Genomic DNA, 144,179 nt, shown 5'->3' on the forward strand with positions numbered 1-144,179 from the left:
TTTCTAGCCACACTTTCTGAGATGGCATCTACATTGTGCCATGTGGAGGTATGAGGAAATACTGCCCTTTCTCCAGGCAGTAGCATGCAAGCCTACACTGCACCTCACCCCTCAAGCATCATCATGCTAGGAGGCAGAAATCTAGAATTAGAGCTAGACCTGCTCTCCTGGCAGGTCACCAAGATTTTTCTCTGGCGCTTGGCACAGGATCTTTTGTGTTTCCTACAGTTCATAAAGTTCATGAGTCAGATCTGAGAATTGTAGATCCAGCGTCATGTGCACAAGCATATTGAACTTACACACACATGGCACACGCTGCATACAACAGACTTAGATCAACTGCACAGCAACAGTGGCTCTAGTGCCCCACCACTCCGAGCTTTGGCACAGGATGAGCCAATCTGTGTGTGCCAAGCAAATGCCAGGCACAAGAGCCAGGTCCCTTAGACCTACCTTGTTTGCTCCTCGGTTTTGCTGTCGTTCCCATGCTGCTTTCTATTATTAATTTCTTAAGAAATGTAATTTCTGGAAAAAGCCTGAAGCAATATACAGACAGTCACTTGTAGTTGGTTGTGATTTATAATCTCATTTAAAGAAAAATTATCTTTATAAATGAGGATTCACGAATATGCAATTCAGGTATGCTAACTGTCTGTGTTTTCTTTTAGGTAACTGGGGTATACGGACACTCAGCATCACTGTGGTAATCAAATATCTGCATTTTAGCTCCCATTTTCAAGAAGGGGAAAATGGATGACCCGAGGAACTACAGACCAGTCAGTCTCACCTCTGTGCCTGGCAAAATCTTGGAGCAGATTCTCCTGGAAGGCATGCTAAGGCACATGAAAAACAAAAAGGTGCTTGGTGACAGCCAGCATGGCTTCACTAAGGGGAAATCCTGCCTGACCAATTTGGTGGCCTTCTATGATGGGGCTACAGAACTGATGGACAGGGGTAGAGCAGTTGATGTCATCTACCTGGATTTGTGCAAAGCGTTCGACACTGTCCCACACGACATCCTTGTCTCTAAATTGGAGAGACATCAATTTGATGGATGAACCATTCGGTGGATAAAGAACTGGCTGGGTGGCTACTTGCAAAGAGTTGTGGTCAATGGCTCAATGTCTGGCTGGAGACCAGTAACAAGTGGTGTACCTCAGGGATCGGTGTCGGGATCGGTCTTGTTTAACATCTTCGTCGCTGACACGGACAGTGGGATTGAGTGCGCCCTCAGCAAGTTTGCCCATGACACCAAGCTGTGTGGTTCGGTTGATATGCTGGAGGGAAGGAATGCCATCCAGAGGGACCTTGACACGCTTGTGAGGTGGGCTGATGCCAACCTCATGAAGTTTAACCATGCCAAGTGCAAGGTGCTACACCTGGGTCGGAGCAATCCCAGGCACAGCTACAGCTTGGGCAGAGAAGAGATTCAGAGCAGCCCTGCGGAGAAGGACTTGGGGGTGTTGGTCGATGAGAAAATGAACATGAGCCAGCTTCAGTGTGCGCTTGCAGCCCAGAAAACCAACTGTATCCTGGGCTGCATCAAAAGGAGCGTGACCAGCAGGTCGAAGGAGGTGATCCTGCCCCTCCTCTCTGCTCTTGTGAGACCTCACTTGGAGTATTGTGTACAGTTCTGGTGTCCTCAACATAAAAAGGACATGCAACTGTTGGAACAAGTCCAGAGGAGGACCACGAGGATGATCAGGGGACTGCAGCACCTCCCATATGAAAATAGGCTGAGAAAGTTAGGTCTGTTCAGCCTGGAGAAGAGAAGGCTGCATGGAGACCTCATAGCAGCCTTCCAGTGTCTGAAGGGGGCTTATAAGGATGCTGGGAAGGGACTCTTCATTAGGGACTGTAGTGATAGGACAAGGGGTAATGGGTTCAAACTTAAAGAAGGGAAGTTTAGCTTGGATATGAGGAGGAAATTCTTTCCTGTTAGGGTGGTGAGGCACTGGAATGGGTTGCCCAGGGAGGTTGTGAATGCTCCATCCCTGACAGTTCAAGGCCAGGTTGGACAAGGCCTTGGATGATATGGTTTAGTGGGAGGTGTCCCTGCCCATGGCAGGGGGGTTGGAACTTGATGATCTTAAGGTCCTTTCCAACCCTAACTATTCTATGACTCTATGATACTGTGGTGGACTTGGCAGTGCTAGGGTAACAGTTGGACTTGACTATTTTAAAGGTCTTTTCCATCTTAAACAATTCTGATTCTGTGAATCTATGAATAAGGCCTTAGCAAAGCACAAAATGGAAGGAAAAGTCATTAGATAAGACAGCTGCTTAGTCTGTCACAATTCAGACAATGGGGTATAGAGTTCCAGCAGGCCAAGCCAGCATTCAGAGACAAAAGAGCAGTCTGGCAAACTTCGAGCTGTAAGCCAGGATCCAATCCATAACAAAGCACTGTCTAGTGGACCACAAGACATCCATAACAGGATGCAGGTTTGGTGGACTGGAACCAGGTTAAATGGGATTCAAACTCTTATCCTGTAGACGCGTCTCAATAACTTTGCCCTTAATTGTAACTCACGTATCATGTGCTTTCTGACCGTACAAGTGACAATGAGTTTTCATGTTATTTCAAGCAAAGATTACTTCTGTGGGGAACAGGCTGTGGAAGATTAAATCTTTCTTCATGGTATAGCATAAAACATAATCTAAGTTTGCTTTTATCTACACTCTCAGAAAACCATGAAAAGAACCTATGACTTTTAATTCTCAAGTATAATGATCCTTTCCAAATTATAATTACTTCAGGCTTTGATGCCATGCCATAAAAATTGATGAAATCTTGTTACTTCACTAACAGCTAGATAAGATGCTCAGATTTTCAGTAAGTTAGAAGATGTCTTTCTTAGAAGTGCATTGATGCACCTCTATGGAGAGCAATGTTACACTTTCTTCCCAGTTGCTACACTGCATCAGGCAAATAATATTAATACAGAAATTAAATATATGTTACATAATATAGTGCTATGCAGAAACACAAGTAAATTCTGAATGAGCCACCACAGTAGAGGAAGCTGTATCTTCCCAGTAGCACCATGCTGCATCCAGCACAGGTAATTAGCCCTGATGCTGCAGCCCATGTAAGAGCCTAAGAAAATGATCTTCATAAGAGTGCTTTGAATGGGTAAATTTTTTGTAATGGTCTTTCTGGAAAACAAGCAATAGCTTTTGCAGATTTACATTCAGTCATTAACTTCTCTAATTAGTCATCAAACAAATTGTTACGTGCATGATTTGTTGATCTATGAGAAAACTAAGGAGAAGTGAAGAAGTACATGATGGTTTTATCTTTTTCTTTTTTAAAGTAACTCTCCAGTGGCCAAGCACAAAGTTAACACAAAAGGTAGCTCCAGCATGCAGGAATCTTGATGCACATTCTCAGTTGTGCCTTGCTGGACAAGGAAACAAGAATTATGTCTGCCCCATTTGTCTTGAAGAGTGTGCTGAAGGAAAATGCTCTGCCTAAATACAGGTCTTCAAAATAGCTGTCCCTCACTGAAATTCAGTGCTTAAAGTTGCTGTTTTTACTGAATTCTCTATTTTTGAGAATTCTCTATTATTTGACTGGTAAAAGCCTCTCCCACATGTCTGAAAGGTCAAAATAAACAGAACGCAAAACATCAAATAATTATTTAATAGCATCTTACAAAGCATTGGAGCTGTATGCTCCATTCATCCCATACATTTGTTTTACCAAAATGAAGAATTACTTTGACTTCCACCTTTTATTTTAAATGTATTAGTCCTCCTCTTTAGACATTACAGTTATTAATGCTCAGGCTGCTGCAATGGCTCTGAATTCTTATCACTCATTCAGCTGATATTACCTAGTCAAAGCTGACATCAGAAATGGTACCTTAATATCAGAGAAAAAAATCATGACTGGAATTATTCATAGATTGCACATCATACACTACTTGGAGGACAAAGAATCAGCAGAGCTGGTTTTTAATAAAAATTTATAGCCTGATCAAGTCAATACAAAATTCTTCATGGCTTCAGTAAATTTTCATTGTAGTCCTACGTAATGAAATTTGGGAGGGAGACCAGCAGTTGTGTCCATAGCCTTCCTTCTCTATTTTGATGTAATTTAACATCACTGACTAGAAATCTATAAAAATACAGCAGACATTTCTGGGTGCGTTCCCTGCAGAATCAAACAAGAGGTAGAGCAGATTATGATACTAAGAAGTAAACTGAGTATTCCTTACTAAAGGAAGGAATAAGCAAAATCACAGCATTCAGCAATAACAATTAAGTAAATAATAATATTTCAATTATATTATCCATGAGCTAATATAAAGCTCAATACTTCCCAAACATAGCTGATGTCAAAATGTGGAGAAAGATGCCTTCACTGTTAACAAAGTTTAAAAGTGTTGTAAAGATGACAATTCTTATTAGATACTTTCTATTGATGCAACCAACCATCTACTAATCTTCTCCTTCCCTCAACTTGTCCTTTGCTGCTGACATGTGTCTGACCAACCAAGCTTCCCAAGGCTTACCTCAGAATTTACCATGACTGGAAAAACTAAAATGATACTGAAATCAGAAACAAGAAAATAAAGTGGAATGCATTACAGCCACAGCTCCCTATAAATACACTCTGTAAAATTTGTTCTATTTACTGAGTTCTAAAACATTATGAGTTTACATGATTTTTCAGCCTGTAATCCTATACACAAAGATACAAGAATGAAGTCCTTGTAGGTACAAAGTATCAATGATCCTTTGAACATGTGTATGGAAAGACCCTGGCTGACTAGGCATGGATGACTACAACTGCCTATGTTCAGGGAAGCTCCCCTGATTCCCAGCAACACAGTTCTATCAAAGGTAGTAGGAGTTTCCAGAATCTTGTCCAAGTACCTTCTTGGTTGTCTTCTAAGTATTTTGGCAGATACTTGGTAAGGGTTTTATTAAAAAAACATCATAAAAAAAATGAACATAGTTTGAATACACAGTGAGACAACATGACACCACACCTCATCCCAGAAAGAAGTTGCCATCTATGATGAAAGTGCATTAAGACCAGAAACAGCCATAGTTCCCTTTGACAGTTTTGAATCGCTATGACGGGTAAAAAAGAGAGATTTGACAGTACTTGCAGTGATTTACATATGTCCTTATCATTAAAGGACTCGAATAATGACTGCATACAATATTCCACTTGTGATGTGTATGATTAATTCTTTGCTTGCCAGTCTAGGCAGCAACAAGCAGCAGTGGTTATCAGGCACCTTCAGCCATTTTAAAGCCTTATGGAAGGTGTGGTTTTACATGGCGTCTTCTGTTTTTCATGACAGCACTATTTGTAGACTAGAACCAGGAAGAAGGGGGCTGTTGACATCCTAAACTCAGTGTCATTTTTGTCAGCTTTCAGAATATGGAAGGAAACATCTGAGTGACCTGAGTTTGTTGGAACAGAAACATTCTGAGGGCTCTCATTTGTGAAATAACATTAGAATAAACAAGGATAATAAGTGACAAGGATATTGATGAAAGATGCTGACACTATTCCTTTTTGAAGACACCAAATCCTAATTAAAAATATTCTGTGATCCTGTTCTGCTTCTATGTGGTTGATGTATTAGTTTTATTTAGAAATGTCTCATCAGCTGTTACTTGATTGCACAAAGGATCAAGTTATAACTAGAATTCATTATTAATAATTGAAGCTTACAGGTTAACAAAACAGTGACTGCAATATTTGATATTAACATAATATCATGCAATATCAGCTTTTCAACTCCTTAATGAGGCTGTGACTAGTTAGGCTGTTTTCACAGCCTACAATTGTTGAAAGTTAATCATGACAACTGTGAAAACCTGTTTATCAAACATGTAAGAACACTGACATTCTGATTACTTATTTAATAATTCAATGATAATCATGTCATTATTATTATCATGTTAATAGGAATAGGCTTATAGCTATGTATTGGAAGTTTGATTATACAGGACCTTTTCAGATCGCTTCCCTGTTTTGGTTTTGTTTTCTTTTTTATTACTTCTGTGATGGAGGCATGAAATAATATACTAATAAAATAAATGGAATGTTTCCTACATAAATGTATTCATCTTGTTTAATTTGAGACAGTAAAGAGAATGAAAAATGGTAGGAGAAGTAGGACTCTGGAACGCCCCTTTTATAAAAGATAGACACCCACTTTATGAAAGGTGTTTTTATTTAAAGAAGGAGTATTTAATATATTTGGGAAAGGAGACTGACATACACATTGCCTAAGCAGAGTGTCTGACAATGACACACCTGTGTAGGCTACTATTAGAAGATTATATGAACACAGTCAAGACAGATAAGCTCGCAGACTGCATGCATCTTCATTTTATTTACGTGCCTTTTCTCCCCATATGTTGTCACTGATAAACAGAATGTTGACGAGTCAATCATCTTAAAACCACTTGCTGACTACTCGCGCATGCTTCCTGGCAGGAAGAACTGCTAAGGAAGAGCTGCAGCCACACCTGCTAACCACACACAGCTGGTTCCCAAAGCCGGGAGTCCAGGGCATGGCCTCTATGAGGGAGGCCTTGCAGGGAATGGGCCACAAAGCCAGCAAGAGTAAAATTCATCATGGCCACAGAAAAATGGTATTTATTTTGCAGACTCATTCTGTGGAATTATTAATATGAATAGAACTGATCAATGGAAAGGATAACATAAACATAGTGAATATTAATAATACCCAGCCAACCTCTATGTCCAGCCTCTGTTGCGAGATGGAATCATGATTTCATCACTGCAATGTCAGGAGAAATATATAATTAACGTTTTCTACAAGGCATTTTCAGTGTATGAAAAAAACATAAATTCAGTATGATAAAAATGGATTCAAAACATTAATCATGTCAGTATCATTTCCACACTTTGCTATAAGAAACAGTGAAAAATTAAATGTGCTATTTATAAATTGCATATACGCTCAGTATGTTATTTCAAAGCATAAGCAGATTGTAGATATAAAGACTATGAGTTGTGAACACCTTAGGTGAGGCTAACTGGGATTTTATTTTACAGAAAATTGAAGTAAAAATGAAAAATGAACCCCTTAACAATGAATTACAACTACAGCCCTAGTGGGGAGATGCACTTTTTTTACCTAATTATGTATAAATACACATTTATTGAAAAATGTAAGAGTAGTCATGGGGGGTTAAGAAAGGTGACATAGAATATGCAAATACTGTAAAGAAAAATCTTTTCATATAGCAATACCAAGTATAATCACTTTTTTGATTGTGTATGAACAAAAATACGTAAATAAAATAATACATAACAATGAGAGACTCAGACTAGCGGTTTTCCTACTTCCCCTGGAGCCTCAATTTTACTCTCTGGTTATTTAGTTACTGCACAGACTGTGACACTAACCCTCCTTCAAAAATTGTGTTTGATGAGGATATTGCTCATAACAGAGCACTACTGAAACAGAGCAAAACTGAAGTGCTAGTGAAGAAGGTCTTCCCAGAATCTGTTAATCTCCTGTAGATTTTACAACATCTAAATTTTGTTGGTTTAAGCATGTAATCCTTTAAGAGACCTCTTTGTCCTGGCAAGGTATGAAACGGGCTCATCTGTGAACTTTGGACGGTCCTAGCACAAACAGCACTTTTAACCTGGTGATAGTACTTCCCCCTTCTTTGAAACAATTGATGCATTTCCCTGATGTAAATCAAGTCTCAAGTCACCAGTTGTGGCAGCTTGCAAACTCCTCAGAATTGCTGAGTTCCTGACAAAATCCCTTGGACACTGCACAGTTTGGGTGGCAGTTCTGCAGTTCATTTCTTCTCCTTTGCCTTCTCTCCTGTTTTGTATGTGCAGCTGATGCCTTAGTTGAAATTTTGTTTAAACTGCAGAAAGATACATGGGGTGTCTTACAGGAATTACAGAGGAATTACAGGCATTCTTACTGAGAAAGAATTATTTCATCCTTCTTTCTACAACTTTACCTGCCTAGCTGAAGATTCCTGTTATACTGCACACTCATTGACGTAGGAGCTTTGGGCTGCGTTTATATAGCTCGTATTATATAAGTGGGTCTTGGTCCAGCACAGGGTGTGTTATTTTCTACCAGAACACAAATACCAACACAATTAATGATACAGCAGAATGCTGTAATTGGAAAAGCTAATGCAGCTTCTTTAGTCCAATCGACGACTCACCTGAAATAGCAAACTAAATGGACTCCATCATGTTGTTTGCTTTATGCTGGAGTACTGATAAGTCATTTTGGTATCATCCTGGGAGATAAATTCAATCCACTGGTATACAGAGTGAGTCACAACTTTAATAAAAGCAAGTAAAACCCATTTCTGGAAAAGACTGAAGGTGAAATTATATTCACAAATGAAATTTTCTTCACAAATGAAATTTAAATAATTCAGAGAACAGAATAAATTGCAGGCTTCCAATTCAAGATGCTGTATGCTGCACTAGCATGCCTGTTACTTATAAACAAAATGTGATGCAGAAAAATAGAAGGAAAAGGTGGTAAAGCTCCACTCAGCACCGAATTTTAATTTCTTGACTGTGTATTACAAGACAACCACTGAGAAATCTTGCTTTTTCAAGCAGTAAACCAGTAACATACTGATGCCTCCTGAAATGAAGGCCTTTCAGGATCAATTCTTATGATTTTAATGCAAGCTGAAGTAGTTAAGATACTGAGTACATTCATGACTGATTCGATTGGATAGACTTTGCTCTTCTGAAGTTGCAGAGGTGACTGTGAGGAGGAAGCTGCTCTGCAGCACCTGCTCGCCGGCAGCCAGGCTCCCCCGCGACGCCACCGTGCCAACTTCCTCTGCCCCCAAACCATCTCCTCACACTCCAGCCCCTGAACTGTACACTTGTACTAAGGCACGCCATTTTCAGGTCCTGTGGCTCACACACAGACAGAGCCGAATGGGCTGTTCCATTGAGCCCTGACAAACGTCACGTTGGGTCAATGCCTTGGGACAGGGAGGCCCCACAGATACACATGCTAGACCGTGCCCCTCAAGGCTACTAAGTGGGGCCGTCTTTGTCAAGAACCCGTCACGGTCGCGCCCGGCCCAGCCTGCCTTCCCCAACGTGCCCTGAGGACTACAGCACCCATCAGCCCCCGCGCGGGCTGTCCTCTACCCAGCGGCCCGTGCGGGCCGGCGCTGTCGTGGCGCTCGCCGGTGAATGAGCGGGGTGGCCGAGTTAGAGTAGGGTTGTGTCTGCTCCGTCAGGCCTCGCTTCCCTCAGACGAGGGCACGGGGGTCGCGCCTATCCTCTGTCTCCTCCTGATCCTCCTTCTTCGGCAGCTCGGGCCGCAGCCATGAGGCGCGCAGGGCTGGGTAAGCGCGGCAGCCCCCGCGGCGGGGCCTACAGCCTCCCGCCGGGCCGCACCGCACCGCACCCCCTGCCCGGGCTGGCGGGGCAGCGGCTGCCAGCGCACCTTCGCCTAGTGCTGGAGGGGTAAACGGAGAGGGGGTGAAAAGCGCGCCGGGTCGGGCAGCCCGTGGTCTCGTGTGGGCCGTGCTGCGCCCAGGGGAGCTTAGGCCGGCACGGCCTTGACCCGTCTCCCGGTAGGGTTCTCGGAGGGTGTGTGTGGGGGGGCTGTGTGAAGGCCGTATATGTGTCTCCGAGTTACAGGGTTTGTGCTGATGACTGTAGGCTTGGAGCAGAGCTTGGGAGCTTTGGGTGGGAAAAGCAGCCACCCCTGCCTGTGTCTCTTTCTAGCTCAGCTGGATTCATGGAGCAGCGCTGGGATGTTTAGTTGTTTTCACGGATGGTTCTAGTGCAGTATTTGAGCTGTGTTTCCATGGATGGTCATATTTGTCACTCTTCAGTCAAGTCCTTTCCGAGTTCTGAGTTGGTTTTATTTTAGTACTTATGTATGTTCTCCTGCTGTGTCTGGGGGGAAAGCTCTCCAGCTATTTTCAGTTTGTTACAAATACAGTCTGGTGTAAATGCAGAAATATTCAGAGTTCCTGGTGAGTGTTTTGAGAAGCGTAGGCCTCATTTTCCAACCAGTGGTCATGTTGATGACGATAAAGAAACTTTGAACTCCCATGTAGGTGCTGTGATCTCACTGTAAAGCTTAGGTAGTGTTTATGCCTTAGAAGTTTATGACTGAGTTCTGGTTCTTCTCCCTAGAAAGTGAGCATTTGGGGGGTTTATGTGTGTGCTAAATGCCATATGGCTAAACCAGGTGTGTGTGTAATACCACCTTTGGTTTACTTCTACACCTTCAATTTGTGTTGTGTAATAGAGTTTTCCCAAGATAAAACAAGTCTTGGGGATGCTTCCTACTAGATCAAGAGGCATTTGATGTTTATCATAAAAAGGTAGGCATTTAGTAATGCTTCCGTTTTCAATGCTCTTCTTTGTCAGACTGACAGCTCTCCCTTGAGTGTGAACTGAAGGGGATTAGACTGAAGGCCACACAGCTCAGTACGCTGTTTCTGAAAAAGTGAAGTGACAGATGTTTATGGAAGGAGCTAAGGAGAAAGAGTGTGCCTTATTTTAGCATGTCTCTGGCAAACAATACCTTGAGGAACATCTGGAAACTACGTCTTAAAAGATCTGCTGGAAGGTCAAGCAGGAGACTTAAATACCTGTTATCAGCTGCAGTAAAATTTGATGCTTTGCCTTGACATTTCAACTGTCAGTCCACAATTACTTTAGTAGGGTGGAAATAGAAGGTGAGCACCAGTACTTCTGCTGTTGTCACCAGCGACCTGGTACCTCTTTTTCACCGTGCAGTTACGTTATGGTCATGTCCATACTGTGTGTAAATGAGCGGTGTTGCAAGATAGCCTGTAGAATGGCCATGCTGAAGTTCCTGTCCTTCCTGTAAACAGCTGTAGCCAGGCTTCTTTGCTGCACTTGGTGTTGCATATTCAGAAGTAGCTGTGTGTGTTTAAAAGCTCTGGGGCAGTTGCTCATATCTGCTATGTCGCAGACTATGTAAGAATCATAGTTAAGGTATTTTGGCCTGAAGCTACATGGTATATTAACTTCCAAACATACTTAAAATTTTATGTTGCTTCATAGGAAGTACTGTAGTTGCGTATGTAAAAGAACACATGGAGAGAACAGTCCTGAAAACTTCTTGACTTTCACTGCAGTGAACTGGAAACACACATTTCACCCAGTCTTGTTGAGAATTTGTCATTAGCTTAACTGACAGAATAACATACAAACAACATACAAGTGCAAACTAAAATATTGTCATTACTTTGATTTAACAAATGGGTTAATATAAAACAGTATCTATTGTCAAAGTAGCATCTTAATTTTCTCTTTTAAAATTTGAATATTATGTATGGCAAGCACAGTGAAACTGTTTGAGATGAAGCTTTATCTGTGAATATGGTTGGTGTCTCTCTTCTCCCATTTTCCTCAAAAATTCCCCAAAGGTACCCAAACACAAATTTTTTTCAAATGCATTGATGGGGAATTGTCCAAAGGCATTCAGGCAATTTTAGTGTGGCATTCTGAATAGCCATATAAATACTGGTTATTGTTGTAACTGGACTGTTAGTTGAATTAATCTAGTAGGATCTTGTTCATAAAGCTTGTAATGGTTCTTTTCTATTTGCCCATGTGATTTCCTCTTTCTTCTCTGGTTTCAGATCTTAGATTTTTTTCTAGACTGGACACTGCTTTAATTGGCCTGTGTCCAGCTGCTGTCCTTAGGAGACCTTTATCAGTGTTTGAAGGAAGCCAATATGTGGAGCTGAGGAGCTTTCATTCCCTTCTGTCCCAAGTACTCTGCCAAGTCAGTTGTCTGGGTAACAGCCCTGAAGCTCTGTCACCCAAAAAACAATGGCAGGGGTGGGAACAGAACTGCAGAATGGTGACAGAAATGGCAGTTAGTGGCCTGGCTTCTGTCTGAGGTGTTGTTTGTAGAGAAACACATATAAGGATCAGGGAATGCTCTCTCCTTTAAAAGCATGTGACATCTCTTATATGCATGATCAAGTGGTATTTGTCATTATTAGAGATCTCAACTTCCCTGTTTTCAGTTAGGTTTACTGCTCTGTGTAGTGCCCTCAAAGCTTCCTCTACATCTCCATGTAATGCTTAATGATTTCCATAGAAGTCATCTGAAAGCACTATCTGGGGAAAATTCTGATAGCATTAAACCATATCCTGTCCTCAGTTTTCCTTCTTTGATTGGCATATTGCAAAATAACTTACACATTTGGAAAAACGTTGATTCTCTTGTCAGGAACATGTAGTGCCTCTTCCTGGTTGCCAAGGGTGACATTAAGGAAATGCATTTTAAAATGGCAAGAGTGCTTTCCCACATGTGAAGAGCACTCCAGTGGTTTGTCTGTAACTACTGACTATTGTGTTTTTATAGGTGATGGAGCACCAAGTGGTAACTATGGCTATACCAATAGTGGATACAGTGTTTATGAAGAAGAAAATGAAAAGTTAACAGAAAGTCTGCGTACAAAAGTCAGTGCCATTAAATCAGTAAGTATTTAATTATAGTGGTATCATCACATGTATTGAATTAAATTCTAAGGGTTAGTTTAAAAACATAAATTTAATGATGTGGTGGGTTGACCCTGGCTGGACACCAGGCGCCCACCAAAGCCTCTCTATCACTCCCCTCCTCAGCTGGACAGGGGAGAGAAAATACAACAAAAGGCTCATGGGTCGACGTAAGGGCAGGGAGAGATCACTCACCAGTTACCATCGGGGGGCAAAACAGGCTTGACTTGGGGAAATAAATTTAATTTATTGTCATTTAAATCAGTTGGGTAATGAGAAATAAAATCAAACCTTGAAACACCTTCCCCACACGCTTCCTTTCCTGGGCTTCACTCATGATTTTCTCTACCTTCTCCCTACCCAGCAGTGCAGGGGGATGGGAATGGGGGCTGTGATTGGTTCATCAGGTGATGTTTCTGCTGCTCCTTCCTCTTCAGAGGAGGACTTTTCACACAGTGTGGGGTTCCTCCCACAGCAGACAGTCTTCAACAGACTGCTCCAGTGTGACTTCTTTTCACAGGCTGCAGTTCTTCATGAACTGCTCCAGCATGGGTCCCTTCCACGGGTTCAGTCCTTCAGGCACAGACTGTTGCAATGTGGGTCCTTTCTGTGGGTGCAGTCCTTCAGGCAAAGACTGCTCCAGCGTGGGTTCAGTACTTCAGGCACAGACTGTTTCAGCACAGGTCCCTTCCATGAGTGCAGTCCTTCAGGCAAAGACTGCTCCAGCCTGGGTCCCCTTCAGGGTCACAGCTCCTGCCAGCAAAGCTACTCCAGCGTGTGCTCCTCTCCCCACAGGGCCACAGGTCCTGCCAGGAGCCTGCTACAGCATGGGCTTCCCATGGGGTCATAGGAGGGTATGCCCCTGCTCCAGCATGGGGTCCTCCACAGGCTGCAGGTGGAGATCTGTTCCACTGTTAACTTCCATGGACTGTGGGGGAATCTGCTTTGGTGCCTGGAGCATCTCCTCCCCCTCCCTCTTCCCTGATCTGGGTGTCTGTAGAGCTATTTATCTAACATATTCTCACACCTTCAGCTGCTGCTTCACAGCACTTACTTTTCCCCCTCCTTAAATACATTATCTCAGAGGCGGTACCACTGTCACTGATGGGCTCAGTTTTGGCCAGCAGTGTGTCCTGCAGCTGGCTGGCATTGGCTCTACTGGACACAGGGGAAGCTTCTATTAGCTTCTTACAGAAGCCACTCCTGTAGCGTCCTTGCTATCAAAACCTTGGGTTTAGAATAATAATCTAGAGTAAGTTAAGGGGGTAAGAAGAAAATCTGTGACCTCTGTTACAGAATTTCACCTCTTGTCTCCTTCTCTGGTATGTTACATTTCAAAATCACTGTATGTTGACAGCACAGTTGATAGTGCCTCATGGAGTAGCACGTGTGCTCTTTCTGCAGTTGCATCTTTTAGCACAATATAATAATCTGGGCATATGGAATAGTCTTCAGATCATCTTCCTAGAAGCCTGGTGTAGATCAGTTTCACTCTTGATTTTAGATTGCAGTCAAATGCAGCAGTAAGAAGTAATGAGATTTAGGTTGTGTCACAAAAAGCATACAGGTTTTGACTAAATCAAAGCATAGGGACCTTTCCTCCCTTCCAGGGGCTGAGCCGGTTTTTCAAGGCTAGCATGCTGATAAGCACTGTTATGGAGGAAGAGCTACTAAGAAGCCTCTGTGGAACTGCTTTTAAGCCAAGACTCTTGGGTGGCTCCTGCTTTTGTTGTGTTGCAAATTGTCTTGCAGCTCTGTGTGTGCCTAGTCTGACTCTGATTCCAACCGTGACAGAACTTGATTTTCTGGCTTCACCTTGGACCCATCTACTAGCTGTGGATGTGCTGTGTGATCTATCACCAGGCTGTTGATGACCCTGGGTATTATCTCTGCACTGACTCACTTGCTGCTCACCTCCTTGTCCTGCTGCGCCCTTGCTGTTTCAAGACACAAAGCAGAGAAGGAACAGACAAGTTCACAAAAGAAAATCCCATTTATAGCATAGCAGCAATCTGTCAAGAGAGACGTATTAGCAGCTTACTGGAGCCAACTCCAGCAACATTGATTCAGAGTGCTCATGGTCCTCAGTGCCATGTGCCAGTAGTTTTGACAGTTGTTCCAGGAAATGGATAATTGCTGCTTAGACTTGACTATATCTTGAATTTTTGAGTCCATGTAATTCTTAAGAAGGAATTCTCTGGAAAAGGGGAGGAGGACCAAAAGTCTTTAGACTTTTCTGGTCAGACAACAAATATTTACTTTCCTAAGGGCTACTGACAGAATACTTTCCCTGTTATTTTGATTTTTGAAAATACCAGGTACTGTTTTCACATCTTACCTGGGGAAGTACTAGTTGTGTCATGTCTTTTCAACTGGTTTTGCTAATTTATGTGTAACTGATTACTCATATCTAATACTTTTCAAATTTTTTTTTTAATAGCTTTCAATTGAAATTGGAACAGAAGTTAAAAACCAAAATAAAATGTTATCAGAAATGGTAAGTCACTAACTTTCTTTAAATATGGGGCAGGATTAAGAAGTTAATAATGTAAAGAATTCCTTCACGTAGTATGAACATTTGTATTAAAAGGTTGACAACTTATTGTTGATTGTAAAATGTGACTAATACAGCACCAATATTTCTGTTCCAGAAGGTAATGCATTGCTTCCAAGGCGCAACCAAGGTCTTTATACTTAAGATATGACTTTATTTACAAGTAGTAAATTGTATTACTAAAAAGGCAATTCTGTTCTTAAATACAATTAAATATAGAAGAGGGAAGCAAAAAATAAGGACTTAGAAGTGCCTATTTTGCTTACACTTGCCTCAGCTTGGGGAAAAATATCTCTAGATAAATGGCTGAAAGGTTTTTTCAGAAACTGCCCCTAAACCAATTTTAGCTTTGTCAAATTTGAAAAAATAAATCCAGGAGAAGCTACAGTTAGCAAGCTTAGGGGGAAATCTTTTATTTCTGAGTAACATATTTTGTTCTTTGCTTGTTTGTTTTGTTTTAATGGACAGGATAATGACTTTGACTCTGCGGGTGGACTTCTGGGTGCCACTATGGGCAGACTGAGAACACTTTCCAGAGGAAGCCAGACAAAACTATTATGCTACATGATGCTCTTCTCATTGTTTGTCTTTTTTGTAATATACTGGATTATTAAACTGAGGTGATGTGATACATGTTACCTCCAGTTTAAATGGTGTAATTTCAACTATAGTCTTAATTAATGAAGACATTGATCTAAAGTGGCATATTCTGTTGATAAAACACAGTGAAATTGTTGGAAATTGCATTAACAATTAATGCTATGTTATATATATATTATTCTTAATGTATCAGAATTTTTCCCATCATCCCCTGTTTTGGGGGGATTATTTGTAAATATACAGAAACTGTTAGATAATAAGTTGCTTTTTTAGGGGAAAAGAGTTTTTAGAATTGATTTTTAAAATACAGAAAACAGCAGTTGTTCAGATATGAAGTAATTGTGGAATTACAAGATTTTCTTTCTGCTTTTCATTCTTGGCCATGCTCTAAATTAGAGCTCCAATTTCAGGCATGTAGTAATTTCTAGGTTGCAGAAGCACGAAGAATAGTTGGATCTTTCTAAATTGGTTTTATCTGTGGATTTGTGAAAGGCTGGCCTGAAGCTAACAAATGTCATTGTGGGAACCCAAAAAAATTTTTGTCAATAAGTCTGATAGTATATGTATTTAAGTAGCTTAAACTGTGTGTTTGGGGGAGAAGTTACTTAAAACTGTTGGTTTGGTTTGTTTTTTTTATTTCAATGTGACAATTCATGCCTACACATCTGCTCTTTTAGGCAAATGCCTTAGATCATTGGGATCAGCCAATATGGACACAATACAAACGTTTTCTTTATATTTAAAGTACCTAAACCTTAATGATTCCATTGAATCATTACAGCTTTTACCATTAGTATGTTTACATTTGAATCTGTGATGATCCCTAACTCTACACTGCATGATGTCTGAAAACAGTCAGATATTTTGAATTTTATATTAAAGTATATTATGATGCACCTGTTGGAGGTGCTGTCATATTAAGGTATTTTATTTGGAAGACTTAGCTTTGGCTCACCTAATAGTTTCTTATAGTTGGAGCTATTCCATTGCTGAGTTCAACATTAAAGAGTAAGTTTCCAACATACTGAAACTGTATCTACAGTTTTTGAAAAACTTTTCTAGAAATACTGTATAATGTGTTGCCATTAATAACTACTTATGAGCTGACAAATAAAGTGTCCTGTGGTATTCCAGCCAGTGTTGTTTATATACATTCTTTTCTACTGTAGAATACCAGTGTAATTTTTGGACATGATGCTGCATTTAAGGGGCTATCCTGTGTGGGGTGCACTATCAACAGTAAGAAATGAGGGTGTATGCTACATCTCTTTCATGTTAGATTTCATACATAATGGAAGTATTCCATGTAAGTCACTAATATGAACATACAGAATGTGTAAAAGTAATTCACAAAACTCAGTATTTCTAGCTGATTTAATCTTTGACTGTCAGAAGGTTTACAGTACTTCTACAAGTAACAGAACATTTTAAGTATTAACACCAGGGTGATGCATTGTCTGTATATGAGAATTGCTAGGCTTGCTTAAACAAGTATGGTAAAGACATAGTCTGCCATCCAAAATTGATGTACTTGTCTAATTTTAACAAGACAGTGGAGTGCAAAGTACCTAACAACTAAGATGATTATTACTGACATGTCTGACAGCCACACTCCCCTGATAGTTGTCATCTAGAAATACATTTCTACCTGTTAAGCATGGTGTCTGAACAATTTCTGGACTTACTTCTTTTTTGGCAATCAATCTGCCATCCTAATAAATGGAAGAAGTTTTTAACTACGTAATCCACAGTAGAAAAATGGGTGGATACAGCCAGTTATACAGCTGATGCACTTCCTGTTGATATGCTGATGCATATCTTCCTGTTCTGGAGAATATGCCAGCGTGTCCCTTAAGTTCTGATAGAACACGTTGGTAAAACGTTTCATCAGTCCTTCAGATCATGTATAAAACCAACAGGATTTCAGTTTTAAATGTCAAAGCAGATTAAAAGGTAATTCATTCAGAACAGGAGCTATGCTGTCTTCCCCCTCTGCTTCCCAGTTCTTCAGTGGTGCAGAGGAGTGAGGGGAAATGAATTGCTGGTAGAATCTGCCTTTCTCTGTTTCTTCATTTAAGGAGAGTTGTCAATTTTCTGTCTAGACAGGGTGGGAAAAGGGAGAAAGCTTAATCACAAGGAGTACATGAAGCCTGCAAGCAACTTTCTGCATGTTCATTAGAAAACACAAGGTCTTTTTAAAAGTACTGAAACAGTACTTTAAGTTCTTTTAACAGGAGCATTCTGAACTTAAATGTAAACTGAAAGTCAAAACGCGACAGGTTTCTCTACGTTTCTGTGTTGTTTTACAGAACGTAGCACATTTCCCTTCAATTCTAGTAAAAGTTAATTTTCAGTTTAAAATCTGAACTGGGATCCTGCAGCTTTGCTTAGAATGGTTAAGGTGACTTTATGTAAAGGTGAAACTGCTTTGAGAATATTTCAGGGAAGGGGAGTAACCATTAGTGAGAACCATATACCACAGCTTTAGAATTTTCCTTAGCATCTGCACTTGTTTTACTGGTCATTTTCTAGTAGAAAAGTATTGTTCTGACAGAAAAATACAAATAGCATTAATTGTAGTTTTACAAACTTGCAGTTGATAGCAGCCGCATAAGAAAACTGCAGTTGTGATTATTCTTAATTTTAAAATCTATTTTACATCATTTTTACACAATATATATTGCATTTCTCAGTGTAATGTAACAGACTCTATCTAGCAACTATACGGCTTATTTCTAGATGGAACGAAATACCACCTTTTAAGGATAAAACTGTTAACCTTATGTATCATGGAGATTCCTTAGGAAATGCTTAATACATCCATTTCATAACAAGGATAATTCAACTGAAGGCTTGTGGGTTTTTTTGCAATAATACAGGTTGTCTCTTCTGGCTTAAATGGCTGGGTTATGAAGAGCTTCCGTAATTACATATAGTTTTCATATTAATATGTTTATTTTTAATGTTGTCCTTTAATGATTACACACAAAAGATACCTTACTGCTGAAGTTCAGGCCTCCAAGAGCTTCAGATACAATTAAACAGTTTGTTGTAGAATTCGACAAATAAAAATCCACCACTACTCCCATCACCAAACACCTACGACAGTGTAGTACAAGTCCATGGGAACCTGGCCAAGATGAGAGAGCACATTTTGATGATTACTTGCTAAAAGATTAAAAGGCAAGGTACTTGTAATAGAGAGCAAAATCACTGTGCCAGTTATTGAATATGGCAGGGAATAATTTCTGCCTTAATCACTGGTCTTGAAAGCTACACAGAAATTAGGATCAGCTACTAGTGAAATCATAGCTGTATACCTATGGAAGCTCTGTTTCTTAATTGGCAATTTAGCTGCTTTAAAATGTAAATACACCTTGATTAAAGATGACATTCTTTCTGGGTGCTTAGTGTGGGTCATTAGACTCCCCAAAGCAGTAACCCACTGAAAAAATGGAAGTCTAGCAGGAGGCCACGTTTTCAGACTGCTTCATATCATATGACTATAGCAGCAATTTGACACTGGAGAACACACAGAATGATACTGGTCAAATAGCCTGACCACCATTTAAGTGGCAAAATTACTGTTATGTTACGTACTTCTTTTATGCTTGGAACCTGCTGGCTGTTACCTTCAGTGTGCAGTACATGCCATGCTCTTGCTGCCTTAATTTTCAAGGAAGAGATGTGTCACTTGTTTCGAACTATGTATGATGGAAAGCATAGTTTCGTCTGTACCACCTCCTGTTGACATAAACCTCAAGTCTCTGTAGAAATACAAAGAGTAGATTTAAACACAGATGGAATAAATGCAGAACTTCACATACCCATTCTATAAATTTATGATGGACCTGCTTTATTGAAAACCCTTGTTTACAGAAGTACATACACAGTATGGACAAAGGTCATCACTGTGTACACCTTTCTGTGTACAGGGATGTTGCTAATTCAAAATCAAAAGGCCCAGGATATAATTTGGCACATCCAATTTTCAGATTCTTTCAAAAATAACCTTAACTTTACATAACACTGTTTTCATCTTTAAGTTAAAAACGTCTCCTTAATATGCAACTGCCCCTTAAGGCCAGCCAAAGAAACTGCAGCTGAACTCCACACAGACTTCTCTTTAGGGCTCACCACTTTGGACTGACATATAAAGTATCCCAAGGTTTTCTGCTGGGCTGCCTGCTCAAGTTACCTACACATTACACACCACTAGCAGCTGTATGCAGAACATTGATTCCCTGCCTCCTCCTGGTGGGATGGTCTGCAGTACTGCAGTACTAACCACAACATCCCCCACGGTCCTTTGTCAAAGCTAAAGGGGCCTAAGCCTACAGCTGAATTTTAGGAGGGGAAGGAGCTTTTGGAGGGCCAGCACCAGAAACTGTTGTAGCACTTCACTTTGCTTAACTATGTGGTGAAAAGAATATTAGTCAATTAGTACATGACCCATTGGAGAACTGTATGGAGAAGGTACAATTTTCACTCAAGTTTTTTAACTAGCAAGCATCCTGGTCTCCCTACTAACTAGCTATATGAGATCTGGCATAACATGTATTAGTATTATATAGTAGTATAGTAAATATATAGTAAATATATACTAACTATATAGAAAATAAAGCTGCTCTGCTTTAAAAATTAATGGCTGCTCCAAGCTTATTTACTTTTCATTTGATATTTCTGATCATCACACTCATTTAGACACTGCCACTAGTATCAGTAAGTCATCCCTAACAGTATTGCCTAAGTTCCCTGTGCTAGCAGACTGCAAACTACTGTGAGCAAGAGATTTTTTTGTTGGGCCTTGCTGGAGGCAGCTGAGCTGGAGCAATGGTAGGTTACTTGGTCTTTGTGTTGCGGGGCTGATTTTTCAAGCTGCAGAAAGCCACTGCCAATGCTTAGAATCTTGCATCTTCACAGCACTGTAGCAACAGTAAGTAATTAATCCTCAGAACTCCTCTGTGATGCCAGTAAAAACCCTCCATTTGCAGCAGGAATCCTGGACAAATGTGGCTTCTTCATATGAAGTTATAAACAGGCAGTGGTAAGGTCTGGCTTTAGTGGTGTGTGACAGACATGTGAGGTTATCACATACAAATACATGTTTCAAAAGACCAAAATACCTTTCACATATGTTTCTGTGGATATTTATGTGTATAAAATTGCTGGTGATTGTACTTTCGTCTCTATGGGTTAGATAAGGAATATTTTCTCCAGAATCTACAGGCAGGTGACTAATGTTGTTCTCTCTGCTGGAGAGACAGGACAGAAGGTTTCATCTAGTCTAAGAGGATTGAGATGACAGTGATTTTAATGTAGCATCCCTCTTGTGGGAAAGAGACTTGCCTTAAGCATTCAGAAAACCAAACCACAGGACTAACTATCCTGCCAGGAACTCTGAGGTAGCTGGGAAGATGACATAGTAACATAAGCTTGTATATGAGCTACTTATTGCAAGTTTATGGTTTGATAGCTTATACTGTATCAATAATGCATTCTTAATACAGCACATAAACAGTTTAATATATTTAAATATTAGAATTTTATTGCTTTAGTTAGGCTAGCCATGGAATGCTTCAGATCTGGCACAGCAACACTGCTTTCTGATTTCTCCATCGCCTCATTGCTGCCCCCATGACAGAGCAGCACATCCTGCACCACCTGCAGCCCTGCTGAGGTGAAAACTGACCTGTGATGCCTTCACCCTGGCCAAGGACAGCAAGAAACCAGCCTGCAATGTACCATACAGTTATGTAAAGGTGTCATTTTAAGGGACCAAACTAGCTGCTTACTGAATGCTGTCTTCCTCAGAGAGTGGGAGTCTGCCTAAGGAAGAGATAAATCCTGACTCTTGTGTTCTACCCCCTAAAACACTCCCTTGCAAAGAGTTTCCCATCCTTCAGGAAATCCCCTGCACCTGAAACATCCACTGCAGATTGTAAGACTTACTCTACTCAACCAAATCAAGAGGCGTAAATGTTAAAAAGCAATATATTTTTTGACAGATTAAAAAAAAAAAATATTCTTCAATGCTAAGTTAAAAACTGCTCAAGGAAGGATGAGGAGCCAGCCCTTCCCATCTACCAAACTCAATCCAGGTTATCTCTAGTGAGGCAGCAAAAGGAACAAAAAGGACCCTCTACGTCGTCAAATCTTAAGTTTCCCGTCTCCATTGGTACCATGTCGTATAACCTCCTTCAGAAATGTATTAAACACTGCTTAAAGAGAACGACAAGCTCCCTTTAATCTTAGACTATCCTAATTTGAAGGCTGTAACATAACAAGGTTGATTACAAAACATTTACCCTGTTTTCTCACAATTATTAAAGTTGTTGCAAGATTTTTCTCCACAAAATACACCGATGTACCCTCAACTTTAATACTTGTGACTTCTTCCATCTTCAGACTCAGCTAGATTGCTTATGGCCTGTCCAAATTAACTAACATCTAAAGGAGACTTGGGTCCAGAGGGAGAAGTGTGAGCTGACACCACGCAGTGTGCCAGGTCCAAGGCTGGCACTGCCTGCTCATTTCCACTAAGGGACATTCTGAAAGCCCAGCTGAGCAGGAGTGGACATCATCTTGGATGGCTCTGGAGCACAGCTCTGCCTTAAAGTCATTAGTGTACAGTTACCTATTTTGATTTGCCATATTAAAGCTAGATGTCATGGGCTTCATCTCCTAAATTCCCCCTCAAGGTACTCATAAAATTCAACCAAAGCGGTAGACAGGAATCTGTTCCAAAACCTCTGCAGAAAAAGTTTGAACCTACGGATCTGTTTTCACAGATGACTGAGGAATCGCTATTAAGTCTTGTCCCAACAGTTAGCTGCCGATTTAAAAGAAAATTGGTTTTGCCATCAGAAACAAGATAGGTATCATTTTACTTGGTACAACCATAAACTGTGATGAAAAAGACTGAATAAAAAGAACCCAATTGTCTAGACTCATTCTAGTTTAGACATGCTTCGTAAAGAATGAAATAATATAAAAAATAAAATAATGAAACTAAATAAAATATTTTAATGGACATTTTAAACTGTGAGGAATACAATAAATAATATAGAAGTAAATGCATTACTTTTTCAAAAAAGTCCACTTAAAACTACATAGAAGTTTGATTTTTAACTACCCTGAAATACAAATAAAACTTCAGATTGCAATACCTACATGACAGTTGAGGGGAAAAAGAAACAAATCCATTTTTCTTCTGCAGCTATGAGAATTTGCAATGCTATTTATGCTTCATCTATTTCACACGAATAGGCAATCAATAGTTTTCACTACTGCTTTCTCGAGTCTTTCATAACACAGCAAGTAAAGAAATGATTGCATTCTCTCCATTACACAGCACAAAAGTAAAACTTGTAAGAACTGGCAGCAGTTAGGTGTAGTGTTCAGTACTTAGAAACAATCTTAATTTCAAAACAAAAGACTTTAAGAAGGCCAAACAAGTTGTTCCTATAACAACTCAAGTGTAGATAGTCACTATTAAAATATATAGATCACCACCTGAAATCTTTTAAAATGCATGTTAAGTGTGGAAAATTTCAATATACTCACCACAAAAGGTTTTCAACCCTCTGATCTCTCACAACCTGGGGTTTTCACAGATTGTGGGTTTGTTCAATAACTGATTTTTCCCTAGTCATGATGCCTTTGAGGCATTGCGTGCAGGGGAGAGAAAAATAAATGCAAGCTCAGTCTGACACTCTCCTTCTCCAGAATCCTTTGAGTAGGGTAAAGTCTGAAGAATCAACTCAATGTTTTTCATATTGGCTTGTGTTTCTCTATTAAACCCTTTGATATTTGCACTCAGAACTTCTTTCAAACTCATTCTCATTCTCCAGAATCCCAACAACTGAAAGTGAGACATTCATATATACAAAACCAGCCATGTATAGGGTCCTATATGGTGAAACAGCTATCTTTACATCTTCCAGAGAATACTGCACTTTAGGAAAGTCAGTTGCTCTACAAAGTTTAAAAGACAAATTACCAAAATGACAGATGTGACTGAAGTCATTTGGCAGACAGTTTTGTGCTGGGCCTGTTTATTATCTCCTCACCAACACTAACAACTAGAATTCAAAGGCTTCATGCACTAACCATGCATTATGTTTTGTGCTCTTTGATGAGTAACAGCCCAACACATGTCAAAGACTAACACTGTAAGGATTATGCTACAAAAATCTTTGTACATTATGACTAGATGTCGTGCTGTGCAGTTACGCTGCTTGCTACTTGACAAGTACCACAGTGATGTGAATGGTTACTCAGACTGTTGCAGAAAAAAGAATGGCTTTAAGAAAGTTGCTGCTTTGCTTATCGTTGCAGATTAACAGGATTCTAACTTGAACATGCAATTGTTTATTTAGTTAATACTCCTCCCTTCCTGGAGCTTATGGTTACTCAACAATGGACTTTTACTGATTCACATAAAACTTTAGAGTATGGATACCACATCACCTTTAGCCTTATAAAAGTCTTTGATTTAGAGACAGAAAAAGATGTTTTTTTACCCAACTGACAGAGTTTATACCAATTGGAAATACTCTGAATTTTCTTCTCAGGAAAAAAGTGGCTGTGCTGGTGAACTTAGAAACCACTCTGGAATTCACACAGAAAAGCCCTGCCCAAACTTAGCAATAAAATACCAGGCTAGGAAATCTAAAGACAAATCAAAGCAAGATAGAAGCACATGCACATTAGTGTGTATGCATTACTACATTGACAGTAAGTGCTGCAAGAGAAGGACTCATTTTATTCAAAGTGCCTCCTGCAGTAGCTTTTAACATCAGGACCATTAGCTGCTAATAAAGAGGCTGTGAAAAAAATTACTAAGGAAAAACATCATATTGACAGCTAGCTTAAAAGCACCACCATACAGCAGTCTGCACCTTCACCAGAGAATTTCAGGGATTCACAACTCAAAAAAGGCTGAGAATCTCTCTGGCTTACCACAATGGCATTCTTGTCCATAAAATGCTATTAAAATAGAGAAAGTAACTCAGCCTGCTAAAAAGAAACCAGCTTTTTACAGATCTTTTTAAGTGTTCTGCTCTCACTTTACACAGATAACATTTACCAAAACTTTCAACTAACTGAACCACTAACCAATTTTGCTAACCTTTGATTAGGTATTGTATATATAAGGGCTGAACTGAAATCTGTCACTGCAAGAAAACACAAGCTCCTTTTTGATCCTTCTACAGAGCATAAGATACTGCGACCAGACAGCTGCCAGAAAACTGTCTGCTCTGAGAGAATTTTGCTCTAAGTAGATATATGGTAAAATTTGAAAGGACTTTAATTAGTTTGCAAAAAGTCATCTGTACCATTTTAACTGCTGGAAAAAGCTATGACTTTCATAGGCCCCACGCGGTATCTGATGTGACTAATCAGTTGGAGACTATCACAAAAGACTGATAGTAGGCTGAAGGAGCCTGATGGTGAATTCCAGTTTCACACATGTATCTGGGGGAAAAGATAAAGCTGATTTTCACTGGAAGAAAGCTTTTGTTGTGTTTTAGTTCTGATCTTGTAATCAAGGAAAGAGGAAAAAATACCATCTGTTTGTAGGCTCCCCTTTTCTTCCCCTTGTCCTATTGTTTGGTAGATATCAGAGGACCATCAGGGAATATGTAGAGTTTACTTCTTTCACCAGACATTCCAGCTAACCTGTGGGTAGTTCGAACTACACAGTTATAATGGAAGGCCAAGATTTGGCAAAGGAATAGTCAGTCTATGTCCTGACACTCACACATGATACCCCAAAGCCAATGGGCTGTGGATGTCCTTGGATTCACTGGGTACATCAGTGACACACCATTCAGTGGAACACCACCATTCACACTGCCTAGGAGCTGGTGCCCTTTTCAAGTGGGTGATTTTTTAGAAGGCCATTTAAGAGGCCAAATTTCAGTAAAGCCATTTCCTATTCTCTCCACTCACTCACCTGTATCACCTGTATGCTCACCAGTACCTCACTGATGAATCCCATTCCTCCCCAAAACTGGAGACAGCTATCAGTCACCTCATGGGCCAGATGACCTGCCTTTAGCTTAGCCATGGAAACAAATTTTGTCACATCACTGCCTTCCACATAGAGAGCTAAAGAAACAAAACAGAAATAAATAAATCAGACTTATTCATATGGTCACTGATCACAGCCTGCCTCTCTGCAATCAATTCCCCATGCTCCTTCAGCCTAGGAACATTCTTTGCATGAAGAGAAGCACATCCAACACTGCAGTATAGCAGTGAGAGCAAGAGCTCCACTTTGGTTGTCAGCTCAGCCAGGCGGAAATGTACGGCTTGGTTGTGCAAGCATGGGCCAGTCAAACACTTTCCACTGGTGAATGTAATCAACAGTCTCTCGTTATTATGTTTATATATAATTATAGTTGCCAGCGGTGTCAGGACTTGAAGAAGCAAAGCATAGAACAAGACATTTTAGCCAGATCTGTTGTTGCTCTTGCTGGAAAAGATGTTTTTTTCACATTGTACAAACAAAACATTAGGTTTTCCAAGGTAGATTATTCCATATGCCCAGTTTGAGGTGCAGTTTCAATTCTGAAAACAGTCTGGCATTTCTTTGTACCTTGAAGACCTCTTGACCACTATTTTACCTTAGCCCTAAACTGCCAAAACTTGGAGGAGAGCGAAGAGGTGGGGTGGAGGGAAGGAAAGTTATAGAGAGCAGTATGTGATGATGATGACTATGTAAACTTTATCCTTAATGACTCATTTGGGGCCCTAGCAAAAGCTTGTGGCAACTCTTTCTTTCCATGCTACCTATGTTCTGAAGGTCTGTTACAATCGCAAAAGAAAATCTGAAAGCAGACAGCGTGCTCACTGAAGAATGCTGTAGAAATATAAATTCATGGAAGCTTTCAGGGAGAAGGAAGAAACCTCTTCAGAGATCAAGGAACACGAATAGATTACTTACTATGTCTGCATTCTGTGCTCAGATCCCAGTATAAAAAGGCAGGGAAAATCATTAAGATTCACAGCCACTTTTAGTAAATGCTAAACAGTGCTTCTAATGGAAACAGAATCAAAACAGGATACTACTAGAAGACAGGCAAGCAAGATGGCAGACACTGCCTTAAAGAGAACTATTTTGCTGCTACTTTTTGAGCAAACTTGGAGATACCCTGTTTTGAACACGAAAAAAAGGAAAAGTTCTTTTCTAAGGCTAATCAGCCTTGAAGTGAAGGGCTAGACTACCAGGCTCTTGCAGCTTAGCTAGGATAACAGCAGGTACTGAACTGGTAGAGAATTTTGTTTGGCGAATGCAGATCCATATCACTAGGGCAAGCAGCAGGGAGAGAGTTCACAAACCCATCTGTGTGATCGTTTTCTTTTCTTCAAAATACGCATATCTACACCCTTTCATATTCAGAATCCAAACCACAAAACTCTGACTCTGAAACGCAAAACACAAACAAGTCCTGGACAAAATCCCTTTTCTCACATTGCCAGTTACTCACATGACAAGAGTTTGTTATAGGAGCCCGGTGTGCTTCCATATTCCTTTTTGCATCACTTTCTAGGTCACCTCTGTTTAAATTTGATCCCTATACTGTTCTCATATGCAGACTCCACATCTCATCAATTGCCCCCTTCCAGGACCATTTCCCAGCTTTTCTGCAGAGCGCTATTTTTCATATGCTGTCCCCATATTCTGTAAGGGGATCAATTTTATTTCTCATGCCTTAAATATTTTCCCCTTCTTTCTCAAACAACTAAACTTAATGCTTATTGTTCAAAAGAGCATATAATCTAATGTCCTCATTTCTATGCTATGCACTATGCTGCCACCCTAATGCTGGTTTTTGACAAGAAAGTACATTGCTGTTTTCAGGGATATCTCTTGTACAAAGAAAGATCCCTGTTCTTCCAAAGGACCATTTAACACTGTAGCATGTGGAACACTAACAAGTTTTTCAATTGTATGTCTATGGTGTCCAGATTGAGAGATGATAAAGAAAGAGCAAGAAGTGCCCAGGCACCTTTTGTCCCTTGCCCTCAAACTGGTACCTGTGAAGCATATAGCTGAACAGTAAATGCCGTGCTAGGAGAGCAGAAGGTGGGAGGACAAGGTGTTAGTCTTGTGTTTGTCAGAGCAAAGTGCTCCAGCATGGCTCCTATGGTTCTTAGCACCCGGCACCAGGATAGAAGAGGTGGGAAACAGCAAAGAGAAGGCAGGAGCAGGACGGGTGGGAAGGAAGAGGCAGCACCTAGTTAGGTCCTGCATGTAAAAGGGCTGAAGATCATGAAGGGGTTTTGGCCCATCTCTGCTCAATACACATCAGGGCTTAGAGTGGGGGCCTGAGAAAGCTGCTCTCACAGTGCCTACCTCTCTGTTTCACTGCCTCCTTCACGACCCAGCTGATCCATTCCTCCTGCTTCCTTAGCTGCCATGACCACCTTTCTGCTTATTCCTGGACCTGCCATTTGCACACAGACATAAACAGAGGAATTCTTTTAAGGACAATCCTGGGCAGCATCAAAAGAAGCATGGCCACCAGGTCAAGGGAGTTGATTCCCTCTGCTCTAGTGAGACCCCACCTGGAGTACTGTGGTCAGCTCAAGCCCATAGTACAAAAAAGACATAGACCTATTGAAAAGGGTCCAGAGGAGGGCACAAAAATGGTCAGAAGGCTGGAGCACCTCTTCCATGAAAACAGGCTGAGAGAGTCGGGGTTGTTGAGCCTAGAGAAGAGAAGGCTCCCGGGACACCTTGTTGCTGCCTTTCAATATATAAGGAAGCCTTTTAAAAAATATGTAAAGAGAATCTTCACTAGAGCCAGCAGTGACAGGACAAGAGGCAGCAGTTTTAAACCGAAAGAGGGTAGATTTAGACTCAACATAAGGAAGAATGTTTTGGGCTTCAAACTGGATGAGCTTTAAGGTCCCTTCCAGCCCAAACCATTCTGTCATTCTATGAGTCTAAGAAATTCTTTATGATGAGGGTGGTGAGACCCTGGCACAGGTTGACCCTTCCCTGGCAGTGTTCAAGGATGGGGTTTTGAGCAACCTGATATAGTGGACGGTGTCTCTGCCCATGGAAGGGGAATTGAATGTGATGATCTTTAAAGATCCCTTCCAATGAAAACCATTCTGTGGTGTTACGTCTACAGGTATTTAAAGCTATGAGCATAGCTCTAGCATGGCAAAGCAGTCATGTAAGTACAGAGAAATGTCATTCTCAACAGTGAAACTAACTGCCTGATTTCCCCCTCCCTGTGTATTTGTTTCCTCTTCTGCCAGACAATGTTCTCCACAGGCTCAGATTAACTTGGCCCCATGGATTTCAACTGAAAGCACATGCAGGAAATGTTGGTCTAGGGCAGCCTGAGGAATGCATGGTCTACCATACAGCTGAGAATTGTGAAAGCACTTGAAGCTGCCAGATGCAGAATAATCTTTTCCTCGTACCTCCATCCAGCCTACATTTTTTCCACTCGGAACTTCTGCTCACTGTAAACACGCTTTGCCTTGTTACATCTCCTCTCAAAAGGAAATTGATATATTGCTCTTCAGTTGTGCCTGGTCAGTTTCTAGTGAGATGTACAGTGAGCTCCAAGCTGAGCATCTGTCTCTTAAGGACGTGCATTGCCCATGTAAAAGGATCTGTCATCCTGCTTACTGGCCATGACTCAATGATGGTCATAAAACTGAGACTACGGCAGCAGATAGAAGTCATTAGAAAAGTGCCATTCTGCTCTCTCACACACACTGAAATCCCTCTTTGCCTCCAAGTTAAGCAATTCACAAAAAAAACTGTTTGCTTTCTTGCCATAGCAACATTCTTTTCCTGTGATCAGTGCAACAGGTCCACAAATGGACGGTCTTTACCAAGTGTCACAACACAGGAGAGACACGTGGCAGTTCTTTCACTGGAGCAAGAAATTACTTTTACCAGTGCCTTTGACACGTGTCACTTGGAAGAAAAGACCACACTGTGACCAAATTTTGCAATACCAGGAAATTAGTTTTCCATTTATATTTTAACTCAGTTTGAATGAAAATTCATTTTGGGGGGGAGGGGGAGAAGTGAAGAAGGAAGGAAACTTTCCCAACATGTTGGCCAAAAAGAAGGTAATAATAAACAAAGCTGGAACACATGATACATGGTACTAAAAATGCATAAACAAAACCAACAACAGAGAAAGAAAAAAAAACAAACCAAACACAACAAAGCAATGCCCAAAAAGGACAGGAAGAAAGAAAGGAAAGGCAGTCAACTGCTTCTTCCAAGTTTTAGGAAGTAGTGAAAGCAAGGATGCTAGGACTCATCCCTAAAGTGTTTAAAAGCAGGCTGATGATTTTCAATGTCACATGAATAGTCATGAACCGGAAGGAACAGAAATGTCCTTCTGAAGGCCAGAAGCAAGGACTAGGAGTACATACACAGACCTAATCACAAAGCTACTGAAGGCATATACATAGCTTTGCACAACTGAGCTTTCAGAAAAGCACTTGCTGAACATATGTAAAACCATTTGCAGGACTGTAAGGTAACAGCTAGATGTTGTGGTGGTACAAACCGCATCCATCAAGCACCTGGCTCCCTTCTGAACATTGGTTACTCTTTTTTTTCTTGTTTATCACAACTGGTTACCCTTAAAGTTTGCAACTTGACCCAAACTATGAGTCTTGCTCCTGCTCCTAGAGCTTTCACACACTTTACATCAGACAGTGGATAAAAGCAACACCAAGGGGCCCAGCAAAGTACAACATACTGTCCACTGTGCTGAAGAAGGCAGCTCTGCCTCCCTTGGTGAGCTCAAAGGCTTTTACTCCCTGATGGCCAGGCAAAGATGCCCTTCCCAGACTGCTCATCCAGGGCGAGGATTTGCCTGCTCCCACTGTGTTATTCTGGGCAAAAAGAAGAATTGAAACCTGGTGTCCCAGTTCCAGGCAGAGCACGGTGACTGTCAGGCAGTTGTGCAAGGCTGGACAGCACCAAGCTGCCAGTGGTTTTAACAGGAGTGATCTAACCTGCCAGGCTTTGTGTCTTAATGCTGTCAGTGCACGTCACTTTTGCCTGGGGCATGACTAATACTGCTAGCTACTCACTGAAGTCCAGAGTTTCTGACTGTTAGACTTCAAACTGTGCGTAGAAATGGACAATGCGCATCCTTGCAGTCTTGTGTATGCCTCAATTAAAACAGGAGCAGCAGTAGGACCATGTCTCCTCCTTGCCTGAGTCTGCAGTAGCATCCCTTACAAGTCTGTTCTTCACTAAAAACACTCTCACAGTTACTATTTGTCCCAGTCTGAACTAAGAATCTTGGAGCAAACCAAAGATTCTTTAAAGCATCTGAACTCTAAAATATTTGGTCTGGGATCAACCCACAACAGGGAGTGATTTTTTTATTTGGTCACTGAATCAGAAAATCACTTCTTAGAATTCCCGATTCCCCAGCCACACACAGGCAGTAACAGACAGGGTATGCACAGGAACACAAATATGGTGAGATTATTTATACAACCCTGAAATTTAAAGAGGACCAATCTTCTTACAGTGAACCACATTATATTTCAGACGAAACGAACACTCTAGGGTGAGGGATAAGGTTGGGAGGCTGAAATTGGAAAATCCAGATCTGTTTACCTGGAACATCCAGAATCCATATAATTCAAATAAAAACTCAAATTCATATAAACTCAAAGCCTGAGTTTAGAGTAACAGGAACCCTGTGACAGCTTCAGGGAAAGGAATTTGGTGTTGTACCACTGTTGTCCAAAGTGCACAGAGGGAAAATAGATCCACAAAACAAAGCTCTCATATCCTGTAAGAGACAATTCTTTAGACAGCCACTACGTTAATTTTTAAAAATCCAGGATAAATATCACAGCTTACTGTACTACAATAAAACTCCTATTTCATGCCAGTATTTTGATAGCCTTTGTACTATCTGTAGCAGACATAACATGACGCCATATTTTCTTATCAGCAGAAAAACACCACGAAAAAAGAAACAAGGCAAAAGCAGCCTCTGTGATGCCTCACAAAATATTGTCTATTTCCAGTTTTCCTACAGAAAGGGAAGGTTGTCTGTACCCAGGCTGTGACAGATTTCAAAAACAGACTGTAAGAGGACATTGCAATCTATGAGAAAATGAAAGTCCTGTTACTCATGCAAAGGGTGACCCCTGTGTCCCTGCCCGGCCCCAGCAGCACAAACGATGACTTACCAGTGGCTATTCCCCACAGCCACTCTTCTTGGAACTGCAACATCTGATATGTAAAACCTGTTCCTTCCTCACCGATGAGGTGTTTGCTGGGGACCCTTACACCTTCAAAAGAGATCTGTGCTGTGTCCGGTAACTTCATGCCCAGTATGCCTATCTTTTTAGCAACATGAATGACTGAAGAAAGTATTAGAAAGGCCACAGAAAATAGACGTACTATATACAAGCACAGCATTTTAAGAAAGCGAAGTTTGCAGATGTGAAGGTATGTGCCAAGACTACAGTGAAATCTGCCTTTAGGAAAAACATAACTGTATTCTGGCATTTAAGAGTAAAACAGCCCATGACCTATTTCCAAGATTTTTTTATATTTTATTTAACTAACAAAGAAGAAATTGTAATTGTGAAGGTTGCATTTTTCATTATCTCCAAATAATAATTCTTTACTAGTAGTAATAATCTTACTTCATGCACGTCTCGAATCAATGCAATATTTATTTGCTTGTTTGATTTTTAGTGCACTGTAATGAAATGCTGGAATTCAATTTAGGAGTATTTGCAGATTGCTTACACTGCTGTGGAACAGTAGAGAAATATTTAGTAATGACAAAAACAGAGCTAAGTTTTAAGCTGCAACTAGGGAATTTCTCCTCCTGGAAATCCTGTTCCCTTCCCCTCTTTCATATTTATCCTTCTCTTTCTAGTCTATCCTGATATTTTCTGTGGAAGAGTTTATAATTACACCACACCAATTTGTCCTAATAAAAATTTAGACTCAAATTCCTAACTGCTATAAACAGCCAACAATTCCATATGAACTATAAATTTTGTTGAAACTATGTATTTTATGATGGCTTATAAAATACTGTTTAGTTCACCTAAGTAGTAATAGAAAGGTTCATAATGATCACAGTTCATACCTCTGAGTTTTATCATGGACATGCTTGTGAAGAGGGTTTGCTTCCCCACAGGCCTCCCTACGCAGCACTGACTCTGACCCCACATGCAACAGCCTGCTGGAGATGAACCTGGTTCCTTCAGGTTCAGCCACTTAAGACCTAGTCACATTTGTTTTTTCATAGCCACAAGCTCTTTCTTGCTCTTGTTCAGATGCAAGCATGGCTTCACCACTGTCCCATGAGAGCTTAACAGATACGCACTCATTTATTTTCTTTTGGGTGGCAATTCCCTTGCCTTCAGTTTTCACCTCCTTGTTGCTCTGGGACTAATGAGAATATTCAAGATGGAAGTCAAGAATATTTCAGATGTAAAATAAACTGAGACCAACAACAAGGTTATGAGGGTTTATGCAAAATATGCTGATTACATCTGCCAAGTCAATAATCTTACTACCCACATAAATGGTATTCCAACCAGCTCTGTGTTGACAAGGTATTCTGGTAATATTTTCCTCTTTATTCTATTTCTTTTTCCAATCCTTTACTACTCTCTAACACAGCTCAGGAGGAGTCGGTCACTACACAGCCCACTGTCATCTTTCATGGAGTTTAGTGAACAACTCTTTCTGAACTAATAAAGACATCTCATCTTCTACTAAGAGGAGGCCTTCAGTCATGTGAAAATTCTTCGGTTTTGCAGGCAGAAGTAGTTGGCAATCGTTCCCTTCATATTCACTCACTCTCTGGCTGCATTGAATAAGGCTATGGAAAGTTTCACCTCTCTGCAGAGATTTAAGTACTGACACTATTTCCAAGTGCCATGACTGCTTTCAGAATAATAAGTCCATGCAGACTTCCACACCTTCCACTCAAAATTTTTCTCCACTGGCCAATCCATAAATGGCCTATGTGTTAGGAATACTTGCTTTGATATGTGTTCAACACAGGAAGAAAATCAGGACAGCTCTGTAAAAATTTTTTTACTCTTATCCAGAAATTTGCACCCACTCACGCCAAAAAAACATTTGTGGTTTGTTTCTGTATTAAAATCAGAGCTAAACAAACACACTGAACCATTTACAGACCCAGAGGATTTCTGGAACGCCTCTTCCCACTGGATTACTGCTTGGTTTCTTTGAAAGTCTCAGAGATCATGTCTTTGGTCTACTTCTAGTTGGCTTTCTGCAATCACTGCTCTTTGCCCATATGAAGATGTGCTTACTATCTGCCCAGGCAACTCGTGGAATTTGTCTGTATTAAATAAATAACAAGCAATAACACAGAAATCTCAATCTAGCAAGGCCAAGTGTTTGACAGTCGGCACTCTAATAGAGCCATTTGTACTACTCACACCAGTACCACTGAGATGGATTGCTATATCTCTTCCTGGGCAGCTCTTTCCAGGAGTCTTTGATTTTTCATTTTCTCCCACTCCTCCAGCTTTCTGACAGTCTCTTTTGTTTTCTATGTTCCATTGTGAGAGAAAGGCAGTCACTCCCTCCTGAAACCATTTAGTGCCATTACAAATGGAAACAGGCACATTTTAAATTGCAGCCTGAGAAACATGCTCTTTCCCCTGTCCTGGATGTTCTTCTCTTTATTATCTCACCCTTGCAATCCTCCCTAGTGCCATTTGAGGACCCAGAGGACAAACCACTGCACAAATAGTTGCCAGATTAGGGCTGCAAGTCATTTGTCTATATATATATTACTTACAGACATTCTACAACTTTTTAGATTCTCTTTCATCATATGAGAAATTAAGGTTGGGGTTTTCTTTAAAACATTGTTATTATGAGGACTGTTCACCTAATTTGGATATCTACCAAAACCACACTGCCATTCTCCAAATTCCTTTTATGAGAAATGTATTCAGCAGTGTCCGTCAAATCTAGGCCATGATTTACTTCACACAGAATACACACTGTATATACATGAAGCAAATCCTGCTTCATATCTCCAATAAACTACCAGCTGTTGAAGTAAGTAATTCACTTTCAGACCTGGAACTTCTTTTTCTATCATCACATGATATAAGTATGAAACAGTTAATATTTCTGGGGGCAAACACTGGACTAGTCTCCCATGGCCTTCCAGCTGCTAGCAATGAGTTAACGCTGTGCCACGGATCCCTTCCTTACTGCAGCATATAGGCTGGTGACTTCAGCAGTTAAGTCAGACATAACACACTCGTTCTTCACTGCACGCAGTCTTGAGCTTTGACACACATACATCTACAGACACTTGGTAGTGCATCATTCGGTGATGTTCTCCAGACACTTCCCGTACAGTCCTGATCTGCTGCCCTCCAAGGAGCACCAATCTTTGGCAGACAGACATCCTTAGGATGTATCAGAATAGCCAGGACTTCCTCCTCACATCTGTATCAAATAGCAGCCTTTTTCACCCTTTCCCCCTTTATCTTCCTGAAAAATCTCCTTTCTGATATGACCCACCCAGAATCAACTATCTTAATATTTCATTTTGAAAGGTCATCAGTCTTGGTACAGCGACTCTTTTGGAAGCCAGTATCTGTATCACACAGAAAAAGGAAAGTTTATATACTTTAAGGAGTGCAATTTTTGTTTCTGGGAAGACTTCTACGGTTCTGCAGATCAGCTTTGGGAGACTCAGGCGATTTTTCGACTCATTTACTGCAATAAAGAAGATCTATGTGGCTGTGTGACCTAACAACACCCCCCATCCCCAAACCCCCCAAGCTATAATGACTCACACGTCTTTTTGCAATAAGCAAAATAGCTGAAAGCCTCCAAGTTGATTTCTGTATATTTGATCTGCCTCTAACAATGGGTTGGCTGCTTTGTTTTTGGAAAACTGATCTCTAAACTCTTTACCCTTTTATTTTCGCGTACTTGAGAATGACTTTCAATATTTTCTGAACAAGAAAGCAAGCTTAAAAATACTTCTCTATTCACTGACAAAAGCAGCATGCAGTCTGTTCACCAGTCCTCACACAAACCAGGACAGTGTTTAACACTATTTTAAAAAGTAGTTTAAAAAAATTTTACAAAGAGTTCATGTGCAAAGGTCTATGTAAATGATGTTATTTAGTTTTGCAGATTGTTTGCATCTTCTTTCTGCCTTTTGGGACAGAAAACAAAGATACAAATTTTTGTGGAACCTCTCCAAAACTAAACGGCACTGAGTGTTATAACCTTCAAAAACAAACAATAAAAACCCTTGGCTTTTTAATGATTTCTTTGAGGCACAAATTTTGTCTTTGGCATTGATTTGTATATTCATTCTCACAGAAGGTTATGAAATCTTCCCATGCAAATGTATCTGAACAGCTTTCATAAGCTTATTTTTGGCAAAAAGGACTCTCCTTATAAAATGATTTGGGAGTCACAAGTTGAAGTCTGCAAAATGCTTAATTTCCTTCTCATTTTCTCATGTCCCCTACTCTTTTTTGGAATTGTGCAAATGCATTTCAGGACCAACTTTGTAGGACAGTGAAGCACCTAATTTAGAAGAGCATTTATGGGTGCAGTCCTTGCTGTTAAACACCTTTCCTTCTTACCCTGGTGCATATTTAAAAACACCAATGAAATCAAATTAGGAGAGAAAAAGTTTTGTGTTATTACCAGGTAGATTCATTGGCAGACATAGGAGAGATTTATTTTGATGGGCAGGCCCTCCACTGGTGTTTGCCAGTCCGCTTGGCATCCCGACATAGTCCACATCTTACCACCATTTATGATGTATTCATCCCCTTTTTTTACAGCTGTTATCTTGATGTCTATTTCAAAACACAGGAAAGGAAGGGTTACTCTTGTGAAGGAAGGGTAAGCTGGTCCCTGTACAACTGGCAGAGTCACTGCTTTTCTTTCAGAAAGACAACTAATATTTTGTTCTCCCTTCTTACCCCCCAGGTCCTGTAACCCTACCAGGCTGCACAAGGCTTGGGCAACTCTTGGAAGGCACACGAGAGAAACGAGACCACTTCTTGCACCCTCTTTTAAGTGAAATCTTCATACCTGCTGATGAAAGCAAAAAATTTTCCCTAGGTATATTTGGTAGTCAGAAACATGGGCCAGAAATACTTGAATCTGAGGTGATGTATTATGCATTTCTGTAACTGTGCATGTTAGTCACTGAGCAGGTCATTAATTTCGAGGTCCTGACTTAAACAAACATATGCCTCACTATTAGTGTATGCATAAAGATGTATGTACACACATTTCCTGAATGTTCTTGGTCAGAATGGTGTAATAAATTCAAAGCTAGTAAACTTTCAAAAAGCCAAGTCTAAATGCTAAGATAAAGGAGTTCCAGACGCCTGCTATTTATACCCCCTGGCAAAAAACAATCTTTTCATCCGTGAGTGTTCACATCATGCTGCAAGCAGCCCTAGCTGCAATAGACAGCCAGAGTGAATCACTGGTTATTATTTACACACTAGCAGAATCTCCAGAGGTCTGGATTTTTTCCTCTGCAATTGAACTTCTTCAACTAAAACCCGAACTGAGGAACACTCTCCAACAGATATCTAGCTATAGGTAGGTGATGGTATAACAGAACTCTATCAAAGCCCTGGTAGCACCTGTCAATCTAGTAAGTCTGTGAAGTCCATAAGAGTCCACCTACTGAGGGAGGCAGTAAACTTGAGGGGTAAGAGTCAAGACACTGAGTGGGGAGGCACATTTAGGTGAGCTGTCTATACCTTTATACACACCCACCTCAACCTGCACATGAACCTTCTTCCCAAAGGCTCTAATTATAAACCAAAGCAAAACCAAGTATCTGATCTTCATTTATGCCAAAATCAGAATGATTTACAAAATAAACCAGGACTGAGGTCAGCATGGCTTAAGTCTTGTTAATGAAAGAATTGGGGGAAAATAATGGGAGAAAACTGCATAAAATATAAGCTAAGGGAATATCGGATATAGCTATAGCTAAAGGAATTTACAAGCAGATATGGATGAACAGAAAGGGAAACAAATAGTGCAAACGTGGATAAAACCAGTAGGCATATAGCTATTTTGTCAATGAATGACAAATCTGTCCAAGGAACTTGATACAAAATCTGTATAATAATTGGAGGCCAACAAACTCAAGGAGCCTAAAGTACTGATAAAAGCTCATAATATATGGACACAGACACTAGACAATCATACACACAGGGACTAAATAATAAAAGAAGGACACACAAGAGCTGGGATAAGAAATATGACAACACTATATTGATGCAGCATAGAAAAGATGGAAGCATTCACAGTGATTTACATCATGCATCCCTTTGTTGTGGAACAGCTACTGAAGAGATTAGATAGAGGTTCCATGGAAGGTCTGCAGAGGAACAATGAGCACTGTGATGTTATCACAAATGTAAGCAGTTCTTGCAAGCAATGGCGTCACAGGGGACTAACCACCCAAACACAGATTAAAGAACAAATGCCTTACTAATGGAAACATTCAAGTACTCCCAAATGTGATGGCTGACAGTTTGCTTCAAACACTTGGAAAATGACTATTTATAATCAACTTATGAAGAGTTATTTCTCTTTAATTAGAAGAAAGATCAAGCTAGTAAGTAAATTTTATGTTTAAAATACAGCAGGCTCTGAAAACTTACGTAACAATTTACCAAAGCCAAGTGGACTGAGTCTCAGGGATTTGGCTCAGAATATAATTTGGAATATTCCCAGCTAGAGGACAGCTCTGGGGAAAGGCTACTTCAGTGGGTGCTCCATAACTCATTCTTGGCAGCCCATATCACTGCCCCTGTAGGGACTATATAACTAAACAACTTACAGAGCATGCTGTGTGGGCTCTTTCCAAGAAAGCCCACCACCAAAAGGCTTTTGATACAGCTAGTGCTATCTGTAAGCAACCAGAGCTGCTCACTTCACCATTCAAGTCATAACATATTTGAATCTTGAGTTTTCTTCTGCACTGTGCTCTTGAGTCCAGCCATGCATCTAAATAGATTTGACTTCACCTTTTAAGGTCAACATTACGATCAAAGATAGGCAACACATATCCTTCAAGGGAACAAAACAAACAAAAAAAAAAAAAAAAGGAAGAACAGATATCTGGGATTTACATCATCAGCACAGGAAACAAAACCCCAAAACTTTCATAAAATAGCTTTGAGTCTAACTGGGTGAATAATCACTTTAAAAAACAGTAGATGACCTACCGGAAAGGAAAGAGATTAATCATCAAAGTAAGCTACAGTTTGGAGGTCAGAAGGTAAGAACTGCCACAGGTCAAAATAAATTAAGTCTTGCAGATGAAAACCAACAAAATCAAGTAAGATTTAGGTGGCAAACAGAAACGTTCCAGCCACAGAAATAGAGAATTCGAAAAAAAAACAAGGCATATAGAGAATGCCTCAAAACTAAAGAAATATTTCACACGAGATTACAAAGGGATTCACAATGCAGCTGACAAAGCAAGACATCTACAGGAAAGATTATACAGAAATTAAAATTAGTGAAAACAGAGGTTGTTGGTTTTGGCAGTCTACACAGCCTCAGAATAGATTTGGAAAGAAAAGAGAATTCAATTTACCAGTGGTCTCTTATTTAAAACCAATCTGATTTGTTTGTTATGAAAATAGATTTTTCTAGAGAAAGGAGAATGGAAAAAATCCTATTGGACTCAAGCAAACTAAAATTGATGCTACTAGGTAACTATGAGTTAAAATTTCGAAAATATAAGAATTAGGACAAAAGTGGAAATGTGGACAAGGAATTTGGCAAAGGGGAAATTGCATCAGGTTGCATTAAAAGAGGAAGTGCTGATATGCAGGGAGGTTATTATTGGAGATCTTCTTCTGATATCAGCCTTTGGACAAAACCTATTGAATATTTCCATTAATGATCTTTAAAAGAAGAAAAAGAATACGTTAATGAAATTTGTTGGTGACACAAACTTGAGAGACATCACCAACACAGACAACCGAGGTATCTCCCAGCAAGAAAAGAATCATCTTGAGTTTTCAAATTCAGGATAGAAAGTACAAGTAACTAGGCACAAAGTAATAAGAATGATTGCTGTATCTTACAATGTTTCAATAGCAAACCAATGATGAAGATGATCTGCGTGGTTAATCACAAGATTCACAAGCCAGCAAACTTGGGTAACATTACGTATTAGAGGGTAATATTTCTATCAGGGTTAGAGAAGTATTTGTGCCAGTATAGACAGTATGTGCAATTTTAGTTTTCCAAGCTTAAAAAGAATTACCTAAACCCAGAAAGACAGAAAGACTGGATTCCACAGAGACAAAAAGGGGCAAGGCATCTATGCTGAAGAGGTGGACATAGTCAAGGTTACTTGGGGTAGATGCCCAGAAAATGTAGCTTGAAGAAAGAGAAGGCATCTTTCATTATGTGCTCTTGTATATTCTCCACAGACTAGCAAAACATTATATAAATTGTGGAATAGTAGAGAGATGAGACAAAATCATTAGAACTGACACAAATGTGTATGCTTTGTGGTGCCAAGAATCCTGAAGTTAAAAAGAGACATTTTCTATACTAACTGATCTGCTTCTCAAATCATCTCTGTGCTAGTTTTGTTGTACATGGTCAATACTATGTACAATATACAACTACATTTGAATGCAGACAGTTGCTCCTTCAAATTGACTTGAAATTTATATTAGACTAATATAGAGTCCTTTTCGTTCTGTTGAAATTTTAATAAATTAATTCCAAGGCACCTTTCACTTCTCATGTAGGTGAACACTTCTTTTTCTTCTGTGTTCTTATCACCTTCAATAATTTATGAACAAAATCAATCAACTAGAAAGGAAAATGGCAATGGATCATTCAGGAAGATTTAGTCCCATTATTTCTCTATCCCCATTAACTCTCTTGAAAACTACCTGCTGCACCCTTGCCCTAACACTGAATAACTGTCTGTCTTGAGAAAACAGCTTGAGTTTGGTCAAAGAGATAGACATAGGACTCTGCCAATCAAAAACTTCAGCCAACTTGGTGATTTTGTCTGCAAGAACACGTCTCAGCAGTTTGTAAGAGCAAAATGTGTTCAACTTAGCCATCCTGTGTCCAACAACAAAACCTCTAAAAGTGGTTTCTCATTGTTCCCTTGTCCTTGAAGTCCATGCTTCACAGTCAGATGAGACATCTTTCACTTTTTTCTACAATATCTCTTAATTTAATTGTTCAAATTATCTACTGCCTCAGGCACTTCAGAATTATAGTTTCATTTATCAGTGTTTTTAAACATATTCTTCCACTAAACCAGAAAAATAGTTGCATGCAAAGTAACTAAATCACAAAGATAATAGATTTGACGTAGCAAATTCTTCATTAGCTCTAAACAAAACAATCACCAGTTCAGAGACATTTTTGTTGCACAGGAATGACAGAAGTGGCTGAGGTGAGGTAAGAACGAGCAGGAGGAACCCATTCTGAAAGTAATGCCATCGTTTTCGGAATGGACTAGCTCTGTAATGGACAGATCTGTTTTAAGGAAGTGCAAGTTTTAGTACAGTTGAACAGGCTACACCCCTATCATACATCTGCAGATTTGCACAACTGATGGTGGCTGCGCAACTACAGAAGTTGCTGGAGTGCTACCTGCCAGTGGTAAGCTTGGACAGAACAGAGAGACATCAGCAGCAGGGCAAACACTAGGATAAATCCAGGGCCAGCATGTCAGCTGCATATTAATCTGTTCTGCTTAGCCTATACAGTGTTACAGATATCAATTCATTGACAGATACATTCAATTTCACTGCTTTTGGATGCATCAGAGGCATGTGTTACTGCTCCTAGAATATTACTTTTTGCTCTCACCACACTGGTCTTTCCTTCCTTTGTATTTCTTACAGGCAGTGCCAAATGGAAGAGTCAGGGAAACCAGATTCCTCCCATTAAAATACCAGGCTGTCTAAAATTGGCAATTTGCTAGGTTAACTTACTTGTGACATCTGACCCGGCTTCACTGATTCCCATGCAAACCACAAAATCTCCAGCTACAGCTGGTCCTGTTTTTTCAACTCATCAGAACCAAACCTGCAAAAACATAATGAAAATGATAGGCTATTGGATGGTTTTGAAGGTAAACTTTGTTTACAAGTTAGTTACAAATTTTGTTCTACCCACACAGTGACCGATTTTCCTATGACTAGGTAAAACCTGTCCCAGAGCCAAAGACAGAATAGATACCCCCAAAGTTGTGATTCAGAGCCTTCACCGTAAGTCCAGCCACAATAATTTTAAACGAGGTTTTTAAGTATTCAGGCATCCTACTCCCACAGAAATGTGTGGTCTAGATGCCCCAAATCTCATATTTGACTTGTCTTGAGAGCTATCAGATCTAAATAAACATAGTCCCTGGGGTTTCCCCTCAATGCTGTTGCTTCAGTCTGCAGTCAGCCAGGATGGAGGACCTGCTCTCTGCCTACCTCCTGACTTTTGCACCAGCTCTTTGCCATGTTTTAGTGGTGACTGAAAAGTTATGACATGTGATGGCCACCCCCTGCAAATAGCTGTATTTACACTATTAATATTCCACATATGAACTTAAATCACACAATGAAAACCATCAATGCTTCTTCTTATAGGTTTAGTTCTGCACAAAAATAGAAAGTGAAACAGCAAACTGCTGATTGTATTTTAACACAAAAAAACACTTGACCATATTTCAACTCAGTTAAGAGGCATTCTATTTTTTCAGCATTTCACTGCTTTCATCCATTCAAAACACAGTCTGTCTCATTTCACGTTTTATTTTGTCCTAATGAACATTCATTGATTTGGTCTTGCCGCACAAGTGGTGAGCCTGTGATCTAGTTCTTGAACCTCTCTCATGCTAGATTTAAGACATGAGATGTCTCTTCAGTGACCAGAAATCCATGAAAGTCAAGTTCCTCCTCAGCCTCCTCTTCAGTGTGAGGCTTCTCACATCAACATCTTAACTCATCTCTTCAGGCTCTTTGGCTGCCTAAACAGGCTGCAGTTACCTGGGCCCTTCTTTTAAAACACTACTTCCAAAGAAGCAATGCCATTTTAACTAAGACTTTGTCCTTTCTCCTCTGCTCCAACCCTGACACAAAACAGTCAAAGGTCACGGGATAGTCAGAGAACAGACTGGTAGCTGGCAGACACTTTCAGCTTGTGCACACAAGGAGCTCAATTCCTAGTCCTGTCCGGGCTGATAATTACTGCAGCAACCCCAAATACAAGCAGCAAACTTTGAGTGTTTACTCCTTCCTCCAGCATACTGGGACAAAGACCCCTCATCTGTTACACAGTGTTTTTCACATGTTTTTTTCTTTCCCTTGGGACATGATGAAGTACAGCCAGCTGAACATTAATTAGACTAAAAACTCCAAACAACATAAAAAAATCAGATTATGCAAGGAGCTAGCAGGAATTTCTGGCAATGCTTTCTGATGCTTAAAACTTTGCCAACCTTTAGTTATTTCAGCAGAGGATTTCCATGACAAGAACTTTTCTCAGAATAATATTTTGGTTTGGTATCTTTCTTTGTTTGGTTTAAGTTCCAGAAAACAATTCAGCTCTTCCCAAAAATGAGGCTACAGAACATGATCTTTCGCAATTAAAAAAAGAGTTTGGCAACATTATCTTCAGAAGATCATGCATCTCTATGCCTTGCAGGAAGAACATGCAGCTCAGCAAGCAGCTAGATATTGTGTTAGAAACATGTTGTTTCTGTGAAATTCTACCCATCTTAAATGCATCCCAGAAAAAAATCTCAGGTTTGCACAAATACCCACTTCTTTCCAGTTTAACAGCCTCAGAATTAGAAAACTGTTTGCAATGAAATCATGCTCTGGCTCAGGACAGAACAGACTAGGTCTGCTTTCTGGGCAGGGGCTACGCCCTAAAGCAGAGTTTCCCATGTGATTAACTGTGCAGCTTTAGCACTGCTTTAAAATGTACTTTCATGCATGCGTGTATGTATGCACACGTCTACAGTCTACAGCTCCTTTTTGATGCTGAGTAATCCAGAAATCCAAGTGTGAGATTCTGATACAGTACAAGTTGCACGGAAGTGGTCCACCCTTTCTTGCTCCACACCTTATAAGTGACATTGATGGAATGTCATGAATACAAACATAAAAATGACAGTGGTATACAATGATGTCAATGGTGGGTAAAAGGAAAATAAAACCATGGCAAAATACAGATGTAAGAACACTCCCTTGATCTACGTAGTTCTGTTTATGTGCTCTGACAATCAGAAATTTGAACTTACCTTTCTGTATTTCAGATACACATATACAAATCTGGTTTCTGACAGGTTAGATTGCTACATTGAGTGACAATGCCTATTTCACATCACTATTCTGACTCAATTGGACTGATAATCACCTTGGTAGAACCACAGACATTACTCACTTTTGTTTCTTCTGCTTCTGGGGAATAAAGCTGAGTCGAAGTGAAATAATTAAATTAATAATCAAAATTCTGAGTAAAACTGGCATATTTTCTGTAGTATGATACACTATTAAGTGCAAATTGAAATTCTGACTCTGAACAGCTGCAGGCAGTTCTAACATGGTTATCAGCATTTCATCAACTCAAGCTTTCTTGCACTGGAGCTCACACATTCAAGCACTATTCACCAGCAACATAAGGGGTGGGGGCGCAGAGAGAAGTTTTTAGATTATCTACGCACTATTCTACAGTATCTCAAAGATGACACAATTGTTTACTCGTGGACTTCCTAGGAATATAGAGATTTCCTTTAAGCAAGGAGAAGTTAACTTTGACCTACAGACACTTCTTAAGTTCTAGCAACAGGTGAATTTCTCTCTGTTCCACTCCTAGACTCAAACTATTAATAAAGCAATAGCCACATGCCATGCTTTTGCTGCACTGTAGTACTGCACAGGCATCCTACCATCTGATGTCCAGGTCCAGCTTAGCAGTACTCCTTGGATCTTCAAGATACAAGAAAAAAGGAAAGACAAACAAACACCCCCCCGCCCCCCAAAAACCCCAACTAAATATAAAACCCCCACTTCCAAACAACAAAAAACCCCAAAACAACAACAACAAAAAGAAAAATCACAAAAACAAAACAAAAGGGAAGAGACGCTCTTTAAAGGCACAGAAAGGGTTAGAAATGCATGGTGAATAGCAGTGAGCACCCTTGAGCAGCATGGGAGCCTCATTAAGTTCAGTAATTTACATAACCTGGATTTAAAAGAACCCACACTGCTGTCAGCTTTCTCTCCTCAAGTTCCTATTTCAGTTAAGAAGATATAAAAGCTTAAAAAAAATGCATCTAGAAAACTTATTTACTTTCTGTGAAAGACAGCATAAGAAAAACTTTCTGACTCCCAGTTTTTATCAAGCCTTTAAGCTTCAGTTATTTGAAGATTTTATGAAATAAATTGCTCAGTTTGAGCTATTGCTACGTTCTGCAAAGAATACAGATGAGGAGCCTGTATGAGACTACCTGATAGGTATGGCTACCTAATGCAGATGCGACTGCCTGAAGGGTTTTGGTTAAGAATTATTATGTCAATATTCTATTTATTTAGAGATGCATTATGCACTAAAATGCAGGTGTTATAGAAGAAGAGTCATATTAAAGATTACCCTCTTGAAATCATGCAGTTTCTAAGAGCTACTCACGTGGTTCGTGTCCCGCTGCTACCACACCAGTTCTCAAGGCTGCCCACCAGACAACCTATCACTGTCACATGGCCAGGCTGTCACCAGGAGCTGGAAAAACCTCAAAGGTATAGGAACAGCAGGAAGATGCTTCAAGGAAAGCTAGTTCAGAAGCAGCTGCTTGACTTCATATTGTTCTGAAACCAGGTTAGACCCTCACAGGTATTCAGAACCATAAAGCAGCAAACTGGCCATGGCTGCAACATAACTAGCCATCATGGCAGTAATGCTTAATGAATGTTGAAAGCTGCACCTGCACCAGGTCTCTGCTCTAGCCTACCTTATGTGCACTACACAAATTAAATACTAAATGTAAGAATGAGACAGATCAGTGTATCTGTTATTGAAGAACCAGAAAACCAAGCCTCCCTTACACTATGGTAGTGGGAAAGCTGCTTGGCTCTGGAATGGCATCCCATTTTCACCCTTTTCCCAGCTGATCAAGTGGATGATGCTCCTTTTCAAACCTGCCATTCTGATTGTCAGCTGCACTTCTCTCCTTTACAGCAAACAGGAAAAGAGACAGTAAAACTAAATTTGATATTTACTCAGTTATGCTGCTGTTAGGAGAAAGAATCAGTGATGAGTCCGCTGATGAAATAGAAAAGCACTCTCTTACCACTAAAGGATCATCATTCTTATTTATTTCCTATAAATAATAGGAGGAAAAAAAAGAAAAGTTTACTGCCTACTGCTGAGATAAAGGAGCACTACACTGATCTGGTATCACTATGTGTCACCTTGTAGGTTTATTTACAAGCCCAGTGAAATGTATCTCATTCACTGTCTTAGCTGAGAGCTGCTTTCTCCACTCCACTTGCAAGCATGAAAGCAAGTGTTATATCTGAATGCATTTGAAAGATCTGAAAAAGAGTTATATTCAGAACCAGGTACATCAAAGATCAGATCACTTCTGACAAAACATTTTTCATTTAGTTTAGAAAGTGCTATTGCTTTACTTAGAAGAATCAGGGAAGGGAAGAGGGAAGGGAAAATGAAGCAGTCTGGGCGTCTTCAAGTGAAACAAAACTATTTTCTCCTCTATTTGTCTGCACAAGAGAAATGTTTCTAAATCAAAATCTGCAGGGTTTCTTCTCAATATGGTCACAGATATAACTTCCTGAAGATTGTAAAAAAAAAAATAAAATCATAATGAATGAACTAAAAAGGGGCAGGTTCAGTGAAGAGGCAGACACAGGTAACATTTTCAAAATGTATTATTTATATAATTAAAACCGTTACTATAATCTCCTTCCCATTTAAGTGAGTATCTCAAAGACCTTCACAAACTAAGCCTTGCAATAGCTTGCCATTGAAGTGAGAAGGAAGTTGCAGAAACAGCATCAGAAGGCACCCTGACTCTTGATCTTTTAAGACTTTATTTCTCCAAAGTATTAAAATTTTAAAAGCTGTGTGCATCTGCATATGTGTATCCATCTGTTCAAACTACTGTGCTGTCTATATATCTACCTAAGGGAACATCTCTAACTTATAGCAGCATGTGATACTTTATGACGTATCACATTCACCGAGTTGGTTTGCAGGTACACTGATAAATGCCTGATGAATGCAGAATAAAACCCAAAGGTACAAAAGCCAACAACAGGCTCCAGACTTCCTTTTTGAAGTTGTTTTACGGGATGATGGTTGATTCCCATATTATTGTTTACTTTGTGCATCATGCATGATGCATCATGTGTAACGATGTATAGTTAAATTGTGAAATTTGGATTATCTCTTTGAACATGTTTAGGATCACCACAGAACACAGATACGTTTAAAGAAGCCATCCAGTTTGTGCATGCAATTTGAATCCATGACCCAGGGCAAGCAGTTAGCCCTCTCACTATATGGCATGAAGTAAAGCTGCACCCATGCAAAATTTCCTGCAACAACCACCTTTTCCCTTTTTGTTATGAAGTTTCATTTTTCCACCTTATGAGTGGTAAACTGCACTGTATAACTAATCAGTGGAATTGACATAACAGTGAAGGAAAAGTTCATTAATACAGATGCAAATTCAATTACAGATGTCATCATGTTGAAAACATTTTCACATTTACTTTCCAAGAACATCCCCTTTAGGATTTTACTAGCACAGATGTACGTAGTTTCATTGTTTTACTACAGCAGAACCGAGTAAATAGAAGGCAAAGAAAAAATGTAATGGAAAAAAATCCTGTTTTCCTTTGCCCACAGATTTTTTTAAACTCCTGGGAATGAAAGGCTATCACAGGGACAAAGTATGGTTCTCTGAAGTCTTTTAAAATGGTACTTTTATTCCCAGTTGAATACAGTTGAAACAGACATACCGAACTCCATGCTTTCAGCAAGTTTTTGGTGTACTACACAAAGGAGAAGAAACTATTGGAAAGATTTCCCATGGTTGAGACCTCCAAAGAACTCAGCAGGATAAATGGATATGAAGGAAACAGAGCCTAAGTTCCAGACCATACAGTGGACAGGACCACCAACAAACAACCCAGCCCTAAAATGCTCTTCTGTGCAAAAATTTCCCTCATGTGTATGCTTTGTGCAGAGAAATTCCTGACTCCATCATCATTATTTGAATTTAATCACCACCCTAACCTTCCAGAATTTTGGGTGTATCCATATACCAGGGGCAAACTGCTGCAGCAGCCTGTCGCTTCCCTCTAGTTCCACAAACTGCTGTTTTGATGCAGAATGTTTGCGAAACTACTACATGAAGAAAAAATAGATAACTGCCACTTTTACTGAGGGAGGAAAAAGCTCCAATAAAACAAATTCAGGAAGTGCAGGAGCCTGAATGAAAGCAAGAGATGAAAGGGGAACACTGACACTAGCAAATGAGAAAAAGCAAAATGAGTGATTGCCTGGAATGGGCCTATTTAAGAAGCATGATACATATGCTTTAGGACTCACACCAACATTGACCATTACTACTTTACTTACAGCAAGTAAATTATAAAATAGAATTAGACTGAACCTAATCATTATAACTAAGTACATTCTTAGTATGACTGCAGTGGGATCTCTGGCTAAGAAAGAACACAAACATTGTGTTTGTGTTCTGGAACTAAAATTTTTTATTGCCTCTGGCACCAAGGTTCTGGTAAACATATCATCTGCTATTATATAAGGCCTATGTTGTAATATGTAGTATTCTAACATTAAAAAAATAAAAACAAAGACAACCCAAAAGCATTATTTTCTTCCCTAAACCAAACAGAAGTAGACAGTACGTTCTTTTCAGGCGTTTAAACTGGATATGAGGAGGAAATTCTTTCCTGTAAGGGTGGTGAGGCACTGGAATAGGTGGCCCAAGGAGGTTGTGAATGCTCCATCCCTGGCAGTGTTCAAGACCAGGCTGGATGAAGCCTTGGCTGAGATGGTTTAGTGTGAGGTGTCCCTGCCCATGGCAGGGGGGTTGGAACTTGATGATCTTAAGGTCCTTTCCAACCCTAACTGTTCTATGATTCTATGATTACTGAAGAGCAGTGAGACAGTAAATCTTCACAGTAATGGGTTTTTTTCCTGCTTTTATACAGATTGGGTTTTAGGCCAAAACACATGACAAGCTGGGTTTTAGGCTGAACCAACCTTCTGAAAATTACCTTGTAAGAGCAGGAGTAGTAGCCATGCCAGCCTGCAATAAAAATAGCCATAGAAATACCTTCACAGTGGATATGTCCCAGCTCTTTTGCTACTGCAATGCTACAGGAGAAGTCCAAGCCCATGCCTTCATATTCTGAGGAGAAAAAAACCCAAACCTATGACACTCATGTTCTAGACTGGCATAAGAAACACGGAGAAAATAAAATATTGAAAATATTGCTACTGCAAGGACTTGCCAACTGCAATTTCATTGCTAAATTTTAAATATTTGACAATTATCAGTTTTCCTTTCAGAAAACCAATGCCATGCTGTCCTTTACAAACCTGAATTTAAAATTACACCAAACTTAATTACCTGTGTGCACATCAGGTCACCTTTGAATGTCCTAAGTAGCATCATTATTGTGACTGGAAACAGCAGGAAAAAGTGATGTGCTGCTGAAAATTACAATAGAAGGCAAAAATATTCTAACAGCAACGTCAAGTGAAGAAATCACTACAAGCTAAGAAGTGGCTTTATTTCTCCATGATAATGCCTGACACCTACTCTCACCCCCAGTGCACTCAAGAAGAGCTCATCTTCCTCACACACTGCAGTCTAGTCAGCACAGAGCAAGAGCATGTGCAGGTCATGTCCCTACGTTAAGTTACTGCTCAACATCCACGATAGACGCAAGTACAATAGTGAACACATGTATTTTGTATCCTGGCACCTGGTCGGTGCAGTCACTAAAGCATTTTTCATTAGCAGGAGGCTGACAACCTGGGATGCTGGCTGGGCGCCAGAATGGGCCATTCCTCCTCCCCACATTCCAATCTGTAAATTCAACTAAAGGGGATATTATTCTTCACCTCCTCCCATGCCCAGCCCTGTTAAACCCACTATGTAGTGAAAAAGGACTACATTACTATGATGGATGAGGTAATTTCTATCTGTATTAAATAGCTTATAGTCTAAAGGAAATATGGTGAGAAAGAGAAGGTTACTGCTTGACGTCGTTGACTCAGAAGCTGTGATTAGATAACATTTTCCTTCTTTTTTGCTTTGGAATTTGTTTTCCTCTCCTATTTGGAGACCAACTAAGAAAATTTCAAATAAACAGATACCATCCCCCACCCCTCACACACACAATAAAGGGCAGACAGACGACCCTCTCCATTTTCAATTGCTGACACCACTGTCTGAGCTCAGCCCTCTAATGACCTGCTTTGAAGTTTTCAAAAACTACCATTAATTAAAAATCAAAACACCACAGTGCACTTAAATACAGGGCTTTGTGTGTTATCATCTGCTTCCTAAACCCACAGAAACTATCTTTGTGCATCCTTTTTCTGCAGACAGAAAGAAAAACACAAAGGAAAAGGGCAAGTGTGAAGTTGAATTTTCAAATAGGAATTCTCCTAAAGTCATCCTGAATAGTCTGGATCTTCAGAATTTTAAAAAGAAAAAAGCTACTTTTCCAAACTTTTATCTGAAAATAAAGAATGTTTCTTTAAAATATACACAAAATGAAAATCCTTTCTGGGAGCTTAAGAAGTACAGTGAAACAACAGTAATACGGGAATGTGTTTAGCATAATATCTAATCCAATCCTCCTACCTTTACAGAGTCCTCATCAATAAATAAACGCTCTGAGGAACAGTAAGAATTGTATGTGCATGCAAAGACAAGTCTATTTAAAGATGCATGGTCTGAAAGATTTTTTTGCTCATTTTATATGAATCTATACCAGAGTTATAATAGATAACCTCAGTTCTGGTGTCACACAAAATGCTTTCCTCTTTGCTTTTAATTTTGTTTTTAAACAATCATTGGCAAACTACAGTTATTAATAATTTTGCCTTTGGTTTTGTCTACCAAGCAGTTATACTCCTGTGTTTCACTTAATTACATAAATCAAAACCTTTGTTTCTTGATTTACTCAGAGCAATTTCACAGGAGGAATGCTATGTACAAACTGACCATTTTATGCAAGTGTATGGCTTACATATATTCGTTGTTCATATCACAATTCGTTATATATTACCATGTAGCAGACTTGTCTGGCTTTCATTTGAGGTTAGGCACTAAGCAGTACATTTTGAGAACAAAGTGCTTCAAAAGGCCACCCCTCAAAGTGATGACACTGAAGGAATTTCCTGCCAAAGAGAGGATATGACCAGAAAGAAGCCTCAGGAGCTGAGAATGTGTAGAGGGGGGAAGCGCTGCCAGGCAAAGAGATGATGCATCCTCCAAAGATTTTTATAATCTGGGGATAGATAATGCAAGAAACAATCACAGATGCAGACCAGCAGAAAGGACAGAAGCAAGTGGTAGAAACATTAATCAGGCAACACATGACTTTTCATCAGTTCTCTTCCAGGAGCCAAGGAGAAAATGTTTCATGGAGAAGTGCGAGTGCTTTGACACAAGATTATTGGGAACACCTCTTCTGAACTCAAAAAACTTGACTGAGACAGAGATTCATTTGTCAGTGCAGTCTGTGCAGCTATATCCCCGGGTAATTTGGGTAACCAATGCCATGGCTAAAGGCAGTTGTGTCTGATATCTTTAGAGAACTGCATCCCTACACTGAGACGTGATGCCAGCAGTCACACAAAGCAGTAGCAGGGAGTGCTGGCTCTGACTACCAGGGCAACCTTCTTTTTTCCCCAGCACATGGTGGCAGCCTGGCTTTCATAGCCCTGCTGCTGACACTCCAGACAGCTATCCTGGGGCTGGTCCAAGCACATCGCCCTGTGTGCTACCGGACTACTCAGCTCTTAAACTGAGACAAACCCCCCCCACCATTCTTATTTCCACCTGCTGCACCGATGATAAGGGTGAATGTTTTACTGATTGAATGTTTAATTTTTATTTGGAATAAGACTTCCTCTTTTTCATATAACTCATTTGCAAGAAGGGAATAAGCTGGTGGTAGGAGGCTCATGTTTGTCAGTCTCATCAACAAACACCACCTCCTGGGAGTATCTGTACAATGATGTACTGCTAATGGATCAATTTCATTTTTATTCAGAAAAGCAAACACCATGCAGAATATAATTTTTGGTGAAATACCCATAATGAAAGGAACCAAATAAATTTTCAGATTTGATTGTCTGGTTGTTTTCTTTTTTTAAGAACTACAAGCTACATGTAAGGGCTTTAGTGTGAGGTGTCCCTGCCCCTGGCAGGGGGGTTGGAACTAGATGATCTGAAGGTCCTTTCCAACCCTAACTATTCTATGATTCTAAATATTCATGTGAAAAACATTTCTAGGGTAAATATTTCATTTAACTTTAAAACAAGATGAGTGACCTTTAGAGAATTGTTTGGCTACATCTTCATTTTTAATTTGCAATACATATTAACATTTCTTATTAAAGAGAATGAAGCAAATCAAAACTAGGCAGAAAGTCTAATGCACTAATGATTTTACAATTCAAAACAGATAGAAAAAGGCAACTCTGTTGTATTCAAATTGCTACTGTTTTGATGACAGTAGCATAATTTTCATCTGTTAAATGGCTTAGTACAATATCTCATCCTTTCTAAGATTTCAGGTTCTTCTACAAAGAAATTAAATTATAAAACCCAAAGCAAGAACACATGAACATGAACATGTAAATAAATAGAAGATTTTGCACTGCAGACCATGGACAGGATCCATGGTGGAGTAGGGGAAAAGTGTGAGGGAAAAGCAGAGAGGAGGTACTGTGGACTGACTGCAATGCCTTATCCCCATCCTCCTGAGATTCTCAGGGTGGGAAGGAGATAAGATGACTCAGGAATGAAGGACTGAAGCTGAGCCTAAGAAGAAGGGGGAAAGGATGGGGGGGAACATGTTTTAATTTCTAAATGCTTCTCACTACACGAAACTATTTTAAATGGCAGCAAATTGAATTAATTTTCCCCAAGCCAAGCCTGCTTTGCCCATGACAGTAACTGGTGAGCAGTCTCCTTGAATTACATCAAGGGATGAGCCTTGCCATGGTATTTTCTCCCCTGTTCTGTTGAGGAGGGTGAGTGAGCAGCTGCATGGGTGTCTGGCTGTTGGCCATGGCAAACCCACCACACCACATATTAACCTATATTAACCTATTTTTCTTTTAAATTGCCTCTGTGCTTTTCTACTAATCACCACCAACACAATATTACACACACTCTCAAAAAAGCTTCTTATTTTATACAGACCAGCTTCTTTCTACTTGTTAAGTTTGTGATGCTGCCAGTGGAGTGTGAATCCAAGAGAAAACAGCAAGTTAAAAAAACACCATTTTTAAAAGATGCAGACATACATTTTACAAAATCTGATAATTTAGGGTATCAGGATGCACAAAAAAACCCAAAAGATCATGACTGTCTGATCTGCAACACGTCAAAACAGAAACACTACTGAGAAGATAAGTTGGGAAAACAAAGGCAAAAAATGTCTATGAAAAAGGACTTTAAAAGCCAAAGGAGAAGCTGAGCTCTTTCATATAATAATTTCACTTTTGCAAAGAACAACACATTTCTTGTCACTTGTTCAGCTACAGCTTCCCTGTTCAATTATGAGACAGGCTTGAAGTCTCTAGTCCAAGCTTTGTAAGAGTTTAGAAATTTCTCTGTTTGGAATTTGTCTCTGAAACTCATCTAGTAGCTGTCAGTGGCAATGACAACATCTGTAGTGGAAAGTGTCTAAGTGAATTGAAGCAAGGTCAAACGGGGTGTCTTCAGACTGTTTTAAGAGTGTGAGTGAGCCTGGAAAAAAAGAATGGTGAAAACACCATACAGCTGTATCAGTAACTCATTCATAGAATCACAAAATGGTAATGATTGGAAAGGACCTTAAGATCATCTAGTTCCAACCCCCCTGCCATGGGCAGGGACACTTCACACTAAACCATGTCACCCAAAACTACGTCCAAATTGGCCTTGAACACTTCCAGGAGTGGAGCATTCACAACTTCCCTGGGCAACCCTTTCCAGTGCCTTACCACCCTTACAATAAAGAATTTCTTCCTTATATCCAACCTGGACTTCCCCTGTTTTAAGTTTTAACCCATTACCCCTCGTCCTACCACTACAGTCCCTAGTGAAGAGTCCTTCCCCAGCATCCCTATAGCCCCCCTTTAGATACTGGAAGGCTGCTGTGAGGTCTCCACACAGCCTTCTCTTCTCCAGGCTGAACAGCCCCAACTTTCTCAGCCTATCTTCATATGGGAGGTGCTCCAGTCCCCTGATCATCCTTGTGGCCCTCCTCTGGACTTGCTCAAACAGCTCCATGAACTTTTTTATGTTAAGGACACCAGAACTGCACAAAGTACTCCATGTGGGGTCTCACAAGAGCTGCATAACCTCTTCTGACCTGCTGGTCACACTCCTTTTGATGTAGCTCAGGATACGGTTGGTTTCTGGGCTGCGAGCACACACTGAACCTGGATCATATTCAATTTCTTGTCAACCAACACCCCCACATCCTCCTCTGCAGGGATGCTCTGAATCACTTCTCCGCCCAACCTGCAGCTGTGCCATTCTTAAATACTTTTATAATTTATCTTGTTTGCTTACATGGCATCCAAATTTCACATAAAGTGTGTCTACACCAAAGGAAATCACGCAGTATTATTTCTACTATTGGCACCTAACTGAGTGTGAGAAAAAAACCCCAAACTTGTGCTCTTATTTCTAGTGATTAGAAAGACAAATAAAACATGAATCATCTCCCATTTTGAAGATAGGTCTGAGAGATTCCTACATCTGACCCTAGGATGACACTAGGATGACAGCGCTAATTGCCAGTTTTCATCATAGCCTACAATTTTAAAATCAACAGAAGCAAAATATAAGTGTTCAGACCTTACTCACCTGCCATAAATATAGCTCAAGAATTTCAACTTCAGAGGACTACAAAGAGCCCCAAGGTTACATAACTGCAAATGTCATCAGGTAGGACAATACAGAAATCCTACTGTAATTCCTTTCCTCTTCTTTACATAAAAGGAATTTAAAGTATTACCGAAGGTGTACTCTCCACAGTGTGCAATTTCCCACAAACCCATTCTGAAAAGTTGAGGCTGATCAAGCTCAGAATACACCTCCTGCCTTCTTAGTCGTTCACTTCTTGCCAGGTACAGTGGGGGAAAGACACCTAACAAAACAAAACAGGAAAACAACCAACCAAAACCCTCACAAACCTAAACAAATAATCCCTTTGTACCAGATGCAAAGTTCGCTTTAACAGATTACCTTAGTCAGATCAACTTTCCTCAGTCTGACTGTAGGGAGTTGTTGTCCCAAACTAGGAAAAAATAGTGCTTTATAAATTTGTTTCGTTGATCTTAGAAAGACTGCAACCACAAACAGTACTTGATCTCTCACAGATACTCACTAGTTCATCAAATATTTCGAGGCAGATAAGGACCTCCTCTGCTAACCAAAGTTTGGCTTGTAGTATCACTCTTGTGATCCAGTATTCTTTGGAAAAGGGAAAATGTGGATTGGCTGCTCATTCCTTTTCAAACATACATAATAAGCAGCACAAGCAAAATCTTCAAGCAGACAGTGTGCAAATTGTGTGTTTCTGCCATACTCATCACTACAAAAGTCATCACAGTTGCCACTTCAGACATGAAATTTACTGAGTAAGGCGGCTGGGATTGTATAGCATCATTTTAGATTAAGACAGAGGAAAATACAGGAGTAACTTCCCCCATAGTGTAAGGGCAAAAAAACCCTATAAAACCAGCTCAAAATACTAAGCAGAGATTCATTAGTGCCTGCTACTGAGAAGATAAATGCACCACACAGACCTGGCTGCAGTTGGGGGCAGCATGGATGCACTTAAAGAGGGTTCAAAGCTGTATAGGACACCATTTAGAAAGCCAGAGCAGTATATTCTAAATCCCTAATTGACAAGAGCTGCATTTGTTACTCTGATTTCCAAAAAACCTCCCTTACAAATGTGGAAGTTGTCCTTTCTTTTCTAAATGGTTATGCAGTGTCCCCAAGTGCCATCTGAGTCAGCAATTACATCTGCACAAATCTTCAAACTCAGAAGGATATCAGAACCTCTTCAGAGAAAATAACACAACCCCCCAAAATTGTATGCAAACAGTGTTACAGGGAAGGAAAAGCTAAGATGCACAGTACAGTAGAATAAAATATCTATATGGCAACACAAGAAACATTCACGATGTTAAAAGACGCAGTTGCAAAAAAAAAAAAGGAAAAAGAAAAACAAAGACTTCACACATTTCCAAGCACCAGCTATTGCACCAGCTCCAACTCAGAGAAAAACTTCACGCAATTCCTCAGTCATCTACTTGCTTTTAACCTGAGATTATTTCCACCCCTCAGCTCTAACCCAACATCAATTCCACAGAAGCCTAGTTAAACCTTCCTACAATACCTTTTTAAGGTTAAAAAGTACAGATCTCAATAACTGTATGCTTCAAAATGCCAGTCCATCTAAATGTCACAGCATAAAGAAAACAAGAAAAAAAAACACATGGAAAGATGAAGTCAGCAAGCGTATGAACTGCGTATAAGGTGAATATCACACCTCCTGAGCTTCAGCAGCAAAGCCATGCTGCTTCTCATGGGATTTCTCTTTGGGCAAGCTCCTAAACAAACTGTGGATAGTCTAGGTTTGAAGAATATCACTTCCACAACTGCTCCACTGCTTGAGGTCAGTCAATCAGCAACAACTGCCATCCTCTTTCTGTACATTGAACACATTCATTTCTACAACCTGTTGCATGTTCGCCTGGTTTAAGCTTTGCTTGTCAATGCTCGATTTTATTTCTCCGAGTCAGGCTTATCCAGCAGGGAATACTACTTCTCTCCAGCTAGAAGGTTGCCACCCTTCTGATGAACAGGCCAACACTGCATCGATGTTCTTCAACACACTGCGTGTCCACTGCAGTCCCATTAATAACACTGTGAATCAGCCCTCAGAGGCACTGAAATCTGCCTTCAGGCTCAATGAAGCATCATCTGTTATGTGTTCTTGTAAAATGCGCTCTTCCTTCCAAGAAAACAAATCCACAGCTGCTCAGCTAGCTTCTTTTAAATGTGTTCATTCATTTGAATAGGTAACAAAACAATTAATCTCACACCTGTACATGAATGAAGCAGGTACATCATCTTTATGTGCTGCTGGTGCTCCTATTCAGGATTCTTCCTTTCATGTGAACTACTACAAACTACTAAAACATATTCACATTACTCTGCATCACAGCAAATTTTACTCCAACAGGATCTAAACTGTGAATATACATATAGATATTATAAGGAATCTACAATAACGTACAGACATTCATAGGAGAGCATGGAAAGAAAATGGAAGTAGGCTCAATAGGCAACAGAGAGAGCCTGAAGAACTTTCTCCAGTTTAAACACAACAGAGAGATAAGATGAATAACAGGACTGAATGAAAGAAAATACATCTGCAAGGATTCTTTTTCAAAGCTGAATGAAAAGGGGTCAAGATCTGAAATCAGAGGAAATTGTACTTGGTTTTGTAGCAAACCCTAGGAGCAAAATGCAGACTGATCACTTCCATTTCTTACAGGCATCAAGATAAAGTTAATATTCAAAAGATCTAGAGCTCATTCTGGCTCCTCTGAATTCCACATAAATAAATAAACTGAAAAGCAATGCTATGCGATTCAGGGATTAAACAGATTTATTACATTTGCTACTTATTAAAATTTCTATCGTAAGACTTAATACAAAGGCCAAGTATTTATCAGCTGAAAGCTGTGTTTAACTTTCTTCCCTATCTTTTATTTCAGTCCAAGCGATAAATAGCTTGTTGGAAATCCAAATTTGCCTGGCATGGAAAACTTCAGCCACTTAGCTAAGACATCACACCCTAAGACATAAATTTTACTAGATCATAAGTTCCAAAACTTGCAGTCTCCAGATGGAGTTATAAACTGAGAACTGAACTTGCAAGCATGGCGGGGGGGGGAGAAACTTGTCAAATGCTGGTTTTGAATAAATTCCAGAAAAAGAGGATTTCAGAATGCACGCAGTGAGTAATTACATGAACTTTGGACATGCTCTGGAGTTAGCTTGCCTAGCACAGGGGTTTTTGCTCAGTAGCACCAAACTCAGAACACAAGCACACCACAGGAGTCTTCCACAGGAATTTCTGATCAGCACAGGCTTACAGGACCAAATGATTTTCCAGCGACTGACTCCTTAATTCCTCAAGAAGCTGAGCCAGATACTGAAAACAACAGGCCATGCCACATTGCAGATCAACATATTCTTACCACAGTCACAGTGAACAAATTATTAAAGAGACATCTATCAACTAATGCTGCAGCCAGAAGCACACCCTTCTGTCATTAGTAATTTCCTTGTTTATAAGTATTAACAGGCAAAATCCTCCTCAGCTGGCAAGGTTGATGCAGTCATCAGTTTGGGCAGGGCTGGGACCGCCAGCTCCACAGCTCCTCCTCCTCAGCAACTCCCAAGCCCTCACCCCATGGGACAGCCTGTTGTGCTGCTGAAGCATCTCCATATGTTTCAGTTGCGGAGTACAGCAGAAACCAAAGGAGAGCATCTTCTGTATTTTGTGACTGTTTGTGAAATCTGCTTGCTTTTGAAACTGTTGCTGAGTTAGCAAAACAAAACAACAAAAGAGCATCCCTATTTCTGTGCAATAGAGCACGGTTAGCTGTTCAACAGAAAACCCAAATTTTCAGGTTTTGAGGCAAGGTCATGAGACTGATCACAGACTAGGAACAGAAGTCATATGAAAAGGCAGAAATTGGAGTATTTTTATAATATGAAACTGTATTATTTTGTTAGCTTGGTTTTGCTTTTGTCCAAACACAAAGGAAATTTCACTATTAAAAAAAAATCCTTCCAAAATGAAAACTGAAGATTTTTCAGTGTCAAACTAATGTATTTCCCCTTTTTCTCCAACAAAATAGATATTTCATTAGAACTGACAAGTTCCTATGTTTGCTCTATTCTTGATAATTTTAATGGAAAAAACATTTCATTGACAATTTCTATATGGTTTAAGAAGTTTTAAGCAGTATTTGAGAGCTGAAAATATCTGGTGTAATTCTCATTTTTGCCTATGATTCTGTCTGCATCCTTGCTTTTAAGAGTTGTCAGCCAATGTATCATAAAACACATTATCCCTCTCTATTTGTAAAAGAGCTAACACAAGAGCAGGACTCTCATCTGAATCTCTGACCTGAAATATGCTGCATCACTATTTTTATTTACATTGAAATTGAAGGATGTCCTATTCATATGGTGTTAGCCACAAAGAAACAAATTTTCAGTTTAGAGCGAAGCATATCAGAAATCAAATGCCCCATTCAAGAGTGTATTTTTCAAAAGAACCTTCTATCAAAATATTATACTATTTCTATGACCACTCCATCATCCTTATGATATGCTCCAAGAAATTATCATTGATCATGATTATATGTTCCTTTGTATTCGTATCTGTTTTCAGAAGTCGGTAACAAATCAGCACTCAAAACCATGAACAGCAAATCGTTCCAAAGGACAACAACAGCACAGAGCAGATAAAATTTTAATACAGTTTACTCTTAGAAACCACATCAAACTGCCTAATTTACTGCCTAATCTGACAGACACAATGTGGTCTGTAACATACACAGAGAATAACCGGGGGCAAAAGGGAACAATTACATGGTTAAAGGTATTTGTAGAAGACTGAGATGAGTTAAGAAAACAAAAAAACCCACAGACCCCTCCAGAAAATCCCTTCACCTTCCCTGACTCCCAATCCTACCCAAATTATATGACCCTATGTTTTTACGCACCAGTAATACAATTACTCTTTTACTGTGCAGTTTAATTGTAATGTTTTACAACAGAAATAGAAAACAGTTTTAGTCATAGCAAAGTCAAGTCTACAGTAAAAGTGTATTTGCACTACTGACTATATAACCACTTGCAGCTAAAATCAGACCTCTTCCAATTATGAATACTATCCCTCCTGCTTACAGACTATTCAGGAACCCACAAAGGGACATTCGTGCATTCAGCTACCACTCAGGAGCTCCAAGAATACCAGGCAGAAACAGGCTATAGAGCTCAATCATTTGCTTTTTTTGTAAGTGGCTATACAGCAAATTATATCTCAAATTCTTGTTCTTCAAATATCACACTAGATTTACATAGCAATAAATGTATTCTTCAGGACAAGAATACCTCGAGTATGTGGTCACATGAAATTTAATTCCTTTGCAAATTTGCTGTTTCATATGGTGAGTGATTCTGAAAGGGAAGACATATCAAATCAGCATATGTATTGTATTATATGTATTCATACTTACGGGACGGCTCTGAAACTGAGATGTAAATATTCGTAATTGAAAATAAAAGCAGCAAAACAATGTATGGGGGAGGAAATTCATCTTCCCAGAAATTAATAAATTATTCCCGGAGATATTTGAAAAATAATCTTAGAAGTACTGCCAAATACCTGAGTTGTTATCTTCATGGCTCAATAATCTAGCCAATAACATACCTTCCCTTAAAATCAAAAGCAAAATGCCAGTGATGCTGGAGTCCTCTCCACCTTCCACCTCCTTCATGTTTCCCCCATCTCTCCCACGCATCTACAAATGAAGGGAAGATGGGCAGATGGGGGAGGGAAAGGTTGCTTTTGATGAAGAAAAAAGCACTTGCCAGAGCTTTACTACTTTTTTTTTAAGTTGGTCTTGTACAATGCACGTTCCATTGCACCATGCATCAGAACCATCTAATTGCAAACAATTCTGAAAACATGATAGGCTTGGCAAGCATCCATCAGATACCAGGGGTTTATTATAGTGTTCTGTGTACTGCTTCTAAATGACTGAAACATCTGCAATCCCAGTCAGTTTATTGGTACTTAGGTATAAGAATCTCCAGAAACAGAACATGCAATTATAAAATCGTGTTACTATATTAAGTCTTTCTGGCATGTGTTTTCAGAGTTCTACATTCTGTAAAACATTTTGACCGTTTTACATTCCTTTCCATCTCATGCAAAGTACTATTTTAGAAACACATCCAATCGTCACAAAAATACCTGCCTGCTTTTCATGTGCCCCCATCCACCCAGCTGTAACACAACAGGCTTCCACAGCCATGAGACACTGCTGAGTGGCATAGGGCTCTAAGAAAGGTAAATGATGAGGGTTTTATGACCACTGGCACCTTTTACCATGGTTAGACAGTTCACTGTGTAGCTACTGTTTTCCCATGGTCTCCTGGACACTATTTCGGTTCAGAGAGAGAATTTTCCACCACCTCCTCATTACTCTTAAGCCACATCTCTAAAGAGCTGGCTGATAAATTTTCCAGAATTTCAGAGACACCCTGAAGAGGTGCTGAGATGATCTTGTTTGCCTGTTTATGAGCAGTGCATAACATGGGAGGTAGCTAGGCATGAAGGATCATCCTAACAAAGCACTCCAGGAACCCACTGCTGGTGGACCTTTGGAGTTCACCTGCAGCCAAGATGCTGCAGGCTTTTCACATTGCTCAGCAGATGTGCAGATGTCTGACCTGGAATGGCTCTGGTGAAGACATGAATCCCACACCAACTCCAGACTGTCTTTATAAACTGCCCAAGAGCCAGATCGGTTCAAGTTTGTGAAGCATCTTTTTCAGCAATGCTGGAATGATCCAAGTCCAGAGCTAGATGCAGAAGAAGCAATATATAAACAGCCACGGGTTTTAATCAGTGACCCATTCTAAAGCTTCTGCAATGCCTCACATGAAATTACATAAACATATTAAAACTCACAATCCTCATGATACTGAGAATACTGCATATCCTTTTAGCACTGCATTATTATAACAGTTTCTCTCCTTTTAAGGTCTACAACTATTTGATAACTCATTATGCTTACTGAAAATCCAGTTTATAGCATCTCTCAGTATTAGATAGCCCCAAATCGAGCGATTCTGGCAACTCTAAATTAAGAGCAAGCAAAGCAGCAGTGATTGTGCCTCCTTTCTCCCAACTACATCATTACATTGAGCTATGAAGAATGAGGAAGCCCACACCAAAGACATCCATTTATGCTCCACTCTCACTCTATATTTAAAATAGTTTAGGAAAGAACAAAAATATTGTTCACTGAATACTGAATGACCTCAAAATTTGCAGTAAGTTTGAAGACCATGCAGTACTTTAAGGCCATGCAATACTGAAGAAATGAAAAGTTACATTAACTATTGCTCAAACATAAAGCTAAAATTCTCTTTCCATTAAAAAAAAAAAAGGAGGGGGGGGAGGGAGAGGGTAAGATAAGTTTTTCTATCAGGAAAAGATCACAGCATCTCCTAGGCTACAGCCTCACCTTTTCAAGACAGGGACCATAAAACAAGACAATTGTGAATTAATGCGTATCTTCTTCCTAAAAAAAAAAACATACCAAAAAACCACAAATCCAACCCAGAAGCAAAGGAAAAAAATGGCTCATTTGTGTTGCTCCTGTTTATGCAAACACAGTAACTGTAATGACTGAGCTGTTGCCTTTGTTGGCGTGGCGACCTGGTTCAGGAGCTACACATTTTCTATTTTTTATTACACCACCAAGTGTTGGTGAAGCACTATTTCTTGTTTGAAATCCTCCTCACATTGTGACTGTGGCTAATGCTGTTTCCTAAATTTTAGAGTAGTGCTGACAAAGTATGGACTAAACCGAGTCATTAATTAAAGCAAGACATGAAAAATTAACCAAACACAAACTCACCAAAACAGCATGCTAAAACACAAACCTTAGGAATTATGCTTTCAAACCAAACGGAGTAACTATTCTCTGCATTTTAAGGAGGTTTACACAAAATAACCAGATACATTTCCTATTGCACAGATCTTTCTTATGTGTAAGAAATATTGCTGTGAAGAGGAAAAAAAAAAAAACCAGAAAAGAAACCCCAACCTACTTCTACTTTAGAAAAATTACTGTGCTTAGGAGCAATGCTGATGCAGAATGAGGTTACCCTGGCTAATGTTTTACCACTAGAAAATGTCTCCCACTTGCAATGTAATTGCAATTCACTGGGCAAGATTTGACTTCCTTCTGATTCTGCGCTGGAGTGGTTAGTGCTGCTGGAGTCCTGTTTAATCCAGCTCTGCAAGCTGAAAAGATGTGCACAGCCTTTTTTTTTAATCTGAAAGCTGACAGAACAGTGTTAATGCTAAATAACTTTGAGCAAAACAGAAAACAAACTACCAAACTTTACTATACTAGAATAAAGAACTTTAAGAAACTGGTTACTCTTATTTGAAGATGAGTATGGATAAATCAAACAACACATCTTGATATGATTTTTGGTTTAATTCCAGTTGTTTTCCATCTCTCGGTGTGTCTCTTCCATGCTGACATTCCAGAGCTTGGATGGATCTTCAGACAAACCCTGTCCTGTAGTTTGTGTTTCCCATGCTGGCATGGGATGAAACTACTTCCTAATTTCTCCCCTGTTGAAAGGTCTTCATCAGTGGAAGCCGAGCATCCCTCAGTGCTGTTCCTTCTGCTCATGAAGATTCTTTTGCCACATTCAGGAAGCTTTTGGAATATCCTAGTGAGGTGAATGGGCATTGCTGATCTGATTGTTTTGTTGATTACAGACTCAGAAAATATGTAAAGAAACAAACAAAATTCATACAGATTTTGCAGCTCGATCAGGAGACCTCTCTGTTTAGCCCTCCCAGCAATGGAGAATGTGTGACAAGAAGGTTATATAAAAACTAATCAGATTGGAATTTAATTATCCCCTGTGTTTCCCTGTTGAGTCACTATTTTTTTTCTAATCTGATCTTTAGCCAAGTTTCTCAAGTGCAGTCAACAACAGCCACAGTGCTGTGCTCTGCCCATCGCTGAGCATAAAACCCTCACCTCCCCACACTGCCTCACTGCTGCCTCCGCTTCTTGGCAGTCAGGTCTCACTTTGGAGATACAAGGTACATGCTATCCGGTCTTTCCTGCTAAGAAAATGTCATACCAAAGAAAGGGGCTGAACACCCATACCTCTTATCCCTCATTTACCCACCCATCTACCTTCATTTTAAAATCTTCTTGCATAAGCACAGAAGCATATTCTGTGCCTTTAAAATAAAGTCATGGTATTATACCACAGACTTTTAAAATGCCTTACTACTTAGTAAAAAGACAAAAAATTCTTTCCCCTTAACGATGACAGCAGGATCCATAAAACTGGTAAAAGTCATGGAAGAGGATGGTGTGAATGGACAAAGTAACTTGTAAGTTAAAGTAAATAATAAATAAAGTAAAAAAAAGTAAATAAATAAAATAAAGTAAAAGATGCACCGCCTGCAATTTAACACTGTGTTGTTTATGGTCTCTATGGAAAAGTAGACGCTGCAAGATACCAGAGAGAGGTATAATGAGCAAGTCTCTTGACACATGAATTACGGGATTTTGCCACAGACTTGAAGAACTCTAAGGAGGAGAAAAAAAAAAACCTACCTGAAGCTGGGAAGAGTGTAATTAACTAAGGAACAACAATAGAGGAGTAATTTCAGGGAAGCGCATGGGGAAGGAAGGCAAACAGAAGGGAGGAGTGATGCTCTCCATCGCACAAAACAATGGAGAAGGAAGTTTAAGAATAAAAGTATTTTTTTTTTAAACCCAATTCAAGGAAGCAAGGGGTGGAAGGAAATATGAATCCTTACAACCATCTTGGTATGTGCTCTGACTGAAGATTCCTCTTGGTAAAAGCAAACAATAAGAGAAAGCTGCTTGAGAGGCAGGTGGAGACCTTGGAGAAATACAGTCAAGGCTCACCATGGGGTAAAGAAGCTTAGAAGCTCTCCTCAAATACCAGCAGGTCAAAATGCAAGCTGGAGGCCTCCAGGGCAAACTAGCCCTCAGGTGGACAGAAGTTACCAATGTGCACTATCCAGAGCAGCCAAAGGGACACACTGTGATGTTCTTGCGAAGTTAAATCAAGAATTAAAAAAAAAATAAAAAAATTATAATCTGCATTTTAAATTTTGCAGCCAGGCATCTAGTTGCATGTTTTAATAGATTAAGCTTTTTTATTGACATCCCATAACCTCCTCCAGTATAACAGTAGCCTCCATGGAAATGGGCAGACACAAGACAAACCTAACCGCAAGGTGAGGGCATGCAGCCCTGCAGAGACTGCCACCCCAAACACATATTTGTGATTTTTACCAGCTGGGACTGTTGTTTTCCTCATCCCACTGTGAAGACTGGTTTCAAGATAACAGATTATCCCTACATAAGTATGAACCACTGCACCCTCAACAAGCAGAGGTCAGCAGGAGGAGAATTTCAGAATCCTGGTGCAGTGGTGACTGTCACACCACTGCTGTCAGCAGCACTACTGTTATTTCAGCCCAAGCATAAGTTGCCTCCACCTGTTCCCCATCCCTCAGCCATACAATCACAACTGCCTGAATGTGAGAGAGAGTTAGGAAATAACTGGTACTAAGACTAGCTTACAGTGCACTTCAGTAGTTACTCTATCATCCTGCACAACAAATTGGGTCCCTACTGTTAATTCTTAGAAGGATATTTTTTTTTTTAAGCATGAACTTACAATATTTTTATTAGCTTTAAAAGCACATTTGTGACAAGAAAATACGCTTTCACATAAAAACACCCTTTTTCTAATGGTAACAGCCATGCTACACATTCATTAAGTGTCACTAGCCACAAGAAGAAAACTGTCTGAATAATGCAAAATGAAACTAGATGTATATGAAAAAACTCCTGTCCCGTATCCAAGCTCTATATAGGACATTTCAGATTTGTCTATTTAATACCTTACTTGGGTCTTTTAGATGATGGAATAGCAAAAGATACAAACAAAATCACACCAATTTTGTGGTTTGTTCCACAAAATTTACTTTGAAAGTCTTTCCATCACATATGCTAACTTCAAAGCGACTTAACAAGCTGCCTAGAGGGAGTAACAAGAAAAACAGGAAAAGCATCAGTCTAGTTATCTTTTTCTGAGATTATTTTCTATTAGTTTCATGATAAATGATTTCACATTTTTCACTGCTTTCAATGATGCCAGGTTTCTTTTACACAGAAGCAGAGCAAAAGTTAAAAAAAAAAAGGAAGAAAAAAAATACTAAAAATTCACAAGAGAATTCACTACTGAGAATTCACAAGGTTATACATGCAACTGAAGCATTCAATTGCATACAGAGAACTTATAAACATGTGTTTGAAATGGTTTAATAAACACTTTCTCTGAAAAAAAAATCTATGAAAATGCTGAAGACAAGCTGCCTATTGACAATACCAAACTGATTCCCTTTTCATTATTCATACTGTGACACTGTTTACTGAGAACATACTTATTTTTATCTGTTTCTTATCTATAAAGGTAGATGCTCTTACTGATGGTTAAACAAGAAAGACTTGAGGACATGAGAAATAAAGCCAAGTAACTCTACAGATATATTACATGTACAAGTAGTCTGTATATAAATTAAAGAATATTAATTTCTTGAATTCCTACTTATATACTTCATATGTAAATATTAATATTGACCACAGGACCCCCTCTGTTTTTATCTTGACTTACTAAGTTACAAAAGCCAATCTAAAATCCTTCATTGCACTGTCATTTCATTGTTATTTCAAAGGTAAAACCTTTAAGGCATTTCCTGAGTTTAATGGAAAAAAAAAATGTAAAAAAATTCAAGTCAGTTTTTCATAAATAAATCTGGAAAAAAAACCAACCCTCCACGTAAAAACTTGGATAGCATCATAACACAGAAATTATCATAGGTAGTTGCACCACTGAAGATTCCTAGGAGCCAGGACTCCCCAGTCATTGACATTAGGCCAGTCCTCAAGCAACTCCATCACAGTAAAAATTCAGTCCGGATCAGGCACAAACACACTTTTGTGCCAGAGCACACAGCATGAGGTTACCTGCTCTATACCAGCTCCAAACTGAAAGATGCTACCTGCTCTGGCCTGAAATCTGATAGAGATGTTACCCCTTCAAATATCTGTTAATTATATTGGCATGCTACTTTTTGATACATTTACAGTAGCTTTTGGTCTCTCTGCTGTCACCAAAGCAACCGAGAAGGCAGGTAATACATGAGCCAACAGCCAGAAGCTGAAAACAGCAAAACTGAGTCTTGAAACAAGACACAGATTTTAATCCAGGAGTATAACAAATTGTTGTAAAAATCCTGCCAAGTAGCGTGCTGCCCGTTCCTCTATGAACATTAAAATCTGATGTCTTTTAAAGCACATACAGATGTCGCAATATCTTAATTATTTCTTTTGTTTTGTTGGCCTTTTTCCCACCTTCAGGGACATAATTTTTTACAGCAAATATCTGAGCCTACTGACAAGAAGTTTGCTGTCCTCAACTTTCTGCATTCATCTTGAAAATATCCTTCAGAGAGCCATAGGCCACAGGCTGAAACCTACTTACCTAATTTATCCACATGTATTGGATTTGATCAGTTGATCACCGCATGGAACTTAATTACCCATATTAAACCTGGAGTCAGATGACATGCTCAAGCAATCCCCTGCTTGACACTAAATCTGAAACTAAAGCATCTCGTAAGTTCCAGAAGAGTGAGTCCCAGCTGCATGCCTTCTCCTGCCCATTAAGTACAACTGGTAGGCCTCCAGCAGTAAGTTTTCCAGCTTTTGGTGATAACTCTCACCATTTTATCTGCTGGTAGTTTTTCAGGCTGTATTTCTCCTTTTCATTCACTGTCCTAAACAGCTCCTCCTTCCTTGTTTATGTCTGACACATACATTGTAATCACATGCATGTAATCACTCCCCAGCTCAACTACTGAACTCTTTAATTGCTCCTACAAATCAATCCTTTGAGTTTTCTTTGTTTCTTCCTTGAACTGATTAGCTTGCCAAAAACTTTCAGGTCAAGACATGCCTAGCTAAGAGCTCCCACTCCAAATCCATCCTTCAGTGTTAGTAAAATATGCAGATAATTTCAAGTTTGGGCAAAGAGTTGTAGATGAAAACTCCCTGAAACACAGGAAAAGTCAATTCCCTCATTTTTGAGCTCTCTCTAGTAATTACAGTGATGACTCTTGCAACATTTGTGGTAAACAGATGCAGAAAGCAGCCTTGTAGCAAAGCAAAGAAAGAAAACGTCTAAAAATAAAGAAGGGATCAAATTTTGCTTACATTTACATAAAGGATAACTGCAAGCTTCTAACAGCAGAACACAGTTCGGTGCTACTTACTGAACTTAGGTCTTTCACTAGCAGCGGCAGTCCAGCACCACAGCAAAGTTATTCCAAAAGTCAAACAAACAGCTTTCAAAGATATGTCTCTTGCTGACAGAAAGATGGTTTATTAAAATACTGCATTAACTACAGACAGTCAAACAAAAGACACCTCACTTAAGGGTATCCTCAACTGGTACTCTGGATTTGGAGCAGCTGATGTATGCAATGCCAATTTCACCACAAGAAAGAAATCTTACTGTTCCTTTCTCTAAATATTAAGGGTGACAGAAACTGCAGTCACCCTCCTTACTACAGACTCAAGTCACTCAGTCTCCAACTCCTGCAAGGAGGTTGAGAGATGAGTGTGAAAGCAGCCACAGTTTTGATGTCAGTGTGAAGAACAAACCCTCACACTGCATTATTGCAATTTACAGCAGGAAAGGGTCTCTGAAATGCAGGGCACGCTTCCAAATAGTAATTTGTTTGGAAATATGTGTTGCCACCACACCAGGGGAAATTTAGACTCACAGAAAAAGTCTTGCTAATGTTTTCCCATAGCAGTCACCAATGTACTGGTTTTAATAAGGCAGAAGTTGAGTTCATGCTGCCATTGCATCAAAATGACAGGAAAGCCTAATCCCCACATCACTGCATGACCAGACCCCACAGGGGCAGAGCAGTTCCTCAGGCAACAGGCTCTCTGCTCTGCCATCCATACCTTTTGTTACTCTGCAGAGCTGCAGACCCATGGGAGAATAGCTAGCCAGGAAAGATTTGTGTAGCATGCTGCAGCAATGCTGCTCTGCCTGCAAATCCACTGCTAACAAGTCACGTCTAGCCACTCGGCAAGATGAAGACCTTGAACTGAAGTCACAGTTAAAACCAAGCTATCAGCAGAAAAACAATGGACATCATTTTAGAAAATGTAATAAATAAATAAATAAAATCCCAAAACTAAACACAAACCATAAAACCACAAACCCCATCACAATTTTGACTTTTTATGCTTCTAAGAGTGAGCTCTGAACCTCCACACCTTTTCTGAACTGACAGGGAGACTCAGGTGTATGTTGTTCATGATAATTTGAGATTGCTTAAGAAATCCTTACGCAAAACTGCAAGAGTTATGAAGCATGAGCAGGCTTCCTCATTTCAATCACACTGGCAGGTTTTCAAATTTCAGTATGACACATTTATTGCAAATTTACACTAATGTCCATCTGTTCAGTAGTGAGAATGCAAAACTTACAGTTTTTTATGCTTCACTAAATCTACCTTGCTGATTAACAAATGAGCATCTCCAACTAGCCAAAGAAAACGCACACTGATCCTCTAAGAAATAAGGCCTCCCCCACAGACCACCCATACCCGTAAACCCAGTTAGGAAAGGGCCTCCGAAAAAACATTGTATTCCACAAGCAATGCAATTGTTTTGCCCTTTAAAGTTCATTGCAAAATAGAAATAGTTTATTAATACTTCTTTAAAGCCTGGAAAATATATGTATATCATGTACACCTTAATGATGCTCTTAGTCACATGGTTTCATTTCAGGTAGTCCTGCAAAGGGCAGGGACTTCGATTCAGTGATCTATATGGGACCTTCCTAATCTGAGACATTCCATGATGTGTCTTCACATACACGTACACACACATATGTATAATAAAATGCACACATGTGTATAGAAAGGGTATGCACGTATGCACATCAGCAACATGTCTTGCCGCTGTTAACTTACATTACAGCCACTGCTTAGGGCTTACTGCCACTCACCTCCTCCCTCTCTGCAGATGGCAAAAAGAGGTACAGAGAAAGCTGAGGACATTTCATAGAATAGTTCAGGTTGAAAGGGACCTTCGAAGGTTGTTAGTCCAACTACCCTGCAATAAGCAGGGACATCTTCGACTAGATCAGGTTGCCCAGAACCACATCCAGCCTGGCCTTGAATGCCTCCAGGGACAGTGCATTCACCACCTCTCTGGGCAACCTGCTCCAGTATTTTACCACCCTCATTGTAAAAAATTTCTTCTTCATGTCCAGCCTGAATCTCCCCTTTTAGCTTAAGTCTACTCAGCCACACCTGAGCTTCAGTCTTGACCTAGAACCACACCTAGTGGCTTCATAGGCACCTACTTCCTACTGTTCCTACATCTGCAGGTCCAAGTAATTAACAGTCAGTATATTAGTCCAATTAGTTTCAAATTAAATCTTTAAAAAACTTAGAGAATTACAGTGACTAAGCCATGCTAATTAAATATTGAAGTAACAAGTGGAAATATGCACCAAGAGAGGTTTTTCTGTGCCCCACTCCCAATGCACAAAGGATTTAAGGGCATTTACTGGAACATATTAATTGGATGCATGAGCTTCTGCTTGACCCCCAATTTTTTTTTTTTAGCATATTAAGGCTCTGTAAAATATGCATAAATGCATGAATATGTAAAGCACAGCTACTGAAAATGCCTTTATAAAGTTATCCTTAGAAAAAATAAACCAGTGAAACAGTTCTAAAATATCCAAAAAAGCTCCACTGAAGTGTAACTAATGTAGGAATAAAAATAGTTTTGACAATACTTAACATGCCATCTCAAAGCAATACAGAAACATTACTAGTGTGCACAATACACAGTAAAAAAGCGCTCCTCCAAAACTAGCACAATAATTCCCGCAATAACCTGAATATATGCAATATTACAGTAGCCCACAAGCACAGAGTAAGGAGTATATATGATGAAAAATAAATCATTTGACAATAAGCAGAGGAACAGTGAGAATAAAAAAAAGCCATTAGTGAAAGTGGAAGACAGGATGGAATTTTGTTTCTATAAGTATTTATGGCATCAGTGATGATCATTACTCTGTGTGGCAATCCAATAAGGGAAGAATTAAATTGTGATATCTTTCGCCATCATGTCAAGGAAAATCCTGTCCAAACAGCAGCTTCAGATGCTCTGCTCCCACTGTCCTGTGCTCCTCAGCGCTTTGCACCACCAGCTCCCCCCTCTATGTCACCATGCAGCAGATGGGCAAGAGGCAACACACAGGGCAAGTGGTTTAAAAAATGGTTGCCTCAGCTGGTACCAAGGCAGCCAATAAGTCAAGGGAGCAGATGATTTCAACTCACACCTCCATGTGGTGGCACTTGTTCTTGCCTCACTCCTCTTATCCATTAATGGCTTTCTCAGACACACAGGAGCTGATTATCTTCGGGACCTTGAGTGATCTGGCTAAGCTTGGTAACATCTAAAAGTATGGACAGTTTAAAGAAAAATAAGCACTCAATACTGTAAGAGCCTTTTATATATATTTATATATAAAGCCAACTGAAAACACATCATAGGTTCATAACAACAGCTTTCAGTGCCTTGCTTGCTTCCAAAGACCACCACTGCAGCACAGGTAGCATCATTACTTTATCATGGTTAAACCTCTGCTCAAACTTTAAAAGCTGTTCTGGACAAGACAGAGGTATGGCAACATGTGCCCGTTCCAATAGCTGTCACATTTACAGGTGGCTCAGGGAGCTTCCCTTGGTTACACAGAAGTTGCAGGAGACATTTCCTGCCCTTTAATCCAGGGTTTATTAAAGTCAGTGAGGATGCTGCCTTTAAAATCCCTGCAAGTAGGACTCCTCATCGATCTCTTCTTCTCCTTGCTCTGCATTGCTCCCGTTGAGTTGGACAGAGACAGGAGTGATCTACAGCAGTTGAACACTTAGGGCAGATTGACTGACCTGGTTACAGGCTTCAATGCACCTTGAAAGTTTCATTAGGAACCAACAAAGAAAGATGCTTGAAGAAAGTAAACAAAGAGGAAGCATATTTATCACACTGATTCCCTTTTCTCATTACAATCTCAATCTTTACAAAAACTGAAATTGCAAATACATGCCCAACTCTCATTGATGTTCCACAGGAAAGAGACAATACCTAACATTCAAACCTTATCTTGCAGTTAAAGACAGGCAATATTCACCCGTAAGCAGTAAAAAAATCACAGGTAAGCAACAGGGACACTTAATTCCACTGACACACAAGTTTTAGCCAGCCGCCTGGGTGCGTAAAGCACTGTTGCAAGAATAAGACACAAAAGATGGCATACGGTCTTCACAGAGTATCATCATGAAAACAAGCTTACCTATAATCCTTTGAGTTTGTTCCTTTGCAGAGCAGGTTGCAACATACTTCTCACAAAAAACAGTAAAGGAGTGTTTTGATTCATAAAGTTCAAAGCCTATGTTGAACATGGATGTTGTCATCTGGCTCTGCACTTTAAAATGATTCCATAGCACTGAGCTATTTTTTCCCCTAACTGATGCTCTGATTGGTTGTAATTTATTACTTAGAAGTAAAATTGCAGCTGACCACACATTAAAAACACATTTGTGGTATTCTTCAGATTCTCCAGGTTCAGCTGTAATAAAAACACTTCAGCCAATTGATTTTACAGCCTGATGTGTGAGCAGCAAGAACATTTTCTAATATGCTTTTAAAACATTCCCTGTATTTCTAAAATTAACACTTTCACTTGGCTGAAAAACATCACAGACAAAAATGGAGAGGGGAAGGGGAAGCAGAGTGGCAAGCACTCTCTGCAAAGTTCATCTGCTTGGGTCTTTCAAGCCTTGGACTACAGTAATTCCCTCAAGATTTTCTGAGAGCAAACACAAACCATCCTGGTCAGGACTCTCCCACATTCATCTCATCTACCCACACCATTAAAATTAGGGTCCAGTTCCTGGCTTTGCTCCAGACTGCCTTTGCCACCTCTGCATTTCAGCTCCCAGATGTGAAGCCTCCTCCTGGCAGGTGCCTCAGGCCAGCGTTGAGCTCCCACCAACCACCCACCATCACAGGCCCTGCTTATAGTGGTGGTCTAGAGACACGAGCAAAAATAATTATGACCATGTGGGAGTTTCCATCCCACTTTTATAATCCTGTAAGTGCAGCTCTTGTGTTGGTTTTGGTTTGTTTTTCCTTTTAAAATAGGCCAGTGTTCCCCTGGCATAAACAGAGATAAAAAGGAATCATGTAAGAGCTTGTGCAGCTCTAAAGCCTGGGATAATCACAAAACATGAGCCTTACCTCACCACTCTCTGCTTTACTGAACATTTTGTAACTGCGGTCACAGACAAATTGGTGCCTCCTATCTACACTGTTTTGATTTCTCCTCTTATTTGCTGTATTAATTTTCCTCTAATACACCAACTAAATGTCAATCTGTTTTTTTTTGTAGCCTTTCATGTTTGCACTTGCATACTCATTATGTTAACAATGTAGAATCATAGAATGGTTTGGGTTGGAAGGGACCTTTAAAGGTCATTTAGCTCAAGCCCCCTGCAACGAGCAGGGGCACCTTCCACTAGACCAGGTTACTTAAAGCTCCATCCAACCTGGCGTTGAACACTTCCAGAGATGGGGCATCCACAACTTCTCAGGGAACCTGTGCCAGTGTCTCACCACCCTGATCACAAAAAATTTCTGCCTTACATCTAGTCTAAATTCACCCTCCTGTAATTTAAACCATCACCTATTGTCCCATCACTACAGGCCCTACTAAAGAGTTCATCTTTCTTATAAGCCCCCTTTAAACATTGAAAGGCTGCAAAAAGGTCTCCCCTGAGCCTTGTCTTCTCCAGGCTAAACAACACAAATGCTCTCAGCCTGTCTTCATAGGAGAGGTGCTCCAACCCTCTGATAATCTTCCTGGCCCTCCTCTGGATTTGCTTGAACAGGTCCATGTCCTCCTTATGCTGGGGACCCCAGAGATGGATGCAGTACTGCTGTACTCTGCCTCACAAGAGCAGAGTAGAGGGGCATGACCTTTGACCTGCTGGTCACACTTCTTTTGATGCAGCCCAGGATATAGTTTGCTTTCTGGGCTGTGGGTGCACATTGTCAGCTTATGTCCAGTTTTTCATCCACCAGTACCCCCACGTTGTTTTCTTCAGGGCTGCTCCCATGCTTTACAGGTAGTAGATATTTGGGACTCAGAGAACAACTTGGGTATTGTTCCATTTCATTGTTTCTCACTGAGCTCTGTTACGGCCAAAAATCACTGATTTCAATAAACACTTTATTATTATTCAGTAGAACTTATATTTAAATTCCTTTCCCCCCAAAAAAAAACCTTGTTAACATGCTTCAGTAACTACCTTCAAGGATATTCCCTTGCCAGAAATTAAACTGCAGAGCTTTGTGGTTATTTCTGAGTGTTGTCAGGTTAAACTTAATATTAAATTAAGAGCTGTTTCACAATGTCAAAAATAATGTTCTGTATAATAATCTGCCTTCTGATAGTAATTTTGTATAATTAATGCCACCTTTTCATGCAATCTTTTGTGTTTCTGCAGTTTATTCTGTACTCCCACATGGAAAATGAGATCATTCAGCATGTGGAGTCATTTACAGAACACAGTTCACTACTACCCCTTGAATTAATCAAATACTGAAAGGAAAATTGTTTTAAAATATCAACTAATTTTTTTCATTAAGCACTATCAGTGTCTTCATTCAAGAGACAGCAAAGGGGATATGGCAGCCTAGAGATCACCACCCTTCACATGTGCTGCTCCATCTCCACATCAGGACAACAAAAGTTTCTGCTGGAGCATCTCACCTGCTTTCGCTACAGTTGAGCTTTCTACAGCTCTCATTGGACTGGCAGGGGAAGGGGCAGTTTCACCCCAAAAAACTACCAGCCATGTCAACATACCCACTCTCTACCCAGTTTCTCCTCACTAAATCCATCAGTGGAAGATAATCCACAGCACACCAAGGGACAAACACAAATCCACCCAAACCAGGCAAAAGATTTTAAACCCATTCAAGACAGCTGCATACACAGTACACACAGCATGAGCCACAAGCAGCTTGGATATACGACAGAAAACCTGATGCTGCTTCCTGATTCCACATCATGCAGACACAAGGTACAACACTGCACGTCCCCCCTTCTCCACACTTCCCACTTTGCTCCATGCTATGCAGAAACCACACTATGCTACAGATCTATGTAACAGTCACTAAGATGGTAAAGATCTCCAACATCCATAACTTGTATTTTTAGTTTTGGCATCTCAGACTGTTTTAAAGTCACTTGTCCTAAACCTGGAAGCAATTAAAAGCTTTAGCACACCAGAGTGGGAGGGTGTTATAAAACATGCAAGTGTAGAGAATTGTATTTCAGATAGCTAAACTGCTTGAACAATATCTTCAGGGAAAGTCCGATTCTTTTCATTCCACTTTGTTTCTCTTGTCTCCAAACAGAAAACTGACATTTTCCCTCCTTTCCCTAATTTAGTGGGCAGCATTATAGAAACTGTAGGGGCCAGACTTTGATCTATTGCAGACACGTGCAACTCTGAAATCTTTGGAGTCACTTAGGGGTTACCCAGTGCAGTGAGCCTATGGGCCAGGTCAGTTCTTCTGTGCACCAGTTTGCACAAGCATGTTCAGTGGGCATCTCCAAAACTAAGGGTTCCTTCAGTTTTAAAAGTACCACCCAGCAGAATTCATAACACTTTTTTTGGATATTGAAGATCTGCTGGTGACTCAAAGTTGATGGTAAGTAATACCAGACAGTTTTCAAAGACCAAAATACATACCTCTCTTCCTGGAGAGAAGAAACTGGATTCTCAGTTCCAAAAAAATAAATGCAAACCTGAAATTAAATTAGCATCTTGAAAACAGTTACAAAGAAAGTTTACCGGAAGAAGCAAAATGTTTCCTGTTAAAATGATTCTTACTCGAAGAATGTTCCCCCTGGTATTTGTTTCCTCTTGTTATTCTCCTCTCTCCATGTCCTCCCCTCTGGGACTATCGGACTTTATGACATGGAGCTACGACTTGGGCAGAGACAGAGGTCGAGATTCCCAACACTGTGTTTGAAAGAAGGTAAGGAGAAAGCATAAGAAAGTACTCTTGAGAGAATCTAGTTTATGCAGATGTCAGCATGGTGACTGGGAGTTAGGAGAGACCTGTCCAAAGGTAGCAAATGCATGATCATTTCTCTTACAGATTCACCAGCCAACAGGTTTTACAAGCACAACCAGAACATACAGTTTACACAACTTTTCCCATGCAGAGGCATGTAAAGAGAATAATACAATCTACAAAGGGGTCAGAGAATGTATCATGGTCAGCTCATGTTCCCCACAGAATACAAAGAAGCCCACATCATCTCTTTTGAAATGCAGCACTGCTACAAACGTCAGCTGCCATAACTATTTTTTAGCAGTGCAGAACATGACATGTGCAGCATGTGAATTAGTCTGTTACTGCAAGGAAGACAGCATACAGGTGTCATGGAGAAGAAAGCCAAGGGAGGCTTTCAACAGCTGAACACCCCCAAATGATTACATTTTGCACAGTTCCTTTTTTTCTTCCAAACAACCCCAAGCACAGCGTCACTGTCCAACCAACGCGGCTGTCCTCCCTCCGTGGTGCCAAAGGACCCGGCTAAAAGCAAAAAGCAGCCCAAGCGTGATGATTTTTAATTTTTTTTAATCATGTGCCAAGTATGACACCAGCCTTGTGCACAGGAAGCATCTGGACATGCTGGAAAGAATTTCCTGACTCGCTGCAAGTGACAGCACAGCTAACAGCTTCTTCCCATCAGCGACAGAAGAGCAAATTGCTCCTGTGCTGCTTCCTTCAGAAGAAAAGGGGTGAAAATCCTCAGTATTCTGCCTAAAACAAAGCCCCAAAAGCTAGTAAAATGGACTAAGAAACTTTTGTTTTGGCTCATTTTCCATGATAGCAGGATTTAGGCTGAACTGCTCAGCTATAAGAAGAGACTTGGAAAGCAAATCCCTATTAGAATGCCCAAAGAGTAAGATGTTCTATTTATCTTCCAAATTAAAACTCCTGGAAAGGTTATTGAGCAAGAACAAACTAAAGACCAGGTAAAGGAAACATAGCATGTTACCAGCTCAAGATAAAAATATTCAATTTAATCTTTAATAAGCTTTCCCTACAAAGAAAAGTCCATCTGTCTAAATTTCTCTTAAATGGCCATAAAGTATAAGAAAGCGTGAAACGGTGTATCCACCAGCTGACTCAGTAGTTGATGATCAGAAACACAGTTCCTCTCCCTGAAGTAACTGTAGATGGTCCAGCATCTATAAAGGTATGTAACAGCTTATGGATTCTTATTAAACTTTGCTCCTTGCATTTTCTGTAGGCTGAGTTTCATAGGTTATACATAATGTAAAAAGAAAAGGGGAAAGAGATAATTCCTTATAGCAGGCTTATAACTCACTGATCCACTCCTCTGAGAGACCCCAGTTCTTGAATAATAAAGCAAGGGTGAGCATAACAGTCTCATTCATTTCCTGTGACATACAGAAAAGGAAGCAGAAGAAATGCTGACTAAAGTCACCTTCAGAGAGTTTTAAACCATTTAATGATGCAAGGAAAAAAAAAAAAAAAAAAAAAGAAAAAACCTGTGACATTCATTCAAGGAAATTTTCCATTAATTCCACCCTTTGTTTCCCCATTCATCTGTACAAGTAAAGCTAATTTGTAAATGCTTGAGGTTTTGGGCAAGTGCACATTTTCTGACAACCTCACAGGCTCAAGGAGAGCGCACAAACACAGGCCACGATGTTTCAAAGGTCCTGTGCAAGAAAAGTCCCTGCCCTCCTCCAGAACCATGCTGTCTTCCTGGCTCCCACTTCCCAGCACTGATGACATTCCCCAGAGCAGACAAGACCACAGAGCTGGTTTGTGCTCTCATAGGAAACAACAGATGTTGCACTAGAGATGACTGAGAAACCAGCTCTTCCAGGCTGCCCCTGAAAAGGCAGAAAGGTAACAAACAGGCATATTCTTCAACAAATGCCACGGTCCTGCCGGAAATACTTTGGGACAAACAAATGGTCTCTCCTGCATCTACTTGAAAAACAAAGAAAAGCAAAATACAAAGAAAAAACAAAACAAAACAAACAAACAAAAAACCACCACAAAACCAAACCAAACCTGACATGGAATTTTGATTTCTAAAACAGAAAAGTGGTATTCAACTTCATTGTATTAACAATTCTGGTGTTTAGAAGAACACTTCCCTTATCACACTGTCCTTAACAGTTAGCCAAAACTTCAAATACTTAAACAGATATTTTTTAACAATTCTATGCAGTTCAAAAAAACAATCCCCTCCCCAAAAAATTCCCACCACACACACACACACACACAAAAAAAACACCAGAGCAAAAAACCTCAAAAAACACCTAAAAAATTAAATTTAAAGGGTTTCTTGAGTGGACAAAAGGAAGATAATTTTTAAAAGTTTTAATTCAGCCTTCCTTTTCATAATACCTTTTTTTTCCAGTGGCATGTGTCTTTCCTAGTTTCTGTTTTCTTCTCTTCAAACAGGGTGAAGCTGTACTGCCTGCAGATGATCATGACTTCAAAATGACAGCACAAAACCAAACATGCCTGGAATAAAAGTGCTAAGCTAATCTTCACACCATTTTATGGCTTCTTCCCCATTTCCTCCTGAAACCCGTTATCCCATGCCCACTCCTCAACCTTTGCCCCAATAAACATCTGCTGCTGCTCCTTCTCCCAGCATCTCCACCAACAAAGTCAGCTGCAAAATCTCTCAGACAGCTATTCAGGTTTCACTGGCACCATATTGCAGAGGCAAGACTGGCACAAACTCTGCCCAGCACACCTAATCCACCACCAGTCCTGGTCAGTGCTCTTTCCCCACTAACTGATACTGTTTCACAGAGCCTTGGGGTTTTGGTATTTTCCCATCCTTCATTTTTACATTGCATTGTGCAACCATTCCCCCTGGAGATTACACTGACACCTGATTAGTTTGCCCTGAATGTTAACTGTATATGTGTCCACTTAAGATGATGTTTTCATCATTCACATGTAGGAGACCAAATAAATAAAACCCATTAAGACTACAACATTAAACTTCCAGCATGTTGATGCTAGCCTGCAGAGAGAGCATTTTACCTAACCAGGATTTAAAGAAAAAGAAAAAAACTATCACAAAAAAAAAACAAACAACTAAACAACACCAAATAAACAAACCAATCCCTCAGCAGCTTCAAAAAGACAGATTTGCTTATATTTCTTTTTGTGCACATGCTCAAGTGCACAAAAAAGGAAAATCTGAAAAACTTGAGCACAAATCAAATAATTTCCTTTGTTTTCATCCATGATTCTAAGAAAAACAGCTATCAATTCATCACATCTGATCAGTGTCCTTTCTATGCTCACAGTTTGCAAAAACAACATTTGTGTTGTTCTCCTCAGACTTTAGAGATTACATAAGAAAAAACAACTGAAGTGTGAGTACCCGACACCAAGTGACAATCAGTTCAAAGCCACAACTACTCCACTTACTAGAGGACATCACACAGTCTCTGATGTGCATATCAGTATGACATGAGGGTAAAAAACGAAATTAAAGTAGACCTAAAAGCAGGATAAATGCAAGCTCCATGTCACAATAACTAGACGCGGTTAACTTCCAGGTTTGTTGTGAAATGATGGTAAGTATTCCACACAACACAGCATGATTAAAAACACTGCAATTTCAGTTCTAAATGAAAATTCCTTATATTGCCACCCTTCCCAGACATCTTATTTCCATGTAGCGTATGAAGTTAGTAAGTGTTGTGTGCATTACTTGTAAGCAAGTTGGCTGTCATACACAGATTCACAAATACTGGGTCCATGCCTTTGTCCGCCGTCCTTTCTGGGATAAATCACAGAATGATCTGGGTTGGAAGGGACCTTAGAGATCATCTAGTTCCAACACCCTGCCATGGTGTTTTTTTACTTGTATGAAAAGGCACCTCACTGGTATGGGGACCTCTGAACTTCCTTACAGATGCCAGAGTGACTAAGGGCTTATGCACGACCTGAAGGGATTAGCTTCTTAATGATCCTTATGATTTTGCACGAACTGGGTCACTAGGGATTAGAAATGTTAGATCAGAACCTAAATACATTTTTCCCCCCTTTCATTTCTTCTTATTCAGCTTCACATGTTAAGGTTTGCACAGCCTAGACACCAGCTTCTTATCTTGCTCATATGTTGAGGATAGAAACGCCTAAGAACAACACAGTTTTACTGCAATCTTGTTAATCCTCTCTTGAAGCCAGACATCATTCAGTGTATGTGAATTGGTTATTGACCTATGGGATCTGCAAGCGTCCACAAGCCAACAGCTCTTCAAAGGTTTTTCCCCATGTCAACCTCAGAATTACTGTTTCACAGTATTTTTCCCCATTTCAGCCCCAGAAAATAAATCAGACTTCACTTCTACCAGTTAATAATGCAAATGTGAGTGGGTAAAAGCAAATCAAGCCTATGTGCATAAATACAATGTTTCTACACTCTCCACACTTGGCGTACTGACATCTCAAAGCATAAAGGTGGCATTTATACCTTTCAGAAAGATTTCCTATCATGCCTTCTAGGTATATGACAGATGTCAAAAATCTAGCATCAAACTTTTGAGACTTGAAAAACAATTGTGTATAATTAGAGAGACCTATAATACCAAAGTTACTTTAGTATAAGCTCATTCCTTGGCCCATGGTTTATCAAGAGAGTCTCGATGTTAAATATGCAGAAATAAAGGATTAACTCATCTTCTCTAGAAGAAACTTCTCAAACAGTACGTCTTACTTGATAAAGTCTCAAGCCCTATAACTCTTGTTATTCACAATTATAAAATTAAAACCACCACTTTTTTAGCAACACAGCAGTTTTCTGCAAAACTGAAGGGAATTCAAATCAAAGTTATATACAGAGAGCTTCAGAAGCACAGGAACAGGTGGAAAAAGAAACAAAAACACTCCACAGAAGGAAAAGACAAGTCACAAAACTTAACTGAAGTATTCAATTCAGTCTAACAGCATTTAGTACACAGCTTCTGAAACAAGCTGACCTCCAAATAAATGATCACAAGATACTACTACCACTTTCAAATGCTTCCGATGTCTTAACTTGATGTTAAGCTTTGGGTCCAGTTCAGTGCCAACTAAAGTTATTTGTCTTCTACAAGTTAGATCTGGCTCCTGGACCTCTCAGCAGTATGCAGGTCCTCCTCTCATATCTTTATAGCAGTAACAAAACTATTATTGTTGCAACTTCAGCATTAGGGAGAAGACAAAACTCTAACCAATGGTGAGATTTATCTGTCCTGAAGCTTGAAGCATTCGTGTATAAAAAAAAATATGTCAGAACTAGTTAGGCACTAGATAGAACCACAGTTTGGATTCTGGAAACTGACATTTCAGTGTGACCTTCCAACATCACAGCTGTACCTTTGCTTTCCCACCCTGGCTTTTCCATTTGCATTTCTGGACTGCATTCTCCTGAAGATACATACTTGGTATAGGAATCCACACTGTTTTGTTCAAACTTGAAGCCTCATTAAGAAGCCTCATACAAAGCACTCGAATTGGTGCATTCTTAAACTCAAGTCAAGAGAAAAGGATGGGCTCTCCTGCACCACCCGGTGCGCAACCCCATGTGTTGTGAAGAACAGGGACAGAACAGTGACAACTGCTTGTAGCTGGCTCTTACGTACGTATGAGAACTGTGTGTCAAGAGTTCAAGCACTTAACTGCACATACGTAGCTGAGCTACGTATATAACGTATATAACTCCACTGAGCTGAGTATATAACGTTCCCAGTTATATACTAATTTCTTCAAGGAAAAAGGCACTTTAAATTTCTCTCTCAATGCCATTTTGACATTAGCTGTAACTACCTGTGGTATCTGTACCAGATTTCAGAAATTCTTCATCTGCCCCTAAAGTATTAGTATATGCATACCTGAACTGGATGATTTACTGCTGTGTCCTGTATTACAAGTCCCAAGTGTGAGGATTTGCTTTATCTCAAGTACAAAAGCAGAATCCCAGTAACTAATCCAATCCCTCTATCAACAAAACATTTAAAGGAAGATTATCTCTTCCACAAAGACTCACTGTCCTTCAGCAAGTCTGTTCTCTGTTGGGTGTTTGTACAAAACTGCTGTTGATAGCTGAGCGAGCTACTCCCAGAGGTACTGCTGTAATTCCTAACTGGCCACAAAGAATGATGCATGCCCATTTCCAAGTCATGTGCAGAGTCAAGAAAAACTAAAGAGGAACTCAAGCAGCATCTATTTCCTTGTTTGATCAGAAATAATCTGATGATCTGTGAAATGCTGCAAATTGACTCCCCCTTACTATTTTCAATTGCATTTCATTCCAAGTTTGCAAGATGCTAAATGAGATTCAAATTGTCAGCATTTCACAAAAGGGAAGGGAAAAAAGTCTCAGCCACACAGAACCTACATATGCACATACAAAAGCCTGTTTTCCTGAGATTTCAATCCAATACACCAAATTATGAAAGTAAGATTTCTTATGCTTACCTGCCCAAGGTCTCCAAACCCCTGCCGTCCATTACTAATCCTGCCATCAATTTGATTCAAATGAAGCAGGGACTTATTTTGAGCTATTGTTTTTCAGAGGCTTATCAAAATGATTTGATTGCGGAACAGCTATACCTCATAGTTGGTAAACATTCCAGGGTGCTGATTTACCAGTTCATTGGTATCTGAAAACATGACACAATGGCTTCTCTCACAAACTTTACAGCAAAACTACTATTTTATTTATTTATATTTTAGCTTCTATTTATCCCCTTTAGCTTCTATTTAACTTCAGATACACCTGAAAAACTTTATTTCAATTACTCTCCTAAGGCCATAAACCTGTTTCACCTAAACTACCAAATGCATTTCTAGTAACAGAATTCACGGCGCCTCCCAGTTCTTTCGCTCATTTCATGTAACAACAATGCTTGGTATTACAGAAAGGGAAAAAGAAAAAAAAAAAGAATGAACCCCACACACTCTTTCCAAGAGAATCTCCACTACCAAACTCTCACAAGGTCTCATCTTACCAGAGAAATGTATACTTGTGAAGAAAACAAAATTAACTTTAAAGGATAGTCTAGATATATATTCCCACATTGAACACAGACAGTTGCAACAGGCTTTCCTTAAGTAAAAATATTGCATCATTTTCCAGTTGCAGTGTGATCAGACATCTGAAACATTTGTTTTGTGTCATCAGATGCTTACCTGTCTCAAGTGACAAGAACGCACTGCTTATTACTCTCTCCAGTTCTGTATCCAGCATATATCCCAGCAGTAGGTGAAGGAGATAGTACAAAACTGTACTCTCCTATCCATGTACAAGTTTTACCATGGAGTTTCTGGATTTTCTACATATATTAAAGAACATATTTCTGCTAGTGCACTGTTAAGTGTTTGACAGAAATAAATGAATGGTACTATTTGGACATAGCAGTCATAATTATTTCTACATGCTAACGCAGTCTGCTAAATATTCATACAGGAGTGCCTGTGTAGTGTTTAGAAAACACGAAAGAAGCACTAAAGAAATAGCCAGAGTGGGCATCATCATCACTCATGTCTCATGGTGATGCCATGTGAATATGCAGGACAGCCTACACTGCCCCCTTACAAACCTTTCCCTTCCCTCCTCTTTGCTTTCCTTGAGCCTTTACTGGAAGATTCCTGTACTTTTGCATCAGCTGATAAAAAAAAACTTTTAATCACCTGCATCAGCCCAAGCAGACACATAATGGTACATTTTGAGCCTGCATCTTTGGCAACACCCTAAAATTTAGCAACAGCCACCGCTTTGATTCATAAGCCATAAGATCAGAAATTTGATGAAATTCAACAAGGGCAAGTGTAGAATCTTGCATCTGGGGAAGAACAACCCCATGTACCAGTACAGGTTGGGGGTTGACCTGATGGAAAGCAGTGAAGGGGAAAAGGACCTGGGGATCCTGGTGGATAGGAGGATGACCATGAGCCAGCAATGTGCCCTTGTGGCCAAGAAGGCCAATGGCATCCTGCGGTGCATTAGAAAGGGTGTGGTTAGTAGGTCAAGAGAGGTTCTCCTCCCCCTCTATTCTGCCTTGGTGAGGCCGCATCTGGAATATTGCATCCAGTTCTGGGCCCCTCAGTTCAAGAAGGACAGGGAACTGCTTGAAAGAGTCCAGTGAAGAGTCACAAAGATGATTAAGGGAGTGGAACATCTCCCTTATGAGAAGAGGCTGAGGGAGCTGGGTCTCTTTAGCTTGGAGAAGAGGAGATTGAGGGGTGACCTCATCAATGTTTACAAATATGTAAAGGCTGAGTGTCAGGATGATGGAGCTAGGGTTTTTTCAGTGATGTCCAGTGATAGGACAAGGGGCAATGGGTGTAAACTGGAGCATAGGAGGTTCCATGTGAACATCAGGAAAAACTTCTTTACTGTGAGAGTGACAGAGAACTGGAACAGGTTGCCCAGGGGGGTTGTGGAGTCTCCTATGTTGGAGATATTCAAGGCCCGCCTGGACAAGTTCCTGTCTGATGTACTCTAGGTTACCCTGCTCTTGCAGGGGGGTTGGACTAGATGATCTTCTGAGGTCCCTTCCAACCCTTGGGATTCTGGGATTCAGTGAAATGATGGCATAGATCTTTTAGCTTTTACTCTACTATCTCATCTAATCTGCACATAAAATACTCCAAAAAATATGTCTTGCCCACTTCCCTTGGCAAAACAGACAAAGTCCAGCTACTAAGACTGCTTAAAATATTTTTGCTGCCTTCCATGGTATTTTTGCCCTTAGTTTTGGGACTGTCAATAAATACCTCAATAGCTGAGAAACTTTAGAATTTAAGGAGAAACACACAGCAAACATAAATGAACAATAAATACATACAGATGTTGGGTTTCCCCCCTAAAACTAAACACTTCAGGTTGAACAGAGCGATTCTGTAAAACAAATTTTGCATAAAGCAAAAAGACACTTTTTATGCATAGATTATGCTCATTTTTTCAGCATGTATTTTACTAGTGGGAAGAATTTCCTAACATAATAGAACAACACACTTTTTTTCCCCAAAGAAAAAACAGTGTATGTAGTATTTTCAAGTTCTGTAAAAAAATACCAGAACAGAGAAATGGTTCAAACAGAATAATCTTTCTTTGGCAGAGGACTGACCAGGCAATATAATAAGTCAAATCCATTGATCATCTTAAGGATTCTCCAGTTATGGGTACACGGTTGGGCCTTGCCCGCCGTGTTTACATGACCCCTCCAGGTAACATCCTGAACTACTGTACTACAGCAAATATTCACTACAAGCGTAAACAACTGCAAAAAAATATACAGGAAAAACCTTGACAACATTGTAGCCTGTAACTGCATATGGTGGGAACTGATGGAGCCTTTGCAATACAAATAGTGCTCCAAATCAGTTCTCCACACAGAGAAAGTTTCCAATGATAAGGGACACATGTAAGGCATGTTCTTTTAAAAAACTTAACTCCCATTAAGCAGCTCATTGTTCATAAAGGGAATGGTGTTTACACAGGAAAGAGTCCAGTTTCAACAAATCTGAAATTCAACAGATGTTTCCTCCTATCAAAGCAAAACAAGTTTGTGACCCATTTCTGCCCAGCCAGAACGCTTCAAACTTAATTCTACAGGGTGCGGCAGAAACCAAAACAAACTAAAACTGTACTCGACAGAATGATCTTAGAAAACAAATTCAGAGAAGCTTGCATTTCAAAATGACAGGTGCTACTAAAGTGAATTAACTTGAAAAATTCAGTCTTCTTTATAGAGAATGCTTTAGGATCTGGGTTTGAAAGGATACAACATGATAATTATAATTTTGGTTTGTGCTGGAAAGAGAAAGTACAGCAGGTTATTACTCACATGGTTCTGTGTCGCAATTGCTCTCTTCAAATCAATTTAACCTTTCCCCTCCAGACCTCCACCAATATCCCTCCAAAACTCCCCACTGCTCTTGGCTTCCTTAAGTCTCTTAAGACCTCCCTTCCTCTGCACACAGTAGTTAAATAATAGAAGTGGCTGGGCAGAGTATAAAAGGTATAGCTCAATTTCATTTGTAATTATTACTACATATGCACATTATACTGCAAGTATAAGCATTTTGTATTAATTTAGAAGATGCCGAATTTCAGGCTTTATCAAATCGCAGCTGCTGAGATTATGATGTTACATATCCAATTATTTCATTTAGCATCACAAGAAAGTTTCAGGACTTTCAGGATATACCTGATGGCATTACACTATTACCAGAGCAACACTGGACCTGGTGACATTCTGCTACACAGCTGAATGCTGCAAAGACAGCATCTTTCAGGGAGTTAATGCATTTTTTGTAAGCAGTGATACTTTGCTCTACAAGATGAACTGAGATGGACTATTTGTTGCTGAGAATTTTATCCAGGGAGTTGGGATTTTTTAACTTTTATAAAATGCAGCTCTAGAGGTCTTAATCATGACAAGTGTACTCAGTGCATGCAACTTTTGTGCCCATCCTTGCCTTTGCAAGTCCTTTCAAGTCCCTTCTTGACTAGATTTCACTCGTTATTTTTTGTCCTAGCTATTTTGTAAGCCTTATACAAAGTTCCCATCTCCACAACACTTTATGCACAGCATACTCAGCACTGAGGTTCCTTACCCAGGCAAGGCCTCTGAATGTCCTGAGAAGAATATACCAAGAAGACAGGGCTGTAATATGGCAACAATGCAACACACCATTATTATAACCAAAACAAATATCAGCAGAGTGAAGCAGACCCCACTGAGACACTTTCAAATCTGCCTATCAAACAATTATAGTAGAGGTAGATGCGGCTTTCTTCCCCCCTCCAGTATTCCTATTTGTCCTTTACATAGATCTTAAGTATAATCTCAAACTGTCAGCATTTTTGTTAAGAAATACCAGCTCAGGCTTAATTGGATTTGTCGGACAATCAAAGCTAAACAGTTCTGAGAGCTCCAACAACTGAACAGCTATAGGAAAAAACCTTCCACGCTGGAGTGTATACGAATACAAAAGTTCATTTCAATAAGGAACATTTCCTCTCAAAGTAAGTGGTAAAAACACAAATTTTGCTCCACAGTTCAAACCCTGTTCCTTGGCAACATAATGACGTGGTGTGGCATAGCTAAGATTCTGTGAGCTGCTCCACATAGGCAATTATCTGCAGGTCATTTCAAATACTGTCAGTTCGGACTGCTCTGAATTCACCACAGTTGCTAAAGGTTTGCCTATGCAAACTTGATTTTAGACTTTTTACAATAAAAAAAGTGTTGGAGGAGTGGGAGGGGGAGGAGAGAGAACCCAGTAAATTCCACAGTAGCATTTGAAAATATATGTATTACATTACATACAAACAAATAAAAGAAACCAAACAAAAATAAACAACACAAACTTATGGAAATAAATACTTCAGCTGAAGAGCAGAAATACCTCCTATTCCTCTGGGCTTCTTGACCTTTTTGTCACCAATATATGTATGTATACATGAGACTTTCTCTGAAATTGCTGGTTTTATCATCAGCTTCTTGTTCTTTATTGCTTGTGTGGGCTGGAATAGTGTATTTTAAAGACAGTCTAGGATATAATGGCCTAAAACCTACACAAGCCTCACCCTCTGAATGGTGACACAATACATGACAGTGATGCAGAGGTTACAAGACAAGGAAGTATAACAGGCCAAATCTTACAGCACTTTCAATGGCTTCAAACTGGGGGTTCTTTAACGAAGATTGAGATTATTCCGTATGTGTATGGATGCAGAGGAAAATTCATTATACAGATGCTACGTTGAAAATTGAAGTCACATTCATTTTGCTGACTTTAAATTAACAGTCACACAGGTTTTTAATGTTTATATTTAGGACAGTATTGATTTGAGCACTCAGCAACATTATTTTCTGCATTTGTGCAGCTGGTAACCAGTACACCCGTGACTGAGGAACATAAGAAAACTTTGCACTGAATTCCAAACCATGTTTTGATCAGGGGCAAAAGTGATTTGAGATAATGTAAGCAGTCTAGCACAGTCAACATCAATACTCAGGAGTTACATATTTTCTTACCTGTTGTCTTATCCACACCAAGGAATCCAGCCTGTCCCAGGGTTTTAAATACTTCCTGTGCTGGGAACTGTCCTTCTTCCTCCCAGTTGTTCACAAAGGGATTAATCTCCTTGCTGATGATCTAGATTTGAAAAATGGATTTTGGAAGTTATTAACACAGACATTCCTACAGAAACAGCTTCGACAATTTTTGTCTAAAAACTTTAATTTAAAAAGAAAAAAAAACTACAGAGAAAATTTTGAAAGCACATTAATTTTCTTACTTCCCATTGGATGTCCTTTCCCTGTGCCCACCCACAAATACAACAGATGTCATGAGGCAAATTTAAATATCTCTTTTAGCAGTAACAGCTACTAGAACAGGTCATCAGGTCTGGTTTAGACCTCTCCAAGACCTATGAAAATGGCAGCTCCCCCTCACTATGTGTTACCTTTTTTGGGTACAGTTTCTAGAAAGTGACAGGAAAGGAAGCCTAGATTATCCTCAGAAGGACCTTGCCAAAAAAATAATGATGATCTGTTCACAATGACCACACAGTACGCAAGACAGGCAAGTGGGAGAAAACTCATTTCCTCTCCTTTTGCTTGAAACACTCCTAAGGACATCAGTGTTGTTCAGGGTACTTACGTCCAGTCTGAATTTAGATTTCCCTAGAATCTGACAAAACATGTACTGGAAAAATCTGGTCGCCTTCCAGATTTTGTAGCATTTTCCTGGGCAACTCTCAGCTGGGCTATTGCTGCTCACATTCTGAAAGTCAGAGTCCTTAGGCTGCCTGGCTAGTGCCCTTGTTCTATTCAGGCAGCTGTCTTTCCTTCCAGCTCTTGTAAGCAAAATACATCTGGAGCACAGCCACTATGTTCAGTAACTCAGATTTCAGAGCTCAAAGGTTGGACATGTCAGCCCACACAGTTGGAGATTTCCATGGCCACAGGATGAGAGCAAAATGGGCAAGCTGCAGTTTTGCAGCTGACCTCTGAGCCTGGCAGTAACTCCCAAACAGCACTGGCCACTGGGTGCACAGGGCGTTTGTTCTTCTGTCACCTTGTTCTTGCTGCCTACCAACCTGGCATAAGACAGGCATTATCTCAACAGCTCTCAAAAGCCATCAGTTGTGTAGTGCCCACCTCTGCCTGCTTCTACAAGCCAACCCAGGAGCTGGCATAGGCTGCTTTTGACATGCCATCAAGTGCACCCCACACCCAGAGCAGCAGGCACAAGGGGGTCCAAATGTGTAACAAAAAACCACCATCGTGCCCCTAAACCAAACTTTACCAAACACCAGTTCCCACTAGAAAGGTAATGCCTTTGTGACCACAGTTTTACTGCTACACTGTTTCACGAAGGAAGAATTTACTATTTTAAGAACTTACTTCTCTTAGTCTTCTCTCTACACTAAGTGAACAAGTTCTGTGGTGCTATTTCTTGAGCTGGAAAGACTCCTCTCCCTCCCAAACTGCTGCTCTCATGAGACCCTGCAGAGCCTTCTTCTGAACTATCCATTTACTGCACATCCTTTGCAGAATTTCATCCCATATATGGCTGCTTTCTACTTCCCAGTCAGCCACAGAAATAAGGGTACTTCACTGCTGGTAACAGAAAAAAACCCACTTTTTCACTTCTCTTACCCAATTCTGAGAAATTGATATAGAGAATGTTCAATTCATTCATTAATTATCCTCTCCCTCTCTTATACTGAATAATGAAGGCCTCATGATCAATAGTAACAAAATACTCACCAGGACACTATCTACAAGCTTAACTTCTATATTACCATATCCTAGATGCTCAGCCTCTAGGACACTGACCCTCAATGTTGAGTTACAGGTGGTGAAATACTTTTTTAATTGTTTTGTAATAACATCTGGCAATTCTCATTGCATAGCATCCAGGGAAATGCCTGGAAGAGGTTATGAAGTATGTGCACAGTTATTCCAGTGTTTTGATGGATCTTGGCAAAAGGATGAAGTGGATGTACTAACAGAGTTTTATGCTTGTTATGGCTGGTACTGGGCCAAATGTTTCACAGCCTACATACAAAGCTACCTTTGAAGTTAAACAGAGCCAGAGGAATTGCTAAGGTGTGAGAGAAGTTATTTTACATGATTTCTGCAGATTATAACCTACTTGCTCCAGTGCCTCTCAGTAAAATTCTAATTAACAGAACTGAAGTTTAATTATTACCAGTTGAAGTCTACCATGTCAAGTAAAACGTGATCTCCCTTACATGACTGCAGCAAAAAAAACATCCCAAAGATAACCTTACTGGACACACCACAAACAGTGCATACCTCTAAGTTCAAGAAAGAAATTACTGTCACAGTCTGGATACTGATATCCACAGTTTTTTTCTTAGTCATTGGACCATCAACTTCAAACTGCATTTTTGCGAAGAAATTAAACAGGTCTTGTAAAAAAACTTTAGTACTTTAGACCCAAACTGTTTGGAAAAAAATCACACATGCTATTTATTTGGGGGAACACTTCCCCTTGTACTACCACATACAAACGTAAGCCACATTGCTGGAGAACTGCAGCACTGCTCAACTGGCTGATGCTTCAGTAGTGACTATTGGGTATTACCACCCCTTCATATACAAGCAAACAGAGAGAGAGAGAGGGCTTCAAAGTTTCAAACAGCAATGGCTGAAGGAACACAAGCAATTATACAGAGGGCTTAAAACACTGCTAAAGACAGGTTTATTTCAATGCAGGTCAAATAATGCTGCACACCTAACCATCTGATTTGCCCCTCCCCTTGGCTTTGGTGATTTCCTCACATCCATGCCCCCAGAGAAATATTTCATGCCTGAATTACTTTAGATCTTGACAAATTAACTTTGAATGTATGTATTCTTTTGAATGCACACAGCTTTTAGAAGCCAACACTAACAGCTGCAGGCACAAATTATGCAGGCACCTTAACCTAAATCATAAGGTGTACATGCAGTATTTGGCAAATACACAGAAGTGAGCTTTTGGCAGTACATGAGCAGCTGGCCTGCTTATTTTTATATGCTTTATCATAAGAAATGTGGAAATCATGGGTGATGGCATCTATACTTGTATCACTAGGATACCAACTATAACAACACCTAAAGCTCCTCTCACTAGAAATATTTTAACACTGCATACTACAGATGCTATCTGACAGATATTCCCAGACACAAATGCAATCTTTTCACCAGATCTAGCTGGCCAAATGTCAGCGCATTTGGGATGTAAAGTTAATTTAAGAGTCATATATATTCTCCACTTGCTGATAAAACCAGTAAACAGAATGTCTGTACTGTACACTCTGCCAGTACAGACGCTATTATTTTCCTGACAGTGATGACACAGTAAGCCTCATTATGGGACTGGTGGGGTTTTTTTCAGGCTGCTTCATATGAACTGTGATCCCAAACTAAAGGACTGAGCTCTGCAGACAGCCTTGGCTTAGCCTGCACCCCTGCATCCCAGCAAGAGCTCGGGCTGCTCTCTGGGGAGCCTCTGAAAGAATGGCTTCAGGGCTGATATCAGCCGTGAATTATTTCAGAAAACACTGTGGATATTTGCCCAGTCGGAAACCAATCGAGCCAACAAACTCACTGTGTGTTGAATAACGGTAAGAAAAATAAGTATGTTTTCATTTAAAACAGTCTTGACATCAAGTTCTGTGAAAACAGCACCTGTAGCTTCCTGCCCAGGAGCAGAGCAAAGTAGTGGCAGGGCTGGGGAGGGGATAGAGAAATTCAGATTTTAATTCTTTTTTTTTTTTTTTTTGTTATAGATTATTTTTATTTCTCTCTAAAGCAAAGCAATGAAAATACCTGCCAAAAACACTGCCATAGTTGCACACTATTTTCCACTGGAAGTTAATACAGTATTTAAAAGATAAGCATCTAGGAATTTCTCTTGACATGATCAATATTTTGTGCTGATATTATATCAGCATCTACCTAGAAATATTAAGGATTGCCACTTAATTCTCACCATGTTCTAAAATAAACACACTATTTCTACAACAGTAGAAACTAACTGAATTAATCTGGTTACTGAGAGCACATACAGATGTCTTTTACAGCAATTAGAGATTTCTTTCCATTATTCACCAGCAGGTTTACCTTCTCTTGAGCAATTCCAATCAGGAATTAAAGGCCATACTACTTCTACACACTGTACCTCTTATATCTATCCTTTATAATACTGTATAGTAGTATATTTCAGCACACAATTAGCAAGATGATGAGTCTTGAAAACAGTAAGTTGAATTTTTACAAAGTAATAGAAATTTATAACTAAAATTTCCTGCAACTTACACCTGAGATTAGACTTACCAGAAAAGCAAAACAGAATGAGAAAATGGTATTTTGTATTCAAAAGATTAAATGGATTTACTGGTGCCACATAACTGTACCATATTTTTACAAGGAAGATTTTTTTCCTTTAAATCAAGTTACAGTAATTAAACTTAGCTCTATTAATATAATAAAAGATGACACAATTAATGGGATCTTATATTAAAAAAAAGCAAATAAATAAGTAACAAACCACTAATGACAGTTCTTCAGTGGTTATATCTAGACATTAGCAATACACTGACTTGAAAGGAAGGAGGTAACAGACCAGAGAGCCCCATCTTCAACACCAGCAATAACTAAAGAAAATAATTAACAGCCTGCAAAACATTTCTCCTTTCAGGTTTGGTTTTTTTTTCACAACCATCAACAGAAACAACTACACCACAAGACAACTCAGCATTATAGGAACACCAGTGCTGAGAATGAGGCAGTGCTGTAGCAAGATGTAAGGCAAAGCTGAGGTGGTCAAACCTATGGGCAATCCATTGGGTGCTACCAAATCTAGCCACCAAAACCACATCACAGCTGCAAGGCAGACAGGACCCCACCAGTGAGCTCCTTGCTGGCCACCACACCACAGCCTGTGATGGTCCTCTCACCTGCTCCTCAGAGGGCCTCACACATCCAAACAGCAGCTGTTCATTTCCCACTTGTTGGTCTCTGCCTGGGTCCCCGTGAGACACGCATCCCATTATCCTGAGGAGGGTCATGAGGATGATCAGGGGCTGGAGCACCTTCTGTACGAAGACAGGCTGAGAAAGTTGGGGCTGTTCAGCCTGCAGACCAGAAGGCTGCGTGGAGACCTCATAGCAGCCTTCCAGTAGATGAAGGGGGTCTATAAGGATGCTCGGGAGGGACTTTTCATTAGGAACTGTAGTGACAGAACAAGGGATAATAGATTTAAACTTAAACAGGGGAAGTTCAGGTCAGACATAAGGAAGAAGTTCTTTACTGTTCGGGTGGCGAGGTACTGGAATGGGTTGCCCAAGGATGTTGTGAATGCTCCATCCCTGGCAGTGTTGAAGGCCCGGCTGGACAGAGCCTCAAGTGACATGGTTTAGTGTGAGGTTTCCCTGCCCACCGCACGGGGGGGGTGGATGATCTTAAGATCCTTTCCAACCCTAAGCATTCTGTGATTCTATCCCAAGCACACCAGAATGACTTTTCTAGTGTATATTCCCAGCTTCTTCTTGCTTCTGAGCTTATAGGTCACTGTCCTCCTCAACTCCCTCACAACTTCTCCAAAGCCCTAACCAAACTTTGGCAGCAATCCATTCCCAGTAATAGTCTTTACAAAGTTAGGGAAAGGGTGCAGAGAAGGAGACTGATGGGGTGTTGTGGTTTAACCCCAGCCAGACAGCTTGTTCACCCACGCCCCCCCCTCTTCTTGCCCTCCCCCTACTCCTGAAGGGATGGAGAGAGACCAGCAGGAATCAGCTGAAGAGGCATTCATACAGTCTCAAATGGTGTCATATGCAGAATCAGAGGCAGTATGTAACCTGGAAGACCACAACAGGTTAAAAATATCCCCATCACACAAAGATGATTCAACCACACAGCAGGCAGAAAGTGTTCCCTGCAGTGCTAACCTGGCCTGATCGTACATAGTTATTTAGTGCACTTTCTTCTGATTATGACTTAGGTATGTACCCTATTTGAGTATGGGATTCAGGACTGGGCCTCAATGATGATAAGGAAACCTCTGTACTCTGAGCAGTCAACAGACTGTTGCTGGGAACAAGCCAAGAAAACGTTTTCCACAGTGATACAGGGTTGAACTGAAGAAGTTCAGCTGAAGTGTAGATATTCATTTTATGATGCTGTGAAAAACAACCAGCAGGGAAAAAAAGTCCTAAAGGTAAAATATCCATTTAATTAAAATAAAGAACAAAAATGAAGTAATTTGGACTTCAGCTTTTTAGGCTTTTTGGTTTCCTCAACTTTTCATGCATTTTACATGGGCTCTGCAGCAGGCACGTAATGCTCACCAGCCTCTTTTTCGATGGAATACACTGCTAATCTTTTGTTTTGCTTGTACATGTACTAAGCACTTGACAGAATAAAGAAGGAGACACATAACTATGTCAGCTACATTACATATAACCCCTGAAACTTCTCTGTGCATATGTGCGCACTTAGATATAAATACACACAGATTTCATGTTGGTTTAACTTTCCCCTTTTCCCAGTAGGCAGTGTGTTAACTTGAGACATTAAGAATTAGGAAAAAAAGGTAATTCCAGATTTGCACTATAAAGACAGTTCAAAGGGGCAGATAACATGTTGGCTCATGTCTGGGTTTCTCCACTGCCATTTGCGCATAGCTGTGGCCACAGTTGATCCTCCAGAGAAGCTTCCAGTGGGTTTAAAAACAATATTCAGTGTGCTTATATAAGAGAAAACCAGAAAAATGTCCTATGTGCTGGAAAACATATGGCTGAAATGGGAAGACGTATTTAAAATTCATTAATTAGAGCACTACAATTCCTTTTTGTACCTTCAATTAAGCCGTGCCACAGGCAACAAAGGAATCGTGCAATCTGCTACAGCACTGGATACCAAAGACTGCAGAGATCAGCAAATACAGGAACAAACTGTTACTAAATTACATTTTCTCTTTCTCAAAGGGGGAAAAAAAAAGCAGAGGGAAAACCTCTAACATAAGAGTTGGCAGCATCTTTTATATAATAAAACATACCTGTCCTCATTTATTTTTATAAAATTCGATTTTTCGGGGGGGGGGGGGAAGAAAGGCATGTACTTTATGAGTGTTCTGCAATATTGCCTGGTCTGTTCATTTGGAAGTAACTAAACATGATTCTGCTTAAATCATTGTGCTTCTTCCCTTTCACTGTAACACAGGTCCTCACAACATACCTAATACATAAAGCAAAGCTGAAAGCTGATTCAGAAATATGAGCACTGCAAATTGCTTTGTCCCACACATCTGGCTACAGTTTTTACTCCAGGAAAGAAAAGAACAACCTCAATCCCTGAATCAACCACAAATCTTTTGCCAAGGCTTACCAAAAATTTAAAAACCTACAGGACCACCAGGGAATGCAGAAGTATGTGCTGACTCCCCACCCTGTGCACATCTGGAAGCCTCCCCACCCTGCTGACACATCTGGAAGCCCCACTGCTGGAGCAGAGGGCACACAACATCATCATGCTAACAAAATAAAAGGTCTAGTCCAGCACCTGAGAACTGAGCTGCGCCTAACCTTTTCCTGAGGAATAAGACACTTTTTCCCCCAGCCAATAATTAGGAAAAGTGCAAAGAAGAGTAGAAAGAAGACAAAGAATGACAAATTGAAAGTTGAAATTGAAGCTGTTGCTAGAGTGGAAATCCATGATGACTAATTTCCTATTCTGCCTTCAAAAATGCAATGACAACATACTGTGCTTATTCCACTGCACACTTCTAACACCAATGCTTGTGACAACTGGTCTGAGAGGACCTACTCCCGAGAAACCCTCCAAAATGTGCCTGAAGAGCAGCTCTGCTCTCAAACACTGCAGAGCACCTCCAACCCAGCCTCCTGCCCACAGCAGGATTGGGCAGTGCTGACAGAGGGGAAATAAGGCTCCTCATGACAGACAGAATCTTGCCAGTTCTGCAGCTGTGCCAGAGACCACACCCCAGCAGGCATGACCAGGAGTACATCAGAGCATACACCATACTCCAGCCTTCCTGTCCTTTAGCTTTCAAAGAGCACATTCTCCCCAGCTGGCCTGGCACATGGCACGAGCAGGAAACAGACATCCACCACCAAACAGCTTCAGGTGCAACAGTTTGGCTTTCTCACTGCTCCCTTCTCCTTAGGATCTCTGCATCTCACCATTTCAGACACTTATGGCACTTTCAGAAGTGCAGTGTACCACCCACACCATTTTCCCCTATCTTAAGTTTTCATGGTATACGTTGAAGGCTGCCATATATAAAACGACAGATTGCAGATATAATGGCATTTCTGGAATTACTTAACATTACTAAGCTTGTCCTGGCTAACTCCTACAGACAAACTAATGCTCTAAGTTTTCAATGAGAAGTTAAAAACTTGTCACTGAAACCCATCTTAAGGTACATGCATCTCCGTCAGTACCACCAAGGGCTAGTGACCAGGGATCTCTGGCTGTTAAAGGTCATTGAAAATGTAACAACCACTGTCTAAATGCACAAGTCTGGCCATGTAACAGCAAATAATTTTAAGCAGCATACTAATCATCCTGGATGTCTCCTTGTTTAACCTACCAGGATTCATCTATGAAATTTCACCTTCAAGGACTGCAGCTGGATGTAGGCTTTACTCTCCTCCTGAGCCCAAACAGAGAGGAAAAAACAGCAAAAAATCCCAACTCCCAGAAATTTAAAGTCCAGAGCAAGGCAAGCTGAAATAGAGCTGAGCATTCAGAACAGCCTGACGCCTGTCTGAGGTGTCACATACATTAGTAGGGGTGCACAGGAAGGGGAAGAGAGTTAATTGTGCATTTCAAGCAAATGCAACATAAAAAAGCAAAGTTACATTTTCTGATCAGTCACAGCAAGACGTATATAAACCCCAGTTGTTTACTCAGTCATAAACTCTTTGGCTATAAGAAGTGTGTAACCATTGCCTAATCCAATTGGATGTGACAATGATAAAGCAATATAATAGCTAGACCCAAACCACATAAATACCCCTTAGGCCCAGTTCTACTAAATAATGCTCACTGAAAAGTTTAGCTAGATGCAGTGGAAATGTGTTCTAACGTGAATATAGAATAGGAAAAAAATCCAATGTCTGGACACAGCAACTGCAATCTAGTAGTATGCACTACTCTGACACTGAGTAATAAAGAAGAGCATTGCTTATATAATTGCCTTTACTGCACTTCTGTTACACAATGAAACATTTGTACATTAAGTGACATTAATCTGATTATCAGAAAAAAGCTTTTTATAGAGCCTGCTTGACTACTGAAACTCTTCTTGTTTTTTTTCCTCTTCTACTCTCCTGAACTGATTCAAAAGAAGCTCTCGGTAGGGCACTAGTGAATGTATGGGATGGTTCTGCTTATTGTTGTGGTACATCCGAGCTGCCCCTTCCAATAACAACAAAATTCTATTACAAAAATTTTCTCTCTGTTAAATTACCACCAAAAATTCTTGGCAGGGATATTGCTGTGTATCTATACCAGCAAGGAAACTAGCCCCCAAATGTTCATATTGTATTTCAGTCAGACACAAAGGCTATTGCAAATTCCCCATAATCTGGAAACACATTTTGCTTCCTTCAGAAGGGCACTCGGTGCAAAATCTGTGAACCTTACTAAAGTCACAATTAACTGCCTGCAACTTTTACCTCGGGCGTCTGATAAATAAGGTTTTAAAATTACAGATGCAAGTCACATATTTTGCAGATTCAGCTGTGTCTTTTCTCTCTCCCAATTTAGTAAGAGACCAACTTCTACCTGATTTATTTGTAACACCATCAACCTACTACTTTGATGTTCAGTGACTGTTTTTTATGATTTGCTATAAATACAATAAACCAACTCAATCCAAGGTGCTCCAGTGACTATGATGGTCACCCTTCAGTGTTTGCAGAAGGTCAAAAAGAGCCATATTCTTTTGACAGAGAATTTACGGTAATTTTACTGGAAAGTTACAATGAATGTCAATATTCAGTTCAGATCCTGCATGCTCTAATTTGAAGGGGCTTTAAATCTTGTAAAAATACATGCATTAGTAAACAGAAACTTGTGACATACAAGCCAAGAGTGGCAAATTAGGCAGAGGTATCCTTTGGGAGAATATCACCATCACAGGGGAAAACCCCCTCATCCTACAGAGTTGTAATAGAATGTAACTACACCAAGTCACTACTAGGTATGAAATTAAATCTCATTTATATTACATGCAACTCCAGCAAAATATATGTCAATCCTTCTCAAACCTATTTCCCAAAGCCTCTTGCTACTAATGCCAGAGGAAACAAAAAATGGACAGCATGCATATATTCCATATGTACATGCATACTATTATGCATACACAAACAAAGCATGTTAAATCTTTTTCTTTCAAGCCAGTTATACTGTAATCTAAATACTGCATATTGTGTATTATGCATACACAAACAAAGCAGGTTAAATCTTTTTCTTTCAAGCCAGTTATACTGTAAACTAAATACTGCATATTGTGTATTATGCATACACAAACAAAGCAGGTTAAATCTTTTTCTTTCAAGCCAGTTATACTGTAATCTAAATACTGCAACAAGCTGTAGGATACCAGTGCACTGCAAGTATTGTTCCACAAGTTAAGGAAAAGTTACGTTTTCGATTTCCAAGAGGAAGGGTGGTGACCTATAAAGTTGTAAAGGAAATCACTCACAGGGTTATTTCAATACCCTTGCTAAAAACAGCCCCCTGGAATTATAAGAGTCTCTTCCTCATCCTGCTCAGAACAATTGGAAAAATCACAGATCATTTAAAATACATTAATTTAATAGACTAAAAAATACAACTAATGGAGGCAAATAACAGCTCTTACTCATGGAATTGCCCTGTTCATTTCTCCGATTTCTCTGGTAGCTGCATCTGAATTTAGCTAGTGGAAAGAATGTCCCAAATTACATAACAGGTACACTTAAAATGTGTTACAGATCTGGAATGGTCATTCCCTCCTGAAGACTTTTCAGTTTACCGTAAAGACACTGCGGGCAGGCTTAACTTAAGCAAAAATTGATTGCTAGAACCTTTGGGGTGAACAACATCAGACTGGATTTGACATAAACTTGTGGGTTATTTTTTTTCCTATATGATCAGATAAAATGTAAATAAGTGATATACAAGCATTTTGCACAATAAAGGACAAGGATAAAACTGGGGTTATGTTGCTTGCTGTAATATCTTCTACAATATATTAATCACAGGGATTTGTGTGGAATCACAGTGCAATTATCTGCATTGAACCCTGAAAGGCAGGGCATACTGTTAGCTACACTTTAAGGGGCACAGGGGGAATAAAAACAAGGGCAGAAATACTTGTATTCGTAAAGAAAAGCATTGTGTCACACAGTGCACCAGCAGATACTAATACAGCCACTTCCCCCTACCCCTTTACATCTGATCCTTCGGTAAACACACAGTTGCAGACACCTGAGATACAAAACAACACATGCCTTAACCTATCTATGACAAAGCAGGAATTTAAAATCTTCCAGATCTGGATTACTGCCTTCATAAAGTCTAGCCTTGCCCTCTGCATTTCAGAAGGCCATTGATTATTCACTAATGCAGCTGTAGTGCCTGGGCAGGTAACAGGGAACAGTGCCCAGGAACAAGTTCATCAGGTAGATGACTCCACAGACATACAAGAGCAAAGGCTTGCTCCAGATGAGATCAGCATGAATTTGACAGCGTGGTATTAGCCACAAAATCCTGCACTATTAATCCAGGTGAGAGAGAGGATTCCTTTCAAACTTGTCCTACTGATTCTTTCTCTGGCAGCTTATTTCTGCTTTGCAGAAGGGCACAAGAAATTAAACTAATGAAACTGATTTTTTAGGAAACACACTGGTCATACATCTTTTTCCTTGGTGCTCAGGTTTCTTTTTTATAACACAGAAGATGAGCCTAGAACTGCTAAAGCTCAATAATAATATGTTTTATTTTAGGGATAGAAAACTTGATTAATAAATGGCCTTTGTGCTGTCTTGTTTCAACACTGGAATGTATGAAAGTTAATTTCTAGGGAAAAAAAGACCCCCGACATTCACATAACTCAGGAACAGCCACATAGGACACCTGGCAACTCAGTGCATATTGGTTTTAAAAAGCTACAAGCAGAGCCCTGCACCACCAGCTAGAACTTACAAACTTACCCATCAGTAAAGCAGGACCATTATGTAACACCTATCTCTGAAGTCACATCCTGCTTGCTCCAATTGGAAGCAATGTTCCAACTGCTGCAGTTAACTTTTTACTCCTTGTAGTAAATACTGAACTCCAGCACTTCTTATCAGCTTATCAGTTTAAAGGCAGACACAGCCCCACAACATGGGCCACACCCGTGCTTTCTACCTCCCAATCAATTCTCCAGCTGACAGGTGTGCTTAATTATATTATAGTCTTCTACAGGTGACACTGACCTCACTGCTCGAAGCATACAGAGTTCACCATCAGCACCGTTCCTTGCAGGTCATCACTTGGCATTCAGTGCACATGGTACCTTACCAAAGTGCCTCCTTTCGTCTTGATTTATGGCTCGGGTTTACTGGAACCTGCCGTTACCCCCTTTCTGGCAAGGGAGCAGACAAATGGCCCCTGTTCTGCCTTTTCGCGTGCTCTGCAGCCACAAACAGCCCTTCGCCTTGCAGTTGGCAATGACAGCACACGGTGCCCCCACCCGCGGGACGAGGACCACCCGTGGCAGCGCGCAGCGGGGAAGTACCCTGCTACCGCAGTGTCACACGCGGGGAGCACATGGTTTGTTTACGACACTAGCAGGGGGAAGTTTCACTTCTTTGAACACGTCCCGAGCCGCGCCGGGCGGCTTGCTGGATGTCTGGGGGCACTCCCGGGCCTGTCCGCCGCCTCCGCCCCAACCTCCCCCCGCTCCGGTACCTTCCTAGGGGCCGCCCTCAAGTCGTGGTGCTGAGGCCTGTCACTGCCGCACCCCGCGTCCCGCCGCCCCGAGCTGCTGCCGCCGCGCAGCGCCGAGGTCAAGTGTGCCCGTCGCCCGCTGCCGTGCAGCGCCATGGTCGCCAGCTCCCGGGAAGTCCCCTCTGCTCCGCGGGGAGAGGGCCGCGGCCCGGCTCGGCGAGCTTTAACGGCGGCCCTGCACCGCCCTGTGCCGTCCCGCCTCCAGCTCCTCTCTCCCCCTGCAAGCCACGGCACGCTCTCGGGTTACCGACAGGCTTTCTTTAATGACAACGAACAGCCATGAAGCGACCGATAAATGGATGGCGAAAGTGGCGCCGCGAAACCAGAGGAGCCGGCCCCTCCGGGCGAGGAGCAGCGGGCAGGCTGGGGTCGGGGGCAGCCGGCCCTGCCAAGCGAGCGACGCGGGGCTCGGCTGCTTTCGGGGGAAAGGGTTCTTTATTTTTGTGAGAAAAAGAATTAAGAAAAAAAAAATTAGAAATCCGCTTCTGTGCCCGTTCAACACGGACCGGCGGCAGTGGGGACACGCCAGTGACTCCCTACGGGTACAAGTGTCTGCTCTGGTGACAGGCGCGGGGCTGGGTTTCCTAAGCGATGACACAACCTCCCTTCTCCTTGAAGGGATTCTTGTCCTCGGGAACCCCCTTTACGAGCGGGTCCTCGCCCGAACGCTCCTCGATGTAGTTCTTGATCTCTTCGGAGCACTTGGACACCTCGAGGGAAAGAACAGAGAAACAGCTGCGTTACGGAGCACATCCCAACCAGATACACAAGGTCTGAGCACAAAGCCAGAACTAAGCATGGGCAAACTCAGCTTTTTTCCACTTTTTCACAGAACATGTGAGTACTACTGCGAATGTGTATACCACTCAGAACAGCACTTGTTGCATAGTTAAACTGTTGGGGTTTTTTTGTTTTAAAATAAAGTAATACAGGTTTTTAAGATGTAGATCACACCCTCCATCGGCATCAGTGTGACTTACGTCAATGGGTTCGAGATCTTTAACTTTCAATTCAATTCAAAGTCTTGATGATTTCAAATGTTTTTCCCAGACAAAGCATTCAGTAATTATTTTTTTTCAGTGGTAATACAAATTGTCACCTTGTGGTTCTGTAATAGCTACCATAGGTCATGAATGGAAGTAAAGACCTGGCTGGGAAAGACAATTTACTTACAGGTTACCTGGGGTTATTTTGACCAACAGTTAATAAAACAGCCTGTTGTGTTGTGAGAGAGCATAACATGCATGACACTCTGCTTGACATTCATGGAATACTAGCACTGGTATAGGTAAGCCCACAGAGAACCACCTGGGAAGAAGAAATGGGTTTAGTTTCGTTCACTGAGACAGGAGGAAGCACATGCAGTACATATAGCAACAGTGCCAGTGGAGCCTGAGTGCACACAAGCAAATCCCACCAGCTCCAGAGGATCCTTGTGCACACACACCTCTCGTTTCATTTCTCTATCAACAGAAACTGCCCTTAGGTGCTCGAATGTGTGACATGTATGAGAACAGGCTCCTGGCTCTGTCCCCACCTCCTCCCTTCCCACTTGTAATCCCTGCAGAGGCACAGCAGTGCAGAGTCAGCAGCAGGAACCAGCTGCTGGCCAGACCACCAGATGACTAGTATTTCTAATTTAAGGCCTTCTTTGTTAATTATATTTTACTCCATAGGTAAAATCATAACAAGAGAACCCATGAATTTACCTTGTATCACAGACCAAGACTGTGACCTGTGCAAAATTAACCTTTAAGACACCAGAAAGAACTCATAGTTAGTTTCTAATTAAGTGATGTATAAAATAAGGTCTAACTACCTCTAGCTGCCTTACAGCAAAGAATTTGGACATATAAATCCCGTTACTCATGCCTTGCTCTTGTGTACCTTACAAACCCTGTTCATTCCAACTGGGACACCTTATACCATAGTAAAGTGCTTCAAAGCGCATGCAGAACCAGGGTTTGTTTTACTTCAGTCAGCACTGTCAAGGTCTTTTTCACATATAAGAAAAAAATGTCTGCTTAAATACACAGACATTTTTACTAATTTGAAAAATTATTCCAAAGAACATTCTTCATAGTGCTATAAATGTATGAGAAAGGGTGAATAAAACTTTCGCTAAATGTTTTACTTCTGGTGACAACAGAAGTGTGGCTTCTGCATTTCCCTGCCCTTGTATCAGTCACACAGGTACCACAGGACTGTGACAACCACAACACATTCTCACAGTGAGACTTCCTCTGTAACGCACTACTAAAATTGAAGATGTTGTCTGTGCTTTACTACATGTGATGCGAAAATACCCATTTCCCTGAAGTGAACAGGCTTCTGGTTTATTAAAAAAAAAAACCCAAAACAAAACAAACAAAAAAGGCAAGAATTTTAAATTATTATTATTAAAATAAAAATATCTACATCCTACAGAGTTTATGTCAGTTGTTTGAGAGCTTTCTGAGGGATGACACAGACATCTACAGCACTTGGTTCTGGAGCCCTCAGTACTGGTGGAGCTTTAGACTGTACTGTAACATCCACAGTCACTGATAACTGATACCTAAAACTGAATGTGGCTTTCTTATTATAGGCTAAATACCTATATATACAATTTTATTAGCATGACTAATGCCACTGATTCCGTCATATAAATGTATTTTTAGTCCTAACTAGAATCATTTGTTCAAATGTAGTTTGCTCATTAAAAAAGAAAAAAAAAAAAAGAAAGAAAAAAAAAAGAATATTAAAGAAAATTAGTATTAGTTTTATCATGGAGCAAGATCAGTCCTGCATGTCTTTCATCTATAGAAAATGTGCAAAAATACAAAATTTTCACTGGACACCACCTGCAGAAAGGAACAATCAGTGTGAATGACTCAAAGTCCAGTGTTTCTATCAGATGAGGCAGTATGGATGGGTGGATGGTGGCCCAACACTCCCTGAATCCTGCCTTCTGCCCGGGCACCGCACAGCCTGCCCTGAGAGGGGAGAGGGCGGCCGCAGTCCCCCAGCTCGGCGGATGCGATGCGGTCCCGGACGGGACGGCACGGCACGGGTCCAGTAATAGGACAGGGAGCGGTACCGTAGGAAGACTTCCCGCCGCACAGCACCCCCTCACCTGGCACTGCCAAGTCCCAACGCGTTTTACAGAGGGAAACAGCTTGACGCGCTCCTCCCTCGTCAGGGAAGGCTGCTTTGTGCTGGCTCTGGGCTCCAGGGACTCGCAAGGGAGGGGAAGCCAAAGGTGCCAGATGGAACGGGAGCAGCCGCAGCCGGCGGGCCCGTGTCGGCCCCTCGGGCGCCTTGTCCCGGGGACGGCGCTCCCCTTTTTCCCCACTCTACGGCCACTCCCATGAAGGACTGGCGCTGCGGCACGGCACTAGCTGTGGTATGTGGCCAGCACCGTCCCCGGTCCTGGCCCCAAAGAGGCTGACAGGACGCGTCGATGCAAAGCCCGCCCGTCTCAGGGCTGTCCTGCGAAGCGGCTCCCTAAGTCCCTCTGCCCTTGCCTCCTCCGGGACCGCCGCGGCGGGACGGGACACTCCGGCCCCGCGCTTGAGCCGCCGCACCCGGCCACGCCGCCTGCCCGACGTGCTCTCTCTTCCCGCCCCGGGCGCTGTATAAGCCCCTTTAGCTTCCCCGGGGAGTAACAGGCTTCTCCCCGCTTCGGCCTCGGCTCTGCCGTCCGCCCCGGCGGCCGGGCAGCCTTTCTCTGCGGCCACTCACCGGCTGCCTCTCCAGCTTCACTTCTTTCCGGAGCTGCTCCACTTCCATTTTCAGTTTGTCCTTCTCGCTCAGGTCCTCGATGTTGATGGCTGGCATCGTCTACACTGCCAAAGCGCAGAGGGAGAGAGGACACAGGGTTACCTCTGGGCAGCGAGGGCGCCGGGGCCGGAGCCCCCGGGAGGGCGCGGAACGGTGTGACTGCCGCCCTGGCCCGCCCCCGGGCTCGCTCACACTGTGCCGTCCGGGCTGCCCCGCTGCTCCGCCGTTGCCGCTTCCTCCCCGACGCGCTTGGCGCCCCTTTCCTGGCCTTTAAACAGCCACACTAATCCCCCCTAACCGGATTAGAGCCCGCCGCCGGCCCCGGCCCCGCTGTCGGGCCGCCGGGGCGTTGACATGGGCCCTGCCTGCACAGGGAGGGTCCGGCCGCTCCGGCGCGGCCGCGGGCAGATCGCTCGGCCCCGCCGCCCAGCCCCCAGAAGGGGCAGCCGGCGGCAGGCGTGGGGAGCTGCAGCGACCCTCCGGTGCCGGCATCTCCCCTCCCGCTTCACCACCACCGTGGGGCAAAAGCAGAAAGGTCGGACTAGTGGTTTGGCCCAGGGGTGAGGTCTTGGTCCCCTGCCACCTCTTTCTGCGCCTCCTGGCTCTCGCAGTGATTCTTTTTTTGCCTCTGACACCAGGATCCCTGGGCTCCGTGTTCCTCTTCCCAGCAGCTAATGCAGCAGCAGGTGGTTTGCATGGGCACGTTCCTGCATACTTGTGTGTTAAAACTATAAATGGAACAGATTAAAAGGTAGAGAGGGGAAGGAACTGCTCTCAGGTCAAGTGTCTTGGGCGAGTGGCCAGCCTGTCAGGGGCAGACAGCAACTTCTGTTGGTAGCTGTGTCTCCAAAACAGAATTGTAGCTCTGCATGAGAGGGCTGTTGTGCCCGGCCTGCAACAAGTGTCTCTGGAGTCATGGTGTTACGACTGGTGTTGAGGATGGAGCACTCCCCATAAGAGAAGTGATGGGTTCAGAAAGGAACAAGAAGGAGCTAGGAAACTTCTCCTGTGGTTGCATATACTTTTCAGGTCTAGATCCCAAATAGGGCACTATGATTTTTTGAAACAGGGTGATCCCCCGTGCATGTTCTGATCCTAGCAGCTGCTCTCCTGCTAGGATCTCCAGTATCAGTGGAGGCAGAATTCGCGACCTTTTAAACTGGACAAAGCTCAGACCATTAAAATGGGCCTTCACAAGTCCTGTTATCTGGCACTTCAAAGATTCCTATAGGCACTCACACTTTCTTAATTCTACCTCTGGCTTTTCCTCTTACAGAGATTCCTTTCTGCTCTCCCCACTCACCAGATGTAAGCAGCTGTCAGCAGTATGCAAGATTTACATCCTTCTTCTCCAGTGCTTCTCCTATAGTGCTCTTGGGCTTTGCATTTGTTTTATTTATACAGCTAACTAAAATCTTCCCCTCCCTCTGGCTGTTATCTCTCCCCTCCCAGTTGTTGGTATGCAGCTTCTACACCCCCGTCATCTAGACTGGCAGCTGCATCCCCAAACCCCACCAGCAGCTGGTCCTGGTGCCAGATGAAAGGGGTGGAAGGAGCCAGCAGGTCATGGGCTCCAGGGAGCCAGGGCTGTTGGTGGGAGCACAAACGTTGTAGTGAAGGGAGGCAGAGAGTGTGTGGGGTGGTGGTGGCAGGTGTAGGGTGCAGGAGTGAGCTGAGTGTGGGCTCTGGCACACGGTTAATGTGGTTAGGGTGAGAGGGACAGCTGCAGCTTGATACTGATGACCCTGAAATGGTGAGCTGTCTGCTGACATGACTAGCTCCATTGATGGCAGTGAGTGAAGGACTTTGTACCACTTGCTGTGCTAGTTCTTTTACTCACGTTTATCCATTTTTACAGGTATTCACCTAATCTAAGTCAACTTTGCTGTTCCAGTGAAGAAGCTGCTGAACAAATACTGCACTGTGTTGCACCACTGATGGATAGGTGGGTTTAGCTCAAACTTTGATGTGTATGTGCACAGAGGAAATGGGAAATAGGGAAAATGGTATTTGCATGACAGCATTCATTTTGCTGCTGTTGTTTAAAGTGGCATTTCAATGACTTTCTTTGCAATTCCAACAAAATCCAATGACAGCTAAAGGACATCACTCTAGTCATATTGAAATCACTTGAGAGTTTCCTAATATTAGAAGGATGGCCTTTTGATTTTTATTTTTTTTTCTGGAAATGTAAAGTGTATGTTGTTTGTGTGTTCTTTCCTACCAGAGGGACATACGCTTTATTACAGTTGCTGTGCTTAATAAGCTGAACAAACCCCTAAAAATGAGGACACCCATTGCTAACAGTTGGAGCTGTAAGTTTCTAAAACATTGCAGATGTGTCCTTCAGTGATGCCTCAAACTGTACTTTTTTATTATTTTTTTTGTCATTAAAGCACCCACCTTGGCAACTGGGGGTTCTAAACAAGGAACAGTGCTGAAGAAGGAAGGAGAGGCAATATTCACAGACTTTCAGAAGCCACATAGGTGGGGGAGGGATTAAATTTGCTCCTTTTCTTGTCTTTATTTATGTCAGAAAACTAGGCTGTAATCCTCCACAATATAAGAAAAGCAGAGAAGCTACGGACAGAAAGTCAGTTCCTGAAATAATGAGGTTGCTATGAAGTTCCTTCTCCTTTTAGCCTGTACATATTGTGGCTTCTTTCCTGCAGGCCACAGATTTCAAGGGCCCTGTATCACAATCCCATCGAGGGCAGAGCCTGCCTGAAGGACTAGGGCCTGGCACGGTTGCTGTAAAAGGAGCAGAGAAGAACAATAGGAGATCAGATTAATTTATTGTTATCTATGGAGTGCACGCCTAATTTGCAGCCACTCTTATCTCCCTTACTGTAGTATATCTGGAGTAAACACTAATTAATGTAATGTCTCTAATAGATTAGACAGGGAAAGTATGCTGTTCTCTGCTTACCCCCTCCTAGATCACACTGGATTGCCTGGTGGGGCTAAAATCTACAGAGTAAAACAAGTCATATTTTCTGAAATACAGCTGTCTTTGAACTGGCCAGAGGGTTCAACTATTCAGCCCTTGGGTTTCCCGGGAGTCCAAACCCGCTGATGGTGCTCCGGTTTTCTCAAGTTCATTGGTGTTATACACAACGGTACTAAATTCGTGACGTGGGTTTGTTGGTGTTTTCTCTAGCGGCACTGCCTGTGCTTGACCCGGCTGAGTCAGGATCTGCCGAAGGGTCCCAAGGTTGGATTTCAGGGTCCAGCCGCCCTTTGCCCAGAGCCTCCAAACAGGGAGTGGCCACCGTGGGGGCAACGACAAGGTGGGAGAGAACTTTCGCTAAGTGGCCAGTCTCGGATTTCCCCGTGATTAACAGGAAATGCGCTTTGAGCATCATCCCGTAATGTGAGAGGGGTCGGGGGGGGACAGGAAGACACAGACGGGGACGGGACAGCCTTGGACCCCGGCCAGCTCCCCGCAGCTCCGCAGCGGAGAACCCTCCGCCCGGCCCCTGCTGCTCCCCCGACCGTGGGACCCCCGATGGCGGTGCCGGAGGGGGGGCTTCCCGCGCCCCCCGACGCTCGGGCTCACGCAGGCGCGCAGCCTACCGCGCCCCAGTGACGGCCGGGTCAGCGGGGAGCTGCTGCCCCGCTGAATCAGACCTTCCCCTCCCACCACATGCGCAAGGAGGGAGGCGGCCTGGGGAAGCCGCCTCTGCGCATATAAAGCTCCGCCGTCGGGCCGGGCAGCACCGTCGCTCCAGGGACCCCACTGCCACCCACCCACTCGCCCTCCACCGCCGCGACATGGCCGCCGGCTGCCGCCTCCCGTTGCCCGCGCTGCTACTGCCGCTGGCCTGCGCAGCCCTGGCCCCACGCACCCTCACAGGTAGGAGCGAGCGCTCGGTGGGACCCCGCAGTCGGCTACCGGGGCCGGGGCCTCCGCCGCCGCCGGGGTGGCTTCAGCCCCGTTCGCCGGTGTCTCCTGCAGAGAAGCAGCGCTCCTGCCTGCTGCCCCCCGATGAGGGGCCCTGCCGCGCCCTGGTGCCGCGCTGGTACTACGACAGGTACACGCAGAGGTGCCAGGAGTTCACCTACGGGGGCTGCCACGGCAACGCCAACAACTTCCTCACTTTCGACGACTGCGAGAAGAGCTGCTGGACCATCAAGAGTGAGTCCGGGGATCGGCCCGCCACCCTCCCCGCTCCCGGGGGCTGACCCGTCGGGGTTCCTTGAAGTGCCCCCGGGGCGGCAGGGCTGGAGGCGCATCTGTGACCCGTGGGGGGTGGTGGGGGGGTGGTGGTGTGTGTACTGCTGGTGGGATGCTTTGCACCAACCCCATCGCTCACTCCTGCCTGTTGCAGCTTCTCCCTGATGCAGAGAAACCTAACTGCTAATTAATGCGTTGGATTCCTCCCTTAAGTCTTATCCCACTTTATTAAAGAATAGGTAGTGGGACAAGCAGGGACTTGCCTGCAGCTGGAGTAATAGAGTAGTCTCCACTACCACGTTGCTCAGTAATGTGGGGAGCACAAAGGGTTTACAGAGGGTAAAATTACATTTCTTGCAGAAGTACCCAAATTATGCCGGATGGAGGCTGATGGAGGACCTTGCAGGAGTCATCTAAGAAGATATGCCTTTAACTTGAGCTCAATGAGGTGTGAGGAGTTCATCTACGGCGGCTGTTACGGAAATGGCAACAACTTCAGAGATCTGCAAGCTTGTGTGGACCACTGTCTGCCAGAGAAAAGTAATGGTTGTTCCAAATTTTTAATAAAATAGATGGTTTGAAAGCTACACGAAGATGAGATTTTGTTTGATGTTTTCCTCTGGATACCCATACAGTGGTATTTTTGAAGACTTCTGTGCAGCAGATGTATATCTTGCCGGCAGATTTTTGTGTCACTTGTCTCATCTGTTACTGAGCTGTGTTGATTTACTGTGACCTTATGCCCACAGCTGCACCCAACTGACCTCTTGACTTCTAGAGAGCTGTGCATGTGTAATCTGAAGGGAAATACGGTTGGAGATCTGTGTTGTTGAGGCAGATGTGTGAGGTGTTGTGGCAATCATATTCAGGGCAGCGATATTGTAATATAAAGCAAAAGTGCCTTTCTAAAATTCAGGTCTGAGAGATCGTGTTGGGTGACTTGGGCCTTTGGCACTTGGCAGCTGAATTTATGATGGAAGTTTTCTGCCTGGCATGACTCTTCACTGTCTTTCCATATGAGCTTTAAAGAAGAGAGGTGGTAATTATGGCAGGTGACTAGCTGTGCTGTCATAAATAACCAGGTTAATAGCCAGTGTGAGATAGGATCTCTGAAGAAGAAAGATCTACCAAAATGTATAAAAACTGTCACTGCCTAAGCTTTATTAGTGTTTGATGAGACAGTTATGTTTGGCTGATGACAGATTGTCATCATCCTCTTAGGTGAATGCTGAATTATTTCTGTCTATTGCACATCCAATAAATTGATAAAAGGTCTGCAGCAAGGAAAGTAAACTTCTACTGAGGCAAAATGAAATATGATTTTTGAGAGGAAAGTGATGGGGTTTGTACTTTTTGCTGCAACTGGGCAGGATCTGCTGGCAAAATCATAGGAAGCATAAAGAAAATAATGCCTTTTTCCTCTACAGAGGTCATTCCACTGGAATTATTATTATATATTGTTGGATACTATGTGAATATCTCAGTTGTTGTATGTATGGCACCACAAATGGGGAAAGCTGATATATTTCACTCGTGGGATAGTAATCCTATTTTCTGGGTCTGTTCATTGCTTTCTCAATTCCGTAACTCACAGGAACAAGATGTAGAAAGTCTCTGAAGTCACTGGTGACAGTCATGTCACTTCAATGGGAAGAATGCTTAGCCACAAAAGAAGCTTGGCATAGAAATTACATGTATTTAATTTATTTTTCTTTTTTCTTTTATTTTTCAAGCTGGTCCCTCACTATGCTATAGCCCAAAGGATGAAGGACTGTGTTCTTCTTCTGTGCCTCGCTATTACTATGACACCAAGACTAAATCATGTAAGCAGTTTAGATACACCGGCTGTGGTGGAAATGCCAATAACTTCGTTACTGAGATGGATTGTTACAATGTCTGCAGAAAAGGTAAGATTGTTTGCATTTTGTCAGTCACATACAGATAAAGCAGACCCAATACCAGTAAAAAATACTCAGTGTTCTTTTACTCACCTTGGCTTGCTACAAGTGTATGCTTTTTGCATTTTAGACTCCTATTTTCAAAGGCAGGAAAAATTGAGATGCAACACTAACTCCTTCTGACAAGAACAGTGTGATCTGAGATGGTTACACCATTTTTAAACAAAGTGTAGAGAAGTGAACACTAATTAATTGACTAGAGCCTACAAGGAATAAACTGTTTAAACTGTTCTCTACCAGCATGAACACTGATTAAGGTATCATTTTCTTCTGGATATGTTTAAGTAGGATTAAAGTGAGTTGTCAATTCAATTTTTTATTTTCCTTTGCATTTTCAGCAGTTACCACCTTCCCCTGATTTCCTGCTGCCTGTTCCCATGTCCCATTCCCATTACTAAAGGTTTCTGCCTCATCAATTGTGCTGAGTCAACTGTTTCCATGGCCACGGGGGGAAGGATTGTGAATGATAATTGATTTTTCTAAATTGTTTTATTCAAATTTGACTGTGCTTGGAAGCCAAAGCAGTTGTGCTTTTACGTGCACTCATATGTTCATACCAGCAATCACAAGTTTAAATGCTCTAGTTTAATTCATTTGATATGTAAATCAACGAGAGAGAGAAACGCATAATTATATGGTGATTCCCACAGCACTCAGGAAGTGAAGCCAGCACAGCATTTAAACAATTGATACTAACAGGTAAAAAAAAAACAACACAAAAAAAACACCCCAAAACCAAAATCTCTCTATAGCATTTACATGCCTTTGGAAAACAAAAGAAAAAAAGCCAAAAAGTGGCTCCAAGATGTGCACAGGGTTCGAGTACTTCAGTATTTAAGGTATGTAGTCAGAAGGCTTAAATCAGGATATGATTCTTTAGTTCTGGGCTGTAAATCCAGGGCTGTGGCAAGGATTGCATGCTGAGCACAGTGCTCAGGAGTAAAAATATTGTTTGCCAGTTAGTCATGACAGTACTATTTCTGAGGGTGACAAGCCTGAGTGTGTCTCTGCCATTCTAGTATTACAAGAAAGTCTTTAATAGCTAAGCCTATATGAGATGCTTGTGATTATCTAATTTGCATCTACCTGGAAAATGGTAGGGCCAGGCTCCAGTCCAAATGTGCAGAGAGAGAGAGGAGGAAGCAAACTGCTGCTTCAGCATCTCGCCTTTGTACTCTGCCCCTGCCTATACCCAGTCAAATTCACCCCGGGGTTCTTCCTTCCTTCCTCACTCTTTTGTGGAAAACAGAAGGAAACAATGTCTTTCTCAACTAGAACACCAGATAGTCAAATATAAATGAACTCTTACAAGCTTTTTCACCAACTTGTGGATTTCACAATTCAGTAAAGCTTGATATAACCAAAGCCCATAGTTAAGGTCATAATTGGTGCTAATTAATGTTGTGCTATACATATTCATTTCTACAGCTTGGGAGTACAGCAGCATTAAGCAAATCTTTCAGGCAACTTAAGCCACTCCCTCTTTTCCTCTCCCACAATTCCCTCCCCAGCATCTTTCCTGTTCCTTTTGTAGTCTCAAGTTCAAATCAGTTGATCTTCACTGGGCAAATATAAAATTGCTGTTTAAATTGATCCATAGCTTTTGGAATGAAAACTTTCATGCTTGATTTCATTTAAAAAAAGTTGATTTTGGAAAAGAAAAATAGGCTGGATTGACAGTGAAATGATTTGGAACTGGCAGCAGGGGCTCTGTATGCTAATAGATTGGTAGCATAACGACAAAGATTTTCAGTCAGATTTGCAAAGTATTTGTATTCTCAACTGCACGCACACATTTCATGTAGCTCTTGTAAACATTTCAAGAGTTAACCCGGAATATCTTTGCAGCTTCTCTGTGAAACTCAGTTCTGTGCAGAAACCCTAATAATTTCACCTTTTTGTCTCCCACAAGCACTGGTTGTGTTTTAACCCACTGTTAGAATCATAGAATAGTTAGGGTTGGAGAGGACCTTAAGATCATCTCGTTCCAAGCCCCCTGCAATGGCCAGGGATACCTCCCACTAAACCATACCACATAATAAAATGTACCACTATTGTTCTGAGAGATGCAGTAACAGTCATTTTTCCCCACCACACACACACACAATAGAGCACTGTGTTTACTTCCATACTGCTGTCACTGCAAAACAGCTGGAAAAGACTTGGATGCTTGCCAAGGAAAAGAGCAGCAAAGTTCCAAAGTGCCAAAGGTTGACACACTGGAAACCTTAATGTGTGTGAGAATATGGTGTCCGGAACACATTCTGCAGTTTCTGATATGTTTGTTATTATTGGATCAACTGCTTCAACAGCTTGATGTAACACCCTCCTACCCCCAAAGTAACAAAACAATAAAGAGTAGTGACAGTTTTGTCAAACTGTTTTCCTAACTGCTTCCTTTACTTTCTTAGCAGGGACTCAGAAACCAGGAATCAACAAACCAACGAATGTATTCCGCAGGAAAATGATGAGAAAACTGATTAAAAAACCTCAGACATATAACCCTAAGTCTTAAAGCTGATGTGCACTTGGATGTTTGAAACACCTTCTTTTGATTCCACTTTCTTCTTTTGTAAGATAGTTTCCACACAGTTTTATACACTGACATAGTTCTGTCTTTCAGAACTGCTTTTTATTTCCAAATTACATTTTTGTAAGGAACTGCATTTAATAGAAGAAGAATGAACCAAAGTTTGGTTCTTCTGCTCTGTTGTTTTTGCAGTAATACTTTGGCAAAGCCAGGTGTTCAGATTTCCATGTTTTTATGGGGGAATGTTACTACTGCTTTGGGAGAATATTTCAGTTTTTACAAATAAGAGTTGACAAATCGATTGTCCCTTAGTATAACTGGGGAGAGTACAGAGAGAAATCTCTACCATGGATTTTTTTGTTTTTCTTTTTTGGCATTCTCTGGTTACTAAAGAAAAGAAACCTTTCGAAAGTGTACTCGGAGGTTTCTTGCCCTGCCATTTTACATACTTCAGCTCTATTATTAAAGTAGGCTGTCCTTTACAGTTGCATTCATAGTCAAGGTGTTAAGAAAACATGCTTGACAAAGGCAGTGAGTAAGCTACTTGAGTACTAAAATGAAAATGTTACCATTACTTTTTCATGACATTTAAAATTTCTGCCAAGTTGCACTCAAGATCCTTGTATGGCAGAAATCTGCATATTTTTGATTTTAACAGAGCTATGCTGATTGTATCTGCTGAGGATCATGGTGTTTGTGTTTATGCAGTGGCTGTTAAAGCAGAAAACCAGAAGCTTCTGCAAATCTTGCATAATCCCTCTTTCGAGGCATTGTTGTATTTCTTGTGGTAGATTATACTTCTGTTGATACTATTGCACCTTCTTTTACGTTTTGTATTTGAGCCATGTCTGAATTTCAATTAAATTCACCTACAATTTTTTCTAAATACAAATTCGTAAGTAACGTTAATAAAATGCTGTTGGGAAAAAAAGAGAGCTTGTTGTGGCGTTATCCTGAATTAGTTATATACACCAATATGTGTAAGGGAACCTATCATTTACTAATTATGACTCTAGCAGAGTTTAGTTGTCTCTTAAATCATTTCCTTACGCTGAGGTCTTTATGTGAAGAAAGCCAGTAAATTGCATTGATGTCATTCATCCCCAGCAGTTTTTATGCCTCAGCTGCCTCTCCTGAGAGAGCTGCTCTCAAAGGGCTACTTAGTTAAGCTGATTTTCTGCTGCTGGGTCTCCTCTTTGATGTTGCACTAACTGAAGAGCTTTTGTGTGGATAGCAGGCTGTTTGCTTGAAGCGACATTGGCTTTCAGTCAGAAAATTTCTAGTGTGTGCTTTATTCCCATTTCAGAGAAGGAACATGGTGGGGAAACCAGTTAGGGTTTGTTTGTGTCACTGTTTGTTTTCTCTTGCCACTGGATTTTCAGTTGAAGCAGTTGTCTGTGCTTTCCATTGTCTTTCTACCACTCAGTTGCTGCATCTTGATCTTAAGAAAAATCTTATTTCAGTTACTCTAATGGTTAGTGCAGAATCTGACAGTTTTGCATGTTTGTCTTGTACCAAACCTCTTCTCGGGTAACCAGCCATGCTACCCATGTCCCTTCCCTCAGGCTGTGAATTTTGGTCACGCTGCTTAGAGCAACAGAGAGTGTCCCTCTGAACATTTTTTTCACACATAGCACTATCATTTGGGTTACCCCAGCTGCATTTGGTGCAGATTTCTCACCATGGCTTAAAAGCCTACAAGCCTGTTTTGGAAGTGAAAGTTCAATTTAAACACTAATTTTAATGGTGGCTATCTTTCAACAGCATCACTGTGGGTAACGTGTTTGAGAAATGGACTATTACTCCTTACCGCTATGAGCTTTTGGCTTTTTAGGAGCACCTTGGGGGGGTATACAAAATACCTGGGTTTTAAATAGAGCCTGGAGTCTGACAGTAGCTCCATCTCACTATGACTCTTTCGATGTCAGATTTGTGTGCCTGGTCACACATCACTGCATGTCTTGACCAATGTGGTATCCAGCTAGTGTCCTGGAAGGGATTCAAGATTAGATAATCTACTTATGCCCCTTAGGGGCTCAGCAAGAGCTGTCTTGATGGACTGGGCTCCATCCAGTGTTCCACAGCAGGCACTGTGGCCTTTTGTAATGTGGCTGTTCCACATGGTCTTTTTTTTCTTGCATAGAAATATCATTCCAAATCCAAGGGCTTACATCTAGGGTACTTAGTGAAATACCAGAGGCTTGGGGTTTAACCCCTTTTCTACCTGATACCAATCAGAAATATAACCTAAACCACCCATAATTCTTGCAGGGCTTCCTAGTGAGAAGGCTGCAGAATATTCGGGGGGGGGAATGTTCTTTCAGTCCCTTGGTGAACCTATTGCACTTTGTATAAATTGTATCTTCTTTCTAGGTAAATGCTTTAATCTCTATTTAGCTACAGAGAATTTCAGCTGCCTTTGTGCTGCTTTTGTTTCATGTTCTCACCTTACTCTATTATCCCTCCAGTTTCCTGTGACTTTGACTAATCTAAATAATTATCATCTATAGCATTTTATATGACTCATGACTTACTTCCTTTTTCAGTTTGCTGATGAAACAACACTGGCTCTAGGTTGGGTCAACTGCTAGCATTTTGCCATGTTGAAAATTAATGCAGCCCATACCATCCTGCAAATTAACTTTTATTATAGTAGCCAGTGTCCAGCAGCTGGTATCATGTGTCACAGTGCAAATTCCTACTGCAGAGGAAGGAAGCAGTGATTAGAATCAGTTGGGTTCATCTTGTCTTACATAGGCAAACTGCCACTGAAACTCATGACTAGTGATTTGCATGGGACAGTCATACACGTCTCTAAGAGGTGGTTGCTGAAATAAGCAGATTTGAATTAACTCCATTCATTGTATATAACATCACAGCTCTTTAACTTTCCATTGCGACCCATAATTCCAGTTATTTTCTTCATGATATCTTGTGAAGAACTATATCGAAGGCTATAAAGATGAAAATCTGTGCTGATTCATCATCCTTAATCTGTGACAATGCTCAAGGAATTGCTTGGTAAAGTATTTCCAGGGTGGAGGAGTGTTTTCATCTTTTAGTGGAATTTGAAGTGTCAAAAAATAAAAGAAAAAAGTTCCATTTGGAAACACACATATATATATATATATAATTGATAAGATTAAATGATGACAAGCAAAATGTCACCATACCTCATTTTAGCAGTGATTTAACCAAATGGCTTTCTCACAATTCCATGCTTTAGGAGCAAAACAAGGATAAGTTTGGCTTGTATCCGTGGAGTCAGATTTCTGAGTGCCAGAAGTGTCCCAGTTCCTCTGTTGCTTCTTGTCAGCTAAGAGGGTGGAGAACACAAACATCTATTAAAAGAAAAAAGAAAGTCACAATGGGCCACATTAATAATGACAGTAACAATAATAATATCACTCAACTCATGTCTCAGGTAAGAGGTGAAAGATCTTGCCCCTACATTTGAAGTCAGCTGTACTGCTGAGGGCAGCTGTTCTGGATCCAGGCAGGGGTCAGTTTTCTACTGAATAAGTGCAGTCCATCTGTGGTTATGTGGCTCTGGAAGAACCACATTGCAGATATGCCAGAATTATTATGCATTTACATTAGTGTTACTGAAAGCACAATCTGCCTCATTATCTTTCTAGAAAGAAATACTATCACTGGTGATAATTAGTGCAGAGATACTCGCTTCTGTTGAAGTGAGCCTAATTTTTCAGTGTATGGTGGTCCTGTACAGAAATGTCTATCATCTGGTAAATTACTTAATTGCTGAAGAGAAGGGAGTTTGATTATAGTGCATAAAGCCTAATGAACAGCCGTGGTATTAAAAACAATCTATATAAACAAGATGAATAAAAGCATGCTCTTTGAGGTGTTAGCAACTGATCATGAGCTGTGATTTCCAAATCAATGCCAGAGGAATGAGCCTTCCCACCTCATGTCTGAACTATGCATAGGAGACTGAGAGTTCAGGCAAGTTAAAGACTAATTTATGAAATATAAAACATTATACCTATTATGTGGGAATAAAACACCCTAATGAAGGCTCCCTTTGTACTGACCATAATTTCAAATGAATGTGGACAAAATGGGTGCTCTTTCAGACATATCGGATTAGGTGCCTTACTGCTTTTGTGTGACAGGTTTTAAACGCAATTTGAACTCAAAGTACACCACATTGTCTCACTTGGTGGGGCCAAACTTCGAGCTGGTGATCACATAGTGATATTAAGCCTGATTTTTTTCTCATGCTAGGTCCTCATTAAAGGCCATATTGTATTAAATACAGATTGAATTCTTTCATATACCTGGCAGCTGGATTACAATGGTTTTGCCCAGTAAGGTTTCATGGAACTAAGGTACTACTTGCTTAGCAAGTATGCAGTGTCTTTTCTAAGATGGCAATGCACGTTTGAATTTTTTAAAGCATAGCACAACATGCGGCAATAAAACTCATAGTAACTAATAAATGCATATGAACACTATTCTCTGTGGGGTGTTTTTCTCTCTCTGTGTGGGAAGCAAGATGAAGAGGATAGATTATACTAGTAAAAGCTATTTAAAAGAGTCAAGAGAGTAAAGGGTGAAAAACTTACCCCATTATCAAACCAGTAAAAAGCTTTCCATCCTCACACTAGTTTTCAACAGGGAGAAATCTAGAGTTTTATTATTGTTAAGAAAAGATGCTTTGTAAAAATGCCTCCAGTGAAGTGGAAAGTAGTGAGACCAGCAAGACCTTTCCCCCACCCCCTTTTTTTTTTCTCTCTTAAAGTGGGAGGGAAGTCTGAGGAGAAAAACAGTAATTACAAATGGTGTTTACTGCTCTTGCGGATCCAAGATGCTGCATTGGAGCACAAGGAGCCTGTACATTTCCTGTTGTGCCAGCCAGAGGGACTCTACCATGATTTCAATAAGTCATGGAGTGAGTTCTAAGGCTCCAAGAACCTCCTCGAAGTGCAGAAACATGTTCTTCCACAGAGAAGCAAGAACATGTTTCTGCACAAGCATGTGTGTCTGATTTGCCTGAGCTCTTTGTCAGTGTTTATCAGTGGGTGCAAGCAAATAAACAAAGGCTAAGCAAAAAAACCCCTCCTTTATTACAGAGCCCACACGGTTGCTGGACGTATGATATGAATGGTTGTGTGCTCTGGTTGGGCAATATGTTCCTTTCAGGTGGGAAAGGAAACTAGCTCATTTCTTTGCTCCAGTATGCCTTCAAAGGGGATTAGGACCAAAACTGCTATGAAGCCTATTATAGTAAAACGCTGGAAAATTCTGCTCTAATATTAAAGGCATTTCCTTGACTGGGTTTTATCAGGGTTTGTTCCTTCCAAAATTTTCAAGACTTTTCTTTTAAAATCTAAAGCAATATTCAGATAATTATATCACTGTATGAAAGTGACAGAATAGATGTTTATTATCATATAACATATCAGAAGGGATAGAATTATTCTATGATTCTGTGATACTTAGAAATGGGTTTATATCGAAGGAGGCATTTTTAAATCCCCTTAGTTTGGATTAAAGTCATCGGGTAGCTTGGATATTCTTCCTTCCGATATAGTGTATGTTCGTAGATACCTATTTTAAGTGTCGCTTTTGAATTGGCAATTATTCTGCATTCCTTAACTGATCTCATAATAGCAATTTGCATCCTTCTAGTGGGAATTAACCTAAGCAGTACTGAAGCAATACTGTGCAGTATGAATCACAATAATTTGTAATTCTCATAAAACTATTTAAAGCTACAAGCACTTGAAAAAAAAAGTGTCACTGAAGTAGAGCTCATTTCATTTTGTTTTTCAATTTTGTATTTTCTATTTCCAAACTGAGACTGAAAAAAGGCTGCAAGCTGTAATCTACAGTTATGCTGATAGAAAGCTGATCTTGATCTCCAGATATACAATAAAGCTCTTTCCAAGACTATTGCAATGAAGCTGACAGAGAATCATCCAACTCTTTATTGCCTCATTTTTGAACAGACACCTGTAGTTTGTATTTCTATCCCCAACAGACAGAATTATGCTTTGAATGTGATAGTGAGCACTCAGTAGCTTTTTGGATTGAGTTTTCTTCTTTAAAAACCTGATTTCATTTTTTTTCTCGGTTTATCACTTTCTCATTTCATCCCAAAAGGCGTTAGGGAGGAGAGAGCTTGCTGAGTGTCAGCTGCAGAGGGTGAGGCTTCAGATCTCAGAGCCACAAAACACCCTGGAACTATTTATTGATGAAAATCATGGCCCTGTGAAGAAACCACTGAGAAATACTCAGATGACTCTGTGGAAAGAAAAAGAGTAGGACATATCTTGAGCAGCTGAGAAAGGCAAATCAGAATAAAATAAAATAAAAAAATAAAATAAAATAAATCACAGCTCTTGTAGACTCCCTCCTCTTCATGAGAGACACTTTTGCAAGTTGTGCAGCAATGCTCATTCCCTGGCTAGGGAATCCTAGGCTGGAAGGAGGAATGGAGACCTTTCTCTGACTCACTGCACTTCCTCCTGCCCTTGTGAACATCCTCTGCCCGCACTGTGTTCATGCCACAGCCAGGAATTGCTGGACCTGACTGTGTTCTTGTACTTATTAACTGGATGACTTCCAAGATCCTTAAGCCCAATTTTTCCTATGAGTATGAGTGACTGTCTTAAAGTGAAGAGTAATGTAATGTTGGAAATACAAATAAGTTTTCTGAGGGTGCGTCCAACTGTGTCCGTCCTTCTGGGCACTTGGGGCACTTCCCATTGCCATTACCTGGGGAAATCCCCATTTCCAGTGTCTGTGCTGGGAGCTTTGCTCAAGTCTGGGGAAGATGTCTGTCCCAGTGCTGTACAGAGCTATAGGTGGCTCCCTGCTGGGGACACAGGCTGAGAGGTACAGAACAAGAGGAGCAGGGCATGGGGAGAGACACTGTGCTGAGTGCATCACTGGGTAGGAATGGGGAGGTGGCTATGGGGAGAGGGAGAGCAGGAGTGAGCAGACAGCTCCCACCAGGAGACCTGGCCCGGGGTGCTGAGGCTGCAGACAAATCCCCCTTTCCCTGCCCATTCCAGCAAAACCATCCCACTGCCTTTTCTATACTGTATGCTCTGCACAGTGCTGAAAGCAGCATGTTTTATCCTAAGGAACAATATTGATTTACATCCTCTGAGTACTGCATGGTAAACTTGGCCACATGGTCATATTACAGCACTATCGTATACCAGCTAACATGCAAAAAGCAGAAGAAATAAATTCAGCTATCTGGCCATGCAGGTGGGAGCATACAGTATTAATAGAGCTTTGAAATGCATCATTGTACTCAGCAACTGTCTAAAAATAATGTTTTTCTGCTTCAGACATCCAAACCGATAAAATAATGACTATTTTGTTTTCCAGCTGATGCAGTAAATCTCAGCAGCACTGGAGCGAATGCTCCATAAACCACACCAAAGCATGACTTCCATATTTTTGCTATTGCTGAATGAGTATGACAGCTCTTTCTCTATTTTATTGCAATACAAACTAAGATAAGATACAAAAAGATTCAAATCTAAGCAGATACAAAAAGAAATTGCAATACATAACTAAAAACTTGCCTAACAGTGGTATGGATTACTGGTAGCATTCATTCACTGTTGTCAAACTTATTCTCTTTCAGACACTGGTACAGTCATGCTCTGAAACAACATTAGGACAGTGTTTCTGTGTGGTTTTTTTTCTGCTAAGTTTCCATTTAACAGCCAGTCAATGTTCAAGAAAAATGCTTGATTTCCAAATCAACAGGTATGGGATTCTGAGTTGTCTCAGAGAGACCTTATTTGGTATATTTGGTCTGTACTATGTCCCCTTTACTAGCAATGCAGATTTTGCAGTCTGTACTTTGGCCTCTGAATTTCCTTAGTTTTAGTAACAAAGGACAATTAAAAAGAGATTGTTAGGGAAGAAACTGCACATCCTGTATCTGTACAGAGTGTACAGCTGAAGGATCAAGAAGAAAGGATCAGAAAACAGACCACATTTTCAAAGGTGTTCAATGTATGGGATTTTAATAAGCGTCTAGTTGCCTAAGTTTTATTGATAGAGTGGGAATTTCACAGGCAGATTTTAAAAGTGTCTAGGTCACATTATCTCTGTCCTTGGACATTTATCTCCATCTTTATTAAGGTAATTATCTTTGAAAATCTAACTCCACCTCTCATTTTCAAAATGGCTGAAGACCAAATGGTTCATGCAAATTGTCCTGCTCAGAATCACACAATTTGGCATTGCTTAGTGTTGAGACCCTTTCCCTTGTGTGCCAGGTGCCAGGATTCCACCATGCAGTGCTCGGCAGGTTAGGTCACCAGGAAAAGGATCTGGCTCACTAAGTGGTCAGCTGTCTAGAACGGAATGGCTGAAAAACAGGAAAACAAGTGAAAAGTGCACATGTAAGTGCCTGACTTAGTGAACTGGTCAGAAATCCGTGTCTTCTATGCAGAATATGGGACCAGATCCCAGTCTCTGCTGCCTTCTGCCTTTGAATCAATAAGTTGAGGCCAGTGCATTTTGTAAAATTTGGGGTTGCCCAAAATTTAATTATTTGGATAAAGACAAAAAAAAGTAGAATTTCTATAAATGCTGCAATATGATGCAGAAGATATCAAGGTGTGAACCACCCCTGGTTTCAGTTTTGCAAACCAGAAACCTGTCTGGCATTTTGTGCAATCAAAACCACACCCTTTTCCATTCAGCTCTGGTTTATTAACTAGAAAGCTCTCATATCATTCCCTCTTTCCACAGTTGCTGGTACTATCTACAGTTTCAGATGACGTAAAAGAAAGCTTGCTGCGCCAAAGATGGCACTGATTATCATTTTCATTTTTTAACACGGTTATCCTTTGCACATTTCTATTTTCTGTGCTTTCCAGTTCTGAAATGAATCATACATGGAAAAAAAATAAACCCCTTCATATTAAACTGGTCTCAGAACATTAAGAAAAAAGATCTACCGCACCCTGTGATTAATTCATTAATCCATATTTCAAAACAAGTAATCTGATTAGCTTGCAAACAAGAACATGACGCACACGTGGCTCTTCAAATAGTGTTGACATACTGAATAGTTCAGATTCCTGCGATACACAGCCTTTCACTTGCCACTTCCAGTTCCAGTAAGACCCAAGATCAGAACATTTTTGCTCTCAAGGGTTACTTGATGCACAATATGGAATGAGCTCATAGTCCAGGGCTGGCACACAAAGAACAGATCTTTTTCTTTGAAGGAAGTTGAAATTTGAAGTACCTCTAACTAGCAACCCTAAACACAGTTGACTAAAAGATATGCAGATGTTAAAAGATCCAAGTGCTGTCATTTGGCATTTTCATGAGCACTAAAACTCAGTCAAAAGTGCAACAGCTTATGCCATATGAATGTATTTATATAAATGGAAGAGAAGGAGAACCTAGGGAAGTAGACTGCCTGGTGAAGGATGTAAGGAGAGGTAAGTCGATCAGATCAGTTAAGGGAGTTGCACTGCATGAAGAGGCCACAAAGCAGTGTAAAGTAAGGGAGATAGTTTTGCAGGGGAGGGAACTGAAACTGAATTTCGTGTATGCCTATTATCCAATTGAAAGGTAATCCAGAAAAAGTATTCATAAAATCACTGCCATTCTATTCGTAATAGTACAATTAGGAACATTAACGAGGGTAAACAGGCTGGTTTTATTATCCTATTTTAGTAATTTTTGTCCTGAGGTGGTGGTTTTATTTTTTTTCCTTGCTTATGTCTGACTCTACTGTAATATTACAAAATCTCAGAAATGGGACTGAGGTGAGTGTCTAGTTACTGTCAAGGTCTGTCATGGCACCCATATGTCCTTTCAGTTAATGGAAGTGCTGCTGCACTGAATTCATCCAGCAGGGATTTTGACTTTTTGCTAATATTTTTGGCAGAGACTGTGGTATAAATGGGAATTATTCCTCTTCTTTTTTTTGTTTTTAAATTCCACCTGCCCTCCCCCAAGGTTCAACCCAAGAGAGAATTCCGATGCTGGCTCTTCTGTTCATTACCTTGTTTATTTTGGAAATCTCTAGAAAACACAGTCAGTTTCTGAGAATGAAATTCTCCCATTGACTGCTGAATAAAAGAGGAAGTACACAAATGCGACAGTGAAGACAAGGAAGATGAACGATCTACCACATTCCACATTTACCCATCTCTGACAAGAAGTTCTTTTGTCACATGTAATACTTGGTTTGTGGCTTGATGGGTGGAGAGTAGAATGGAAAAAATCATATGCACCTTATGTGTTGTGTAATGGTTTTTGCTTTGGTTCCCTGGACATGATTTGAAACAGAAAGTTCTTACGGAGTGGCCTTACAGCAGACTGTGGGAAAGGCCAGAGATTTGGATTCATGTGGATCCAATCATGCTGATAAAATGGCAGGGAATCTCAGGAGTCCATTGATGGTTGAGAACGACCAACATAAGAGTAAATCATGAACTGATGAATTTGTCCTGACAGCAAGGAACTTCTCGAACTTCCGAGAATGTGGAAGCAATGGAAGCACTCAGTACACATGAAATGCAGGCCTGGTAAGCAGTGCTGCTTGTCAAAAAACAAAATTCCCTTTCTTAGGGTAATTCTGAAACTTCAAGTATTTTCTGCTGCTGCTGCTGAGCTGGTATGAAAATAAAAGTAGAAACATTAGGGATTTATTGAAGGATGAGTTTGTAAGATTGAATTACATTTCAAATGTATTATTTTTACTAAAAGAAGTACAACAGTAATCAAGTCCAACCAGAAAGTACTGAGTGTAAACAACCAAAATGTTTTGTTATTTTCTCTCCTATGAAGTGTGGGGAGAAGTATGCCCTCACTAAACAGTCATTCTCACTCAGACTGGTATTTCTCAATAAAATGTCTGCTCCTTTTGTAATGCTGTCAGAGCCTAGTCAGAGATTTAAGGTATACACTGTTCATATGTACCTTTCATATCAATGAGAATTACTGGAAGCCTGGCAGATGACAAAATTGGTATGATCGTTTGGCTGAGGAGTTCACAAAGAAATGCAGCCAAAAAGCCAGTGTTACATCATTTGAATATCTACAAGGTCTAGGAGTCCTTTCAGGGTGCTTAAATGTTCACCATTAGTGCAGTTATTAGGCATGTTTGGTCTACCACGAGTGCCCTTTATCTGAGGCACTGGGGCTGCGGGTGAGTGGATAAAGAAAGTGTTACAGCTTCTGCAGACGCACAGATTCCTACAGAGCCATATAATCAGTTTCTGCACTGTGCCCTCAGGGCTTTCAGCCTGGAGTCAGCAGTTACCAGCCCAGTCTCAGGTCTGCCTGAAAGCACCAATGCTGCTGCTGACCTGAAGTGACTCTGAAAACACAATGAGCTGTATTTTCTTGACACTGCACATGAGCTAAGAAATCCTATCAACAGGAAAACTGGAGACAATTCCACACCCAGCACATGGCTAGGCCTCAGGGCACAGTCTCCCAGGTGATGTGTTGTCAGTTGTACTTATGTGAACAAGGGAGGTCCTTTAATGTTCATTGTGCAGAGCAAGACGGAGGAGCCATGTCCTGAAGGACAGTTAGACACCTATTTCTCACAAAGTTAATGAAAGTTACTTACAAGTTAACTCATAGAGGACCTAACTGATTTGCCTGAAACAGAACAGAAAGACTGTGATACAAGACAAACTTCAGTTTGGGTAATTCTGGTACCTAATGCTAAGAAAACCAGCCTCTCAAACAGGTTATTTGTCTCAGCACTAAGACAGTTGTGTCCAGCCAGATCACAGTACAAGCAAGGCAAAGCTGGTCTGCCTGCAGAAACAAAAATGGATGTACTCTTAATTTGTTCAGTCAAGTGTTTCCTGTTTCAAGCTTCTATGTCAATGCAATTTTATTTTGTATTTAGTTTTCTTACATACATTTTTTTCCTGCTCTACTTTAAATATTTGGATTCTTTTCCTTTAAACACATAAATTTGAAACCTTGTATAACAGAAACAGCAGATACTGCAGCAATATTTGACATAGGTAGACACAGGTGGGAGTCTTCTCATGTGTCTTTGACCCATTCCTATACCATGTTTCAAAAAGTAAAATTCCACTGATTCTTAGAAGCTACATAAATAGCCATACTATTTTTTCCAAAGTCAAATCTGCTCAGCAGCTCCTTTCGTTGTACAAGAGTGCCTTTTTTTACTTAGACAAATAACTTATTTGATGTTTTGCAAAGACCTTGTCCCTAAAAGTTTGTCATCTAAGACAGATATATAGAACACAAATTGTACTGAGAAATGTATAAGCATAGTGAGATCACTTGGAATGCTTTTTCTAATCAAATAAAATGGGCCCAGAAAACTAACTGTGAGTAATAGGCTCTTGCCATAAAATCATAATCTTAGGAGCAAGCATTTATTTTTTCAAATGAAGGGTTATTAATACACTGTAGTGTAAAATAAACTATTGTCTCCTACTTAGTTTTCTACATAAAATATTGGCTAGTTAAGGGTATTTGGAAGATGGTAGATAGTTCTTTTACTTCCTAAGTCATATTTTGCCCCAAAGTTAAAATAGAAAGTTTGGTTTATAGAGTATTTGCAGTTTGCTTTTATTATGCACCTCTGTTTATATAGCCCACTGGTTTTATAGCCCACTGTTTTATGATGTTCCATAAAACTAACCCAGAAGCATCCTACCATATTCTTCTTGCTATCCAAAAGTCTAACCTCCAGTTTTTTCCATGCAATACTCTTACTGAAATTCTTGGGAATTGAGTTAAGACTAGCTTCATGCTATAGGATTTGGCTTTAAAACCTTCTTAGGTTTTTCCATTTGCTTCAGCAATTTTAATTTCAGGCATGTCCTACCGCAACCAGATACGATGACAGCATCTTTCAGAAAATCATACTAGCTTTGCTTCAATAGTTTTCTTCCCTGAAATTTTTGCTTTGTGCTGTTGTACTCTGTGTAACTCAGCTCATTCTTTACCGCCTTTTACTACTGATAGACATTACCTAACAATTCTTCCTGCACGTTTGCTAAAAACTGAAAAGCTGTTAACAATGCCAATTAAACCAGTAAATGTTCTTAAAAATGTAAGAACCGGGAAAAATGCTAATTTAACTCTTTTGGTATTGTAATGAGATTTCTTCCCATGTTCAAAAAGTCCTCTGAACTGCCCTGAGGACTGCCCATTTTCTTTATTTTTTTATGTCTCAAAAATATGTAATGTATGGTCTCCAAAATACAACTTTTCCTTCTGTAAAATAATACTTTCTCATTAATGTGTTTGAGAAACCATTTAATGGCTCAGAAGGGGATAAATTCACTTTTAGAAACAGATGCCCGTCAGATTTCCCAGGTCATGCTGTCACAGTGCCATGAAACTCAGCCCCTGTGGTACTGTTTCCAGTGTTTCCATTCCACTGGGGCTTGGCAGCAAACTGGGCTGAGGAAGTGATCACCTTATGTGTTATTAGGAACAAGGTTTGGATCATGCTGGGCTGGATTTGGACAGGCCAGTCACATGGCACTATGGGACAACCATGCAATCTGAATTTCCACTATGGAGCAGACCTTACCCTGTCCCTGATATAATTCCTCCTTTTACTCTATTATGGTTCCAATGCCGCAAAGAGCTGGCGTATTCCACAATGAAATGAGATACCATTTCACTAAGTACTGGAGAACAGAATGAGAAATTATATTCAGTAAGCTTGACTGAGAAGTTTTTAGAAGACAACATTGAACCCAATTTCAATATCATTAAAAAAAAGTATTTATCTCATTCCTTATAAAAATAAGAGATTATTCTTGATAAATGCTGATCTACTGCAAAACACAAATTCTCTCATCTTCCAGGAAATCTAGTTTTCTGTGAGACCCGTCCTGCATGTTATAGAACATCAAGAACCTCAGAAGTATTTAGCTGTCAAGTACTCCATGATATACACACAGCTTCTCATGTTGTGCTTTTCTATCAGTGTGCAGAGACTTGGAAGCCTTCCAGAAGTGCTGTGCTGGGTTGCATTCTTTCTTTCCAGAGCAGGAACAACATGAGACAATCTGTTTCCAAAGCAAGCCTTCCCTGGCCCCAGCTGCTGCAGCGTCTCCCTATCCTGATCCTGCTTTGCATTCTCCAAAACCTGATGAGCAGATACATTCCCTGCATGCTCCACAGGCTTCCTCCTTGCACACCGCATGACTGAAGCCCACAGTTGCTGGGTCCTGAGGCACAGCAGCTGAAAAGGGTGTTCAAAAAGGCAATATTCTCATTATACTGTGGCAGGATTTTTTTCCTCCTCTCCTTTCAGCCTATTAGAAATACCAAGGATCTTGTTTTCAGAGCTCCCACAGCCTTTGAGGTTATTTTTCTACAGAAAAATGGAATCCCTCTTTTCACATGAGGGATATTTGGCTCATATGCAGGTAATTTAAAGAAATTAATATTTCATACTCATAAAAATTTCTGATTAGCCTTGATCATGACCTGTTAATGCCATGTAGTGAGTGACTAATTTTGCTTATCATTTAGCAGGGTAGAGCACTGTTAGATTGCAAAGATTGCACCCAACAGGCTTAGTTACTTAACAGTCAGAGCTAAGTGTTTATGGCATTTTGCATTGACCACTACCATGTTACTGCTGAGAAGATCTTTACCTGCTACAAGCTGTCACTGGTCAGCCAGGTAGGTCCCCTGAAGACCTGTGCTATATCCTTCATGAAATAGCAGTACTGATCCATATTTAAGCCATTTTTCTCAGTTCATTCCCATCTTTTACATAGAAGCTTCTTTCCTGCTGATGAGGAAATTAGTGAGTCAGTGGCTTAAAAATGCAAGCAACTGTTTTAAGACAATTTGATCTCTTCTGAATCGAAGGCCTTAAATACTTGGAATAATATTTGAGCCTCTGCCCAGCCTTTTCCTAGACATAAGCTGCATTTTCTTTATATCATGAACAGTTGATTTTCTGAGTAACTGCATCTGGTATCTCAAGAAGCACTTCAAAGATGGACAGGTAACAGGATGTTTCCTTGCTCCCCCTTCACTTCAACATCGTGCATGCTTGTTTGAGATCTATTGCAAGGAAAGGGAGGGAAATACTTCAGTAAGACAAGTTAAAATTGTTATTGTTTCTGATTTTATCTGTAAATAGCTCATCTGAAGAACTTCTGCTGGGGGTGCTCCTGTACAATGTAAAGTCTCTGCTGAGCTACAGAGTCACTAAGACCAAGAATGAGAAGATAGGGAGTTTATCAGTTTAGAAAGGGACAGTGAATGATTGGGAAGACATGAGAGAAATTACACTCCTCTGGTTAATGCCATTTCACTCAGAGTACTATGGACATGGCATTTACTTAGAGGTATTAGCTGCATCTCTGTGCATGTTAGTTCAATCTCCTTTTTATCTGTAGCATTTAACACCAGATCTCATTGTGGTACTGAACAGATAAATAAACATTTAGAAGGATGTTCTACCTGAACTGGTAGAAAACATTATTTCAAGCTGCAAAAAGCCAACATAAAGCCTTAAGACAAACAAAGAAGAAATATTTCTGGCTGAAGGGCCCTGTGGCAGGCTTGTGTACAGCATCTCTTGGGAGGATTGCCTTTCAGAGCCACTGTCAGATTTCTGCTCCCCAGGCAAAAGAATTTGGCAACATTTAGAAGCTGATTTAGATAGTTTCTAGAGAAACAACACAAACACACTACAATTTCTGGCCAAGCATGTGGTGGAGCACTCTGAATGTTGCTGTTAGGGGAGTCTGCATGTCCCAGACTCCTGAGTGAAGGGGCAGATACTACAATATGTGCCTGCCTGAGTGCGAGCAGAGGCTTTGACGTATACAGGAAAGATTCAGCTATGCTAAAACCCCTCACTATTAGTTAAAAGACGATTCATCAAACAAAAGAAAAAAATAAATTCAAGGATACTTATTCAGCTTTGTCACAGTAGAAATGTAGAAATCCATGACCTCTGATGGCATTCTTATGGTCCCTAACTTGCACATAAGGAAAGTTAACTGCCAGCAAATAGGATCCATTAAAGCTAACATTTAAGGTAGTAGTAAAAAGTGGGTTGCAACTGGGACTTGATTCAGTCTCATCAGAGTACTGGCCTATCATTCCAGTTAGGAGTCCGTACCTGAACCGTTCCTTGGAGGGAAGTCTGTACTGAATAATATTACTCCTACTGTTTCATCCATCAGCTCAGCGCTGATGTGAGTAACTGCATCTGGTTGTATTATTAATGTATTCATGGATACTGTAGCCTCACAATGTAGCCTATTTGTAACTGAGTTTCCCCCAATCACTCTTCTTGAAATTACTCCATCAGTCAGTAGATCATTGAAAGAGAAAGATCTTATTAAGTGTATCTGAATCTGCCTCTCCAGAAAAAAAGAACACAACATCACAAAACCAAACCAACCAACCAAACAAAACAAACTCCCTAAAACAAACCAACCAACAACAAAAGCATAACCTTCCTCCTGTCTTCCCCCAAGCACCATCAAAAAACCCAGCAGCTTTACAGTCATATTCTAGCATCTGGTTCATCTTCCATCTCCCATGGGCCCTGTGTATTCAAGGCTTTCCTCATGTATGTGCTCTAAGAATGCCAACATCTAGATGATTATGAGTCATGAAAAAATGAGACCTTGGTAAAGCCTCACCAGAGTGGTTATGAGTGAGATGCTGGTTTACTTTTGACCATGGCTGAAAGATTTTTATTCACTTGAAGTTTTTCAAGAAAAAATGTGGGTATCTACAGAATTTAGCATCTTCAAAATTAGCTGGGAATCTGAGGACCTGGATTTTGAATACAGACAGCTGTAGAGAAGCCACTGACAAGTTTTCTTGTATGTGTCTTTTCATCTTGCTCTTAATAACAATTTCCTGGGCTGGTCTCCACTTTACTACTTCTCTGGAGCCAGTGCTATTATACCAGCATACTCTGCTTGTAGGATCTGTCACATCTATTTCAGTTGTGATTCTGCAGTGAATGCCTTCAGCACCAGCATCTTTTTAACATTTATAGGTTTTTATTCTATATTGCTAAGCAGATAAAACAATCCCTAAAATTGCCTGTGAAACAAAGTGCAGTTACAGATCAAGGACTAAATTACAGAGAGGAAATGTTCACCATGCCAGATGAATTACTTTACCCTAAATATTTCACATGAATTTCTAAGTAACTGCATGTTCCCTCCAGAGAGTACTATCTAACTCACTTCAGTTTTCAAATGCAATAAATCCTGTAGGTTAAATAATTTCAGCTGCTAAGCAATCCTGTTTTAACTGCTCTAACTCAGCATTGCACAATGCAGAGAAATAGACAAGGAAGTTTTTCAGCAAATCAGCTCCCTGTGTTAAGAAAACCTATGCTAATGTGAGGACAACTCATTGTGCTTTAAAGAGTTGTTTTTGCTGCAGTATGTCCAGATCAGTTGCTGGACCAGTTCCCTGTCCCATGGAAAGCAAAGTGTCACATTGTGTTGTGATTTCAGTTACCGTGCACTGTCAGATCAAAATCCCCCTTAGGCTGCATCTCTGTCTGCTATGAGAAGCATGTGTGTGTGTGGTTTTAAATGAATCAGTTTAGAAGACAGTGAAGTCAGATAAGTGCAGATCCCTTTATGGAGATACTTATTTTAACCACTGAAAACAGTATCTTTGAAAAAAAGATTCTGGGTTTTGGGGGTAAAATAATTTGATTTCATGAAAAATGCTGCTTTCTCAGTGATTTCTTAAATCATACTTAAGCCCCAGCTGTATTCCCTGGACAAACCATCTTTGAGCTAGCCAAAGAAATTACTAAATACCTAAGAAAAGAATTCTGGCAAATGAAATACTGCCATGATGAATTCATTCCTGAGTACCTCCATAAAAATTGTACAAATATTGTCCCAGTTTTTTTCACAAATTACTTTTAAAATAAGGCTTAATAAAGTAATTATTGCATTTATTGCTGCAGAAATAAAATCAGGGATGAAACGGTGTTCCTACTGAAATCAGTGAATGGATATAATTTACTCAGTCTGGGTCGTCTCACCTGCTAAAGGAGGCTCCAGATATCTTCTAAACTAAAGCAATTTACATGTTAAAATTATTAACTGAACAAATATGAATAAAATCCTCAGTGCTGATCGACCTACTTTGAAATACTGATTGACTCCTACGTTTAGTTTGAAAAGCAGATGTTTGTGAACGTATGTAAAATGTTTGCAAATTTGATAAACAAAAGCCGTCTGCGTGTTTATCCCAGAAGCTAAGGAATGTCAGAAATTGAAATATCACAGGCATAGTGACTTTTTTGCACCTCCAAATCCTGCTCTGTTTTGCTTCATATCTTAAGCACCATAAGTTGCCTGAAAAAGAGAGTGTGCAGGACTCTGCCATTGCTGTGTACCCTATTATGGACCACCCTAGAGAAGCGAAGGCTATCATCTTCTCTACTCTTTCCCTCTTCTTTTATACATATTCATGCTATGATGTTTTTATTCCAGTTGGGACATCTGTCAAAGACTGAAGAGATAGAAATGAAAGAGGAAGTTGTTGCTAACTCTAGATCAGTGTTTGCCAGCTGAACAGGCTTAAACGTCTAATGAGAGTTAACGTGAGGATGCAAACCTTCTGTAACTTTTGCTTTTTCAAAAAAACCTTCACTCAGACACTAATAGACCTGTGCATATAGAAAACCTTTTCCAGAGGAAAAAGCTGAGTAAAGGAACCTCACTTATACAAACAGAAAATCCAAAAAAAAAAAAAAAAAAAGGCTAAGAAAGATGTTGTTTCTTTTGAAAACTTCCTCTAACTCTAAATAAAGAAGAATTTCGCTGTTGCTGGACAAGGCCACATCTGGTTTTGGGTCTCAAGGAAATAAGCAGTAATTCTCACCAAACCAGACAAAGCTGTCTACATATATTGCATTATAACTCACTTGGAACCCCTAATATTTTTTGCCAAATATAAGAGGTATGTATTTCCTACTGTTAATGCTGCTGGGTAGATACGAAACCACAGCCTCCAACAGTTGTAGCTTCTAGCCAGGGTATCATATTTGTCCTGTAAGGGGTCTGGTCTCACTGTGGAAATGTTCGCATTTAAGCAGAGTTATTTTTCATTGTCACTCTCAAGTTTGTTTCCACAGCAGTGCTCCCACTTCTGTCCTTGCAGGTTTCTTTTGTAATGTCATCTTGATAGCAATTGCAAAAATGCAGATGCTAATTGTTGGATTTCACAGGTCAGGCTGGACTACGAGGAGCCAGATATTTCGTCTAACGAGTTCATGCCCAGAACTATGGGTGACTGTGCTTCCCTAGTGTGGGGCTGCTGTATCAGCTTGACTTTTATTTTGACAAAATGAGACAAAACAATGAGTAATGTTTCTCCAGCAATTATATCTATTCAGACTGCAAGTGATTTATTGTGTGACTTGCCTTTTGGGGTGCTGGTTTTTTAATTTGCCCTTTGCTTGTACAATGCCTCCCACAGCAGCACCTTGCCTTGGTGAGAGCTTCCAGGCACTCCAGAGTCTTGGCAAGCAAATCCAGTCAGAGAAATGTTGAATACTGTATTAATTCCTATTTGGTAGCAAATGGGGATGCACCTTTAGGCACATTTTTCTTATACTTACTAGATCTGGGATCATTATAGGTCTCCTGAAAAAATGTTTCTAGCAAATGTGGAGGATGTTCAATGTACTCTTTGATGATGTCCTAACAATTTAAGGAATGAATAAGAGAAAAATAACATGAAATTGAAGCACTTTGTAAAAAAAAAAATAATATAAAAATAATATCTACAGAGCAGCTGCAAGACACTTATTTCCTCCTGTTTTATAAAATCAAATACATTTCGTAGCCACTACTGAAATAGCAGGGAATGACCTAACATTTTACAGACTGATTGGATATTGCAGTAATACAGAACATATGAAGGAGAGCAGAAAAAGGAACTTTGGAACAAACCCAGTTATTTCATACCAAATGTTCTGCTCTTTAGAGCACCCAAAAAAAAGCCAGAAGAGCAAGAGGGTTTGCTAAGGTCAGCAAGAATTACTATTTGGAGAATACACTTGCTACCAGGAGGAGGTGATCAAGGGAATTAGGAGGGGGAATTACATATTTAGATGTGGGGAAAGGCTAGTAGAGATAAGAGAAATACCAGCTCTGTTGAGGAATCCAAGAGGGGGGAGCAAAACAGTTGGCAAAGGCAGAAGAGGAGGGAGTGTGGGAGGCACTACTGCAAAACTGACCTAGAGGATACTGACATTAATCGCAGCGAGGTTAAGAGTAAAGATGATAATATTCAATGTTTTTGCTCAGAGGAAATTTCAGAAGTTTGTTTTTATTTTTTTTCCTTTTCTTCTGCAAATATCAAAATGTTTTCTGGCATGTAAACTTTAACTTTATTGCAGTTTCATTTTAACTTTCATTCTATGCTTTTGCAGTATTACATTTATATCGTATGTCTGAATAGTTAATACTGAGTTACGTAGGATGCTTGAAAATTGAAAAAAGAGAAGTTTGTCTTTCCAAAATGGCATTTTATCTTTCACAAAAGCATTTTAGTTAGAATTCCCTTCAGGTTCCTTAAAAAGGAGTAAAATAAAACCTGAACTGGGAATTTTATGCAGAGATTAGCCAGTTGAACCTCTATTACCACTGTCAGATTATAGACTGTAAATTATGTTAAATAGACATAAATTGTTTTCAGCATTAAATGAGATTAAATGAGGCAGAAGTAAACCTTCAGGCGACCCCTGAAAATAAGCAGGAGAAGAAGAAAAAGGAGACCTGCAGATTTCAGAAAGGAAGCAGTTGATGTACCTGCAGCTGCCAGCAAAGCTTTGGCAGGGAATTCTCCCCTGGTCACCACTTACCTTCCAAATCCATAACCATTTCTGTAACTCAAGAGCAGGGAAGGCTAATCCCCTGCTTTAACCCCAGAAAACTGAGGAGAATTTCACCAAGCGATCCAGGAGAGAGGTGATGGAAGTCCAAGCTCTTTAAAATTAAAAAAGAGAAGAAACAGAAAGCTCTAAACCTTTGAACTTTCAGGATTAGCAACTTAAGCTCAACATGAGCTGTCAGTGTGCACTTACAACCCAGAAACCCAACCATATCCTGGGCTGCATCAAAATGAACATGACCAGCAGTTCGTAGGAGGTGATCCTGCCCCTCTACGCTGCTCTCATGAGACGTCACCTGGAGCACTGCATTCAGCTCGGGTCTCCAGCATAAGGAGAATATGGACCTGTTGGAGCAAGTCCAGAGGAGGGCCACGAAGATGATGAGAGGGCTGAAGTTCTTCTCCTGTGGAGACAGGCTGAAAAAGTTGGACTTGTTCAGCCTGGAGAAGGCTGCCTGGAGACCTTAGAGCAGCCTTCCAATACCTAAAGAATCCTATAAGAAATCCTAAGAGAGACTTTTACAAGGGCATGTGGTGATAGAACAAGGGGTCATGGCTTTAAACTGAAAGAGGGAAGATTTAGATTAGATATTAAGAAGCAGTTCTTTACTGTGAGAGTGGTGAGACACTGGAAGATGCTGCCCAAAGAAGTTACGGATGCCCCATCCCTGGAAGTGTTCAAGGCCAGGTTGGACAGGACCTCTAGCAACCTGATATAATGGAAGGTGTTCCTGCCTATAGCTGGGGGATTTGAAGTAGATGATATTTAAGGTCCCTTCCAAACACTGATCATTCTCCCGGTTCTATGATTCTATGATACTATGATGTTGTCACTACTCCTGATTTCACCTCTGTGGGACACTGACACACTCTCTGTGCTGTATGATGTCTGCATGTAAAGGAAGCTACATTGACCTATTGAATGCGTTACCAGCAATCTGCTGGAAAGATTGGCTTGTGGGGTTGAACATCACTCCTCTCTCTTTCTGGAGCAGAGGTTGCTGCATTATGGACTTTGGAAGAGAGCAAGCTCCCATCTGTGTGAGCAGGACCTGTGGTATTGCCCCTGAACTCATTTACAAGGGTTTGTTGGAGGGCAGGATCAATGCTGTTTCCTTGGATTTGCAAGCCAAAAGTTGTGAGCAAGCACCAGTGATGCAGACAAACAGGTCCTGCAGGGTGAAAACCACCACAGAGCAACTTCAGATGCTATGCCTGTGAAAGACATTGTATCTCAGAAGGCAGACTTTGCAGATGCACAGGAAACCCGAGAAAAATACAATTGAAATAATAACCCATGTAAGGAAAACCTGTGAAGAAGCACTTGAAGACTTTTGAGTAAGAAAAAGCAGGACATTTTGAAAGCACTCAATTTCTAGAAAGTTCTGAATTCCAGCTTTTTTTTAGAAATCAAGACTTTTTTGTGCAGTATATTTTCAAAATCAGACAAAATGTTGTGGTGGTATTTTTTTAGCCTCAGCTTGCTTGCATGCTGCAGCTAACTGAGCAAAAGCAGAATTTATTAAGCAACTTCCGTTTTTCTGCATAGTTATGGGGGAAATACATATCTGCCCAGCATCCTAAATATTTCATCAAGATAAGAGGGGCTTATCAGGGATAATTTCAATTTGTTCTTAAAATGACAGGCTAAAGATTAAAAGATTGCTTCCCGTTGCATAAATGTTACTCTAAACAGCCTCCTGCTGGGAAAACATAGGTCAATGATAGGTTAAGCATTCTTAGTAGTTTTGAAATTAAAAATAAAATAAAGTTCATTAAGAGAGTGATACAATGCCGTTGGCTGGAACAGCCAGGGTCCAGAACATGGCCCATATCCTTAACTTGAGTTCTGACTGTCAGATGGTATTACCACTGCTCCTCTCATAGCAACATTTTAGGTTTTAAGAAAGGCTCAGAGTTAGAAGAGACTCATAATTTAAACCAGTTATGTGGCAATAAGTGGGGGGCCACCTCCAGGAATAAAAAGTCCAATGCTGGGGGAAAATGCTGCTGCTATAAAACACAGCTGTCCTGGGAGTTGTGAGTTCTGAACTCACTTCTTCTGTGTGGGAAAGCAGGCAAGGAGAGAAAGAAACTGTAGCACTGTTATGATGACTCATTATTTCTCCAGCTCTGATCCCCTTCAGGGCATCTCCTGGTGATTTTTCTCCCTCCCATTATTCTTCCCACACAAGACCTTCTGAAATATCATGTCAGACAGTTTATAACACTGATACCAACACAGCTTTAATGTTTGGCAGATGCTAGGAGCCTTCTCCATTAACTGGGACCTATAAGGAGCCACTGGTCCATGTTAAGTTAGGAGGGAGAGAACTGGACTGCAGGAATGTTTTACACCAGCAGCATGAACTACATCATCAGTCCCACAAGCTACGTAGGAAAGGTTCTTCTAATGAGCTAAGCTGTCTGGGTTTGTTTTGGTTGTTGAGATTCTCTCATAGGAACAGAGCAAAAGATGCGTGAGCAGAGAGTGACAGGTTCCCTGGCAAAAGCCCTCTGAAAGAAAAACAACCTTTTGACCCTCAGGAAAATGTAAAGCTGGAGCAATTATGTTGTCTAACAGAAAAGCCATGACAAGGCTCAAAGGGTGATTTGGAAAAGTTATTCTCATCCTTAGATGCAGTTAAACTTGCTAATGGTATAGTAGCTGTGTTGAAGGATAAGCCTGGGTGGTAGAGAGAAGACAGTATAACATAACGTAATTCTTTTACATTATGGTGTAAGTCAATAAAAAAAAATAAAAAAAAAAACCAACCCCAAACCAACCCCCCTTCCCCCCCAAAAAAACAACAAACACCAAAACAAAACCCCAAACAAAACCAAAACAAACAAAAAACCCAAACAAAAAAAAACAAACAAAAGAATCTTTTGTGGATTAAAAATATTGAATCAAACCAGTGACATATCCTGGTATTTACCAGCCGTACCAGGGAGGGCTCCTGCTGGCCAGGTGGACCATGCTTTTAGCAGAGCTTCTGCACACTGTGAGGTGCTGTAGCTGACTGGAAGGATTTGGAAGAATGGAAGAGTTGACTCACACAGCATGGGCAATCACGAGTTTGATGGCTGGGAGAAAACACAGAGCTAGCAATCTCACAGGAACGTTTTAGACTCTTCCCTGTGCCTATGGAGTTTATGTACTTAAGCTTAGCAGTTATCAGTCAGCACCTGAGAATGCATAAATAAAATATAACCAATTCATCACCCCCACCTCAAAACTTAATTTTTAATTCTGCATATAGTATTACACATGCTTACGGGTCTGTTGGACTTTCTTTGCTAAGCAGATAACTGACAGCACATATTTTTTTCTCCATGCATATATTTTTCACTCCATTTCAGCTGCAAAAGTCACTTTCTGCTGCAAAAATAAAGGATTTATACTGTTAAGTTGAAAAATTGTCTTAGATAGTTTTTCATCTATACAACATTGGGATGAAATGTTTTCAAGAATCCAATAAAACCATGGCAGAAAACCAGGTCCAAACGTTGTCTAAAAGGGGATCAAACATTTTATTTTAATTATAGCAGGAGCAGAAAGGAAATGAGAAATTCAGAGCTGTTCCACTGGGTGCAGGATATTCATCTGAGCAAGTTTTTATTATATTAGTAATTTCAGCAGAAAACAGGGAAGGTATATAAATGACTTTTCAGTTTGATATCAAAGAAAAGTAATTTTACCAAGCCAGGCCTATATTATGCTATTTAAAAACAGGGTGAAGGACTCTGAGAAAGATCTTCTTTATTCCCCCACTGCAACATATTTAAACTGTGTCCACACAGCCAGTGATGCAGCTGCATGGTGGAGCGCCCCTGACTAGTCTGGCTGTATGCTGCCTGGGATGCACCATGTTTCCCACTTATGCAGTAAAGTCTGTGTTTCATGAAAACAGGGAATGGAGAAGGAAAGAGGGTGAAGGTCAAGGTGCAGTGAGCTTGTGTACTCAGACGGAGGAGATGAGAAGTTGTTTGAGAACCCGTGACTTGCATGTAGTGTAAGCCTACAGTGTTAGTCATGTCCTGACCAGTGCTGGGACCAGTATAAAGCCAAACAGAGTCTTGGTTTCTGATGTTCCATACAGTGCTACAGGTCTCAAAAAAGGTGTGTTTTTTTTCCTGTCTTGTTCCAAGGGCAGTGAGAGGTCTGGCCTCAATTTCTTCATCCTTCAGGAAATCCTCAGTGCAGACAAGTTCATTACAGAAAAGAGTTTTCATCCCCACTGGAGTTTGTTGCTTGGGATGTGCTCTTATATTATTAGATGCACAAGAATACAGGAAAGACATCCCATCACATCCCAAATAAAGTCTAGAGAAATAGCCTCTGATTCTTGCTAGAGACTGAACCTCTACATTTTTAGTTAAATCCTACTGCTGAGAACCTTTCGTGTATGAGGAAGATCACACCAAGAAGCTATTTATTATTAACTTGCTCTACCCTTCAGATGAGATCTCACTTCTATGGCCTTCTTTCTAGGCTCAGTTATTAGCACACAATCTTAGAATAGTTTGGGTTGGAAGGGACCTTTAAACATCATCTAGTCCAACCCCACTGCAATGAGTAGGGGGACATCTTCAACTAGATCCAACTGATCAAGCCTAATCCAATCTGACCTTCAACACATCCAGGGACGAGTCACCCACAGTCTCTCTGGGCAACCTGTTCCAGTGTTTCACCATCCTAATTGAAAAAAATTTCTTTCTTGTATCTAGTGTAAATCCACCCTCTTTCAGTTTAAAAATATTACCCCTTGTCCTATCACTACAGGCCCTACTAAAAAGTTTGTCCATATATTTCTTATAAGCTCCCTTTAAGTACTGAAAGATCACAATAAGGTCTCCCTTGAGCCTCCTCTTCTCAAGGTTGAACAACCTCAACTGTGTCAGCCTTTCCTCATAGGAGAGGCATTTCATCCCTGTGATCCTTTCTCTGGACCCGCTCCACCAGGTCCCTGCCTGTCCTCTGCTGAGGACTCCAGAGCTGAATGCAGTACTCTAGGTAGGGTCTTACGAGAGCAGAGTATTGGGGTAGAAGGACCGTCCTTGACCTCCTGGCCATACTTTCTTGAAATGAGTCATTTTGTTTTACTTTTCTGGGGCATTTGGGTGACACTGTTTACTGCTAACACTAATTGTATGTTAGAAATGTAGTGTCACCACCTACTTGGTGGTGCTGAACAGTGCTGGGACAAAGCCTGAAAATACTGCCACTCTTGGAGAACAGTCCTTGACCCCCATGCTAGACATGCAAATAGGGATCAAACAGTTAATCCAGTCTGCATTGGCATTTCATATTGCAACTGCCTTAAAGGAGCAGAATCTGAAAATAATTAAACCACTCAATCTGTTACCTGTGCTGGCACAACTGTAAAAGTCTTTAGGAATAATTGACACATAAACATGTTAAGCATGTTTATTCTATGTAAAACATTGAGAATCAGTGCAGGATTAAGCCACTGTTGGCTGTGCTTACAGTTCTTTGAGAGTCTGTTAATGACTAAAGCATGTAACGCACAAGAAAATGCACTTTAACAGCCCATTGACTACAAAACTTGGAGTTCCTGGCAGGAGGTGATGCCAGACACACTGAGGAGGAAGCTTGACTTAGTTACATACAGAGTTTTTGCCTGAATATCTTTATTTATAAAAGGATGGAATGATTTTAAGTTTTACTTCCCGTCAGGATCAAGTGCTTGGCCAACTTTCAACCCTGTGGGCTAGAGTCCAGCTCAGACTGTTTGCACCTAAGCATGGCAGGCCTATGACTGAAATACAGGTAAGTTCTTGCATTCACTCATCATGTAGTTATCCTAATATCTAAATACTTCTTTGGAATATTATGGTACTTGACTGTGGCAACTCATTCTCCAGCTGCCAGTCTAGAAACTGCATTTCACAAGAATTGGTTTGCTGACATTTTATCTTGGAGGTATTACTAAATTTTACGATTAGTGGTGGACTTGGCAGTGTTAGGTTAATGGCTGGACTTGTAAAGGTCTTTTCTAACCTATACAATTCTATGATTCTGTGATTATGGTAGGTCAAAACAGTTCACTCCTCTGCCTTTTCAGATTTACAAATGGTTATATTGAAAAAAACTTGCTGCAAACCTCTACTTAAAGATGTATTCATGATGGAATAAGTTTGGTACCAATGGACATGTATTATTTCACTAAAACACAACAAATGAAGAAAAAAAATTGCTGTATTGTGTGCTTTCTCACAACAGGTTAAAGTATGGCTTTGCAATTTTAACTCTGTTTAATGCACAATTTGCTTAAGAATTATTGCATTCCCCTCTCATTTGCAAGGAACTGAAACACATTGAAAGGGTAAGAACGAGTAGTAAGGAAATGAAATCTGAGCTTCCTGACTTGCCATCCTGGACCTCAGTGACTTGGAGTCCCAGTCCTCAGCCCCTGGAAATGGTCCTGCTGGTCGCCAGATTCAGGCAGGTTCAGTGTGTGGCAGTTCTTGAAGAATGGTTTGAGAAATAAGCCAAACCTGATTGCACAAACCTCATCATATTTCATGCTAACAGCTGCCAGTCTCTGCACTGTTTGCTGTTGTTTCTCATTTGTGTCTTCTGTCACCTAGGTAAGACATCACAAAAAATAAATACCTGTACCCACAGAACAGAAAAAATGTGATGGCTTTGCAAAGCTTGCTGTGTTGTTTTTTTTTCTCTCCATGTGTTATTGTGTTATTCTTTCCCTAAGCTCTAAAGGAAAAGAATAAAAACACAGATGTACTCTCCCTTTAAGCAGTCTAGAAGAAAAATATTGTTAGGTACTCTTAGTCCAAATACACATAATCACTTTCTAAGTTAAAGGTTACATTTCAGTTTGGAGGCAGTTTCTTTCTGGTTTTAAAAATCCAGCATCTGTAACATTTATTCTGTGACTTTGGAATTATCCTTCCACTGCATTAGCAACGGTCTTGTAACTATATGGCAATGTGTTCAGAGAAATCAGGCTGCTCTGTGCATGGTTCACTGCTAGGAAAAAGTGGCCCAGTTTTCTCAGACTTCAGTCAACTACGGACCTCTCTGAAGAATTGAGAGCTCTGTGTCTGAGCCATTTGTTTGCATATCTAGATCTAGATTTAGGAAAGTAAAATTTTTATTTTCAGCAGCCAAATGTGAATATTTCAGAAATGTAAAAATTGCTTCTGCCAAGAGGTAGAGATAAGGAGAAAATCTGAGTTTCATCAGAGTCATCAGTGAGATGTGATTGACAGAATGGCCTTATTATTTCACAGAAAACCATGTCACAAGGGACTGATTCTGCCTAGATCTTGTAGCAATGCAGATATTGTGGACAGAAAAGCCCTATCCATAGGGTAAGGCCAAGGGTCACAGGAACACAACATTTCTTGCTGGGTGTTACCTGTCGACAAGGGAATATGAAGCAGAGTTAGAGGAAGGGCAGAACTGCATTTTTTTCTCTCTTCTAATTTGCCTTTGTCAACAATGATGACCAACCACTGACAGGGAGCCATGATGCATCTTCTCCAAGAATTAGTTACCACTCTGGATGTGCACATTGGATCAAATTCCTGCCAACAAATCCTCTACCTGATTTCAGGCAGCAGCACAAGGACCACTGCTGGCTTCACTTCTCTCAGTGTCTAAGTGAAGCCCAGAACAATGACAGCCCAAATTAAATCTTAATTTGTTATTTACCTTATCCTCCATGAAGAACTGAATGACCTCCAAAGTACTATCATCACTACTGCTCAGCAGAGCTCTTAAGCTTAGTGGCATGGCTACATCACTCCTACTTTGTCAAGCCAGCTTCTTCAAGCACTAGCATGGGGATCATTACACCGTGCATAACTCTAGAAGTATGACAGATGCTTGCCCTTCTTGACAAAGAGCAAAACAAAGCCTGAGACAGGATGTGGTTCCTCCCTGGCCATGATACTTGAATGACAATGTTGGCACAAGAACAAATAGAATAAACAAATAGTGGCCAGCTTAGGATAGAAATTCAAAAGTGGAACATGAGAACACTGAGATTTTAAAATAGCTGCCCAGAAAAAAAAGAGAGCAAAAAGTCCTCATTAGTTTTAAGAGGGACCTTAGCCCTTTTTTTAAATAGAAGATATTTTAAGACGTGGTTTTCCGATCAGGTAAAAGTTCAGTCTCTTCCAGCTGTATGTGCTGTGCTGGGAGATACTTCTTCCTTCCCAATCCCCACATTTTATGTGGCCATCTTCCAGATGCAAATTTGCCTGATGCTCCGATAAAACCTGTGCTTACATGCATAAATGACACATTCTCCAGAGAGCCAAGACTGTCACGGGCCTCATCACTCTAGGTATGTGTCATGCTACTGCTCACCTCTTTGCACAATTTCAGCATCTGTGGAGGAGCTCTACTGCTTAGCTAAATGTAAATCTGCAGGCAAGGCTCAGCTATTATTTTGTGTTTGTATCTCTCTTGCCTTTTTTATCTGGGTCTGTATATAGTAGGAGTATTTACTTAACAGAAAATGTAAATCTTAATGTTTTTTAAATGATGTATTGATTTGCCTAACTTTGGGGTCAGTCTCATATCTAGTCGTGTAGATGAGCACTTCTTGTATATTTTGATAGCAATGTTTCAGGATCAAAAAAGAGATGCTCTGTTGTGCAAAAACCATCCTTGGGACTTTCTCTAAATTCAAGGCTTGCACAGCAGTGCTGTATGTGTGCCAGGTTGTACTACCCTTCCGATATAGGACAGGCAAGGATTATATGTATGTGGTTCTGGGTAACCTGATCTAGTTGAAGATGTCCCTGCTCATTGTAGGGACGTTGGACTAGATGACCTTTGAAGGTCCCTTCCAACCCAAGCTATTCTATGATGCTATGATTCTGTAACTCTGAGCAGAGTCACGAGCTCTCACAGGCTTACCTTTGTGCAGATGTTTCCCAATGCACATTTGTACAATTCAGTCTTACCAACACAAATGTAAGAGAGGTTCTCTATGCAACACTTATTCCCATTTCAAAGTTGAATGACCACAGGCAGTGATCACAGTTGAGAGACCCATTGAAGATGGCCTTGCGCAGGCAGTCTGTGGGGACTCACTCATACAGCAAAGTTTACACCTGATGGGAGGTGCGAAATTAAGCTTCACATAGGAAAAGGCATCAGGTTGTCTACCTCAGGGATTTGGCAGCTGCAGATTCTATAGCCTATTTCACAAATGATACTACTTAGACATATTTATCATTTGGAGGTTTGTCCTAAAATCTAAAATGTGTCTTCTCTGCTTCTATTCAAACTGGTTTTTGTCTTGCTCTACAGCCTTTTTCTGCCTAGAAAACCACCCTTTTCATATTGTTCAATTACATTTTCAGATGCCCAATTTTTATATCAAATTAATATAATTTTCTTTTTTTTTTAGCTTTACATTTTCTAAAGTAAAGTAATTTCTACTGTGGTTTGAATGCAATTTCTTCTAGTGTTTTTCTGTGCATCAAAACTAAGTCGCCTAAGCTGTCATTCGCTAGATCACACAATTTCTTCCACTTTTAAAACAGTTAATTATCTTTATGATATTCCTCTAGTCTTCTGGGATTTCAGTGTTTTTGTAAATGCACTTTCTTTTGTTAAAAATCATCATTACTCAAGCACATACAGCTTGACCAGTTCCATAAGG

The 144,179-nt window shown here is 40.6% G+C and overlaps 4 protein-coding genes across 6 annotated transcripts; 2 read left to right on the plus strand and 2 right to left on the minus strand.

Moving 5' to 3' along the window:
* The first annotated feature begins 9,255 nt into the window (after positions 1 to 9,255).
* On the plus strand, positions 9,256 to 16,801 carry BET1 (Bet1 golgi vesicular membrane trafficking protein). Its single transcript, XM_061350078.1, has 4 exons — positions 9,256 to 9,360; positions 12,378 to 12,493; positions 14,955 to 15,011; positions 15,537 to 16,801. Exons 1-4 carry the CDS (start codon positions 9,342 to 9,344, stop codon positions 15,690 to 15,692), a joined length of 348 nt encoding a protein of 115 aa, XP_061206062.1. The 5' UTR covers positions 9,256 to 9,341; the 3' UTR covers positions 15,693 to 16,801.
* Positions 16,802 to 19,220: 2,419 nt separating this feature from the next.
* On the minus strand, positions 19,221 to 101,288 carry LOC133210582 (probable acyl-CoA dehydrogenase 6). Its single transcript, XM_061350079.1, is given in 12 exon segments — positions 19,221 to 19,445; positions 25,644 to 25,784; positions 25,913 to 26,095; positions 31,884 to 32,057; positions 36,385 to 36,450; positions 36,453 to 36,539; positions 41,703 to 41,768; positions 41,771 to 41,796; positions 49,029 to 49,063; positions 49,065 to 49,162; positions 88,200 to 88,320; positions 101,154 to 101,288. Coding segments are annotated over 12 exon segments (1,242 nt in total). The 3' UTR covers positions 19,221 to 19,335.
* Positions 101,289 to 101,435: 147 nt separating this feature from the next.
* On the minus strand, positions 101,436 to 105,374 carry LOC133210584 (guanine nucleotide-binding protein G(I)/G(S)/G(O) subunit gamma-11). Of its 2 annotated transcripts, XM_061350084.1 has the most exons (3): positions 105,147 to 105,374; positions 104,916 to 105,019; positions 101,436 to 101,902 (listed from the first exon to the last, which is right to left on the minus strand). In XM_061350084.1, the coding sequence occupies exons 2-3, from the start codon at positions 105,009 to 105,011 to the stop codon at positions 101,777 to 101,779; spliced, it is 222 nt and encodes a 73-aa protein (XP_061206068.1). In that variant the 5' UTR covers positions 105,012 to 105,019; positions 105,147 to 105,374; the 3' UTR covers positions 101,436 to 101,776. The 2 variants fall into 2 exon arrangements, with proteins under 2 accessions (XP_061206068.1, XP_061206067.1); XM_061350083.1 differs by lacking the exon at positions 105,147 to 105,374 and having other exon boundaries at positions 104,916 to 105,118.
* A 3,172-nt stretch (positions 105,375 to 108,546) lies between these two features.
* Positions 108,547 to 114,550, plus strand: TFPI2 (tissue factor pathway inhibitor 2). 2 transcript variants are annotated; one of them, XM_061350081.1, is made up of 5 exons: positions 108,547 to 108,810; positions 108,913 to 109,092; positions 109,492 to 109,671; positions 110,865 to 111,038; positions 113,504 to 114,550. In XM_061350081.1, exons 1-5 carry the CDS (start codon positions 108,729 to 108,731, stop codon positions 113,602 to 113,604), a joined length of 717 nt encoding a protein of 238 aa, XP_061206065.1. In that variant the 5' UTR covers positions 108,547 to 108,728; the 3' UTR covers positions 113,605 to 114,550. The 2 variants fall into 2 exon arrangements, with proteins under 2 accessions (XP_061206065.1, XP_061206064.1); XM_061350080.1 differs by having other exon boundaries at positions 108,554 to 108,810; positions 113,501 to 114,550.
* The last annotated feature ends 29,629 nt before the right edge of the window (positions 114,551 to 144,179 follow it).

Source organism: Neopsephotus bourkii, unplaced genomic scaffold (assembly GCF_033783945.1).
Source record: "Neopsephotus bourkii isolate Nb327-2 ecotype Australia unplaced genomic scaffold, CSIRO-AGI_Nbou_v1 NB_479, whole genome shotgun sequence".
Classification (NCBI taxonomy): Eukaryota; Metazoa; Chordata; class Aves; order Psittaciformes; family Psittacidae; genus Neopsephotus; species Neopsephotus bourkii.

Coding starts and splice junctions, on each gene's coding strand:
- LOC133210584 (XM_061350084.1), bottom strand. CDS start 105,011: ATGCCAGCCATCAACATCGAGGACCTGAGCGAGAAGGACAAACTGAAA. Junction 101,903..104,915: donor TGAAGCTGGAGAGGCAGCCG/GTGAGTGGCCGC, acceptor CTTTCCCTCGAG/GTGTCCAAGTGCTCCGAAGA.
- BET1 (XM_061350078.1), top strand. Junction 12,494..14,954: donor AAGTCAGTGCCATTAAATCA/GTAAGTATTTAA, acceptor TTTTTTTAATAG/CTTTCAATTGAAATTGGAAC. Junction 15,012..15,536: donor ATAAAATGTTATCAGAAATG/GTAAGTCACTAA, acceptor TTTAATGGACAG/GATAATGACTTTGACTCTGC.
- TFPI2 (XM_061350080.1), top strand. CDS start 108,729: ATGGCCGCCGGCTGCCGCCTCCCGTTGCCCGCGCTGCTACTGCCGCTG. Junction 109,093..109,491: donor GAGCTGCTGGACCATCAAGA/GTGAGTCCGGGG, acceptor CATTTCTTGCAG/AAGTACCCAAATTATGCCGG. Junction 111,039..113,500: donor TTACAATGTCTGCAGAAAAG/GTAAGATTGTTT, acceptor TTACTTTCTTAG/CAGGGACTCAGAAACCAGGA.